The sequence below is a fragment of the Microtus oregoni genome, unplaced genomic scaffold (genome assembly GCF_018167655.1).
Source record: "Microtus oregoni isolate MIOR12 unplaced genomic scaffold, Mior012 000006F_ref0000085, whole genome shotgun sequence".
NCBI lineage: Eukaryota > Metazoa > Chordata > Mammalia > Rodentia > Cricetidae > Microtus > Microtus oregoni.
Window position 1 is genome coordinate 20,441,237 of NW_024543065.1, and position 122,337 is coordinate 20,563,573.

The window sequence follows — 122,337 nt, forward strand, 5'->3', positions numbered from 1 at the left end:
CCCAGGATATTAATCTTTGTTAATAAGTACAGGGTGACAAACACAGTGAAATGACGAGAAAGTGGATTTTGATAGAAAATTCAACCTAGGCCTGATGACTCAGGGCCTGGAATTTCTTTTCACTATTTTTTCAAATCCAAATTAAGTTTTATGATTTTTAAAAATCAAAATATAATTTCATAATTTCTCCCTCCACCTCTTTCCCGCCACTCCTTCCATACCCCTTTGATTCTTCTCGAATTCAAGAGCTCTTCTTCTTTATTACGGTAAAAATATATAAATTAATGCATAGATCTATTAATACGAGCAGCTGAGTTTATTTACTGTTGCTTGTATGTGTACAATTTCAGGGCTGACCACTTGGTACTGAGGAACCAATGAGTGAACACCTCCCTAGGGAGGACCATTTCTCCTCTTGGCCTTCCTTAGTCGCCTGTAGTTCTTTGTCTAGAGTGGAGTCTCGTGAGATGTCCCCTTCCTGTGTTATCATGTTCCTTATTGTTGTCACTGCTCAGGACTTATTTAGGCAGTTTTATCACTGAGGTGTCATGGGTTAAGCTTCCATGCCATTTCTTAGACACATTTTGCAACAGATGCCTGGGTCCTCTGGCTCTGACGGTCTTCCCTTCCCCTTCCTCTGAGGTGTTCCCTGAGCCTGAGGTGTGGGGATTGTGCTATAGACGTACCCGGTGGGACCCAGTCCTCCTTGACCAGCTGATCTCCACAGTTTAATCAGCTGTGGTTTTCTGTAACGGAGTCCATCTGCTGCAAAGAGAAGTTCCTGTGACAGGGCATGAGGTACACTTCTCCGTGGGTCTAAGGAGGAATGCTTAGAACACAGTCGAGGAATCTAGTTTAGCAAAGCATCAATAATCAGGAAACAGGAAGGAGGATCCTGAGATCCAGGTCAGCCTGAGCTACAAAGCAAAAGAACGAAAGGTATTTAAAATTCACAAACCAAATGAACACTGTCAAATGTTTTACGTAGGAATGCTAAAGGAAATAAAAAACAAAACTTTATCTACAAAAGAAGAAACAAATAAACAAGGCCTGTTTGCTGGGGAGATACCTAAGTCCATACCATATTTGTCCTACAAGGCTGAGGTCTCAACTTTCACCTCTAAAACCTCTCTGATAAAAGCCAAGTATGGTAGCAAGCAACTTGTGATCCCAGTGCTGGGAAGGGAAGCAGAGTAGATAGACCCATGAGGCTCACTGCCTAAGTATCCTGGCCTACCCTAAGTGACAAGCTACGGACCAGTGAGACACCCTATCTCAAAAACAGGGACAGTGGTGCCACTGCAAGGACACTCGAAGTTGCTTTCCGCCCCTCACCTGTGCTTCACGCGTACACACATGTATGAATATGTATCCCCCACATACTAAACCACAGAAACCGGAGTATGAGGGAGCATCATATTGTTCAAACATTTTCTCTCTGTGGAACTCTTCCCTTGAGTCAAACCAGTTTTGCCTGAGTAGAACTGTTCTGCCCACACCCCTCTAGATGGCTGTTGAAATTAAACTTGAGAGTTACTGAAAACTATGTGTGTATCAAGATAGAAATTCAACAAAACTCAAGTCTGTGCAGAACATACTTTAAGTCATCAGAGCGGGTAGATTTCAAAACAGCTTGACTATCCACACTAGAGAGTCGATTATAAATAATCTCATTTTGTAATTAAGCTCAACACTAAGTTGTCACATAAAATAAGTGTGATACAGCTGTAGTGACACATGCCTCTAACCTTAGCGGTGGGAGCTGAGGCCGAGAAGTGCAGGTGCAGGCCCGGACGACACAATGAGGTCGTGTTCTAAAAGGAAAGCATGGGAAGGTTATGCTGTAAAAGACCGTTCCAATTTCTGAAGCTCAGAAAAATCATGGGAAAAACAAAACTACAACAACAAAAACACACATGTCAGAGAAAGCACGTGATGTAGAGACTGTCTGTAATGTTCACAAGCTTGTCCTGTGGGGGATGGGGTAATGACCTTCAATTCATGATTTGATTCTGTGCACTTTATCCTTGGGCAAAACAGAGGCAATCTCTTCTATTTCCCATTCCTAGGAAAATCCATACATCTTTCTTTGGATCCTCCTTGTTACCCTGCCTTTCTGGGGCTGTGGCTTGGTTATCCTTTACTTTACAGTTAATATCCACTTATGAGTGGGTACGTACATCATTTGTCTTTCTGGGTCTGGGTTATCTCACTCACTACAGGATAATTATTTTCCTAGTTCCATCCATTTGCCTGCAATTTTCATGCAAATATTTTACCACTGAGTAGTACTCCATTGCATAAATGTACCACATTTTCTTTATTCCTTCTTTGGTTGAGGGACATCTAGGGTGTTTCCCAGTTCTGGCTATCCCATCACGCTGCTACGAATATAATTGAGCAACTGTCCTTGTGATATGATTGAGCATCCCTTGGATATATGCCTAAGATTGCTATAGCTAGGTCTTAAGGTAGATTGATTCCCAATTTTCTGATTGGGCAAATTTTCTGGGGTTTGGGTAGGGCAGGTTGAGAGCAGGACAGAGGGGGGAGAGTAATGAAAAAGATGTCTTGATGGGGAGGGACATTTAGGAGTTAGGGAGAAACCTGGTGCCAGGGAAACTACCCCTAGCTAAGACTCCTAGCAGTAGTGGAGAGGATGCCTGAACTGGCCTTCTCCTGTAATCAGATTGGTAACTACCCCAACTTTCATCAAGTGAGTGTGTGTGTGTGTATTGGTCCTCACAAGGGAGCCCACAGAAACAGCTAACTTGGGCTTCTATGAGCTCAGACGCTGGACTGATAACTAGGAAGCCTGCTTGGGACCGATGTAGGACCTAGTCTGCATGTGTGACACTGTGTAGCTTGGTCTATTTGTAAGACTCCTAGCAATGGGATAAGGGCTTGTTCTTAATTGTTGAGCTGGCTTTGGGGAACCTATTCCTCATACTAGCTCACCTTGCCCTGCCTTAAAACAAAGGGAGGAACTTAGTCCTACCTCATCTTGACAGATATGTTTTGCTTTGTTGACACCCATGGGAGGCCTGCCCTTTTCAGAACAGAAACAGAGGAGTGGATAAGGGCAGGGGCAGAGGGGAGGCGGGAGCGAGGCAGGAACAGGAAGAGAGGTGGGAGGGGAAACTGTGGTCGGGATGTAAAATGGATGAAAAAAATTAATTAATAAGGAAAAAAAAACAGAGAGGCAAACTTGGCCTCACTTGTCCCTCTGATATGAGAGAAGTCTACGCTTAGAATTTCTAACTGACAAAAGAAGAAGAAAGAGAAAATGCATGTATATAAATCTCTGAATACTGACTGTGAGTTACCTAAAGGCTGGAAGAAGTCATCTTCTTCATTGCCCCAGAATTCCCTTAAGTGCCAATTTGTAAAACGATGTGAGGATATTGCTGCCACCTAGTGGGCAATTATATTTTTACATTTTTATTATTGCAAACTGAGACCCTGAAGGAATACTTGTAAAATAATTTCATGATGAGTGCTAATATTCATGCTTCAGAATAATACAATACTGATGAACAAAAGCATAGACATAAAATATTAATTTTATTAATTTACTTTTATAAATAATTAGAAGTGGTACCACAATTAGAAGCAAAGAATTGGCTTGTAGAGTTTTAGAGAAAAGAATATAATTTTAACCTACAGAAAGATAATAATCTCCCATCTTTTACTTTGTATCTTTAGGGTAAAATAATTCCATAAACTGTCTTTTCTTCCAAATGTAAACATAATGTGCATGCATCCAATCTTCATTAAACATTTAATACCCGTTGTTAATTCATTCCAAACTTTTTAATAGTTCCCCCTTTGTGCAAACCACAACAAAGTTTCATTCAGAATTTGGGGAATTTTCGATAGTTGTGTCAAGTCTTACTGGCAATCATGATGAAGAGAACCCATTGTAACTTAACTCCCAGCTCAACTCCACATGGTAACTCAGAACCAAGTTCCAATGTTCATTGATATGGGAATCTTGTGCTATAAAATACAAGAGAAATTAAGATCTACATGTAAAGTCTCATCCAATCTCTGCTTGAAATGTGCACAACATCTAAATGTGACTTCCTAAGGCAAAGACTCAGTTGTACTGTGTGGACCATGGCTGTGGCTTCTGTGGCTTCTAGAAACTTGAATAACATCCTAGGAAGAGTGAACCCTGGTCTTTGCCTAGCAAGCAATTAATGAAAAACAGGCTTATTTAACACCAGGCCGGAACACGCTGAAGGAGCTTCACGGTGCGTGGAGGAACCTGAGCACAGTAAAGGTTGCCAACTCTGGGTTACAAACTCACTCTTCCCCCATAACTCAGTGATTCAGTGATGAAGACAGGAGGAAGAAACACAAGCGAGCTGAAGGATGGAGGAATCTGAAGATTGTTGTTTTCACTGGATTCTTGATAAGCAAATTAACATGCCTTAGAATTTGCACTGGACTGAAGGAGAAAAGAAAATAACATAAGATAGAACACCACAATCACACAATCAATAAGCAGCCAAATTTAAGATAACAATGAGTTGATTGTTTGCTTAGTATTTATAATTTTATGTTCACCTATATTTCAACTTTGCTTTTATTTTTGTATTATTCAATTTGATCTTTGACAGTTTCTTACATTTATTTAATGCATTCTGATGACTCTTGCCTCCAACCTTCCTTATCTCCCTCTCAACCCTATGAAGCTCTCTCTTCATGACAAGTCCCTGTCCCTTGTTCATGACATTTTCTTTATTTTGCATCCCATAGAGTTTAAGCAAGGCTATCTGTGTGACTGTGTATTTGACATTGCCCACTGGAGGTTGGTGGGCTCACCAGTGGATGCATAACGACTATCCCTTCCCCCATGATCTATCAGTATCCAGCAGTTCAGCAAGGAGGAGTAGGATCACATGCTCCTTGCAGAACTATGCCTGGTTGTTGACAGGCCCTGTCTTAGGCAGGTCACTGCAGCAGCTGTGACATCCTGATTGCAAAGGTTGCGTCATGCCCTAAACATTTCAGAGCTCTTCTCCCTATATTCCAGTGCTTGCATTCTTACTTGCCCTGGGCCACAGTGTTCTCTGAGTCTTAGAGGAGATAGAATAAATATCTTGTAAAGAGCTGTGCACTCGTTTCTTACTTATTTTCAGCATCCTGAGCAGCCATGCATAAGATGAGAGACTTTATAGGAATGAGAGGCTTCTCTGACTGAGAAGCAGCCTTCGCCTATGAATACAAGTGTAAATAATTTGAAGGCAGTTTGGTGTCATGTCAGATTAGCTAAACAATGGTAGTTAAGTCCCCCACCCCAGGGTCTGTCATTTCCCTAGCCACGTGTTATTGATTCAGTTTATAATACCAAGAGTACCAATACTGTGGGACTCAGATAAATCAGAAGGGGTTGGTCATCCCCATAATAGCTGTACCACTACTACACCAATGGATACATATTACCTACTTGCTTAGTATCATGCTTGGTAGAGTTCACAGCTGGGTGAGTGCCTTGATCCTTTTTGCTTAAAGCTAGTCAGCAAAAAGGAAGATTCCAGCCCTTCTCCAGCCCGATTTCTCTGTATCTTAAATCCGAAGTACTTTGTTCTAGTGGCCAATAAGGAGGAATGGCAGGACCTATTTTGTTTTAGGAGCTTCTGGAGCCTGCCTGAGGAACAGTTCATGAGGAAGTGTCACACATCTGGCTCTAGGACTTTTTTGTTTTTACAACTCATAGAATCTCTGTGCAGAATTATCTAGCCATGCACTCCCCTGTCTCAATTCTAACCTTACTTTTGTTATGTTTTGGTGTGGGAAGTTCTTCTGTATATGTGTTCCTTTTATTGGTTAATGAATAAAGAAACTGCTTTGAGCCTATAGCAGAGCAGAACAGAGCTAGGCGGGAAAAACTAAACTGAATGCTGGGAGAAAGGAGGCAGAGTCAGGGAGAGGCCATGTAGTTGCTGGCTGGAACCTTGCTGGTAGGCCACAAGCCTCATGGTAAAATATAAAATAATAGAAATGGGTTAATTTAAGAGATAAAAGTGAACTAGAAATATGCATAAGCTAATAGGTCAAGCGGTGTTGTAATTAATACAGCTTCTATGTGATTATTTGGGTCTGGGCAGCTGGGAACAAACAAGTGGCCTTCATACAACAATGTTTTTTTTTAATTTATTTATTTATTAAAGATTTCTGCCTCCTCCCCGCCACCGCCTCCCATTTCCCTCCCCCTCCCCCGATCAAGTCCCCTTCCCTTGTCAGCCCAAAGAGCAATCAGGGTTCCCTGCCCTGTGGGAAGTCCAAGGACCACCCACCTCCATCCAGGTCTAGTAAGGTGAGCATCCAAATTGCCTAGGCTCCCCCAAAGCCAGTACGTGCAGTAGGATCAAAAACCCACTGCCATTGTTCTTGAGTTCTCAGTAGTCCTCATTGTCCTCTATGTTCAGCGAGTCCGGTTTTATCCCGTGTTTTTTCAGACCCAGGCCAGCTGGCCTTGGTGAGTTCCTGATAGAACATCCCGATTGTCTCAGAGTGTGGGTGCACCCCTCGCGGTCCTGAGTTCCTTGCTCATGCTCTCTCTCCTGCTCCTGATTTGGACCTTGAGATTTCAATCTGATGCTCCAATGTGGGTCTCTGTCTCTGTCTCCTTCCATCGCCTGATGAAGGTTAATATTCAAGAGGGTGCCTGTTGTAGTATGGAGCGGCGGGCTGTGTCCCGCCACCCGGCTAGCTTTACCCAAAATAATTACATGGAAACTGTATTCTTTTAAACATTGCCTGACCCATTAGTTTCAGTTTCTTATTGGCTAGCTTTTACATATTGATCTAACCCATTTCTATTAATCTGTGTAGCCCACGAGCTGGCTTACCAGGAATGATCTTAACCTGCGTCTGTCTGGAGTGGGAGAATCATGGCGACTCCCTGACTCAGCTTCTTTCTCCCAGCATTCCGTTCTGTTTACTCCGCCTACCTAAGGGTTGGCCTATCAAATGGGTCTAGGCAGTTTCTTTATTAATAAGAAATTACTCCCACATCAGGTGCCTATATGTTCTTCTTTGGGTTCACCTTCTTATTTAGCTTCTCTAGGATCACGAATTATAGGCTCAATGTCCTTTTTTTATGGCTAGAAACCAAATATGAGTGAGTACATCCCAACAACAATGTTTTCAAAGGCATCATCTGTCACTCACTTTCACCCAGCCATACTTGTTTTGTTGCCTTCAAGGAAACTTCCCCGTGCGTGCATTTCCTTTGTAAAAACTCTTCCTTCTGTGGATACACTCCCCTTCCAGCTGACGCCTTCACTTTAAATCTCCCTGCAAATGCTATCTCTTCAATGAGTTCTTTCTTGGTCACTGCATGCAAAATTATAGTCTTCCTCCTGTGCAGTATTCTAACCCACCCCCCTTCAGCCTTACTTATTTTAGTTTTGTCATATAACTTTTTAAACATCAGTCACTTGTCACTTAATGACAAGTATATGTTTTGAGACCCATACATATGGTCAAGTTCATCACACCCAGGAATATCATAAAATATATTCATGAACTTAAATGGTATAGTATCACTAAGCAATATCACCTTTCAGGACAGTGTTTGTATGCATATAATTTTAGCACAGGCCTCATATCTATGAAGCTCAGCATTGCATTGATTTTTCTGGTTGTCACACACTTTTTTAATATCTGCCTCAATAAAATAGATTCTCCACTCAAGAGAAGACAGAGTTGTTTGTTTGTTTTTGTTTTTTTATTCACTGATACTGTCACAAGAGCCTGGAACTTTTGTCAAATAGTCAAATTAACTCAGTTGATTTTTTTATAGTAAATAAAGATGAAAAGAAAGTAGAGAAAATCTCTTAAAGTAAATTTAAAAAGCAATAAAATGGGAAGACTGGGGAGAAATTTTGAAGATCTGACACAGCTACATCCAAATAAAGCTTCCAGAATAAACACAGAAAAGCTACTAGGGTGGAATTTATCAGAGACACCTTTCAAGAATTTATCCACTACTTTCAATTCTAAATAATAAGTATCCATTAGCAAAGGATTCACAAAATATCAAGAACTTTGGATAAGTGATCTTCACTACAATACCTCCTTGTGAAATTTTAAATCAAGGTAAAACCAAAGGAAAAATACCAAAAACATTCTTCAAATTTTCTAAAGTTACGAGTCTCCCAGCGCCTGACTTCTCAGCAGCAACTAACACTGGGTAGAAACTTAAGTTCAGTAGGGAAGGGTACTGTCCTGTGGCAATATCTTCAAACCCTAGATAAACCCTCTTTCTGCTTCAGAGTCTTACAGCAAGCTTTAAGAAGGATGGGGCTCCTTCCCATCATCTTATTGGAGGAAGTAACTGTGTCAGCACATTTAACATAACAAGAAGCTTTCCATTCAAGCACTGCCTGAAGGGGTAGACGCCATTTCCCTATTTTACCTAGAAAATGAAGAATCTCTTTTAATACATTTTCCTACAAACTAACCTTAACCTGGTCACACCTACCCTCCTGCACTGTGTGTACATAAGAAAAAGGAAATTAAATGGTGAGGTGGAACACAGCTGTTACATTAATTAACCCTTGAGAGGATAAAACAGAAGGAGCCAGAGTTAAGGGCCAGTGCGAGCTAGGCTGATGTGGGGGGGGGGCTTCTTTTGCAGGCTGTGTGTAGGGGACATGTGCAGGGATAGGGAATGACAGGGAAGGTGTTTGTAGCATTTTCCAAGAGCTGTCTTTGGTCAAGTCCAGTTCCAATGTCTTCAGCTATGACTGTAAGAACTCAGATCGTATTAACGCATGTCACATCCTCAGATACTGAAAGTGTTCAAGGTCTGTATAAACATAGACTTGGGAAGTAATTGTAGGATCTTCGCTAAGTTTTTACTGTTCCCTTGAGATCTCTCCTCATCTGCCTTCTTAAAGTTCTAAGTGTCAGAAGAACTTCAAAAATGTTCGCTGATAAAAATAAAAAGTCCCCTCAGTTTGTTGTTGCCTTTTCTGCTGCCAGTGTCCTAAGTGTTTGCTGGTGTCCTAAGATAAGCAGGCCTCACTAGAACTATGTACAGTTGATAAGTTCACCCCAGCACTGGAAACCACTGAAATGAGTCTGCAGGGAAACCGTCATTTTGAACTTCTCCCACATACAGATTAGTAGAAGGTCAGAAAGCAGTTAGTTAAGGTCCTCCTAATGCTTCTCTTGGGAGAGGAGAATTTCCTGGCAAGGAAACATCATCCCAGACAGAGTGGCAGTTCCCAGGGGCAATGCTGTAACTCAGTCTTTGCATCTTTTGCCTTTGACTAAGACAGATGGTGCAGTTTTCAATTTAAAAAAAAAAAGAACAAGAAAAGAGAGAGAGAGAGAGAGAGAGAGAGAGAGAGAGTTTTAAGAAGTAATCATGGTAGGTGCAGAAATCAGGAAGATATGTTATATCAATGGAAAACAAATCTCGAAGGTACAATCCTGAAAACACTCTTTTCAAATAAGTGACATGAATCTTTGGGTTGGGAAAAACAAAAACAACAACACAAAACCAGATCGGGTTGGCTGAAACTACTATGGATGAATACCCTCTGTGAAGGGCACTGGCTGTGTGCTGCCATGTCAGAACCTAGAGCATATAGCAAACACTCACTAAATATCTGTTTAATGGATAAATATAATGTTCTGGCTGAAAATAAATAAATACAATCATTTTTTCCTTCTATTAAAATTATTTAACTATTTTTTTAATTTGTTCTAATTAGAGATCTAAGGAAAGCATTTATGCAGCTGTAAGTAATTTATGTAGGGTTCTACCCCAAAGTCATAGCCTCATCCTAGAGAATAGAATACAAATTATTCTCTCTCTTGTGACTTGAGTCCTTATTCCTTTGCTCTGTGCCGTGTAGGTCTGTAACACTAGGGGAGATTGAGTATATGTGCACACCATCTTGTTCACTCTAGAAAAACAAACTTACTCAGTTAGATTAATACTTTATGGTGGACTGTTAATGATGAACTATTTCCCAGATGCTTCCCCAGTGATGTGAAAATAAAATAATTGAACGGGAGACTTTTCAAGTAACATAATGGGAGAACCATCAGATATCTGTGGCAATGCCCTTTCTCAGGTAGGGTTTCAGTCATGAATTTGGTTCCATGAATATTTATCTGTAGACTGCTATGTGTTAGGCAACATAGCCAGCACTACAGATACAAGATAGAAAGGGATCTATATATTGTGAAGTAGTCTGCTATGGGAAGTCCTTCTGTATATGTGTTGTTTTTATTGGTTAATGAATAAAGAAACTGCTTTGAGCCTATAGCAGGGCAGAACAGAGCTAGGAGGGGAAAACTAAACTGAATGCTGGGAGAAAGAAGGCAGAGTCAGTGAGAAGCCATGACACCAGAGATAGACGCCGGATGAAACCTTGCCCGAAAACCACAGCCATGTGACAATACACAGATTAATAGAGATGGATTAAATTAAGATGAAAGAGCTAGGTAATAAGAAGCTAGAGCTAATAGGCCAAGCAGTGATTTAATTAATCCAGTGTGTGTGTGTGTGTGTGTGTGTGTGTGTGTGTGTGTGTAAGTCTGGGAAGCCAGGAATGAACAAGCGATCTCCTACTACATATGTCAGTCTTTTTTCTATAACTAGCCTGAAAGAATCTATTCTAGTTTGCTTCTCCGTTAATGCAATAAACGCGACTGAAAGCAACTTAGGAAAAAAAGGGTTTGTTTGGCTTACAGGTTCCAGCCTACCACCAAGGGTATCCAAGACAGGAACTCATGGCAGGAACCTGGAGACAGAAACTGAAACAAAGACGACAGAAGAAGGCTGCTTACCAGCTTGCTCTCCAGGGCTTGCTCAGGTTGCTGCTTATATCACCCAAGACCGGCCCAGAAGTGGTACAGTGGGCTGGACCCTCCCACATCAGTCATCAATCCGTCAATTTTACCTACAGCAGAATCTTAAGAGCACAATTTTCAGTAGAAGTTGTTCCCTCTTCCAAGCAACTCTAGTTTGATCCAATTGGTGAAAACTAACCAGCACAAAGTCTCCTCTATTTTGAAGGCTTGAACTGGTCAATTCATTATTCAATACCTAGCTAGCATCTACTAAGCGTCTCTTTTCCCCTACCCATATATACTGGGAACATAATAACAAATCCTTCTGGTCAGAGAACTCTCATTTGTCTACAAGGAATTTCATAAATTAAAGTGCCCTGGGTTCCTGGACTAGGTTGAGAATGCTAAGGGAAAGAAATCATGTCTTCTAAAGTATTATTTAGAAAGTCAGATCTCAGCATCCCAAACATCTCCAGCCTCAGAACTAAACCCAAATCTTGCTACTATAATTTTTGATTTATATACTACTCCCCAGCTAACTGTATCTTTTCACTTGCCACTGTATCTTTTCACTGTTTTTTTTTGTTATCCACTGCTCCCCAGTTAACATCACTGCCCTATACCAGTTTTGAGAAACATCTAGTACATAGTAGGGCTTTCGTGGCCAAGGCATAAATGAACAAAAGGCACAAATTCTGTTTTTACAAATGAGATCAATATTAGTTCATGACTTTAAAACTCTTATGTTACATGGTTAAATGTCTCAGCTTCAAAGACAGTTGTGAAAGCTTAATCCACGCTCTTTTTTTCTTTTTTCTCTCCTTTTTATTGTTCAAAAATGTCATACGTACACATAACACACTTCAATTAACCCACCATTCCCTCATCTACAGTCCCTCCCCTTTCCTCCCAACTCGTTTTTCTTCCCAATACAATTTGGTCTGCTTTTCAAACCCACTAAGCACATGAGGTTTGCCTTTGTATGTACATAGCACAGAGCATCTCCTAGAGCGTGGGCAGCTGCGTAGCCTTTGAACTCGGAAGAAAACCAACTGCTCTGCACTGCAGCAGTCTTTCCTTTCCGGCTGCCCCTCAACCAAGGCTCGGACTTCTTGGTCCCACCTCCTCCTTCCATTCTGGCGTTTTGTCTGGCTTGCTCTTGTGCGGGTCTTTCGCACTGTGAACTCATATGTGCAGCTGTATGTCTGGAAAGCAGCATTTTGTTGTAGGCATCCACTGCATCTGGCTTTTTCAATCTTTCTGTCTTCTCTTCCTTTGATGATTCCTGAGGCTTGGGAGAAGGGGGGTGTGATACTGATGTCCAGTTGAGAGCTCATCGCTCTGCAGTCCTGTGTTCCCTGTATGCTGATGAATTGTGGGACTTGGTAGTAATTGCCATTAACTGTACAAAGAAACTTTTGTAATGATGGTTGAGAGATGCACTGTGTTAATTATAAATGACTAAGAGTCCTTTTAATGCTATGTCCATTTAGCAGAATAATAAAGTCCTCTCTGTGGGCTTATGATCTCTCTAGCCAAGGGTTCTTAACACTAATAAGTGTCAGACAAGGGAAACAAGGATTCTGTCTTGTGGAAAGGGCCTTAAGTCAAATCAGAAAGTGGTTGGTTGCTCTGTAACATTTGTGCCATTATTTTTTTTAATTTATTTATTTATTAAAGATTTCTGTCTCTTCCCCGCCACCGCCTCCCATTTCCCTCCCCCTCCCCCAATTAAGTCCCCCCCCAGCCCGAAGAGAAATCAGGGTTCCCTGTCCTGTGGGAAGTCCAAGGAACCCCCACCTCCTTCCAGGTGTAGTAAGGTGAGCATCCAAACTGCCTAGGCTCCCACAAAGCCAGTACGTGCAGTAGGATCAGAAACCCATTGCCATTGTTCTTGAGTTCTCAGTAGTCCTCATTGTCCGCTATGTTCAGAGAGTCCGGTTTTATCCCAGGCTTTTCCAGACCCAGGCCAGCTGGTCTTGGTGAGTTCCCAGAAAAGAATCCACGCTCTTGTTACAGACACCAGTCCACACATGGGATGGTTACAGTGTTGATCTGTGCGTTCCTTAGTCTAAGAGAATCTGGGCATTGCCGAGAAGACCTGCTATCAGTCTAGTTAGCTACAGGTACAAGGCTGCTTCGGGGTGTGAAAGGAATCTTTAATTTGTTTAGATTTCCTGCCCTTGCTTGGTGAGATTTGTCGTTTCCTGCATTTGGAAGTCTGTAAAAGTTAAGATTTATTCTCTAATGGGACCAAGGCTGAAATCCTGAAAACCCCTACCTACTCAATACCAAGAAATATCTTTTAAATGAGTCGCATGAGCTATCTCAAGGTTGGTGGGTTTGCACCCCGAAACTTTCCCTCGGGGACCCGCGGCTCCTCCAGGAGAATCTTTGCGTGACAGGCTTGAGGCTTAACTGGGAGCAGACCAAGCTTAGCTTCAGTGCAGCCTCCTGGGCGGGGCGGGGCGGGGCGGGGTCGGCGAGCTCCGGAGCAGGCGGCTGTGGTGTCCAGAGAGTGTGGTGTGCAGGATGCTCTGGGTCCGCGGCAGCGTCCTGCGCTGGGGCTTGGAGTTCACCGTCCGCCGCGCCCGTCAAACTGTCCCGAGTTGGCCGGGATGGGGTCCCCGGGCCGCGAGTCACCCCTGTAGCTCCAGTAGCCAGAACCCCAGAGGTTCTGAGCCCCCAGGTTAGGGTAGGGAAAAACTGGGAGGAAGAGGGCTGCGAGAGGGCGGGCCAGGGGCTCGGACTGGAGGGTTCAGGTTTGCGGACGCACTGTGCTTCTGATCAGCCTATCGCTTTCGCTGCAGAGAAGGTTCACAGGATCCCCGCCCAGTACAAGCCTTCGCAATTCGACAAGAAAATCCTGCTGTGGACCGGGCGTTTCAAATCCATAGATGAGATCCCGCCCCTAGTACCGTAAGTGTGAATGGGGTCCTTGACTGGGTTTCGCCCCCAATGGGGAGACTCGAAGCTCGGGAGGGACACAGTGTCCTATCCGTGTGCTTGCTGGCCAGGGGCAAGGCAGCCAAGGTGCACACTAACAGTTATTTACAACATTCCCCTAATGTGGGTAAATGTCAAGGTACTTAACTAGACAGTGGGGAGCTGGTGTTTTAGAGAGCAGACGCTGAATGAAAACCCAGGAATTTAGCGGGCAGTTCCCACCCAGCCTTGTAGACACGAGTTCCTGGAGAGCTCTGAGCAGACTGAGCCTTGGAGTACTGTGACGGTTAGCAAGAACACGACAGCATACAGAATTGAGGAAGAGATATTTCTGAGCATGTCTGTGAGGAATTACTAAATTAGGTTAATCAATGTGGGAAGATTGACCGGTGGTGGTGGTGGCGGCGGCGGAGTGTGTGTGTGTGTGTGTGTGTGTGGTGGTGGTGGGGGGGGGGGGGGGTGGTGGTCCTGAACGCAATAAAAGAGCTTGACTTTCCAATACCATTACATATATGGCCATCTCAACTACAAACACCGCGCTTAACTCCATGATAGACTACATCCTCACTCTATGCACACCACACCACAATGACAGACTGTGAACCAAAGCAAACACATTATTAATTTGCCCTTGTCAAGGTACTTTATTACAGCAATGATCAAAGTAATTAACATACTTAAGTTAAACTAGAACCTGGGTGGTGGTGGCTGGGATGATAGAGACCTAGAGGGGCCCATGTCAGGGGATGTTTTCTTACTGCTCCATACAAGGAAAGAGTCCTTATAGGACTTTTTGACTACTGGAGAGTAGCCATCTGGTACCAAGTTTCCTGGCCCTGGGATGCTAGGCAACTTCAGCGTGGTTGGTTTCATCCTAAACGGCTTTAAGTGAAATGGAAGTGGCAAATCGTGTGTTGGGAAAATGCACACTCAGTAACTCATTGTGAAGCAATGAAACTTGCTCTTTGAGCAACAGTTTAGAAAATGTGAAAATCTGAAATCAACTTATATTTTCTAATATTATAAACAAATTTTATTCTTGACATATATAGACTCCAAACTGTTGAAAACATGAGTCTCAGAAAAATTTGAGGACAAGTTCTACTTACTAAAATATAGTATTTCAGAGTCAAAAATGTAGAAAGAATATAAGTAGAGCAAGAAATAAAATTCCACCCTTAGTTAGTTTGAATTTTGATATCTACCATTATAACAGATTAAGAATGTAAAGAATCTGCAATGTTGCAAGTTAATTTCCAACAGAATGGATTTCTCTATATTGCATTATCACAGCTGAACATGGGAAAAGATCCATTTCAGAGTCAATTTAATTCCCCCAGGATCACCGTCAACAGAAATAACATATACAGGAGCATTTCACAACGAATAAGACACTTATAGCAAGCATTGTAATTTTGAGCTCAGAGTATTTGTATATGTTTTCAGTTTTATTGTTTTTTTATAATTTTTGAAAGTTTTGCTATTTAGGAGGGACATTCTATTAAGATGTTATGCTTGCAACATAAGGAATGTTATTCTCTATGATTTTAAGAGACAAATAATTAATAGAAGACCTACGGTTTTTGCATTGCACACTAATTTTGTTTACAGTAACTGTGCCTTTTCTTTTGTTTTTAACTGCTAAACTAATTCTGTGTGCCAGATCACAGCTAGATAAATAAGTTTAAAATGATCAGATCTTTTAGGCTTCATCTGGAAAAAGAGCTGGCAACAAATACAATCTAATAATGTCTCCTTGGCCACTAATTGAGCCTGTTTGCAATTGACGTTTTAAGCTTAATTCTGCCTAAAGTATAACAAAAACAGGCTACTGTATTTTTTGAGACTTTTTTCCAAATCGTGAAAGAGTTAAAGTTTTCCTTTTCAGGGGAAATTTAACACATCTTTATGAATTTTTAAAAATGTAACTAACTGCATTATAACTAATCATAAATAAACTTTCTAGTAGATAAGAATGTCACTCAATATTTTCCAGAGTAAAGAACCTTATGCATATTGATAAATTGACAGTTAATTATCATGGAAAATTGGTAAAGTTTTCTTTCAATATAAAAGTACCCAAAGTTTGATTCCCATTATAACAGTCTTGTGAGTAGTGTTGCAAAAATCTAAGGTAATTGTACTATGTGTACTTGCATGTAGCTAGTCTTGTTGGAGAAGAAGGTAGGAAAGGACAAGAAGAAACTGAACTGTTGAAAGAAAAAATGGAAAGTGGTTTTAAATATAAGCTGTTCCAAATAGTTTCAATTATTTTATCCTAGTTCAGAAATAACAAGCCATTGTCAAACAATACACGCTAGTAGTTTCATCTTGATCAATTAGAAACCAAATGTTTTACACTGGTTTCATAGGGGCTACCTCTAGTTTAAGATTGGAATCTGAATGAATGTATGCCAATTTGAAATTGCTAAGACAAATGGGCTAGCATTTGTTACAGCTATGGTTTGCATTTGGGGAAATAGTTGAGCTATTTTCGATCATTATTTATCATGATCATCAGGAAGCTGGACTGCTTTAATATTAGCAAATATTAAAGTATCAACAAATATTCTAAATGATTAACAAAATGCCCATTTTGGTGTAGGCCTGAAATGATAGATGTTGCCAGGAACAAAGCTAGAGTGAAAACTTGTTACATAATGATCGGGCTCACAATCGTTGCCTGCTTTGCTGTGATTGTATCTGCCAAAAGGGTGAGTGCCTCCCTGAAATCCATACCCAGTGGTGGTGGGCGGGGGAAGAGGCCCAGGGCAGACCCCTTGTCTATCTTCTGGAGGTCCAGGGTTCAGTCTAAGCTTATGGGGTAGGGAGAGAAACAAGACTAGTTACAAGAAATGTTATAGGCCTTGCTCTGAATTCAGGGGTTGACTATGCTGTAAGAACAAATTCATCTTTGGATCCTGGCTCTACCCACATGTGTATACCATAATAGATACAAATCTGTTCATAAAAATTTGCATCCAAAATTAATTGGTCAGGAGAGACAAAAGGTTTTTTTTTTCTATTTGTAAAGTAACAAAGAGTAGTTTAATATCTGCATAAGAGCTCTGTTGTGTGAAAGTAAAACAGACCAGCTCATTATCTGAATCACTAAGTAGCGGTTGCACAGAGTTAGGAGATAAGTGTACTGATTGGAAGTGGCTTTCGGGGTTGAGTATGAGCTGCTCTTTGCCATCTTCCATGGACACTTCCTGTTTAATATCTATAAAGAGAAGTGGAGAGATGACCATTTCACATTCTGTACGCTGCTTCTAACATTCCTGTCTCTGGATCCTCTGAACTATTTTATTTTATTTTTTACCATGAGCAGCTTCAACAATACTGACAGATGGTCTAGAAGACTCCATCTGAGAGCTGCCTCTAGACACACTCTACTTCATTTGTCCCCTGTGACTGGACTGGTTAGAACTGGCTGGGTCGCCTGACCTCAGTATCCTCCCTTCTGGGGTATTTCAGCAGCTGCCATTCCTCCTTCTTTTGGAGAGGCAGGCATGCAAAAGACGTCAATGCTTGGATTTCTTTTTAAAGTTTTGTATATGTATACGATGTGATCAGAGTCACCCCCTTTACCCTCTGGAATCTTTCCTTTCACTCTGAACCCCATCTTATTTCCACCTAGCCATGGCTACACCATTAGAGGAGAGAACATGACACCCTCAATTCTTTACTCTTCGGGTTTTCAAATGTCTGAGTCCCCTAACCTCGGGCAAGGACCAGGTGTCATTAACTTAGTAATGGCACGTTAACCATTGGGGTTAACTTACCCCTACAATGTGCTCCTCAGAGGAAATACTTCAGAACCATACTGACTGGGCTGAATATTCAAAAGTGAACAAAGAAATCTAAACCATCTCATTGTTAGCCTATCCTAGATAATTGCTTGCCAAATTGACATTTCTCTGGTTTCTAGAACTCTTTTAATGGGAACTATATCCCACCCCCCTTTTTTGAGACAGGGATTCTCCATGTAGCCCTGGCTGTCCTGCAACTCACTCTGTAGACCAAGCTGGCGCCAAACTCAAAGACTGTGATTAAAGATATGTGCTACCACTGCCTGGCATGTATTCTGCTCTAAACGATGAAAACTAGGGCTTTTTGTTTGTTTTGTTTTTAAATAAAACAAATGGCCCCCTTGTTGCCAGTCTATCAGGCTGGTGTAGCTTATTTCACACCTTTCCTGACTCCTTCAGCTTCCCAATCACAGCTCAGCTCCACAGTCAAGAATCCAATCATGTGCTCACTCCTTTGTGTGCGTAGTTAAAGTCCCGGTCCACAGCTGTCATGGTTAGTGTTTTCCCAAATGCCCTCTGGCTGAAACCATTCCCATCCAGCCTGGCATCTTTCTCCCATCCCCTGCCAGCACAAGCCTTGGGTTTCATTCATTCCTAGAAACTGAGGATCTCCCTTTTGGGCTTCAACGTTGGAAAATATTTCAACGTATGTTTTAGCCAACACACATTTTAACTAAGAGAGATGGCAGCTGATTCCTGGTATCAACTATCCAGTTGACTAGAAGCCTAGCATCTTAAGTGATTTCCACCATAACATTGAGCCTTTTTCTTTCTTTCTTTCTTTCTCTTTCTTTTTCTCTTCTTCTTCTTCTTCTTCCTCTTCTTCCTCCTCCTCCTCCTCCTCCCCCCTCCTCTTCCTCCTCCTCCCCCCCCCCCCCTCTTCCTCCTCCTCCTCCTCCCCCCCTCCTCCTCCCCCCCTCTCCTCCTCCTCCTCCTCCTTCTTCTTCCTCTCTCTCTCTCTCTCTCTCTCTCTCTCTCTCTCTCTCTCTCTCTCTGGATACCGTGAGAGTTACTTAAGGTACCTTTTCCCCCTTTTCACTTTACAAAGGCTTTTCCATAGAACAACGATGCAAGTTCTTTAAAATGTCATATTGTGTTGTGTTTTATTTTTAGGCTGTAGAACGACATGAGTCCTTAACAAGTTGGAATCTGGCAAAGAAAGCCAAGTGGCGTGAAGAAGCTGCACTGGCTGCACAGGCTAAGGCTAAATGATGCTAAAGTGTCAAAGTACTCACTCAGAAGCCATTACTATTATTAGCAATAATAAAAGATTGATAAAATATTTGCTATGGTTTTATTTTGGTAACAAAAACACTAAAATCTTCTTAATGTTGTAGTAAACATTTACTAACACCCATTAAAAAATTGTGAACAAAAGTATAAGTGTCTTGGTAGATTTTTACACAGCAAACAGAAGGCAAAGGGACACTAACCCACTCAAGCATATGACTCGGGCAGGCCTTTCCCTTCTCTCCCGAATTCCTCTGTCTTGCTAAAAACCACTAGATTGCTTTCCTAAATCTAGCCATCAAGGTCTACTCCCTTATTTTGCCACTTTCTCCTTCTAAGGCTGACTACCAAGGTCCAGAAATTTAAAATCCCTTTGGTTTATCTAACACGTCCAATTAAAATTAAATGTGTCATCCTAACATGGGGTTTCCCCCTCTACCTTTATAAACCTTCATTTATCTAAGTCCCATATCTGTCTAGAGACATTTCTTTGTCCCTCTGGGACAAATACCTCTTCCCTTTTTCCCTTGTCCCCTTCTCCTCCTCTCTAGTTCCCTATCCACTTTACCACATCTTGGGCCATTCTAACACAGACCTTCCCTTTTCCTTCTCTTAAAAATTATACCAGCAAGGTCATTTGCTGCTGTTTTTCTGCCTGAGTCAGAAAGCAGCCACTTTAACTTTTCTTTCTTCCTACTTAATAAAGGATCTCTGGGGAAACTGGTGTTTGGGTGTGGTTTGTGGCAAATCTGGGGTCCGGGAGTAAGCCCCTGCTGTTGGGGGGGGGGGTCTCCAGGAGGAAGCGCCAACTGAGTGCAATCCTGAGTGAATGTTTTGTTGATATGGACACAGCCATGACAAAGACCCCAGCCCTTGAACCCATGGGAAATTGGCAAAGCTGTTTCCCATCTGGCTGGGCTTGAAATTGGAAAAAGCTTCTTCCTCTGATCCAAGTGCCAGTATTTACAGAGGCTTGATCAGTGTGTACAAACACTAGCAACTGCAGCTTCCTCCTCCCGGATGTTTACAATTCGAGACAGCCTGCCAACAGACACCTCCTATGGAGGCTAGTTTATGGCTCCCCCTGTGCTGTATATAATAAACGGGGGGTGTTGGTGGTGGTAGTGCGATTCATCAGTGTGCGCACTGCACCTGAATTTATTCTAGAGCATGCCTGTCCTTTCTGCATTTCCTTGTTGTCAGAATCAGGTCTCTAGATCCAGACTCCACGGATTACAGCACTGGTATGCTCGCTGCCCAAAATAAAATCAACAGGACTCCAGAACTCTACTCTCTCACAACGTGGAACACTGAAAAGGTAACCATTGTTCTAGGTTTCCCTGTTGATTAGTTTTACTTGCTTTTGAACTTTAGATGGAATCATACAGCATGCAGCTGGTGTATGGGCTCTTACCATTACATTATGATGTTCATGCATAAAGTGTATAGCTACGTTCCTCCTTGTATTGCTAACTTTCACCCATCAATCGTACCTCATGTATGTAACTCAAGCACTGTGCTGAGGCAGTTTTCCCATGAGGTCAAAGATAGCCTGGACTACAGTGTGAGACCTTGTCTCTAAACAAAGAAACAAAAACACCAATACTAATTTTCAACCCAAGTCTCTAGTATTTGGTACCTGGATAGTCCCTTCAGTTATACTTTTCCTAGCTGACAAAAAGTCTAAGAATTATTCCAGAATTTATTTTATTGATGAAGTATTAAAACAGCAATTATAAAAGTGATTTTAAAAATAGAAAAAGACTTGGGCGGTGGTGGCACACACCTTTAATTCCCGCACTCGCGAGGCAGAAGCAGGTGAATCTCTGTGAGTTCGAGGCCAGACTGGTCTACAGAGTGAGTTCTAGAACAGCCAGAACTGCATAGACAAATCCTGCCTCAAAATAAACAAACAAACCATTAAAAAATAAAAAAGGAAAAAGTCAAACGTTTTAAAAATCATGCGCCTTGGAGCTGGAGAGATGGCTTAAAGGTTAAGAGCACCGGCTGATCGTTCAGAGGTCCTGAGTTCAAATCCCAGCAACCACATGGTGGCTCACAACTATCTATGAGATCTGGTGCCCTCTTCTGGCGGGCAGGCATACATGCAGGCAGAACATCGTAAACATAATAAATAAATTTTTAAAATTCTGCTAAAAAATTATGTATCTTGCCCTACATGATCTTTATTTAGCATGTAATTTTTAATCATTAGGGTTTTTTAACTTTACAAACTGGTTTTCTTACAAAAAACATAGAATGCCTTAATAAATATGCTTGGGGGCAGCATAGCAAAAAATAAAATAAAATAAAATAAAAAATAAACAAACCTCAGAAACAAACCAAAAAAAAAAAAAAACACCAAACAACACTTCCAAACCTAGAAACTAAAAAATTAAAGGCAGAAAATTCAATAAATGAAACCAGACAAATCAATGTAACCAAATATCTCAGAAAAAAAATGAGATAAAAGACAAACAAGTTGCAAGAGAAAAGTATATAACTGCAAGTGAGGCAGAAGCCTCCTTTCCAGCCGTGAAGAGAACGTGGTGGACTGGAGCCATTTCCTGCCAAAACGGAGGAACAAGGACTCAGTTTGAACTCTAGCATAAAATGTCAGAGAAAAATGTGAACGAGCAGTCATTTGCAAAATCAAAGGGACCTATGACTGCCCTATTTGCCTTCCTACAGAGTTTAAAGACAGCCAGCTAGGCAGGGAACCTCTGAAATCTGAGTTAAAAGCCAAGACAGGCAGAGCTCTGTCCCCTTATGCCAATCATAGTAGGTAGGCATAAGGGGACATGGTTTCACAGAGGCAGCAGTTCTCTTCTGTCTTCAGATAAATTGAGCAGGTGTAGTTACTACCCAAGGCCAGCAAAACAACCCCCAGAGAGGGCAAATAAGGGAAAACAATCCTTAGAACTCACCAGTGACTGGGCCTGTCCCCTTGTAATTCACAGGCTATGGGAGATGCTCAGACCAGCACTGCCCAGCAGCAACTGCTTTACAATTTTTTTTGTAAAAAAAAAAAAAAAAAAAAAAAAAAAAAAAATCAATTTTTTTTTTTTTTTTGCCCATGTAACTTAATTGTAGGCTGTTTCATATCTTGGCTGTTAATCAGTGCTACGATAATAACCCAAGGTGCACTTATCTTTTTGCTGTAGCAGTTTCATTGCTTTGGGATATGTACCAGAAGGGCTCAACTTCATTAGGCATCAGACACACACACATCAAAACAAAATGAAATACTATTTCCTTCATTAGAATGACTATTAGCAAACAGAAAACAAGATAACAAATGCCGTTTAGGATGCGCAAAAGAGAGCCTGTATATACTACCGATGGGAGTAAAATGAGTAAGACCAATCTGGAAGACTGCAACTTTCTAAAAAACAACAACAAATAAAAAACAAAAACAAACAAACAAACAAAGTAGAACTACCTCTTGGGACTTGCTCACTTTGCTTGACAATGTTTCCATTTTCAATAGTCTCTTGTGAGATTTCACTGCTGCAGTGGTTTAAATGAGCCATCTAATGTCACTCTGGCATTGAAGTACTTGGTCCCTAGTTGCTTTTTGTTTAGGAAGCATAGGAGATATGGCCTTGCTGGAGGAAGTGTGTCACTGGGGTGAATTCTGAGGCTTCAAAAGACTGGTGTTGAGGTCTCCAATCCCCCTGGAAGTTGACTGGACCATGGCGCTTTATCCTGGCAGTAGAAATGTGTTTAGTACAAGCGACCTACTATGCTTATGCACTAAACATCTCATTAAAATCACTGTGATAACTGACAGAACTGATTTATGTCTAGCATCCTGCTACTTGTTCTATTTTTGGGGGGAGAGGTCCCCTTTTTTCTCTTTTTCTAACTAGTTTTGAATGAACTACTTTTTATGTTTCTTGTTTTATAGAAATGGACAGACTGTTAACTGATGGTTGCATCTGTTTTGATTCCATTGGGAACATACAATCTTTGCAATAAAAATTAAAATAAACACACGTATAAATGCAACTGCAAAACAGTATTTTATTGTGTTTAGTAGTGTGTAACATTTCATAATATTTCATAATGCTCAAATGTTTGTTCATTTAGTTTGGTGAGAATCTCCTCATCTCATTTCACTTCCCAATCAGGGGACAACAACCTTTTAGAGCCCTACTATCCGGGCTACTTAATAGCATGTCACATTTCAGAAAACATCAGTGCTATGTACTGAAAGGAATAGAAGTTCATTTTATTTCACAGTATCAAATTAAGCAACAAGTAGATTGCTGAATTTAGAACAGTAACAAAAATCCACAGACTTTTTTAAGCTTACTTTTTCCATAATACTCCTTAATAAAGAAGAAAAACTATAAAAGTGGAGGTAATAAATTCTTCTTTAGTTCTGCACCCACTGAGTCAATCTTTAACTGCAAACAGGTTTCAGGAACCAAATGAGAAGCTATTTCTGTGCCAGCAGATATACTTTAAAAACAAAAAGCAAAACAAAGCAAAACAAAAAATACCCTGGTTTTGGTGCTACCAATAAGTGACAAATGACACTAAAAGTTAAGAACACTAAAAATTAGGCTAGAATAAACTTTCAAATTAAAACTTACAGTAAAAACAACTAAATGAACAGTAAGAACCGAGGACAGTGCATCAAGTAGTTATAAAACAAGTAAGCATGATTGCATAGCTCAACCAGTAGAAATTCAAGTTCAAGTAAATTTAACTAAAAGGACCAATTTAATTAAATGGACTCTTTCAAGCATTTTTCTTGGTATCTGCATTAATATCATAAGAATTCCCTAAAACACATTTTATTTGCACAGTACTTTTATACAAGTGTCAACACATTTTAGAAAAGCAGCCTATTAAGTTGTGTCATGAGGGACGATATTATGATAATGAAAACAAATTTGGGGGCATTTTACATGGTGCACCTACAAAGCTATCTCTTAGACTTGGTTCAACAAAAAAGAATTAGACTTAAAGTGGTACCAAGTGCCATTCATTCAAATCTAATCAATTATGCAAGATGCAGATCCAATAAATTAAATGTGTATTTAAATGTTTAAAGTATGTTCAAGTTCTGTGCTTAGAAATACATTTGTCCCACTGGCATATTCTAAAATCTCCTTTGATAGGTCATTCATTCTATGTATCTGCAAACATTATATGTATTTGTGTGTATGTTTCCATGTATGTGTATGCATGTACACACATACACACACACAAGTTTCTTCTGTAAGAGCTATTTTTTGGAAGATTTGGCTTAGAGATTTGTTATAGTGACTACTGGGTTGTCAAAGCAGGCACAGCTGGCTAGGTTTGAAGTATGCTGCATCAACAAGTTCAACTAACTGATTACAAAGAACTGAATACCCTGTCACCATACACTTATAAACATCGGCACCATAAAAGTGTTTATGTGATAAATTCACCCATCAGCTTGGTAATCTTTATATCACTACCCTGTTTCTTTGAATGTATATAATGTAAAAGGAAAACTTTTTATACTTAACTCTGTAACTTCCATTATAATAAAAAGGGCACAGACACAATCTTCTACTTAATAGTATAAAAAGACCAACAGTTACAGTCAGCCCTATGGATGGAAACTATTTAAACCTAGATTTCATGGTTGTAGGGCTTAAGTGTCTTGCTAAAGCTTAGATTCATGATATATAGCTTACAAAGTGTCCTACTATTTAAAAGTACTCCTATATACACATTCCTATGCCACATGCCTCTGATTTCCAGAAAAAACATTACAGAAGCTATCATAAATGACATATTTTACAGACTAGACTATGAATCATATCAAAATTGTTTTAGTCCCCATCTTAAAAGCGCTGTAAATTAGGTTTTACATAAGTATTCTTAAATATATAGCTGGATATATCCATAACCTGCATATAACTATAAATCCAAAGACTGAGTTCAACAATCCCACATCCTCTTAGAAAACTCTACCAAGCACAGTTCTATGGGCATAATACATATGTAGGTAAATAAATATAAATTTTCTATCAAAATCTTTTAGACTTTCATATTCCAAGAGACTGCTTGCTGTTAACTCATAAAACACAAATTCAGACTGGCCGATCTGATACAAAGGTCATCAGCACACAGTTCATAATAAGCAGCAGGATCACCTGCTGGGCATTACTAAAAGGAAATATTCCTAATGTGGACAGACTTCTACACATTAAACCATCCCTAGCAGTTTTCATTACTATCCTCATTTAGTCGAAACATTAAATGTATTTAACAAAATCTAGTATATAACTTTGTCATTCAAGTACTAAAGTTCACAACTATACAAAGAATGTTTCAAATTTTTCTGAAAGTTCAGAGGAAACAATTACATTTTTAATTAAGTAGCTACTTTAGACTCACGATCACCTCTGTTATGATCCTCTTTAAAATAAAGAGTGAGGATAAACACTATTCCAAAAGGGATAGCATATCTGGATAAAATATAAAATATACTAGACTAGTAGTATTTTAGGTGAACAACACAGATATTTAAGTGTTTTTTAGGTATACAATGTGATCAACACAAACAGTTTCTCTCTTCATATCTGCCACCACATTTGAACAATCAGCACACTATTTCTTCTGTTTTATAAATAAATTCTGTATGCTTTCTGTTGCAATTGTTTGGAGTATAACCTATAGCACAGTGATTTATAATCTAAAGTAATAAAGATTATATTTTAATTCAGCTCTTATATGACTTCGTGCTTCTGAAGCTTTTTTGCTTTTATGTTTGCTTCAAGACAGAGGTAGATTTAGTAAAGCCTGGGCACTGCCAGACTTCCTGCCAAAATGCAATTATCAATATTCACAACACTGCTATTGTGCAGTTTTCAAGAATACTTGAAAAGTTCAGAACCATTATATAACACCAAGCTCTCCTTTTCAAGCTTGAGTGAAATAATTGCATAATGAATGTATATTCACAAACAGCTATAAAAGTTCAAACAACAGAAGACAAATATAGCTACATCAAAATGAACAACCAAAACAACAAACAGCAATCTATTTTAAAAGGGGTGCATCTGAATGGAAACTTTTGTTTCATTTTTGCTTTTTAAAAGTGCATCGTATTTTTTCTTTTCCATATTACATAAAAATATTTCTACCAATACTGGTAATGTGAAAAAGAAATCAGAAGCTAGCTAGCCACTTCAGTCATTTTCTTCACCACCCATTAGAGCTGAAATCCTTCCATCGGTGCCTCCTGCTGCTGAAATACAAACTGTTGCTGGCTTTCATCCACTGTAGGTACAATGCTGGGATCATCATCTTCTACACCAAAATAGTGTTCAATCAGATCAAAAGCCTTTTGATAAATTTCCTGATTTTCATGACTTTGCAGAAACTCAATTTTATCCAAGCCTATCACAGAAAGAACACATACAAGAAACAAATTATTATTAGGGCTTCGGTATATATTATATGAAAATAAAACAATAGCATCCGTTCACTTCAGAAATTTTTCGATTTATTTTTTGCACAAATCAATGAGTTTACACTTAAGCCATATTCTTTAAGAATGACGAGTATTGGAACCTAGGGATGTAGTTCACTTGGTAAGAATGCTTGACTCGCACACAGGAAACCATAGATTCAAACACCATTACTGCATAAAACCAGGCAAGTGGTACATGCCTGAAATCCTAGCACTGTATAGGCAAAAGTTCAAGATCATCCTTGACTACACAAAGAGCTCCAGGACAGCCCAGGCTAATGAGATCCAGCTTTTCTAAGTAAGAATACAAAAATAAGTAAACGCGGGGGGTGGGGGGGGGTGGGGGGGGAAGTACAGGGAAGTACAATGTGAAGACAGACACCAGCTAGGAAGGAAGATTACAAGCTCTAGCCAGCCTGCTGCTGTGTGTTCTTGACTAGGACAAGAAGTTCCATTATCTGCACTTGAGTTACAGAAGTCTAGTTTTAGACTAACTCCACAGACCCTTTCTAGAACAATGAAGAACAATGCTAAACAATGAAGAACAATGAAGAATGCTAAACAATGAAGAACCAAAAGAGAAACAAAGCAAATAAACAATGTAAACCATTCTGAACTAGAGGGTTTCGGTATGAAACACATGCAAACTATATTTGAATCCATGACACTTCACAACAAAATATCATATATAGTTACAGAATGTCCCCAAAGTACAACCTATAAATGAACCTTGAAAAAAAAATTCATTCTGAAAGAATGAGAGAAATGTATAGCATCCTATTTTATTGCTTTCAGGAAAAAAATTCTACACAGATTTGAGTAATGCTAGAATATTTTTCATTCAAAGACAAATTACATTGGGCCAACTAGATGATTCAGCAGGTAACGGTACCTGGCAGCCCCAGGAAGTGGAAGGCGAGAACTGATGCCACAAAGCTCTCCTCTGACACTCACATGTGCACTGTGGGACTCATGTCCACAAACGCACACTAATAATAAAAAAACTTTTTTAAAGAAGACCTGACATTGGATATTGTACAGTATGGAATAAGCAAAGCAGCCCCCGTCTCTGTACACAAAAACAGAACACCCCCAAACTCCAGTATAATCTGGGATTAAAAAGACTGTTCATAAGGAAATACTGATTTTTAACTTTATTTTTTATTTATGTGTATGTGTGTCAGCAAGCTTGAACTTACGTGCATGCAGGAGCCTAAAAAAGTCTGAATCTATGGATCACCTGAAACAGGAGGTTGTGACCTGCCCATGTGGTTACTGGGACAGAATCTGGGTCCTAAACTAGCACAGTGTGCTGGCTGGATTCTGTCAACATGACATAACCTAAATATATCTGGGAAAGGAAAACTACAACTGAGAAAATGCCTCCATAAGATCAGGCTGTGGGCAAGCTTCTGGGCATTTTCTTAATTAGTGATTGATGGAGGAGGGCCCATCCATTGTGGGTGGTGCCAACCCTGGGTAGGTAACCCTGGAGTATATAAGAAAGCAGGTTGAGCAAGCCATGGGGAGCCACAGATATCTTATATATTTGAAATAAGGTTAATATACCTCAGGCTTCATTTAAGAATCTTAAGTAAAAGCTTCAATATACAAAAAAAATGAGACTTAATAGAGAACAGTAAATATTCCTATAATAAATCTTTTAAAATTCAATTTAGGTTCAACTCTATTGTGAGTTAAATTTCTTAAGAAGACAAAAAAAATTGACTAAGATAAGTTTGGTGCTGTACATCTCTAATCCCAGCACTTGGGAGAGAGAAGCAGGAGGCTCTCTGTGATTAATCAGCTGGTCTACACAGCAAGTTCTAGGATAGCAAAAACCGTACAGGCAGAAGCTGTTGCTCCCCTTCCCCCAACCAAAGGGGAGGGAAGGAGAAGGGAAGGAGAGAAAAATCTGACCAACAAAAATTAATTTTTGCCAGATGGTAGTGACTGACACATAACTTTAAACCCAGCACCCAGGAGGCATGGACCATTATGTCCAGATGAATTTTCAGGAATGCAAATGCTGGAAACTGAGGTAGATGCCAATTTTGGGCTATCTAGTGAGTTCTATGCCTGTCTCAGCTACACAGCTGACAGTTATTATTAAAATAAAAATCCCAAACCAAGCCCAAAACTGCTACCAGTAAACAGAAGAAATAAAATTTCACGCAAAAATATGATTATTTTGGCTTATATAAAGCACTAAACAATTTAGAAACTAATGATCAATTATAAGCATGTAGCTAAAACTGCTAAAATATTACTTAAACTATACTTACACATCTATTTGATACCTTATACATCTATTCAATCATGGAGAAGTGTACAACACACACTACTTAAATCAATTTAAAGTACTTGTTCAAAAATATAAAAAGGAAGGTATACAAGGAAAGTTAAATCGTAAAAAGAAAAGTAAACGATGAAGATGAATTGCTGCAATGAGTCATGGGCAATTATTTTTAAATATTATACTGCATTTATAATGAAGAAAACTGATGGAATGGGGGAGGGTGGAGGTGCAGAAGGGGGAGAGGCCTTTTAGGGAAGGTCATTATGAATTAACTATAACTACAAACTTTCAACTGCCTGCTTACCATATGCTTCTTCAATGAGAGAACAGTATGGATTGACACTCATTCCATTCTGCTTAGATTCTTGTTCTCCAAGACGTAAAATATTTTCAAGTCCATTCAAAGCCACTTGAACTATTTTGGAGTCCATGACAGTCAAAAGGTCACAAAGTGGTTTAATGCAGCCCAAGGTTACCAAATACCTTCACCAAAATTTTAAAGAGAAATGGGGGAGGAGGGTTTAAACAATGTAAATCATAATAAAACAAAACCAGAATGAAATGTTATATAACCAATAATAAAAGTGTTTTTATACACACTTGTTGCTGTTCTTTTTTGAGTCAGGGTCTCACTATGTAGCCCTTGCTAGCCTGGAACTTGCTATGTAGGTCAGGCTGGCCTTGAACTCACAGATTTGACTGCCTCTGCCTCCTGAGTGCTGGGATTACAGGGGTATGTCTCTATATCTGGCTTAAATGCAGAAAGTATTTTATTTACATTGCAATCTGCAACCCTTTTTCTCCTGTTATCCAGTTTCATGTACTTAGCAATAATAGAATTACAAATAATACAAAATGTATACACACAGAACAGCACTTGGATGATTTTGCTGAGGAGGGTTAGAAATAGTAGGTTCCACCCACACTTTTTTAAAAGTGAAATGTGTTCTCTCTTTCCTTCCCTCCCTCCTCCTTGGTTTATTTGTTGGGAAGGTATAAATGAGAAGGAAAGGAAACACCAAATTAAATCAAAAGATTTCTTACAACAGCAATCACAGCCAATGCTCTGAAACATACACTATATTTCAGAAATTCAAAGGATCGAAAGAAGAAAACAGGCTACCTGGTAAATGTGAACCAGTACTGTTTACTGAAATAGCCCATAATTGCCTAATGCATTACTATTACCTACTTTCCACTTCCTCTAATATAAATGAAACACAAAGGGCAAAAACGGGCTTTGAAGCCAGATTGCATGGTTTCAAATTCTAATTCCATTTTTAGTTAGTTATGTGCCTTTGAGCTCTCTACCCCACTTTCCCAACAGGAAATATTTTATAGAAGTTTCTGCTCCTTTGAAAAAGGAGTGTGTGTATGTGTGTGTGTGTGTGTGTGTGTGTGTGTGTGTATACATATATTTTCAAATATTGTACAGCTTTTGTGGGAAAATGTATGGCACTGAAAAAGGCATACAACAGTGAGAACTTGTCTCTAAAAACCAAAAACAAACAAGATAATGATCTAACGCCTGGTGGACTTAAAATCCTTTGATTCATTAACATAACATCATAATTTGTCTTACTTTATAAAGTTTTAAGAGTTACATATTTGTTAGAAAATATTTCTTAAATAGTGACTTCGAGTTTTATGGAAGAATTCTTAAAATGAGAAGGTTATATAGAGAAGTCAAATTTATCTGAGGAACAAAGTCTATCTTTGCTATACAAGTCAAAAAGATTGAAGACACATGATACAAAGAGACTGGAATCAATATTTGAAATGACAGTTACAAAAGACAGCAGTACCTTATTCTAACTGAGAACCTAATGCTCATTAAGCACTGTCCTGAGCATTCCAAGTGCATACATTTTACTTTTGATACAGTTACTGAATTCATTAGCAAGAAGAAACTGGACTAGAAAGGTTAAATGATTCTGTCAAAACTGATCCTCTCACAAGTTTACCAAAGGATGAGGACTTGATCAGTATTTGGCCAGACTTACTTAAAGTCATGGACCAATTCTGAATGCTGTCAGTAATATATATATTATTATATAAGGCATAGATTATTAACATACAGGAGTACAGGAGGACAAGGACAGATAGTGCATAAAAGTATTACACTATCTACTGCAAGACAACAACCAATAAAGAGAGAAGACCATTAAACAAATGCATATTTTAATTTTACTTTAAACATGCTGACATTCATATTTGTTACTTCTATATAATGAAGTTAATTTTGTGATTTTAATGCTTGAAACAAATATAATCCCCACGACAGTTTATTCTGCAAACCAACAAATTCTTCCATTTGAAGTTCTAATCTCTACCGAGGAAGATGGGTTAACTTTCACTTAAGCAAAATAATAAAAGAAACCAAATGAAAAGATACAACAAATGCTGTCATTTCCTGTTAATGCATGTCAAACAGACCTAAAAATGTTAGTTTCATCAATCAATAAAAAAAGTTTATTTCAAATTGTCTGATTCATATTAAAAGACAGTATTAAAGAATCTAAGTCCACCTTATTTGCTCTGGAGTGCCTCCCGATGTGGCATTAGTTATAGCCCATGCTGCTTCTTTTCTGGTACGAAATTCCGCTTTCTGGAGAACCTCAATCAAAACAGGGAAAATACTTGCATCTATGACAGCCTAAGAAGAAAAACAATCCCACAAAATTAATGCAAATACTGTTTCAGAACTACTGTCACATGGAGTACTGAAGTAAAGAGGCTTTAAAATCTGAGAGCAGCTGGAGGATGGCTCAGCAGTTATGGGTTTGCCTTTTACAGAGGACATGGGTTTGGGTCACAGCAAAGACACCAGGGGACTCCTGATGACCTGTGCCTTCAGTTCCAGGGGATCTGACACCCTGGCTACCACAGGAACCTGTACACATGGTGCTTTACATAAACTCACTCAGGTGCACACACAAACAACTTTTTTTTAAATTTAACTTTATTTTATGTGCATTGGCATAAAGGTGTTAGATCCCCTGGGACTGGACTCTCAGACAGCTGTGAGCTGCCATGTGGGTGCTGGGAACTGAACCCCGGGTCCTCTGGAAGAGCAATCAGTGCTCCTAACCACTGGGCCATCTCTCCAGCCCCCACACACAATTTTTTTAAATTTTAAAATGTCAGACATTTTCAAAAGATTCTGTTTATAATCTGTCAACACTTTAACTGCTTTTTTGTTCTGAAAAAAGAAATGAGCTTTTGTAAAGAATGGAGACTGTGTCAGTAAAATATAAACATCAAAGGTGATAAACCGTAGGCATGTGACTAACCAAGTGGGTGTTCTTTTGCTCAAAAAAGTTGACAGACCTAATAAACACTGAAAGCCAACAGAAAGATGATTCCTAACATTTAATCCTCTGCCCAGACTGGGTCTCCCCATACAGTCCATTCTGGCCCCAAAATCATCATCCTGAATCTCTCTCAATTTAAACCTGATGTGACACATTTTTTTTTTCAAAAAGAAAAAAATCTTTTCTTCTTCCCAGACAAGGTGTCCCTATATAGCCCATTTGGCCTCAAAATCATACTTTCCTTCTGCTTCAGCTTCTTAAGTACCAGGATTACAGGTGGGAACTACAGTGCTCAGCAGAAACCATTCATTTCTCTAGACTAACTTTATGGTTCAGATACTTTTATAGATGCAATTGGTATTCCTCACTAGAATACTAAACACAAATTATTTAGAGAAGAAAAGGTCATGTTGAATGCCGGGTATCTCAGCTTAGACCTTCCTATTGTCATCTCAACTCTGCAAGGCACTTACCTGGATCTGAGCTCTGTTTCCTGCAGTGATGTTAGAAATGGTCCAGCAAGCTTCCTTTCTAACTGACTCCTTTGGACTACCCAACAAGTGTAAGAGGCAGGGCAATGCAGAACAGTTCAAAATGACCTAAATTGGGTAAGACAGAAAACAAAAAGGGTTTTAGTATAAATGCAAAAATCTTATGAATTACTTAGAAGTACAGAAATCAATCTGAAAACAAAGAAATAAATTCCTTTCAAGGTAAAAATTAGGCAACTGTTAACCTTTCCACCTTGCTTTTTGCAAAGCTTCCCTAGAGCTAGTGCAGTTCTCCACCAGAGTGGGAGTCAGAGACATGGCCTTCAAATACATAAAGTAACAAGCTCCAGCATTATCAGCACAGATTATGCTTTGAAGACTATTACCAAGTAGGAAAGATTTGAAACGGTTAGGATTTCTGGTCATACCCATAAAAATGTCTGCAAAGTGCAATGTAGAAAATTACTCAAAGAAAGATTTAGTGATGGAAGACAGGATTTAACCTCATTTTCAAAACAAATTACTGAATGATATTCTTTCCCCAACAGGTTTCTATAGCATCACAAAAAAATTTCAAGTACAGAATAAATTTATTCTGCTTTCATAATTTGGCTTTTATAATGAAATATTATCTAATTAGGTGTGTGGCTAATGCCTTTAATCCCAGTATTAAAAAAGCAGAGATTAGCAGGTTTAAGTTCAAAGCCAGTCAGAGTTACTAATGAGACCCTGTCTCAGACAAAAATCAACTGACTTAAGTACTGTCTGCTTTGTCCTATATTCACAATCATCCACAATGCTTTTTGATTTACTGAGGGTAAAGGTATGCAGCATTAGGACCTTGAAAATTTTGCTGGTAAGTGCAGTGTATCCCAGTATAGAGAGCTACTCTTAAAATGGGTATTATGGACTGACTGCTAATGATTACTCTCAAAATAGAAGTCTAGCCCAAATCTGGAGTCAATCTTAACCTCTTACCATTCTCCAAAAACAGGCATGTGTATACAAGTTAATCACCAATTCTGGAACCATTTCCTTGTTATCTTTCCTTTGGCTTCATAGTCTATAACCTATGTATAATGAACGACAGCTCCTATTCAAATTTAATGGTTCTTAAACATACCTCAGGGTATCTGCCTTTCTCCTCTACTGAAGTGCTACTCTACTTATTTAGTTCCACCTGTCTACAGAAACTACAGATTTCTCATCACACTCATCTTTTCTATTAATCCTCAACAGCACCTACTGGATTGATCATAGCACATTCATTTCCTTGTTAGTTTGTTTTAAGCCTCAAGCTCTATTGATTTAGTTAGCTGGGCACCCGGCTTTATTTCAATGACTTCTAACTAGTTAAGATTCTGAATGAGATAGCCCAGGTTTGAGGTCTCCATCCGGTCACTTCCCTTGGAGCTTGTCCTGCAGAAGAGGAGGAACTGTGGGAGCCACAGGAATTGAGCACACCAGGCCCCAAAGGCCTAGGGACTCCACTAAGCAGGGCTCATGGTAATTTTTCAGAGACTGAAGTGGCAGTCACACAACCTGCATGAGTCTGTGCTAGGTCCTGTGCATGTATGTTATGGTTGTTGGCTTAGTGTTTTGGGAGATTCCTGACAGTGGAAGTGGGGGTGTCTCTAACTCTTTTGCCTGTTCTCGGGACCCTGTTCCTCTTAGTGAGTTGCCTCACCTAGCCTTAATGTGAGGGCTTCTGCCTGGTCCTATTGTACCTTGTCATTCCATGTCCAATTGATGTCCCTGGAAGGCCTGCTCTTTTCTGGGGTATGTGGGGAAATGGAGACAGCTGGGGGAGGAACTGGGAGGAGTGGAGGGAGGAGAAGCTGCAGTCAAGATGTATTGTATGAGAGAAGAATAAATTAAAAAGACTTTGAATCCTCTGAGAAGAACACTTGGTATATTTGCACTAACAAAATTCTATGATAGTATATTCCCAATAAGGTAACTGAAGCTGAAAACTGGGCTTACTGCCACAGACAACTGTATAATTATACTAATAAGGCCTTGAACATATAATCAAGTGATATGAAACAATAATGCTAACAATGCGTCATAAATTCTGAACTTACCTGTGTTTGAATATCATCACCAGTCACAATATTACCAACTGCTCTTAATGCAGGTGACACAACTTTATAGTCATTGTGCCTAAAAATAAAAAATATGAGCTTATACACTAATAAGTTAACATTTATATAAGTTGAAAAATAGTACATAAATCTTCTGTATCTATCACTCAGAGATCCTACTCAATTTTTACTTACTAATATTTCAAAAACAAAAAATATCTAATCCAGTATTATAAATGCTATATAACCTCAGTTTATCTTATTAGATGACATATTGTATATACTCTGTCTTATTATTAGGAACTTAACTCTGGTCCTAATTAAGACTGTATATCATGTTACACTCGTCTCTATTCCAATTCCTCCTCTATACTATTTGATGAAGAAATAGTTGAGACCATGTAAAAATCCCATTCTTTAACCTATTTAATTTATTTTAGAGATTATAATTACATTTATCCCTTCCCTTTTCTCACTTCAAACCCTACCTTATACTCCTTCCTTCTGTTCTTCAAATTATGATCTATTTTTTTTACAAATTGTTATTGCATGCATATATGTTTATGTATACACATATTTCTAAATATACATGTACATTTTCAGTGTTAGTATCTGTTGGCTCATTACCTGAATTAGTACTTATTTGTATTTTTTATAATCATTTTGAAAACTACCATCTTGACCATATGCCTTATCTGCCTACTGACCCAGCTACATATTTTAAAGTAGACTCTGGGGTTGTTGCTAGTCACTAATTTATAATAATACATGAATGTTATTTATTCCCAAGATAATTGCTTTCTGTGTTCATCTAATTTTTCCTCATTCTAATCCAATAATTTCTCTAAGAAAAGCTACTTTCCTTAAGTAAACAGTGATACTTGGAGACAAAGAGTTGTGGCTTTAGTGTGCTCACTTATTTTTAGAGAGGTGTCCATGGCCCCAAAGCCTTAACATACATATGCACACACATACTTAAACAGCTCCTTATTTTGAAAGCCATGAGTTTACTCTGAAGGATTTAGTTCTAATCTAACAGCAAAGCCTTTTTCCCTTTGTATTTTCTGACTAAAAGTCAGTTGCTTTACTTCACATCTTCCTATATAAAGATAATCTGACAAGAGAGGCTACCAAGAATTGAGTTTTTGGCTTTAAACTTTGTTCTGGTCTGCTGTCTACCCACTCTAGTAGAAATCATACCACTGCGCCTGTCTAGCTTTCGCTGATACTATCCTCATATTGGAACATCAACCCTTTAACCAAACTCTATCCGTTGTGCTTTCTGTTTTGTTATTCTTTGAGATAGGGTCTCACTATGTGGTTCTGGGTGGTCCAGAACTAGCTATTTCTGAAACTCAGAGATCCACCTGCCCCTGCCTTAAGTGCTGGGACTAAAGGCATGAACTATCATGCCTGGTTTGCTATTAATGGCTTTTTAACAAAATGAAGACAACTTTAAGGAAGGTTGGAGGATAAAGAAGTATAACATCTTTATAAACAAAATTTTCTTTTAATGTCTTTGCATGGAAAAGCTGTAACTATAAACAAATGTAGTAATAATTGGCCAGTAGGAGAAAAATCATGGAGACACTAAGTGAATTTCCTAGCTTTGTTTCAAATTAATTATTGTAAAGAATAATAAACTAGATTACTGGTTCTGTGAAAGCAGTAACTCTATTCTCTCCTAATAACATTTCACATGTCACCTTTGTTACTAACAAAATTCTCTAAATGATTCCTGAGTTAAGGCTCCTTCCTTCAAAAAATAAAAGTTTAATTCATACAGAGATTAATTTATAAAGTAGTTTCATTGTATTTCAGAATATATGTTAAAGCACTAGGTTTATAGGTACTCTCTAAAGGGTGGAGTTAGTAACTTTTTAATTCTTCCTAAAGATGGTGACTTTTGAAATGTTTAAAAACACGATCTTAATTGTTAAACTTAATATACAATCACATAACAACTAAGTGTAAATTATAGTTACATCAAAAGTTCCACCAATCTTCGACAGACTCCAGAATCAATGACTACTTGAATTTTATCATTGGGCCCATCAGAGAGATAAGAAAGGGCCCAGCAAACATCTGCTAACACATCTGGATCACTGCTAAACAACAATCGTGATAAGACGTTTAAGCAAGGTGAAACCTGTAAGAAAAAAAAATGAGTTAATATTTAATTATTCTCTTTAGTATCAAGATTCCTTAGCAAAATGTAGAAACTTAGTTTAAGACCCAAATCTAATATAATAAAGAATTCTTCTATTATTTCAAGATTATGATTAAGTACTTGAGTATCAAAATGAATATGGTTGCTATTAATTGGTTATTAACTAAAACATGTTAAAGCAATAAAATATATATAGTATCTTCATTTAATATTTAAGCTATATAGACATCCAGACTAAAAAGCCTACATGTTTCATATTAACGAATGAATTATTAGTTTTTTATTCATTACATGTGCTCAATACAAATAAGTTGAATAAACTTGAGCAGCAAAGATAGAGGAAATGTAAAAAAAATATTCTGAAAGGTTTTCCATAAGAAGCCACTACTGCTAGCACATACTTCTTTTTCTTGTTTTATTTTAAGATGCTGGGACTTGAACTCAGGGCCCTGCATATGCTAGTTAGCCATAAGATAGACTGCCTATCCTGGTCTCACGTTAGCTAGCCAGAAGACAGACCCCCTATCCTTGTCTCAAATTTCAATATCCTGCCTCAATGTAGGGTTACAGATATGTACCACCATACTCAGCTCTATCTCTTTTTACTGTAATGAATAATGTTGTACAACTTCAATTAAAACAAAACAAAATTCAACAGGTGTGTCCAAATGCACACCTGTAATCCCAGTTCTCAGAAGGCTGAGGCAGGAGGATGAAGATTTTGAGGTCAGCCCTCACTACATAATGAAATATTGTCTGAAACAAACAAGCAAAACCCAAAGAAAATACCAGCTAAAACATGACAAAAGAAATGTCTTAACCCCTCTAGCACTGTAATTATTTCAATCCTTCATCTAACTACAACTAATCAGTGTGAAAGTGAGCAAGGCACTTGACAGCTCTCAAGACTGTTTTCAATTCTGTGAAACAGAAGATCAGTTCTGTGATCTCTGCTATATTCCTGCCAGACAGCCCTAGTTCACATGCTAGTTGCAACCTCCATGGTAGGAATAAATTACCTATTATCTGTATATCCAAATTTCTTCACTTGTAAAACAGACACAGTAAAGAACTGTTGGGTGTGTAAGAACGCATGCAGTAGCTAAGAACACGCCTGGCATCACTCACATAGGAATCACTCACATATTAGCTCTTTTTCCCCATTACCAGTACTGAGTCTCTTACCAACTTATTTTGAATTCTTTTAAGTGGAAACCTCCCATCTCCCTTAATCTTATCTCTCAGATAGGAGATACAGTAGTGGCTTTCATTTTCATTCCTTTTCTGTTGAAGATACATCCTAACCCACCCGTGGATGTCTGAAATCATGCACAGGTCTCTATGGCTTTCCTATATATACAGAGATAGGTGAATTGTCTTTCTAGTTCAACTGAGCCCTGTCAGGCACTGAAGCTGAAGTTTCAATAACAAAACTAGCATGAATCATTTTAGTTCTTTATAATTTTATGGACAAATGATTTTTCTCTTACCAAAGACTTTACCAACCTCATTATAAATTTTTCTTTTCTTATTAGTTCAAAAAATTTCATATTTTCATTTAAATGAGAAGCACTTCACAGCATGAACAAAAATTATTTGTAACAGGGTAGGAGAGTAGAAGGTTACATAATGGTACGTAGAATGGAATGCAGTTTAAAGCTCTTGAATTACTTATTTTGGGGTTTCTTGTTTGAAAGTTTACACAAAAAGTAGTTGAAAACTCAGCAATCAAAACTACAAATAACAGTAGTAGTACATATGTTACAAATGTCATAAATTAAAAAGAATTAGGATGTTTCATGTTAGTTTTCCTCGATCACTAAAGACTGAATCAGGACATAAACCGTATCTTCTAAAGCTGGTGTTACTTTTGCTGCATCTCTCCTCTAAGAATAGCAGAAGGGCTGACATACAGAATGTGGCTTATAAAAGACACGTGCCATCCATAAGTTAGTAACCAGAATTAACACAATTGGATCCTTCCTCAACAACATGCATCCACCCCTACCAACAACCTTTTTCTTTAAAAAGGGAAACTGTTATTGAATTCTTCTTTTGAAACATGCTTTTTTAAAAGATACTACTTAACACATAATTGACTTGCTATTTTTATAAATAAATAAATATTTAAAATTTCAATAGTTTAAAATTTTAATCTAGTATTATTACATGAAAGTCATATAGAAAAATAATTTGGATCCTGTGGTAGCTTGAATGACAATGGCCCCTACAGGCTCAGATGTTAGAAGACTTGGTCCCCAGTTGGTGAAACTGGAACTGTTTTGGAAAGTATTAGGGTGTGTGGCCAGTTGGAGGAAGTGTGTCATTGGGAGAAGGCTTTGAAGTTTCAAGACTCTTGCCAATACCAGTGTGTTCTCTACCTCCTGCTTGTGGGTAAAGATGTGAGCTTGCAGCTTCTGCTCTAGTCAATACATTTGCAGCTTGTCTACTTTGCTCTGACATCATGGACTCTAACCCTATGAAACGCTTTATTGGCCATGGTCACAGCATCAGTAAAGTCACTAATATAGATCTTCATAATGTTTAAGAACAGAAGGAACTCCTAAGGCCAAACATGTTAAGAATCATTTATTAAGAACTATTTATTAGTTGTTTTAAACATAGATAGTGGCTAAAGCAAGGCATGCTGTGTGAGTAGGAGGAGCAGCATGCAGTCTAGTGAGGCCAGAATGTAAAGAGGATGGCAAACAGGACGTGAGGAAGGGAGATCACAGTGGGCTGGTGTATGACAATTCTTACAGGGTATTTAACAAAATTACTGGGAACAGAGGTATAGTTTCAAAGTTGTGGATTATTCTGGCTGCTTTCTTGGGAACAAAAAAAGAAAAGAAAAGAAAATGATAGTTAGGCAAAAAATTTAAAAACGAAAGTATAAGGATGATTTGCTAAAAAGCTATCACAACAACCCTGGTGGTAAAAAATGCTGCATCCTATAGTATGAAGAGGTGATATATTTCCTTCCTCAATATGGTACTCTGAAACACTTCAAACCTACATAAGCTCTGCACAAATAGTACAATCAACACTAACATGCTGCATCCAGATTCATCAGCTAACGTTTTGCCATATCTGTTCTCTTTCAACATTCGCATGTACATCTGCAATTGTATATGTTTATGTATTTGCCTTTCCTAAGACAGGAAGCAGCTCACAGATTACAAAAATTACCATGATAGTCCACATCTAAATGCTTTGGTATATGTCTCCTAAGAAAAAGGTACATTCTTAAGTTTTCTACAATATTTTTATCACACCCACCCGCATGTGTTTTGGTTTTTGTTGTTGCTGAGAAGGGGTCTCACTAAATAGTTCTGGCTGTCCTGAAATTTACAAGCTGCCTCCCAAATGCTGGGATTAAAGATGAATCCCCAATCGCCTGGCACACCCACAAAATTTAACATTGACACAGTATTATCTCTAAGGTATCAATCACACTTTTTAGGTAAACAAGTATTCTGATCCATGATCTAATCAAGAATTAAACATTTTTTTACAGATGCCTTAAAAATACAAGATTATTATGGTAGTATAAACATGGAAATTATACTTACTTTAAGTACATAAGTCAATATGTCTATTTCTTTTGGGTATGTCATTTACATTGTAAAAATGAATACATTTTAATAACCAATATATAACCAAATTACAATCTTCTACCATTCTGAAAATTTTCCTTCTGCCCCTGGGTGGTCAATTTTCTCACCTCAGACATTCCCCAATATGATTTTCATTCTTTTAGATTTCTTTTCCAAAACATGTAAATGGAGTCATGTAAGATGACATACCTACAGACTCCTTTAGTTTAGCTTAATGCTACTGAGATTAAAGCATATGTAAGTAGCTTGTTCTTTCTTATTGCTGAGTTGTAGTTCACCATAAATGAAAGAACTAGACTACAAACATTTCTAACTCAACTCGAAGACATACAGATGTCTGGCTATGGTGGAGTTTCTGGCCAGAGAAACTAGAGGCAAAAGAAGAGTAGAAATCTATAAAATTTATTTAATTTGCTGAATGTGTAAACAGTGTCTAGCTAATAGAGAAAATAACAAAAATAAAGAGTCTACTCAATGTTAAAAAAAAGGCTCTTACCATAAGGGCACTTATTTATGGAAACATTTCTTAACTTGTATATTCCACTCATACCTTACTAAAATTTGGAGGAGGGTTTTTGCCTCTACATAGATTTGAGAGGGCCCATACAGCATTTCTGGTGGTGGTAAGTCTGTTTGAATTTGTTAATAACCTGCCAAGAAAAGAAAAAGAACTGTCATTTTTACATTCACTTTTCCATTTCAACTATTTTCTTGTAATAACTAAATTCTCTTTGACAGACTTTATAAGATATTTAAACTGGTAAGACAGAAAAGGTGAACTTAAAATTCATTAGTTTCATTAAAAATATAGTTCTATCTTTCTCAAGTCTGAATCTAATATCTAAACACTTAAATCATAATAGGCTGAAGATAATGGATATCAGAAGAAATGTACAAGATTACCTTTGAGAAAATAATGAAAAGACTACATTATACACAATCAGGAAGCAGGGAATAAGTGAAGGTCAGCTACTGGCAAAGGAAGTTCTTAGCTTTTATTTTAACAGGTCTTACAATGTGTTCTAAAAACTTGTTTGCAATGAATCCTGATAGATTCTAAGAAACCAAGTATCAGAAACAAGAATGTCTCTTCTCTCAGTTCCCTAAGAAGTTATTAACAGTTTCCCCACACTTACAACAGCATCATGGTTCAATATTCGCGTGGTTTCAATGAGACTGGCCCTCACAGGCTCATATATTTGAATACTTCGGTTCCCTGTAACTGGTGGCCGTTTGGAAAGGTTAGGAGATGTGGCCCTGGAGGAGGAGGTGTGCGACTGTTGGTGGACTTGAGGTTTCAACAGCTTCCTACCATCCCCAGTTTACTCCCTGATCGTGGCCAGGAGTGTGAGCTCCTAGCTGCTGCTCCAGCCACCATGACTTCTCTCTACCATGACAAACTCTAACCCTCTGGAACTGCAAGCCCAGACCAATTAAACTTTTTGTTGTTGTTGTTTTGTTTTGTTTTTTGAGACAGGGTTTCTTTATAGCTTTGAAGCCTGTCCTGAAACTAGTTCTTATATACCAGGCTGGCTTTGAGCTCACAGAGACAGATGCCTCCCTCTGCCCCCCAAGTGTTGGGATTAAAGGAGAGTGCCACCACCGCCTTGCCAATTAAACTCTTTTGTAAGACACTTTGGCATGGTGTTTTAGCACATCAATACAGAAGTAACTAATACAATTAAATTTATATTTTTGTTAATCTATATGTTAATTATGTCTAATTAGGAGATGCCCAAGATAGTGAAATGACTTAGCAGGCAGGCACTTGCCATCAAGCCTGACACCTGAACCATCCACAGGATCCAGATGACAGAGGTGGAGAACTGACTCCAACAAGCTGTCCTCTGCACCCTACATGAACACACACTAAACGGACAATAGCAGATTCCTTAATATGACATCATACTAATTCTTTATATACACACACCAGAACCAGCCATGTAATTTCAGGAGTTTATTGACCTTCATAAAGCTGCTAGAAATATTGAGAACCTAGGTTGGAAAAAAAATCCCATTTTGAAATGACATCAGCAAAAGCAGTCAAGAAGGGAACCCTGAAAAACTTCTCCTGCCCCAGAAGCACCACAAACAAACAGCAAACAACACCTAAACTGATGTGGGAGTGTCATATATCAACCTGTTGATTTCATTGGTTAAGCAATAAAGAAACTGCTTGGCCCTCATAGGTTAAAACATAGGTGGGAGGAGTAGACAGAACAGAATGCTGGGAGAAAAAAGCTGAGTCAGGGAGTCACCATGATTCTCCCACTCCAGGCAGACGCAGGTTAAGATCATTCCTGGTAAGCCAGCTCGTGGGCTACACAGATTATTAGAAATGGGCTAGTCCAGGTGCGAGAGTTAGCCGAGAAAAGGCTAGATATAATGGGCCAAGCAGTGTTTAAAAGAATACAGTTTCTGTGTAATTATTTCGGGGCATAAGCTAGAGCTAACCATGTGGGCGGCCGGGTGCCGGGGACGCAGCCCTGCAGCTCCTACTACAACACTAAACCGCGATGGAAACCCCGTGCTTATCAGTTTTGTCAGAATTCTAAAAGACAGCTAAATGCTTACAGCCACGGAAGGACTAAAACATCTCACTGAACCTTTCTAGTGTTTTAATTCACACTTGCTCAAGCCCATCTCTCTAGTCTGCCAGCTGACTTTAAAATGATATATTTTTCTCTTCTGGAAGGTCCTTATTCCAGAGGACCAGAGCAAAAGCATATACCTTGTTTCCAGGTGATTATACATGTGTTGCCAGCTTTGTGGGGACACTTAAAAATGGGTACAATGTGTATTTGTCTTTTTTTTGCCTATCTGGGAAAATTCAGATGTGGGAAAGTAGCTAAATGTCTTTTAGTAAAAAGCAGAAACCTCAAGTAAAGAATATAGGGCAAATGGGAGACACTGAAAACATGGAAGGAAAACTAGGGAGTGAAATCCTCTGGGGAAATAAGCCATTCGAATAGCTTTCAAGTAGACATCAAGATAGTAAAACATCTTCTGGTCAGAGTACACACTCAGGAAAACACCTAGGAAGGCCCTTGCCATCCGCCTGACTTTCAGACTTAGCATAAACAGAAAGTAAGGGCTGAGTTCATAGTACTATCTGGCCCAGCTAAGCACCACATGTCTGATAACATAATGACAATTTTTAAAACATCTTTTTTTTTTTTAAGCGCTAGAGAGTAAAATTGGCTGCTAAAAGCACTTATTGTTCTTGCAGAGGACCCAGATTTGAGTCCCAGCATCTATATGGTGATTCATAACTAGGTGCAGCTCCAGTCCCAAGGGATCCAACTATCTTCTTTTGATCTCTGCAGATATCAAGTTCACACGTGGGACATAGGCATACATGCACGCAAAACTCTCACATATGAACTTAAAGAAAAAAACTTTAAACAAGCAAATATAGTAAGGATCATTAGGACCCAAGAGAGGATAATCTGAGGTCTATTATAATCAAAATGTGCAGTTTTCAACAAAGAATTAAGAGGCAAAGTTAAAAAAAAAAGAATTAGACATTGGATTTTACCACAGATGCTTTACATCTATTATCTTAAACAGGCCCCCAAAATACTAAACTACAGACCAATATTCCTTATGAATATACATATAAAATTTTATAATAAAGTTCTAGGAAAATTAATTCCAAGAAATTATTTAGTAATTAAAATTATTAAGGAGTATAACCTAATAGGATTTTATCCTAGAAATTCAAGAATGGTTCAATAGTCATATATCAACGGGATAAACTACATTAACAAGATAAAGAAAACATGATCAAGCCTATAAATTGAAGGAAACCAACATTTTCATAATGAAAAACAAAAATAAAAGGAAATCATTTCAACATGATAGAAGAAGGGAAAGAATACAAACTGGAGAAGAGAAAATGAAACTATCTCCATTTACATGTGACATAATGTGAAGTATAGAGGCCGCTTGTTCATTTCCCGGTGGCCTAGATTCCCAAAATAATCACACAGAAACTATATTATTTAAATCATTGCTTGGCCAATCACTTGAGTGTATTGCTAGCTAACTCTTACATCTAGTATTAACCAATTTTGAGTATTTTATATTTTAACACAAGGCTCATTGCTGTGGAAGCACATTCCGCTCCTTTGCCAAACGCTTTTAAGATACCAGCCTACTGGGGCGTGGTCTCTTACACTTTAAAAAGCAGCGGGAACCATGCACTAAGCTCCTGTCTGGCTGCTAGACTCTGTTTGCGCTCAGAGGACTATTGTGATCTGTAAGTTTTACCCTTAAATAAATAACCCTTTTATTATCCTAATTCTGAACTGGTGTGGGATTGTTTTACAGCATCAGCTCGGTGGCCTACTGGCAAAGTTTCAGCCTGCATCTGTCTCTGGCAGTGGCTCCATGGCTTCTTCCTGACTCCTCCTTCCTTCTCTCAGCATTCAGTTTAGTTTTCTCCACCTAACTCTGTTCTACCCTATCAGGCCACGCCAGTTTCTTTATTAACACATGGTATTCACAGTATGCAGAGGGGAATCCCACATCAATATAATCTCATATACAGAAACCTAATAATCTGTAAGGTCGAGACATATAATAAGACCCAATACCAAAAAGGAAAAAAGAAGCTACTAGTTACAACAAATAAATTCACAAAGTTGCAGGGTGTAAGCTCAAAACTTTAAATTAACTGAATCCCCATATACTTCTATGACAAGCTTTAAAAAATCAAAACAACACTTTTATTTACAACAAAAATAAAAAAAACATGTTCTTGGGTTATCAATGAATAAATCCATTACAAGTTAAAAACACTGCGAGAAAAAGATATACAATGTATCTAACCTATTAGTATGTTTGGATCTTAAATAGTCTTTAAATGCCATGCTAAAGATTCAAGTGATAATAGAACCTACTGGAGGTAGTATGTGATAGAAATAAATTAAGTTACTAGAGGAATGACTCTAAGATCTGGAAACTTTGGTCCTTTCTATATGTTAATTTCGTTCTGGACTGCTGGGTCAGCAGTCAACATCCCTGTTATGATGTTCTGCCTCTGCAGGGGCACAAAGTAACCCTGGCAAGTAATCTTGTACTGAAGCCTCTGAAACTGTGAGCCAAAAATAACCCTTTCCTCCATACAAGTTCATCACAATGATAGAAAACTAATATACCTACCTAAATAGCTCAGCAGCACAGTACTCTACAGAGGGTCAGTTGTTTGCTCTCACCTTATGGCTAACTAGAAGCTGCAGTTTGCCAGTGCACAACTTGATATCCACAAGAATATCACTCACATACTGCTAGTCCAGGAAAAGGTCAGAGGTCAAAAAAGAGCATCCATCAAATGTATTTCACTGTTAGACCATTAAGCCAATCAAGCATATATTCAAACAATGTAAGCTAGAGACTGTTTTAAAATAAAGTTAATCAAGGCATAAGTCTTTGTTTACTAAAAACTACAAAATATTTAAAGACCTAAATAAATTATATTACATCCCATGTTTTTCTATTTAAACACTTAATATTGTTAAGAAAGTAATGTGGGATTCCCCTCTGTATGCTATAAATACCACTGAATAATAAAGAATCTCCTTTGGGCCTATTGCAGTGCAGAATAGGGCAAAATAACCTAGAGAAATAGTACCAAAAATATACAAAGAAACAAAATGCTCAGTTAATTATCTGATCTACAAATCAAATAATCAAATCAGAAAAATGTCACTTGGAAAGGACAACGACCAAAAAGTAAGTCCACAGTAGTAAAACTGTAGCAAACAATTCAGTGGTCTGCATGCAACTGGCTCTTGATTTAATCAAGTTTATTTAATCATATTTTCATGCTAAGAAATCATTTCTATAGTGTTGTTTATTACAACAAAGGGTTTCAAATTAGTCTAGATGTTTAAATGTATTCTATTTAATTCCTCCCCTGAAAAGGATGGAGAATATCACAAAATGATAGATATTTTTTCTTCCAATCATCTCTTTGATTAGTTTTTTCTTTCATAATAATTGTCACTGAAATTTAATGTACAGATAATTTCAGTGAATGCTAATTATTTTATATAAAGAAATCTCTCTTTCAAACAATTTATCAGTTTTTTTAAAGGACCTTACATCACAGCATAATGTACTTTTAAATATCAAGCAGCTAAGACTCTCACTCACTGCTCTTCCAGAGCTCACTCAGTTCCCAGCACCCATATCAGGCAGCTCACAACTACTATAACTCCAGGTCTAGAAACTCTGACAGCCTCTGCTGTTCTCAGGAACCTGCACTCACGTGAACATGCTCCCAACACAGACACACATACATAAAGATAAATCTTAGCAGTAAAGCAGCCAGACAAGAAACTACTTGCTCAGTCACTGTAAGTAAAAAGTAACTTTCAAGGACTAAACCAAAAATCTCTTGTGGTCATTGTTCTGAGGACATTTTAAAATCAAATATAAAATTCTGTAGACATTGTAAGTACACAATTTGTTTAAGTATTAAAGATTCCATTTTATAAGGCCCTGGAAACACAGTACAGTAGCTAAAAGCATTTGCTGTTCTTTCAGAGGACCTAAGTTCAGATCCTAGTTCACAACTTCCCATATATAACTCTAGTTTCAGGAATCTGACACCCTCCTCCTTTGGCCTCCATAGACAACTGCAGTCAGGTGCACATCCCCCTAACCCCAAACACACACACAATATATACAGAACATTTTTAACCTTAAAAAGTTGTTCATACTACAGGACCATTTAAATGTTGTTATACTATAAAGTAGTGGCTGTCCTTGTTAATTATTTTAGCACTGAAAGCACCATGCAAGTGGTGACTACTAAGTACAGATGAAGAGAACACAGAAGACTTGTTTGTGTGTGCGCACACACACACACACACACACACACACACACACGCACATGTGTCTGTTGGGGGTGGAAGGTGGGTGGATGTGTGTTTCGAGACAGGGTTTCTCTGTGTAGTCCTAGCTGTCCTGGAACTTGCTCTGTAGACCAGGCTGGCCTCTAACTCAGAGATCCACCTGCCTCTGCCTCCTGAGTGATGGGCTTGCACCACCATCACCTGGCATCATAAAAAACATTTTTTAAAAAGCATACAATTTGAATTTTTTTCTCTGGTTTTCCTACTTTTAAATAACTTTTGGCCTGGCCAATCATAAAACTACAAAATAAAACAATGTTTGAGAATTTAACTGTTATATAGAAATGGAGGAGTATATAACTTTTTTTCCAAATGCAAAATTAACTTATGATAAACTGAAACAAAATACTTACTCTAAAAGAGGTGGAAGTATCTCACAATTCAAAACAAAATCCCTGCATTCTGCATTGTCACCAGCAATGTTACCAAGTGCCCAAACAGCCTGAGAAAAATAAAACATTGCTTTTAAGACAATATCCTAAATCAGACACTCTCTGCTAAGAGAATTTTTCTAAAGTAACAATGTTTTCAAGAAAATGTGAAAAAACAAAGGCAAGGAAAGACAAAAGGATAGGAATTTTTAAATGAAATGCTACATATTTTAAATCATAAGGTAAGGGCACTTAAGTTTCTCTTATATTCTAGTGAACTCTCAATAATATTCAAAGAAGAGCTTACAGAATCTCTTTTGAATCCACCAAGAGAGATAAATTTATCCAGCAAATTTTCTAATTATACAAGAGATTTGCTCCTCTGTTAAAAAATCTTTTAGCTAGAATGGTACTAATTTTTGAATAAGAGTTAAAAAACATAGTATAAATAATAACTAAGATGAGAATTAGATGAACACTGAAAATTTAAGATTAGTCAGTTTAGTATAATTTTGAAAGTAAATATTAGGAATCTTAATCATATGAGTGACTATCCAAATGAAAATTTCCATTTTATCACAGTCTCACTTTAAAGCTTTCAGAGAAATACAAAAGTATATTATGTTTTCAACTTAGAAAGTCTTATTTTAGAATTTAAAACATGAATCATTATTTTTAACATCTATTTGAGACCTAAGATTAAAATTTTTTAAAAAAATGTTTAAAACCAGACCAAAAAATACTTTAAAGATAATTCTTACTATCTTATTAGTAAACCTTAATAATATTATCAAGAGGGGGGCAGATATGGTGACGTGTACTTTTTATCCCAGCAAGCAACTTGGTGGCAGAGGCAAATGTATTGCTGTGTTTGAGGTCAGCCAAGGCTACATAGGTTGCCCTGCCTTAAAAAGAAAAGTACTCTCTCTCTGTAGGTGGGGCTATATATGCGCAATCATTTCTATATGCTTTGAGAGGGTAATTCCTTTCCTCTAATAAATGTATTTAAATAAATGTTATGCAAATTGGGAATAATAATGAAATAGAAGTCAAAATTACAAGTAGTATTTTCAAGAGAAAATTAAAATCTCTATATACAACATGCTGCACAAGTTAGGAACTTACCTGCTCCTGCACATCTTCATGTTCTGAAGTGAGAAGTTTGATGAAAATTGGAACAGCTCCAGTTTCAATCACTACCTTCGTATGCAGAAAAGTTCCAGATGCTATATTAGTTAATGCCCAGGCAGCTTCAAACTAAGGAAAGAAATCAAGTTTATAGATGGAAAAATAATATTTAAAAAAGCAAAAAGATTCTTCAGATTTGCACGAACTAAAACCAAATAGAAGTATATTTATAATGTCAAAAATATGTAAATACAACTTAATTTATTTAACTTCTAATATTTACTATTTCAGAGTGGTATTCTAAAGCAGGCTCTTCAAAAACAAATGAGACACTACTATGGAGTGAAAGAATCATACATGCTATATGCATCCTGGGGGGTCATGTCACCCCAACCTCATTTAAAAACATGAAAATTAGAATGTGAGACATTTAGATGTTTGTTCAACATAAGGTTTTATTGTTAACAGAGGTGGGACTAGAAGTGTGGTAGTCTTTCATACAACAGGACCTCTGAAAGACTGAAAAGAAAAACCCTGAGAAATAGTTTATATTTCACATCAATGGAGATGATAGCCTTCATCAGTTGTAAATAAGAAAACAAACAGAAAGCAACTACAAGTTTACAAATCTGACCTCTATCCCCTAGGAGAATGCATCAGTAAGACTGGTAAAGTCACACCCTACTGAAGAACTGAACAAAATGGAACACACGGCCATGACATTAAAGCTGGAGTGATGGCTCGGTGGTAAAGAGCATGGATGCTCTTACAGAGAACCCACGTTTGATTCCCAGCACCAAAATATGGGTGCTCAATCTGCCTCTAACTGCAGATGGATGCCTCTGATCTCTGCGGGCATTGGACTCGGGCAACAGATCCACACACACAAACACAACTGTATTTATGTAGTAGCAATGACAACTATTTTGATTTGCTAAAAATGTGAAATAGCTGTATATTTGAAGTCTGCGAGTTTTTAAATGTGTACAAATCTAACAAAAATTGCCTATAGACAATATATTTCACAGGAACCTAGTTTGAACTTAGACTGATGATCTGAACTAGCAGATTAACCCCCACTTAAGTAACAGTATGGAGTGATCCCCAAATTACTCTGGTGAATTTTATCAGGATCGAATAAAGATTCAAGTTCCCAATGTTCTTGCATACACATCACACTGCCTGCAAATGCTATGCTCTCATGGAATATTCCTTCCTTCATCCCCTGTCAGCTGCTCTTTCCTGTGTCCCCAGAGCACTTCTTTCATAGCTAGGCTGCAGTGCTAAGCACACTGTGCTACTTCTTAGCTCTCGGGATGTTTACCTTCTGCAAGGCACTTGAACTTCTGTAAGCAGAAACAATGTCTTAATTTTGGACCTATAGTATCCTATATAATGCCTGGCTCTCAAGTTAGCACTCAATAATTTTATTTATTTATATCCATTCATTACTTCTTTCATTCACTAGAAGTAAAGAGCCAAATAATAATAAATATCAGAGACCTGCGTTTTGGTTTGTACTCAACAGTTTTTATAAAGCAGAGACAAAATCCTATTACTTCTTATTCAAAATAACTGACCTGAATAAAACAGCCTTTTCCTCAGAGACTCTGATTAGGAATTATAAACATTTTTTTTTACATTCACATCTATTTCATATTCTTTTGCTTATACCTAAAATGGGGGCTTTCCCCAAACTGCTCAAACAAGTGGACCACCACTCTCAGCTGCAATTTCAACAACTGTGTCTCACAGTCCCTCACTGACAACAGCACTGAGTTTAGAAGGAAGTCTTTTCCAATTCCTAAAACATAAGCCTGACTCTAGAGTGTACACAGATATCAAAGTGAGAGAGTGTTATCTCTTTGTAACATTAAAATGTTTGCAAACTCCACTAAATTATCATCAGTAGCAAATGATTTGGGAAACTGTAACCATATCAGGGTTCAGAGATAATGCTCTCTAGGAAAAAAATTTAACTGTGATCATACCAATTTATTCTTTAAAAAGATCAGCTGGAAACATTTTAAGCAGCTCTTTAAGAACCAACAGAGGTGGATGTGGTGGCTTGAGCCTTTAACTCCAACACATTAACAGGGGAAGGCTGACCTCTGTAAATTACATTTAAGGTCAGGGCTACTTAGATAGACCCTGACTCAGAAAAAAATAAAGAAGCTTAATAATGAGATTAACACTTTAAAAGTTTGAGTTTTCTAAAAGAAAGTAGCTGGACTGGAGAGATGGCTCAGAGGTTAAGAGACAGGCTGATCTTCCAGATGTCCTGAGTTCAATTCCCAGCAACCATATGATGGCTCACAACCATGTATAATGAGATCCTGTGCTCTCTTCTGGAGTGCAGTCATACATTCAGATAGAACACTGTATACATAATAAATCAATCAATCTTAAAAAAAAGTTAACGAAGGTTGACACCTATAGAATTTCATTAACATTAGCTGTGATTTTATGCTTCTGGGAACTGTTCAATAAAATAATTCCTAGCAGAAATTAGCACTACAGCCACAAATAATGCTTACAATATAGTTAGCACTGAAACCATTTCCACTAGAAACTCAGTCATTTCTAGAAGTAGATTTAAAAAGAAAACTTCAAACTCACTTGTAAAGTACAATTTTCATTTCTTTCAAGAAATTTCACAAATCTCTGTACAACTCCTGGTTTCTGTATAACTTGATCTATTGGTGGATTGGGTTCTAAGATTTAAAAAAGAAAGGATGTTAGATAGACACAGAAAAACAATGAACTGATCCCCATTTCACACAATATGCATCTCAGCTCCTTTTCCTTGAGTAGTGAAAAAACAGCCTGAACAAGCCGGGGAGTGGTGGTGCACACCTTTAATCTCAGCACTCAGGAGGAAGAGGCAGGCAGATCTCTGTGAGTTTGAGGCCAGCATGGTCTACAAGAGCTAGTTCCAGGACAGGCTCCAAAACTACAGAGAAACCCTGTCTCGAAAAACAAAACAAAAAAACAGTCTGACCAAAGAACATTAGAGGAGTAGTTGCGGTCCATCACAGCAGAGAAGTCACAGCAGCAGGAATTTGAAGCAACTGGTTATACTGCATCCAGGGAGCCACAAGCCTCCTCTACTCAGCCACCTCTCCATTTACACAGTCAGTGCACAGCTGCAGCCAGAGAGCGGTGGACAGGTCTCCCCATCTCAGTTAAGGAAATCAAGATCAGAGGCTAGTCTCCCAGGTGATTCTAGACTTTTAACAAATTGGAAAGTAATACAACTGTCACGGATTGCATAGGTTTCAATAACCTAAGTGTAGACTCTTAGCTGGATGTAACTGCAGATAAATGTTCTCATTACTGCAGTACTTTTGCAAAGCAAACTCTACTTTTTCATTAACTGCAATAATAGGTAACTAAAATATATTTCGCAATATGAAATATATTTAAGAGATCATCCTTATAAAATGGGAGAATCTGGGTCTAATATTCCTAACCCCAACGAGAAAGTCCTTACAGCACTATCCTCGATTTCCTCACTAGTAATAATCATTCACTTACCTGTCTGTCAGACAAGATTTTGTCTAGATATTATTATTTATAGAAATACTACTAAACTATCTAAAAACCATAATTTTTTCATGAAATGCAGACTTCTGAAAATCATAAATCCTCATGCAATTCAAATAAAATTCAAACAAATGTATTTCAAGTACTGACCAACTAAATACAAGGAAATCTTTCCTCTACCTCTGCCTCAATAAACAGTGCTGTCAGTGGCTCAGTAGCTTCTGGGGTGGTGTTCCTGTACGTCTTCTATTCTCTTCTAGAAATGGACCTCTTTTGTTAAATTCACTAGTCATTCACTATTACCACGTACAAAACTCCAGAAACTCCCTAAATTCTTTTCTCCTTTGTCCCACACCACACTTTAGTTTGTCTATGCGGTTGCTTTTGTAAGTTTTCTTAAGGGAAGCATAGCCAGGCCACATACCCCTATCATGCTCAACCTGACCGGTACTAAAACAGCTGTTCATCAAGTCCCACGAGAGAACTCTTGGTCAGTCGAAATTTTATCTTAATGAACAAAATTATGTTCATTAATTTTTTTCTCTGTGTTGTAAATGAAAGTCCAGATTTTGAAATTCTCTTCCTTTCCCCTATCTTACAAAACATTAGCAGACATTTCCACCCCTTCACCCTCTATCTTTGAAAGTGTCAGAATTTTAGGACAAGAGTTACCAGCTTCACCTTCTTTTTTTTTCTTTTTCTGATGGAAAACTCTTAACTTTCCTTTTTTAAAATTTAAAGAACAGAAATTTGTGTTGTTGTCTTTGAGGAAAGAGGTGATAAAATGGAAGATGAAAACAGGATGTGTGGTTAGAAGGCAGTGAGAAATGGACACTGGACCATCAGTATCTACAAGTAAACACAGATGCAGACCTATCACTTACATAAGAACACAAATGCAGTCTCTTCGCCCAAAGTTCAAAGCAACACTTTTTATCATTCCATCTAAAAGAAGCCAATTAAAGTGCACTAGAATTGTCAGCTAATTTAACATAGTTATTGATATTACATAACAAAGTAAAAGTCTATATGAGCTTATAAAGGTGATGAGCTATCATAAATAAAATTCACAGGCATTGTGGCAATTTAAATATAAGCAAAATAGGAAAATATATGCTCAAGCAGTGAAAACAAAGAATAATATAGAACAGAAAAGCTTTGGGGAAGTTTCTGCAAAAAATGAAATTGAAGAAGTGTAACCCGTGATTTGCATTACAAGAGTGGTCACGATGGAGAAGCAGATTAAGGGATTTTAACAAAGGTTTATCATCTGATTTAAATCAGAGCTGGGTTTAATGGTAGGCTACGTAGTAGCCAGTGGCATACTTAAATCTGCTTTGTGGCAACTGTTAGAATACTACTTAAAGATGAAGAACTACAAGTCGCCTGCTGTTTCTGCTAACAGTTCTATTTACAGCTGCTTTCCCAGGTTTTCTATATGATAGGTTAAATAAAAATATAGTAAATCCAAAGTTCTCCTATCCCTGATACACTTGGCAGAAATCCATGTCAATCAGCAAAGGAGAGCATTTATAACCCCTGTTTTATGTCTAACATAGGCTTAAAAATACAACTATTAAGAAGAAACAGTGAAAAATAATTGACATATAAAGCTTAAGAGAAACATGACAGTTTGAAATTACAGAAAACAGTTGTCTTACTAAAACAGTCTCACCTCAGAGAATGATGATACAGATAACAGAAAGATTAAAATCTTTCAAACTACATTCTTACTTTAAAGAATCAAAATAAATTCAATAATAATAAAGATGTGGTAGAAAAATAATTGAGAACAACTTCAAAATTCTCAAACAAAATCTACAGAAATCCTATCAGTTGTACACTATGCAGGTGTCAAAAACAAATCTTGAAAAAGAATATAATAAAAAATTTTAATCAGGTAACATAAATATCAACTGCAAAAATATTCTAAAATGCAGAGATAAAAAGAAATCATTCTTGATTGTATAAATATTTCTGAACTACTGAAGATGAAGGATGTTTTTATGAAAGCTAAACGTAGTCATTCAAAAATAAAAATATTTGATAATTTTCCCTTACTAAAGTTTTTGCACTCATTTATGTGGTGTGTGCAGACATGTTCACAAATGACTGTATGCCACTGTTCAAGTGCAGAGGACAGGCGGCAGCTTTTGGAAGGAGTCAGTTCTCTCCTTCAGGCATATAGGCTCTAGGGATCAAGCTCAGGTCACAGAGTTTGGTCGCAATTGCCCTTATCCACTGAGCATTCTGCCGGCCCTATTTTATAACTATTTATAATACACTCACTCTTAAAAAATAAGAGAGCAAAGACAAAAGACTTAGATTACGCTGACCAAACCACAAGATTGCATTCATTCCTCACCTTAGCAAATTTTATCTTTCTTAGGAAATTAAGGTGGGGTGATTCAGCATTATCTGCAAAATCTTAACATCTTAAAAATTCCTTACAATTCAATCACCAATTCTATAAATTCTACATATGAAACAATACTAATACTAACTGGGTAAGTAGTTTGACCATATGAATTACAAACGGTTAGTAAATAATGAACGAGTTGGGTACGGTGTTGCATAACTGAACTTCCAGCACTTGTGAAGGTGAGGCAGGAAGATGGAGAGTTTGGGGCCAGTCTTAGCTACAAGATAAACCTTGTCTCCTCCAAGTCAAAACTGAACAAATGAAAAATATGTCTAAAAAGTATTTCTATATAGAATTATAGCCTTATTTACTGGTAACAATTATTTTTGATTTGCTTCTTTAGATTCTTTTGTAATTTTTTCTACAATGTGTTTATTCTAATAATATATTTTGAAAAAGATGATACTTTAAAACACTTTTTTTAAAGACAGGATCTCTATGCAGCTCTGGATGGCATGGAATTCATTATGTAGACCAGGCTGGCTTCCAACTCACAGAGATCTGCCTACCTCTGCCTCCCAAATGCTGGGACTAAAGGTAAACACAACCAAGCTGGGTGCTAAGGCAAGTGAGCCTACCTGTATGAATTGGAGGCTAGCTTGACTTATCTAGTGACATCTTGGTTACCAAGATTAGGTAGACAGACCCTCTCTCAAAGGTAAAAAAACAAAATGAAAAAAGGTGTATAAAACCATATCAGGCTAAACTATAAAGAGAAATTAAGACCTGTCTCTGGAAAAAAAAAAGGAAAAAAATAAGTGTCCCAAAATTTTAAAAAATATAAATCTCTGCCTTAAATTGTGCAACATCAAATAGCCACTGCAATAACTCTTGCCTTTAGAGAGCAGTTTCCTGAATTTCTGTGTTGCTGCCAGCTGCTGTTCAGCATCGCTAGAGAAGACCATCCGAATCATATCTGCAGTGACGACATCTTCCTAAAACACAGAAATAAAATCATCAGGCAAATGATTTTGCATGAATATTATTTATATTATTTGATGCATATACTGTCTCAGAAATTTTATGAGGCATAATACAAACCAAAACACAATTTCGTAAAGTATACCTCTGGAATGGGTACAGTGGAACTGATATCTGGGTCCTGGATAGGACTCTCTAGCATACAGTCTTCATTTTTGGGCAAAGAGACATTTCTGCGTTTGAACAACTGCAACAAAGAAAAATTATTTTATATACTAAGTTTTCCAAAACATTCAACAGTCACAGGATTCATATGAGTAAACAAAATGATTTTTATATTTCAAAATATTAAACATTTACATTTTATAGGGCTTGAAAAAGCATGCATTTCTTTATTTGATGACTAACTATAGAAGAATTTTTCTAAGAAAATCTTTACTATGGACTGGAGAGATGGTTAAGTGCTTAAAAGTGCATACAGCTCTAGCAGAGGACCAGAGTCCCAGTACCAAGGTTAAATTCCAAGTTCCCAAGTTTGACAACTTATAACCATCTGTACCTCCAGTTCTGGGGCATCTGATACCTCTGGTTTCTATGGCCAACTGCTCTCAGTGCACATATCTTCCCTCAAACATACACACATAATAAATAAAAACAAATCTTTAAAAAGAGAACTCTTGATTTAAAAAGTAAATCACACAGTATAAATATCATGCTACCGAGTCAATATAGCCAACTAACAAGCAATAGGAAGCTGGGCATGGTGGTGCATGCCTATAATCCTAGCACCTGAGTTAGAAGCAGGAGGCTCTAGAATTCAAGGGCATCATCAGCTACAAGAAAATCTGAGGACAGCCTGGGTTATGTGAGACCCTGTCTAAATAAAATAAAACAAGCAATAGGAAAAAAGTCTTAGGAAAATCAGTCTTATACTTTTTAGTTCCATTAATAATAAAAATAGAAAGATAAAAAACAACAAAAAAACCTCCTTGTACTTCAATGACTAAATAAATACAGCTCTTCCAAAGTCTGTACACACATTTTTTTTAGTCAACAGTTTTTTTTTGTTTGTCTGTTTGTTTCTTTGATGTAAGTTCTGCAAGATACTACAGACAGGAGCTGAAAAACCACAATTACTACATTTCTAAGCAGGCCTTCTTGGACTTTTGGGAATAGTCCTTTACATACACTATTTTTAGCTTGTTTTTGTTATTTGTTATTGTAAGAACTACTTTATAAATATTTCCAAGTCTATATTGGAATGAAAAATGTTAAGAAGTATTCATAAGTAGCATATGCAAAGTATAGAAGCTATGAAATATAGAAATATATTAGCAAATACAGAAATCATTAAATGAAAACACACAAAGATGACTTTAATTATCTTAAAACTTATGAAATCCACAATGCATATCATGTGTTTCCTGGGGACAAAGTCTATGCTGAAAACTGGAGGTTAGCTAAATGACTCAAGGGTAAGCATTTTTAGCATTAGGAAAAAGTATGGTAACAAAATCTTTATTAACAGAAGAGAAAAATCACCCTAGTCAGTAACTACCTTAGTATAAGATTCTAATCAATGAATTTACAAATATTATTCTAGGGACTTAATTAAGAAACAGAGTTAGCAAATCAATTTTCTCAAACACTTAGCATTTAAAATTTTCTAAAATACAGCAATGATAATTAAACTTGCAAACCTCCACAGGAGGTACTGACTAGAATGGATGAATTTGTTGTATCTAAGAACACCCACCTGTTCTTCCCTTTTTTGTTTTCGAAGTTGTATTCCTTCTTCTTCTCTCCGCCTTCGCATCTCTTGAGGATTTAAGGCTTTGTTCTTATAACTTTTCATTCTGTAGTTATCCCTCCCTGGACTAGCCATGGAACCTTAGAGGAAGAAAACACAGGGATAACTCTCAAAACAATGTAAGAGGCTTAATGTAGGCAACTAAATTTAAGCTCACTGATTCATTTGACCAAAAATACTGTCTCTCACACCTCTATCATATTAGAGAAAAATGACCAAATAGTTCAGAATTTATTTCTTAGTCTTAGCACATTTCCTGATGCCTTAAGGACAATTTGAGATCCTAGCAACTTACTTCAAAAGAGGTTTAGTTAGCTCACAGACCTGGAGGCCAGGAAGGTGCCAGCAGATGCCCCACTTGTGATGGAGCCTCATGCTAATTCATACACAGCAGAGAAGCAGAAAGGCAAAGTCAATGGGCATTTGTAGATGAGATAAGGTAACAAAGCTGCTGGTCCAAAGGGTTTCTACACTGGCAATGAAATTAGGATACAAATTTTGGCTGGAACAAATCACATCTAAGCCTTAGCAATATTAAACAAGTAACAAATTTGGGTCTAAAAATACTCATCGCCCTTATTATACTGATACATGATATTTTATGCCTATGTTATAACCTACTCTGGGTTCACACATGAAGACTAAACAGTGGTCTACAGCAGTATTTCAACTGTTAAGTTAAATGTGACAGATACTTAGTGATCACTTAATACCCTACTGTGATAAGTCCGAAGAACATACCCAGGCCTGACCAGAAGCTACTGTTAACCAGTTGCCAGGCAGTGGTGGCGCATGCATTTGGGAGGCAGAGGCAGGTGGATCTCTTGAGTTCCAGAACAGGCTGGTCTACATAGTGAGTTCCAGGATGGCCAGGGTTACACAAAAAAACCCTGCCTCAAAACACAAACAAAGAGAGACAGAGACAGAGAGAAAGGGGGGGGGGTTTCATCTATCTGACCTCTCTGATGTAAGATGCTAATTGGTTTGCAGATGTATAAGCAATAAAGAACACTAAAATATATGCATTAAATTCTGTGAGAGGACAGTAAGAAACAGCAATTAACTGTCCCTTAGGAAGCTCAGAAAGGCTTCAGTGTTGCTCTGTGAAAAAGGAGGGAAAGGGGGAAAAAAAGAACAAGCATTTCAAACAGAAAGAATATATGAAGATATGGCAAAAAATTAGAAGCCTAGCACACACATAGAACAGTAAGAAATAAAGTGTGCCTCAACAAAGGACTCAAGCAGAAAGAGACAGCGATGAAGCTATAAACATGAAACAAATATGGTTGCTGCAATCCAGCTGAGAAGTTCAAACTTGATCCTATGAAGCAGAACTAAAATAAAGGAAACAAGTGAAATCTCAATGAGTGTGCTGCTGACGTTACTGCAGTCATTGTAATAGATGAATCCTGACTTTAGGAGACTGTGTTGAGCTACAGATGGTTGGAAATACAGTTTGAAACACAGAACAAGGGTCCTGACTTGATTATCCAATGTCATGGAGAGCCACAAAAACAAAGGGGACAGGAAAACTCTTCATGGTATTTACATTTCAGTGGGGTGGGGGGAGGCAAGACAAAAGAAAACCAAGAGAATTGGGACAAGGAAGAAAGTAAGAGAAAATACGGGAGTGGGGAGAGTGCAAGGAACAGGAGCCAGAGAAGTATTTGAGTAGCAGTGACATTAATAACACACTCAACATATTTTACTCTTCTGTTGACTCATCACGCAAACAAACTAAGTACCAAACAAGGCATCAGATTTGATAACCAGAGGTCATTGGTAAAAAGAGTAAAGCAAAGCTCACTACTAAAGGAGTTCAAATTAAAACACAATGGGCTGAGGACTCAAGAATGGGAAAAAGGTTGTGGATTGGAAGTAGAGGCCAGAGGTAAACCTCACGCTCAGAATATCTGAGATATCTACAGCTGGTCAAATCCAGTTTTCACATATGTTTCAGCAATTCATATATACCTATGTGGTGGTTTAACTGAGATTAGGCATCATAGGCTCATGTTTGAATACCTGTCCCCAGCTGGTAGATCTAATTGGGAAGAATTCGGAGAAGGGGCAGGCTTTGAGTTTCAAAAGACTTGGGCCATTCCAGTGTCTCTTTCCCTGCCTTGTGGGGTCCCAAGATGTGAGTGGTCAGTTACTGCTCCAGTAGCACGCTGTTGGCCTGCTGCCATGCTCCCTGTCAGAATGGTCATAAACTCTATCCCTCTGAAACTGGAAGGCCCAAATAAACTCTTCCTTTTATTAATTGCCTTGGTCATGGTGTCTTATCACAGCAACAGAAAAAATAACTAAGTCAACCTACAAACAGAAACTAGAAACTGTTAAATTGAGGTTATATATAACAACGCATGCATTCTCCTCTCTTTTTATATATTACAAACCCTGAACTAGAGAGACAGTTCAGTGGTTAAGAGTAAGTATTGCTCTTACAGAGGACCCCAGTTTACTTGCAACAACCAAATCAAGGCAGTTCACAACTCCATATAACTTCAGCTCCATAGGAATCCAATGCTTCTAACACCTGCACTCACATACCCATTCCCATGTATTAATAATTTAAAATAATAAAAATAAAAGTTTAAAGAAAAAATGTATTTTTAAAACTCTAATTTCACTAACAGCTTAAGTAGCAAAACAAGAAAAAACTAGTTTCTGAAATAACATTTGTTACTGAAATACTACTCTATTTGTACAAATAAATCTTTTAAAATTTTCTTAACTACATATGTGGCATTTTCTAGACTGCTGGCATTTAAACACTTTGAACACACATTATATATATATTCCACATACATAAAAATATATATATTTCATCGTCAATATTCATTCATTTATCTATTTGTGGATGTGTATGCTCGCATGCGTCAACACCACCAGTCAACTTTAGGTTTCGATCCTCGGAGTCACCCACTTTTTCTGTTAAGACAAGGGCCTTGGGCTTGTTATTTAGGCTCAGCTGGCTCTCAGGGAGCTCCATGAATCCGCCTGTCTCAAATCCCTAGCAAAGGGACCACAAAAGTGATCCACAATCATTTTATTTTTAAAGACAGGATCTCTCTTTGTAAGCCTATAGAACTTGGTAAACAGACCTGACTGGTCTTGAACTCACAGAGGTGTGCCTAGCTCTGCCTCTCAAGGGCTGGGATTAAAGGTGTGCGCCACCAAGTGCCGCCTTGGGTTCTGAGGATTTGAGGATTAAAGGCCTTCTTACTTACCAAGCTACCTTCCCGAGCCTTCCCAATACTCTAACAGGCTTTTTGGACCACCAGCCCCAGATCATGACACAAGAGACGTATTAATGATGAATGTTCAGCCTTAGCTTAGGCTTGTTTCTAGCTAGCTTAAAAACAAAAACCAAAACAAACAAGTCAGCCTATTTCTATTAATCTATTGCTGCCCGGAGGCTCATTTACCTCGTGTGTACTGTCCATCCTGCTCTCCAGCTTCCTCCGTGTCCAGCTGGTTGGCCCCTGGTTCCCTTTTCTCTCAACCCACCAGACCCATCTAACCCTCCTCTGCCTAGATATTGGCCGTTTAGCTCTTTATTAGACCAATCAGGTGCCTTAGGCAGACAAGATAAAACAGCAACACATCTTTCCATAGCTAAACAAATATTCTATTCCACAACAAATATTTATCTTTATACATGTATTACCATAATAATTATTACCCCACTGTGAAAATTACAAAACTAGCCATTTTCTTCAAGGAATGAAAATAATTAAAACTGCAAACGAATAGAAGCTCTAATCTTTAGTCCTCACAATTGTTTGGGTCACTTTGGGCCCTTCTCCCCCACAACATTTTTGCATTCTAGATCCCTCTTAAATTATTAACAAACTTGTAATCCAAATTAAAGGTAGCTCCAAGAACACATTATGTTCTTTCTTTTTATTCAGTGATACTAACTTTCTGCATCTTTGCCTTCTTCACTGTGTTATCTCACCCAGAGAAATTTACTTAGCTGGAAAACAAGTTTTTTAAGGACTGGAATTCAAAGGCTTGAATTGAACAAAAATTATATGAAATATAAGAAATGCTATCCAGACATCTTAAAGTTGCCAAACCAAAATTTTTGTTGTTTGCTTGTTTTTTCATGCCTAAACTTATTTTTATCCCGGTTCTTACAAAAACCACACTGGCTGAAGTTAGGCACATAATGAATCTGAACTTCCAAGAGTCTTTTTTTTTTTTCTGGTATTTGTTAAAGCAATTTCTCAAGTCAGTAAAGCATCATTTTTCTGTGCTTGGACACCTCGCTAGAAAATGACAAGCCTGTACAGAGAGGGGAGTGACAACCCTGAGTCCTTACTACCAAACACACACTACGGTGTGAAGCAAAGTTTCCTGCCTCCCTTTAGCAACCCTGTTCCCTACAAAACAGCAGCCGTTACTGAGCACTGAAACTGAGAGGCAAGTCAAAAAGCCTCTTGTCTTTTTTTCCCCCTTATTCTCTGTGCAGAAAAAGCTCACGTGTAAATGTCATGGTTGACATCTCGCTACGCCCTCTCATAGCTTCCGAATCCCTACATCTATTACGCATTGCATTTTCATCCTCAAGCAGGGAAGCCAGCTGACAGACAGCAGCACGAACCCAGGGTTTGCTGACTGTGGGACAGAAGGACGCCTGCTCGGGTGCCGCACGGAGGGTCCCAGGGACGTCCTGTCCCTCCTACAGGCACAGTGACAGCCGCTGGACACGGATGACCAGGAGCCGCGAGCAGGGCTGGGCGGGCGGCGTGATCGCTGCCACGCCCCCAAGCTGCAGCCCTCCGGGAGCCTGCGAGCCCAGGGGCGCCCGCCCCGAACCCTTCCCGGGGACAGGGACATGCACACCAGCAGCAGCCCGAGGTCCCAGCCCCGCGCGAGCGCGGCCGACCTGCGTCACTCACACTTACACATTCACGCGGTCCCTCCCGAGCCCCGACTCGCAGTGTCCCGCGGTGACCACGGCTGCAGACAGCACGGGGTGGACGCTCCACCTCGACCGCGGCTCGCACCTGCGACCCGTTAACCAAACCAAGATGGCCGCCTCCGGCGCCCCTTCCTCAGACCCTAAGCCGGCTCCCAGAAGCCCTTGCTCTCGCGGCCAGGGCGGAGGGGGCGTGGCAGCGAGCGGCTGCAGAGGGGCGTGGCTGCTCAGCTGGTGGCTCTGAAGGACAGCACCCAGCAGCTTCCCCTGTCTTCAGCCTTACTTTGTAGATGAATGTCAGAATTATCACTAGTCTCCCTGCGCCTGCAAGGCTGAGCTCTCCTTTGTTCGTTCATTTATCTACCTCTCCATCCTAGAAAAATATATTGAGAGTGTTGTATACCGAAGAACCGGTTTATTATCGGGGATGTAGCACCCAAACAGGTTTTGTTTTGTTTTCTGGGTTTTTTTTGTTTGTTTGTTTGTTTTTGTTTTTGGAGACAGGGTTTCTATGTAGCTCTGTCCTGGAACTAGCTCTTGTAGAGCAGGCTGGCCTCGAACTCACAGAGATCCGCCTGTCTCTGCCTCCCGAGGGCTGGGATTAAAGGCATAGCACCACTACCGCCCGGCCCAAACAGGTTTTTTAAAAGCAGAACAAAAACTCAAGGCTCATGAAAGTCAGATGCAGCCTTTTGCCTCCTTCAGCTTTATAAACTTCTTACGATGTTTCTCTCTCTCTCTCTCTCTCTCTCTCTCTCTCTCTCTCTCTCTCTGTGTGTGTGTGTGTGTGTGTGTGTGTGTGTGTGTGTGTGTGTGTGTGTGTAGCGCTGGCCACCATGTAGCTCAGAAAGAATAGTCACCTACAAGTCTCCTGCTTCAGCCTCTAAAACCTGAAGGATTTCAATAAATGTCGTTTCCTATCAATGCAAGAATTAACTCCGGTGTTCAAGTCTCTTTGTGGGAGCCTAGGCAGTTTGGATACTCACCTTACTAGACCTGGATAGAGGTGGGTGGTCCTTGGACTTCCCACAGGGCAGGGAACCCTGATTGCTCTTTGGGCTGATTAGGGAGGGGGACTTGACTGGGGGAGGAGGAGGGAAATGGGAGGAGGTGGCGGGGAGGAGGCAGAAATCTTTAATAAATAATTAATAAATTAATAAATAAAAAAAATAAAATTGGAAAAAAAAAGAATTAACTCCGGATGAAGCACTCTACACTATAGCAAACTCACCCAAGCCCATAATCCACCCTGAAGAGCTGCAAGCAGTAGTGGAGGCAGCAGACTAAGGCCCATGGGGAACGCTAAGCTCTGACTATGCAAGACAAACAGCATGATTCCAGTCACAGAGAAGTTTTCAATGTATTAGAGTAGCTAAATGTCTGGTTACTGAAATATAAAGATATAAAAACTGATTCTTTGTCCATGTGTGTAACTGAAAAGGGAAACCTAACAAAAGGAACCTGGACAAGACTTTCCAAATACTAACACTGTAAGCAGCCTGACTGGCCAAGAATGAACATATTCTAAAAACACACTTAGATTTTTTTTTTGCCCACCAGACTATCAGAAGTATAATTCTATGAAATTAGAATTTCTCCAGCAATCTCCTGTTAGACAAAGGAATGGCTGAAGCCCATGGGGTAGCCAGGGAGAAACCTGTATCTTGAAGAAAGATTCACAACTTGTCAGATCATCTTGAAGGACAGAATCGGAGAAGAGACAGTACTAGACAAAGGGACATGCCATGACTAGACTGCAGAGTCATAAGTACTGCGTGCCTTGTCTTTAAATGTCTGTAGATGGATGGCCAATAGCTAGGCAGGATTTCCAGGCACAGAGGATGCTGGGAAGAAGAAGAGGGAGACATCAAGGGATGCAGAGCAAGCAGGATGGGCACCATGGAGATGAGGTGATAAAGTCATCAGGCAGAAAGTAAATTAGTAGAAATGAGTTAGTTTAGCCAGGCAGTGGTGGCACACGCCGTTAATCTAAGCACTCGGGAGACAGAGGCAGGCAGATCTCTGTGAGTTCAAGGCCAGCCTGGTCTAAAAGAGCTAGTTTGAGGTCAGGCTCCAAAGCTACAGAGAAACCCTGTCTTAAAAAAACAAAAACAAAAAACAAAAATGAGTTAGTTTAAGTTATAAGCGCTGGTTAGAAACAAGCCTAAGCTATCAGCCAACCAAGTTTTCATGATTAGTAAGAAGTCTCCTCCATGTTGTTTTTTAGTGAGTTGGTAGCCCAAATAAAAATCCATCTACAGAATAATGCAGTTCTAATTACATATTGATCTTCTCATCAAGAGTCTTCCAGTTCCTAACTGACGTTGTCATTATGGTGTTGGCTATCTTGTTGGACTAATAATATATATATATATATATATATATATATATATATATATATATTTGAATCAGGGTGTATTAATCCCAAAGATTTGAGGAGAAAGACCACTAATCTGAATCATCACTGTCAGGTTAATTAAAGCAATGTCAGAGGAGGGCCCGCTTGTTTGTCCCAGCCACCCAGCTAGCTTAGCCCCAAATAACCACATAGAAACTGTATTAATTAAATTATTGCTTGGCCCATTAGGTCTAGTTTCTTATTGGCTAACTCTTATATTAATTTAACCCATTTCTAGTAGTCTGTGATCACCATATGGCAGTGGCTTACCTGGTAAAATTCCCAGCGTCTGTCTCCAACGGATCCATGGCGTCTCTCTGACTCTGCCCTTCTTTCTCCCAGCATTCAGTTGTCTCCCAGCCTACATAAGTTCTACCCTATAAACAGGCCAAAACAATTTCTTTATTAAACAATGAAAACAACACATAGCCAGAAGGACCTCCTACACCATTTCCCTTTTTCTGTTTAAACAAAAAGAAGGCTTCAACTTTAACATAGCAAAACTACATATAACAAACCAGGTATCAAGAAAGAACTACAGTTAAACTATTTATACCTACTTTATCTTTTATCATAACTAAGGAAAACTATAACTATAAATTCTTCAACTCCATCAAAGACTCCAGAAGGATATAATATGTAAACAGAAAGTGCATTATAAACAACTTCCAAAACTCTAGAATTGACAGAGACATCTTGCTACCTGGACAGTCATCCAAAGTTTTTCTGTACCACTGGGGTATCCATCTTCACCTTATAGGCCCATAGTATCCAGCAGATTTTTCCATGAAGCAGGAAGTTTCAAAGATTGTTCCACCTATATGGGTAGTTTGTCAGTCACTTTCTTCTGTGTCCTGTAAGATGTCTAGCAGACTCTTTCATGAAGCAGAAACCCCAAAGGATCATCTCACCTTTAGGCAAGTTCAGAGTCATTTCTCTGTGGGTCCCACATGTCCAGTTCACCCGAAAGGGGAAGATAAGAGTTGTTATAGGGGAGTTTCAAATGGGGGACTGGCATGCAAATAGGCAGGGTTATAAAGTAGAATATAACCAGGTGGTCATAATAAGGTATTAATAATAACAGGTCGCTGTAATAACCCTCTGAAACAAAGGTAAAGTTGCAAGATGGTCATAACAACTTTTCAAACAAAGGCATGGTTGCTGTTTCCTGAAACAGGCAGGCAGTACTAAACCATTTATAGTTAAAGTTACAGGTGAGGTAGAGTCCAATAACTTTTCAAACAAAGGTATGGTTGCTGTTTCCTGGAACAGGCAGTACAGAACCGTTTATAGTTAAAGTTACAGGTGAGGTAGAATACAATTCTTGAAAAATAAAAGTTTAATCATGAACAAGAACGAACCTAGCTTGTCTTGTCAATTCCAGCAAATGAGAGTAAAGACCATTTCCCAAATTTTTTGGTCAAATTATGCAAGATTTATTTTCTGTCAGAACGACAAGACTATTTCCTTAAAGTAGGTCTGAGGAAATAGCACTGGACACAGGAAAAGGTTTATATAGCCCCAAACCTGCAAGTTTTTTTTTTAAGGTTGGGGGACTTCCAAAGGAATTTTGGTTATGTATAATTTTGACAGAACATGTTATTAGGTTGGAAGTTAGGGTATAGGGTGTGGAATGAGTCATTCCAGAAAATAAGTCAAGGCATGGTCAAACACAAGTTTTACAGAAAACAGGAATGGACTTATTTTGACCTTGTAACAAAATGGCTTCTAATGTTAAGATGTAAAAGGCTGATCCATCAGTCTTTACTATCAGATGACTTTCAACCCTAAGATGGAAGCAGTCTGGTTCATCAGAGGTTCTCATTCTGTGGTCTTGTCTGAATTGAAAATTGCTATATTTTCAACTCGCAGACATCCATCTACCTCAGCCTCCTGATTGCTGAGATTACAGGTGTGCATTACCTCTTCTGACCTCAAAACAATATTTTTTAAAGTTAGTTCTGAAGAAATATAGTATAAGAATAAAAGAAGAAATGTTAAAACCACAATATCCACTAAGAGACAAGAAAAAATATTTAATTCTCAAATTAAAAGTATAAGTACCTCTTGGGATTAGAAACTACTATTATAAATATTATTTATATATACAGTATTCTGCTTGTATATACGCCTGCACGACAGGAGAGGGCACCAGATCTCCTTCTAGATGATTCTGAGCCACCCTGTAATTGCTTGAAATTGAACTCAGGACCTCTGGAAGATTGGTCAGTGGTCTTAATCTCTGAGCCATCTCCCCAGCATGGCCCCCAATACTATCACAAGTTTTAAGTGTTTCTATCAATTGGAATTTAGAGGATAAAATGGGAAGTTTCTCAGAAAATAGAACAGAAGAAAGAAGATATAGACGATAAAAAATGCAATTTTTTTAAAAAGTACAAAATTAGATAGCAAATTGAGTTCGCCTAACTAACAAGAGCTGCACAAAGGAGTAAAAGGCAAACAGAGAAAATTAATTTTGAGGGAAATAAAGTAGGAGATCATTTTGCCAAAACACCACCTCTCATTTTTTTTTTTTTTTAAAGCAGGGGTAAAGAAAGAAGCAAAAGAAGGAGAGTGGAAAGCGTAGAATTCAACACTAATCTCCAACTAAATGAGGCAGAACAGAAATAAATGTGAGGAGGAATTGAGTTTAGGGTTTTAAGACTGAGGATCACAGCTTATGCCCCAACAACTAGATCTGGCCTCTTATCCTCAATAAATTGATTAAAAGAGACAAGTAAATAGTGAAAAGCAGAAAAGGGCGATTTATTCCATGTGGTCTCATTGGGAAAGGAGACAGGCGATCCAACGACCTTTCAAGTTCCTCTCTGGGGTCTTGGCTTGAGGTAGTATTTAAGGACAAGACATACAATACCCATGACTCAGCAGTCCAGTCATGGCATGTTCCTTTGTCCACGACTGTCTCAGCTCCAAGTCTGTCCTGCAAGGTGATCAGACAACTTGTGAATCTTGCCTGGTCACAGAAGATGGCCTGCCACCTTCTTTATAAACCAAACCTGTCCTGGAGGAAAAAATGAGTCGCTGGGGAAGCTGGTGATGGGGGAAATCTGGAGTGGAGTTTTAGCTACAATGTGTTTAGACATTTCACAACGTTTTCTTTTATTCAGTCCTTCAAATTCTTTCCCAGAAGTTTTCCGTTTTCTGAATATTTTTTATTCCTCTAGGGAGTTGACTTGTTGTTGTTGTTGATCTCTCAGCTAATTGGTGATTACTCAACTCTGCTCATTTTCTGACTTTCAATGTCCTGTAAGAATACCATTTGCTTTTATAATCCCTCCTTGACTCCCTTGAGTAGATTCAGAGAAGCAAGAAATACATTTTGCTTCATGAACCACATTTACCCCATCATTTAAAAATATTATACTTATCAGATTACGACCCCCCACACACACACATTTAAATACGTTAGAGTTTCCTCACAGCTCCTAAGTGAGCTGATCCTGCAGCTCTAAGCTGACTTTGTAATCCAGTGGTTCTCAACCTTCCTAATGCTGAGACCCCGACTCTTTAATACGGTTCTTAATATCATGGAGACCCCCAACCATAACATTATTTTAGTTGCTACTTTATAACTCTAATTTTGCTACTGTTATGAATCGTTATGTTAATAATTGTGTTTTCCAACGGTCATAGGCCACACCGTGAAAGGGTCCTTTGACCCCCGCCCCCACCCCATGAATTGAGACCTACAAGTTGAGAATCACTGTTGTAATCACTCTTCGCCTAGCTTTGGCACATTATGGTTTAGTAAGGAAAAGTTCCTCAGTCTTAGGCTTCTTTCTTGTTAGTTTAACTTAGTTCATCAGAATGTCCACCTCGTTAAACCGAACTTACCCTAACATCAGTAACTCTGTAAGTCGACTTTCTAACATTAAAAGTAATACTGTCGTCCTAAAAGGAGACTTTCTTACATCTTACACTTATCTTTATGAGTGTGATGTTAAGTTGGGAGTGTCACCCTGGCTTCCATCCTAGCCCCCTGGCCCGGGAGTTGCGTTGGTCTGGACTACAAATCCCAGCATGCCAGGTCCTGACCCCTCCTCGGGGGAGGGTCAGGACCACTCCCACAGGGTATTTAAGTGGACGTCCAGCGGAGGAACACGGCTTTGCTTGTGCTCCACTGTTTAATGTCTCCCATGTCATGTTCTCGGCACCCGAGAGTGCTGTATTGAATAAAACATGGGCAGTTTGATTCGTTTTTATTCGACCTGATTGGATTTCTGTGCGAGGGCCAACGGCTTAGCTCATTTCCTAACAATGAGAAGACTCTCTGACAACATTTGTACCTCTGCAATTCGGTTTTATTTTCTTTGTAACATTTATGGTATTCATTTCATTTCTTTTACTTGTCTCTGCCTCACCAGAATGTCCTGTGTCTTGTGTATTTTAGTTCGCAAGCTGCCTCCAAGTACAAAGAACACTTCTAGTGGGAACACTGGGGAGATAGTAACTGCAGGGGACAGGCAACTTTGGAACCTGACGAAGGAACCTGCTTTAACCTGCAGAGTATAATTTAGAGCTTGACACTAGGCAGTGTAAATAGAAACACGTGTTTGCCTTAACATCTCTCTCTCTCTCTCTCTCTCTCTCACACACACACACACACACACACACACACACACACTCACAGATGGTTTTCAAAGATCTCAGAACCTAGTTTTTCTTTTAGCAAATCTAACGTGGAAACTGCGGCGGGAGAGTGGGAGGGACCGGGGATGCTCTAGCAAACGCTGCTGGAAAACTCACCCCAGGTCCCAGAATGCATCACACTCCGCCGCATCTGGAGAGGGGCATGCTGGGATCTCTCCTCCGGCGGTGAGGAAGGGCTGTAGTGGCTGCGGTACTGCGGAGGGCTCTCGGAGGCCAGAGCTCTCTTTCGGTTCGCTGTGGGGCACAGTCTCGGGTGGCCTGACCCACGGCGCTCGGGCGGGCTGTGCGGGGAGTGGCGCCGGACGCTGGCGGCTCCCGCGGTGGGGAGGGGCGGCGGCGCAGCCGCAGACCCCGTCTCCTGGCCGTCTCTGGGTAGCCGCAGGGCCGGTGCCTGGAGCCGGGTCGGACGTTAGCCCGGTGGGACGTTGGCGCCGAACTCCGTCAGATTCGGGCCTTGCGGCCTTCGCCACCGCGCACCCAGGCTCCCCTTGGCCTGTCTCACTTCCACTGTATCCTTTATCTGAAACGAAACTGAGTGTCCAGAGAACTAACTTCCTTCTAGAATCAGAAACTTACTTTCCTTGTCTGAAAAAGGAGAAAATGTAGAGACATTTTGCAAAGCTGAGTTTACATGAAGGGGATAATTGCCCTCGGTTTTTATTTTTAGGTGGGTTAGGCAGGTGGTGGTGTGATTGCTTGAAAAGGGTTGTTTTTGTTTGTTCTTTTTTTTTTTTTAAATCAGCTTCCTATAAGTAATCAGCTTGCTATTAGCCCATCAAATCTAAGGTCTCTGAACTCGTTTGATACTGAACTTCAGAGGAAGGAGCTGTTAGCTAATGTAACGAAACCAGCGTCTATAACCCAGTTTTCTGGGCTTCCTGGATTCCAGGAGTGAATGCTGTTTTCCTACAGCCTCTCAGCTTTTACCTTTGGGCTCTGCAGTGTGTGTTCATTTTCTGGCTAGAGTGACCTGTCTGATCCAGGGTTTCCATGTATGTAAAAACAATTCAGTTTGACATTTGTAAAGCCCGGAAGTGTTAATACTAAGGTACATTTACCCTTCTCATTAATACATGCAAGTAAATATACACGTAGACTGCACTTTTCCTTTAACCTTATCTTGCATGAACAACTAATTAAATATACTTTTTTTCTATCTCTTGAATCAAACACTTTGAATTTTTGTGTGATGAAGTCTCACTAGGCAGCTCTGACTGGTTTGAAACTGTAGACCAGGCTCGCCTCCAATTCATGGCGATCAACCTGCCTCTGCCTTAGGAGTGCTGAGATGGAAGACATCACCATGCCTTAGTGAAATGTTTGATTCATAAATTTATTATTTTTATTTTATTATTACCTTTGATATGTTGAAATTCAGGCACACGTTGAATATCCTTTATCTAAAATATTTAAAAATACAGTGCAAAACACAAAATTTCTGTATGTGTCATGTACCTCTTGTATTTTCATGTATACTTATACATGTATATTTATATTTTCAGTGTGCCTGTTTTTGACTGTCATCCATCCCATGAGATCAGGCATAGATCCACTATGGAATCATGTCATAGCTCAGAAGTTTTGCATTTTGGAACATTTGGACTTTGGATTTTTGGAGAAGAGATGCTTAACCTGTAGTGAGGTTTTGATTGAGGCTTAGAATTAAGTATATGAATTTAAGGAATGATAGGTATACTGAATATTTTTTGCCAAAGCTAATACACCTCTAAATACTCCAAGAGTGACCAAGTAATATTATGAAATGTCCTTTTTCTTCAACTCTTGCTTTCAGAATTGTGATTTTGCTTCATTTCTAGGCACATGTCCCCACCATGCTTTCCTGTGACATCTGTGGTGAGACAGTAGCCACAGAACTAGATATGAAGGCTCATCTAATTGTTCACATGGAAAACGAAGTTACATGTCCATTTTGCAAGTTGTCAGGTGTAAATTATGATGAAATGTGTTTTCATATTGAAACTGCTCATTTTGAGCAGAATACACCAGAAAGAAACTTTGGGAAACTAAATGCAATGCAGTATGAAAATCCAGACAGCCAGAATACCACCCTACAGAGGACAATGGAAGTTCATTCAAGTATTCATTCAGCTTGTGCATCTAATTTTCCAAAAAATTCAGCCCAAAGCGTTCCTAAAGATGAGACTTTAAAACATGAAGCTTTTCATACAGAGAGGGTAACGGAATCTAGACAGTACCTGAGAAGCCCAGAAAAGCAGTCTGGATTGTCTCCAGTGCCAGGATCAATTTACGAGACAACTTACAGTCCTCCTGACTGTCCCTTTTGTGGAAAAATAGAGGGGTGTAGTCAAGATATGGAGACGCACGTGAAAACAAAACACGCCAGTCTTTTAGAAACTCCATTAGAAGGTAAAGTGTTTAATTCAGTTAAATTGTTATGAAAACAATAGTCTTGGTTTAATCCATGCTATCAAGCTGACTTGGTAACTGCTACAAATGTGCTTTTAAGATTCAATTTCTGACATCTTATTCAGTTGCTTTGAAAATATATTCTCCATAGAATCCGTGACTTAAGCTGTTTTCCACCACTGTGTCTTAACCTTTTAATTTTTGCAAGATTTACATTCATTTGTGTTTGCTTTCCATATATTTCCCACAGTGGTATTTTTACTCTTAGATAAAAAGGTATTCGTTTATATTCTTGTTTCCCATATTTTAAATTCATTTGAATTATGTATATGTTGTATGTATATGTAGTGTATATATTTGAGAGTTTGGAAAATAAAAATCTATTGATTCATAATACTTTTCAAGTTATTACATCTGTATGAGTCAGTTCTGGTCTTCCAGGTCCTATTTTTTTTAACTATTCCTTATTATTGTGCTAATTTAATAATTATCATTTTGTAACATGTCAATAATATCAGAATGGACTGTTTTTGACCTTTTCATTATTTCCTTAGGCATTCTCATTTTATTTTTAAGATTTTTATTGTTGATGTGTGTGTGTGTGTGTGTGTCTATGTACAGGTGCCCATGGATTCCAGAAGAGGGAACTAGGGTTATAACTGGCTGTGAGTCCCCTAATGTGAACAGTAGCTTTTAAATCCAACTGTAAAGGATTTTCATTTTCACAACAAGGTTAGAAAGTAGTAGAAAGTCTTTGATGTGCCTTGTTTGTTTGTTTATTGAGACTGGGTCTCACTGTATAGCCATGGCTAGCCTGGAAATTGATGTGTGGACCAGGCTGGCTTTAACTTACAGAAATCTGATTGCCTCTAGCTCTTTAGTGCCATGATTAAAAGTATGCACCACTATACCTGGTGACATGTTTAATGCTAACTAGGAAAACATTTTACTCATATGATGAAGTTTCCAGATTGCACATAGTTCTTGGCATGGGGTGAAAAGTTTAAACATTCTGCAAATTGAACAAGCGTTTCTGCGTCTCTACCACAGACTGTCATCAACCACTCTACGACTGTCCCATGTGCGGGCTCGTCTGTACAAATTACCATATTCTCCAGGAACATGTGGATTTGCATTTAGAAGAAAGCAGCTTTCAAGAAGGTATGTTTGTGTCTAAAAGTATTTTAATTTCTACTTCCTAGAATACATGTTTCTTTTAGGTTATTGATATAATGAAAAAAGTCATACTGTTTAAAAGTGAATCTGCTCTTTAAATAGTCCTCATGGAGCTGCACTGCTTTCCTGAAAGTTACTTCACAGAAAAGTTTTACAGGATGAACTGTGGAGACACCATTCAAACCAGATTTTGACATCCTTGAGCTTTGCTTGACATGGAGAACGTACATCATTTAAGATAATGCTTTGTAAAGTGTTTGCCATTTTAAGGTTTTTATTGGCAAAGTAAGGCCATTCTTTCATTGGTTTGAAGTAATAAAGTTAGCATTTAGCTAGCAAAAATTTTGAACTAAGAAGCTGCCAATTTAAAAAGCTAGGTGAATTTATGTGAATCTCACAACTGTTGTGTGACAAACTTTCCCTGAGAAGACACAGCACACATGTCTACTTACCCCAGAGAGCCTATGACAGACCAAAATCCTGATACCACCAAAGTTCACCAAAATTCAGTTTGATGAGTCATTGAGTTTTATTGGGGTTACTTACAGGAGTATGGGTGAGGAGTTACAAGAGCAGAAATGGGTCAAAACCAGGTGCATCACCTACCCTGTCATGTGGGATGCTTACAAAATCTGCGAAACCCGGAGGACACTGCCTAGCCTGCAGGCAGCTCACCAGGTTGGAGGGTGCCATTTCCTAGAGATTCAGCTGGTCTCCTAGAGATTCAGCTGGTCTAAATCCCTCCGAGGCAGCCCAGCTAGTTTCTGCCTATGTGGACACCATGCCATAATGTTGGATGTCATCCTCAGGAATGCCATATCTCTCTTTTAAGATGGGGTCTCTTACTGTCATGGAGTCCATGAGTTATGCTAGATCCCAGGAATGCTCCTATCTCCACTTCCCTCATGCAGGAATTACAAACATACCTACAAGGTTCACATGGTTCAGTGGACTGAACTCAGGTCCTTGTAATTGTAAGGCAAGCACTTCACTGGCAGAGCTATCTCCCTGGTTCTGTTGTCTGTCACTTTAAAAATAACATTAAATACTTCTTAGGGAGCTTTGGAAGTGGAAGAATCTTGTATGAGTTTCCAGGATTTACAGAAAAGTAAAGTGGCCTCTAAGAGAAGTAAACTGTATTCTACTCAATCTTAGTATTTGAGGATATATAGATAACATAATAAAGTGGGAGATTTAGTGTTCAGTGGTTTACTACCAATACCAGTGATCTCTATGCATCACACGCCTGCTTTATCCCTCACCACAAGAGAAAAATTACTAGAGCATTGATTGTAGATTATTCCTCTTCAGTGGTTCTCCGCTGCCTGCTCCAGTTGGTATGTTTTTGCCTTTGTTTAGGGTTACTGTTTCTGTAATAGAGCACCACAACCAAAAGCAGTTTGCAGATAAAAGGGTTTATTTTATCTTACATTTCTAGGTAACAGTCACCACTGAGCGAAGTCAGGGCAGGAACCTGTAGGTAGGAACTGATGCAGAGACCATGAAGGTGTGCTGCTGACTGGCTTGATCCCTCCTGGCTGGGTCAACCTGGGTTCATCCAGGACCATCAGCCCAGGAGTGGCACCACCCACAAGAGCTGGGTATTCCAACATCAATCACTAAGAAAATGAACTACAAACTTGCCTACAGGTCAATCTTTTTGGTTTTTTGAGACAGGGTCTCACCGTGTAGCTCTGTAAGTCACTTGTAGATCAGGCTAGAACTCATAGAGCTCCACCTGCATCTGTCTCCCAAATGCTGGGTGGGATTAAAAGCATGCGGCACCATACCCGGTCTACAGGTCAATCTAGTTTTGTTTTGTTTTTTGTTTCTTTTTCAAGACAGGGTTTCTCTGTGTAGCTTTGTGCCTGTCCTAAAACTAGCTCTTGTAGACCAGGCTGACCTCGAATTTACAGAGATCTACTGGCTTCTGCCTCTCTAGTGCTGGGATTAAAGGCGTGCGTCACCCACCTGGTTTATAGGTCAATCTTATGGAGGCATTTTCTCAGTTGATAGTCCCTCTTGCCAAATGGCTCTAGCTTGCTAGCTTGCATCAACTTAACATAAAACTAGCCACCCAGCTATCTTTTTTTTTTTTTTGAGTACTATTGTAAGGAAATGCTGTGAAAAGGTGAGCCTTTGAAAGCTGAATGTCTGCTAATTCTTCCTTTATGGGTAGGCTTTGTATTGGCGCATGTATTCTATTAACCAAGGCAGATAATCTCAGGATATGTTCAAAATCAGTTGTGAATTACATCACCAAGAATATAATGGAGCCTCAAATAGGAAGAGTAGCAATAGCTGGGAGGTTTGGAAGAAAAAATGTTCAGTTTCGGAATTAAATAATCAGGTTTGTGGATTGTAATGTCTCTGGATTGAGGAATACCTTGAAGACTGTTAAACTATTCTGTGTGTTTCTCTGCGGATGTTTCTAAGGGAAATGTGTATGTGGGCAAACTGAATAGTGAAGATTTGTATTCAGTGTGGGGAGGTAGCATCCAGTTTAGTTGGATTCTAGATGGACCAAGACAGTTGTAGAAGGGGCAGACTCACTTTGGCTCTTCCTTCTGGATTGGGTCTTGTTTTTCCTGCTGCTGCTCTTTGCTTTTTGACTCTAGATAGATAGAGTGTTTGACCTTTGGACTCTGGAACTCTTTTTTTTTTTTTTAAATTTATTTATTTATTAAGGATTTCTGCCTCCTCCCCGACACTGCCTCCCATTTCCCTCCCCTTCCCCCGATCAAGTCCCCCTCCCTCATCAGCTCGAAGAGCAATCAGGGTTCCCTGACCTGTGGGAAGTCCAAGGACCGCCCACCTCCATCCAGGTTTAGTAAGGTGAGCATCCAAACTGCCTAGGCTCCCCCAAAGTCAGTACGTGCAGCTGGCCTGGGTCTGAAAAAGCATGGGATAAAACCGGACTTGCTGAACATAGCGGACAATGAGGACTACTGAGAACTCAAGAACAATGGCAATGGGTTTTTTATCTGGAACTCTTCTTAGCATCCCTATCAGAAATCTGAAGCCTTTGACCTCAGATTGGGATTTTATCCTTTCTAAACTGGTTCTGGCATTTCCAGCTTCTTGGTCTGACTCTCACTTCTAGTCTCTGTTTCTCTGACTATCAGGAACTTTTTCCCCTGTGTTATTATGTGACCTAAACCCCTCATGACTCATGATATTTAATGATGTTCTCTTTGTCTCTTTATCTCTGTTTCTCTGTCTCTCTCATTCTGAATGTATGTGTGCCTGTCTCAGTGTGCCTATGTGTGGTGTTTCTGTCTTGCCCTTAGTCCTATTTCACTGGAAAACCCTGAAAAATAAAGAACTCTAAGAAACAAGATACTATACAGAAGCCACTAATAAAAGAATCTTCAGTTTCTCTGGGAAAGAGGAAGCAAGTCATTATGCTATAAAATTATCTTGCTTGGGTAAAACTAACTGTAGTGAAATACTTGGAGCTAGTGAGTGTATAGTTTGTATTTTTTATTACTTTCTTTTTTTATATTTCTTTCAAAAGTGAATCTCCATTAGTTGTATTCAGAGCCATCAATAAAAAGTGTCACTTAACCTTTCAATTTTTTTTTCTCAGTCGATAATACTTCATAAACAGGAAGGTGACATCAGTTAGTCAATGAGAAGTGCTTGTTGCAGCCTGAGCACTTAGTGAATGTCGCTTGTACTCTCTGATAGGTATGGACAGAGTCCAGTGTTCTGGTGATCGAGAATTAGCTCAACAGCTTCAACAAGAAGAAGACAGGAAGAGGAAATCTGAAGAATCAAGACAAGAAAGGGAAGAGTTCCAGAAGTTGCAGGTACAAAAATTAATAACAGTTTTATTGAGTCGAGTTCTTATTTCCCAAATATATTTTAGAGATGTTAACTTATGTCTGAAGATATAACTCCACCATTAAAAGCTCACAGCCAAAAAGATTTCTACCTAGCCTGTCCATGTTATGTTAAAAAATATTTTCATCTGTGTCCTCTATAGTTTGTTGAGATGGGGGCACAGTTCTCCAAAGCTGGAGAGATGTGTTAGGAGTGCTTGCTGCTTCAGCAGAGGGCTTGAGTTCATTTCCCAGCCCCAAAGTCAGGCAGCTTATACCTGCTTATAATTCCAGCTCCAGGTGATCTGTTCCCTCTTCTACCTTCACAGTCACAAGCCCCCTCCCCCAATAAATAAAGAAAAGGAAGAAAGGAAGAAAATGTAGCCGTTCTTGACTGTATATGTGGCACATACCTTTAGTCCCAGCATTAGGGAGACAGAGGAAGGTGAATAAATCTCTTGAGTTTGAGGTCAACCTGGGAACCATCTCAAAAAACCCCAAAATAAAACAAAACAGTGTAGCCATCTGTTCAGATACTAGAATAATCATTTCAGATAAAATATGTGAAAAAATTTACAGAAAACAAGGCCGGGCGTTGGTGGCGCACGCCTTTAATCCCAGCACTCGGGAGGCAGAGGCAGGTGGATCTCTGTGAGTTCGAGACCAGCCTGGTCTACAGAGCTAGTTCCAGGACAGGCTCCAAAGCCACAGAGAAACCCTGTCTCGAAAAACCAAAAAAAAAAAAAAAAAAAAAAAAAAAAAAAAAAAAAAAATTTACAGAAAACAAACAGAATTTTGTTTTCATTTTTCTTTCTCTCGTGTGATTAAATGAAGAATCAAAATAAAGTGTTTTGTTCCATGTTAGATAGCTATCAGGTAGAAAAGTGTGCACATAAAACTATGAAAGTGATGGGCAGATTGTGACACTATACTTTTGAAACCTCCAAGTGTACTCCAAATGAGAAACTTCCTTTGACAAAGCCATGCCTGCTCCAAGAAGACTGTACCTCATCATCCTTCTCAAATGGTTCCACTAACTGGGGACCAAGTCTTTAAACATAGAGCCCATAGGAACCATTCTCACTCGGACTACCACAATAATTACTGCTGCTTTAAAAAATAAAAATTATCTGTGGGTGTGAGGGTGTACACATGTCCTGGCGGGCCTGTGGAAGTAGGAAAATTTCTGAAAGTTGGCTCTCTCCTTCCAACATGTGGGTCTCAGGGTTTGAAGTCAGGTAACCAGATTTCAGAAGCAAATAACTATCACACTGTGCAGCTGCTTTCATACCTGCTTTGTTTATAACCTTAACACTTTACCACATTTAACACATTTTCAGCTTTCTGGTCTACCTTGTACTCTACTGTAAACCTGCATAAGGGTTATAGCCTGTAATCGTGATGCAGTCTGAATGTTATCTTGAGATTTCCTTACCAATCTTCTACTTCTTCAGCCTCTGAAGTTCTTAGGACACAAGCAGAATGAAGCCAGATTCTTGCCAGAATGAATCCCGAATGACTTCTAGCCCGGTTTACCTCTGAAACCTCCTGAATCAGCCCTCCACTCTTCACATGGTCCTAGCATTCTGGTCTCCCTACTCTATCAGAATGGCCTCTTAAGCCCTGCTTACAGTATTCTAGGGCCTTTTGAGCCTGGAGTTCCAAACTCTTCCACAGTCCTCCTCATAAACAGGTTTCAACGGCATAAGAACTCTCAGGACAGGTTGACTACAGTAGAAGCCCACTCCTTAGTAAGCTTTTTTAGACCTTAGTTGTTGCTTTGATCGAATAAGTATCAAGAAGCACTTTATGGAAGGAGGGTTTATGTATAGCATGAGGAAGAATGCTGGTCACATTGCATTTACAGCCAGAAGCAGGGACAGATGAGCTACTTTATCCTTTCTATTCAGTCTGTGAGTAGCTATGGGATGCGCCATTTTTAGGGTGGGTTTCCATCTCTATTAGTTCAATCTAGACAACCCACAGACATACCCTTAAATGTTCCTGTGGTAAATTTAAGTCACCTCAACTTTAATAAAATTAACCATGACAAAGATGTAACTTTGTAAGTTGTTTAGATCTCAGGAAGTTTATCCATAAGGCGTTTTATACATTTGAATGTCTCAGTACAGTTTGCAAAAACACAGTTCACTTACTCTGTAGCATGATTGATTGATTTGAAGACAAAGTGGGACTTTGTGGATGAGTGTTGGAACAGAATCGCAAATTCCCATTACAAACTGTATCTTGAGAATTCTGCCTTTAGCAGAAAGATAGTTCTTTCATTCCAATACTAGAAGGAAAGCAACTAATTATTTCTTAGAGCTGCAGAAGCTTACAGAGAAATATCTAATTATTAAATTATGGATATATGGTTTAATTATTATGAAAATCTTAACATTTACTTGTATGAAAAATCCATTAGCCAGACTATGTTAATATACATCCCCCCCCCCGCAAAGAAAAAAATAAGTTGAAAGTTTCCATTTGCTTGAAGAACAGGGATATAAAAATAAGTTATTTGTTTTGTGTTTATTAGCGGCAATATGGTTTAGATAATTCTGGTGGATACAGACAACAGCAGCTACGGTACATGGAGATGGAAGTAAACAAGGGAAGAATGCATCCCTCTGAATTTCACAGCAGAAAAGCAGACATGATGGAATCAATAGCTATTGGTATTGATGATGGAAAAACGAAAACTTCCGGTGAGTGCTTGAAAATACAAGTTGCAGTTTACTATTGTATGTGCTACTAGAGTAATAAATTTAATGTTGCATACGTCACTGGGGTAATATAGTCATTTGAATTTGCTGGATTTTTTTGTCAACAGTTAATGTAGTTTGAGGTGAGATTGTATTTCACATATTTTTTCCAAATATTTAAAACTAAACTCCTATTTTTATAGTAAATAATTTATTTAAAATAATTTAGTTTCTCTTGTATTAACTCACAGCAATGGGAAATGAACCTTTAGGTTTTTTTAAACATTAGCGTATGTTAATGTTTATTTGGCTTTGGTTCAGGGTTACTTGTAAGAACATAAATGAAGGGTCAGAAAAAAGATATGTGTTTCACCACTTCCCCACCCTGGTAACCATTATCTTCCTATAGATCTGAGGGAGGTGAGGGCCTCACGTTCTCCTATCCTGTAATGGTTTAATGTCTATAAATCATCAGAGATGGGTGTGTCCTTGCCACCACCCCTCTCCTCTCTGACAGAGTTTTGGTGTAACATGATCGGCCAGGCCTGCTTGTTGTTGTTTTTTGCCCTGCCTGGTACCCCACAACTGTTTAGCCCCAAAGAAAATCACACATAGATCTCTATAAGTTATAAAGCTAATTGGCCCATTAGCTCTAGCTTCTCACTGGCTAACTCTCACATCTTGATTAACCCATTTTTCTTATCTATGTTGGCCATGTGGCTCAGTACCTTTTTTCTGTGGGGCAGATCACATCCTGCTGCTTTGGTGGTCTGGGCAGGAGTGAGAAGAATCAATTTCCTCCTTCCCAGAATTCTCCTGTTCTCATTGTATCATTTCTACTTCTTGTCTGGTTTTCCCACTTCTACTTCCTGCCTGGCCAACCAGCGTTTATTTAAAACATGATTGACAGAATACAGACAATTTTCCTGCACCATTTTGGTAACCTGAGTACTGTTCAGATAGTCTTTGCTACTTAGGTTGAAAGCCAGAAGCCCTTCGGTGCCCCCTCTTCCTTAATGTTTCCTGAGCCTTGGGGGGTTAATGTAGATATACCACTTAGGATTGAATATCAAATAGTCATTATTCTCACTAAGTTCTTTGACCAGTTAATGACACCTACTACCAAACATTAATCTATGGATGTAAATATAAACATTTAGAAGGCAATTTGATAGGCATAACATGTCAATTTGGCAAACTATAATAGCTTTCCCAGTAAGGCAGATTCTTTAATATGGTTGTATGATATCATTGCTAAGACAAAGTTTGCCAGGAAATGAGGTATTTCTGTCTTACATCTAATAAGCATGCCAGAGTATACATATATATGTATATATATACATGATATACATATTATATATATATATAATTTTATTCTTATAGGTTTCCCCCTTTTCATTCTTAAAGTACTGTCCTAAACCTTGATTCCATCTGAGTCCTTTATCTTTCTGTTGCTAGAGTGTCTGTTTCATACCACTTCATCATTTTTTCTCTCCATGAGTAAACTTACTATTCAGTCACAAGTCATTTTTGTTGTTCTTTTTCTTGAATGTAAGTCTTGTTTAGGTATTATTGTTTTAAATTTATATCAAGTTTTTCTTCATGATAGTGGGCACAGCTGCAGCTATTGGTAAAATGATTATTTTGAATTATTTTTTTTAAATTTGTCTCCCTAAAAACATTTCCATGTATTTCATTCAAATAAATACATATAATGACTTTTCTTTTTCATACCCCATGCTGTGAGAAAACATGAACTACATAAAAGGCACCACTGCCCATTGTTATCCGAGTTTTTAAAGAAGACAGAATTTTTTACAAAGAACTATAATGTTCTGCTGTGACACAATGTGACTAGATAATAAGTAGGGGTCATGAAGAAAATAAATGTTCTGATTGTTTGTGTAGAGTCAGAAAAAAGTTACTTGAAGGTGATGTTTGGTTCTTCCAGGATTTTTAGAATTCTAAGAAGAAGAAGAATTTTCAAAAGGAAGAATCACATGTAAACTTGTCCAAATATCTTGCTTAACCAAATTCTAGACATTAGTCTATGGTCATGTTTCTAGAAATATTGTCATATTTATCTTTCTTTGCTTAGCACTTACTATCCTGTTATGTATACAAAGTATAGTACTGAAGTTAAATTATAAGCTCAGCAGCAGAATATTTGATTGTTAGGTCAAGAAGAATAAAAAGTGAAGGTCAGATGCAGGACACTGGCTTAAGCTTTATATACTGCAGATTAGTACTAATGCTGTAGACTAGCAGGAGACATACACTTTCAGGTGGAAGCAGACTGATGAAGACTGAGCAAGCTCTAATGGTGAGTGTAACAAATGGGAAGACAAGAAGAGCATTTGTTCTATAAGGGTGGGTACTCTTGTGTTCCAGGCTTTGCAGTTGAAGAGCTTAAGGATGCAGTCACCTTCAGGTCATTGCAGGGAGAACTATTTTAGTGTTAGAAAACGTACGTTTATTTTCATGTTAGAAAACTTGGGTTGTGGGGCAGTGAGATCATGAGCTAAGGTCGTAGTGGGAGAAGATGAATTAAAAGTGGAGTTGGTGGGTGTTTTCTGTGGAGCTTGAAGCTGATGTTAGACATGAACAGCCGTGTAATGAAGATAATGAATCTTCTTCAGTATTCCAAATCTCTTCTATTCTAGGAATTATTGAAGCCCTCCATAGATATTATCAGAACACTGCCACAGATGTGAGGTGTGTGTGGCTCTCTACAGTGGTGGACCACTTTCATTCCTCCTTTGGGGACAAAGGTTGGGGTTGTGGTTATAGAAATTTCCAGATGCTATTTTCATCATTACTACAAAACGATGTGTATGGTGACTGCTTGAAAGGTATGTAAAGTACTGTTACCCCTGAGTTTATACACACAGAGGGTCTTGCCAAGAAATGTCTTAGAAATTGGGTTTTACTAGAATACATGTTACTATGGGGTATAATTGTTCAGCATATTAGTACCTGACCTTGTGACTTGTTTTGCTTACACGATTCCAGGTATGTCCATTCCTTGTATTCCAAAAATTCAGTCCATGATTGAAGATGCATGGAAGGAAGGTTTTGATCCTCAGGGAGCCTGTCAACTTAATAACAAATTACAGGGAACAAAGGCCTGGATTGGAGCTTGTGAGATTTATACACTTCTGACCTCACTGAGAGTAAAGTATGTACCTGCAAACTCCAGTTAACATTATTTTTTTTTCCAGTTAACATTATTGCATTCAATTGCAAATTACTGACATTAAATTTAGTCAGACTAAAGCTCACTGCCTTAGTTATTTTTTTCCATGCTGTAATAAAATGTGCTAGCCAAAGTAACTTAAGTGAGGAAGGTTTATTTTGGCTTACGTTTCTAAGGATACAGCCCACTGTGGTGGGGAAACAGAAGGTGCAGAAAGTAGACTGGCTGTCATACTGCATCAGCATTCACGAAGCATAGCATCAGTAGGAAATGGGAACCTGCTATAAAGTTCCGGACCTGCCTCCAGTGATCTCCTTCCTCCAGCAAGCCTCCACCCCTAGAGTTTTCACAACCTTCTCAAATATCTCTTCCTGCTGAGATCAAGTCTAATGTAGCCTACAAGGGACAGTGCACATTCAGAGTATGGCAGAAACCATTAACAGTTTTTTTTTTATCTTTTTGAGATTTTATTGCTATGAGAGACAAGGATGCATTGTTTATGCTGGAATTTAAAATAATCAAGCTATTAAATGCTTTTGGTTATGCTTTATAGTACATTTTTTTTTTGTGTGTGGCGTAGAAGTGAACCTAGTTCAACAATCTGATTTATTCAAGATTACTTAAAGGAAACATGCCACCATAGTCTGGGCCAGACAGGAGACACTGGGTGGAGAGGGGAGAACTCACATATTTCTATGCTGTTCACCAATATTGTCTGTAACAGGAACTAAAAAAAAAATCAAATATACTCTGAATATTTTTATATTTACTTATTTATTTTTGGAGTAAAGTATTTAGAATGCTTTTGATGTAAAAATGACTACTACTGAGGATTAAAATCAGAATTCAGATTTTTTTCTTTTAAATAAAGACACAATAACTTGATTGAAGTTTTTAATTATTTCTGTGTTTACACTTAACGCTGAGTAGAAAAACCTCTGTAATAAGTTGTTTTCTTTAAAAACAAAAACCATGAAAGTTATTATTTTACTGGTTTTGCGTTATGTGTATATGTGCATGTTTATGTGAACATGAGTGTGGTGCCTTTGGACCCTGTAGTGCTGGAGTTAACAGGCGACTGTGACCAAATGTGGGTCTTCCGCAAGAGTAGTGTGTGCTTTCAACCACTGAGCTATTTCTCTAAGTCTCTATATTTTTGTTATTATGCATGTGTTGGAGAGTGCCTGTGGAGGTCAGAAATCTAATGTGTGGAGTTGGTCTCCCCATCTTCTCAGGTCATCAGGCTTTCAAAACATCCTTACCCATGGAGCTATCTCTCCAGCCTCTAACTGGCAAGTTTCTAGCTAATCATCAGGGATAGGGACATTAGAATAAAAGTGATTGTGTCCCATGTTATAGCACATGGGTTTTAAAAGTCCAGCATGCTTCTTATTTGCTGTGCAGGGAACATGTTAGGAAATCATTGTAATCTTTAGCTCATTCATGAGCTATGAGTGGTAATTTGAGTTATTATTTTCCCCATAAAATGATAGTTTTTCTAAATGGTTAAAATTCATATTTACTTTTTTCTTCATAGGGAAGTCATCAATACATAAAATTGTTCTGGATCAAGATTTTTTTTTTGCAAATTACATTTATGCAAAAATTTGTAAAATATCTCTAAACTATTTTCTTTGTCAATTGTTTAGGTGCCGCATTATTGATTTTCACAAGTCAACTGGTCCATCGGGTACACACCCTCGCTTATTTGAATGGATATTGAACTATTATTCTTCAGCTAGAGAAGGGAATCCAAAGGTTGTGTGTACATCTAAACCTCCTGTCTATCTCCAGCACCAGGGTTAGTAGATCACACACACAACTATCATTTTTAAGAGAACAGATTGACTATTGCTTAAGGAAGGTCAGGATTGCAATAGTAGAGGTGACAGGGTGGAGGGGGGTGCTGTTATGACTGGTTGTCAGAGCTACTTGTCATTTTGGTACATTCTTGGGTGACACAGCATCTTGGGGCCTTTGCACTTCTTGTGGTCCTTTTCTGGTTCACTGCTCTCATTATCCATCCCTTTCCTTCTTCCAGTCTTTATTCATTTGTCACTATGTTAAGCCTTTCTAGACTGTACTTATTTAAAACAGCAAGTCTGTGTGTGTATATGTGCATGTGTTCTAAACACACAAAAACCCACACAGAGACTGTGGATGTATATATAGTAATAACTGTACAGATGTGAGATATTAAACTGATATTTATACTTTGACTAGGTCATAGTCGAACAATTGTTGGCATTGAAGAAAAGAAAAACCGGACATTATGTTTACTAATATTTGATCCTGGATGTTCTTCCCGAGAAATGCAGAGATTGTTAAAGCAAGACATAGAGCCTGGTAGTCTCAGGCAGCTGCGGAAATCTGTGGGGAATCTTAAACATAAGCAGTACCAGATAGTAGCAGTAGAGGGCGTTCTTTCACCAGAGGAGAAAGTTGTAAGTATCTCAGTATCAGGTGAAGTCACTTAAAAGTTTTAGTTAAAATCAACATTCTCTCTCTCTATCTCCTCACAACTCTTTTCTATTTCATGAAATGACAAATACATTTGTCTTTGACGTCACTGGATTTCTGGAATGGCCATTTTTAAATTTAGATAGTACCTAAATGTCTTTCAGTTGCTTAATTCATTTTCATAAAATATTTGTTTGTTGTTTTACCTTTTGATGTCAGGTAAGTAATCAGTAACAATAATGTGGTTATGAAAACAATCTGTAACCTAACTCAGGTGGTCTTACTGTTTATCACACTAGATTCAGGAGCTATATCTTATCCTTTGGCCTTCTGAGTATACTCAGTTCAAGAACAACCCTTGCCTTTATCATTTATAGTTAAGTAATGAGCTCCAAATTACTGAAAAACTTTTAGACATTAGAAAACCTCCACTGAGGTTGTAAGCTGCAGTGGCGTCATAGCACACTAAGCCTAGACAATGCATGAGATCCCAGAATCTTAAGATTTTATTTTTTATTTTTAATTGCATGTGTTTGTGTGTATCTAAGTGTGGTATTGTGTATAGAGTAAAACTCATGGAAGCCAGAAGAGGGCATAAATGCCATGGAGCTTCAATAGCAGATGGTTGTGAGCTGCTAGATGTGGGTCCTGGGAAATTCATTTGGGCCTCCTGCAAGAGCACTGTGTCCTCGTAACCATCGAGCACGTCTGCAGCCCTGGTGTGGGAATTCTATGAGAAAACTAAAAAGAGTACTTATTGGGAACTTCATATTTGTTTCCCTCTAAAGACGAGACAGAATACTCGTGAGGGACTTGGGAAAGAACAGGTTCAAGGGAAAGGAGTCAGATTTAAAACAGAAGCTGGCTAATCTCAGCTTCTTAACTGGAGATAGAAAGACAAGGATTGTTTGCTAGGTTACTCAATTTAAGTATGCTTTAAAAGATTTCTTTTCAATGTCTTTAATCCCCAATTACAAACTTATTTTTAATCCTATTATTAGTTTGGCCAGATAAATGTAGAGTTCGTTTTAATTCTTATCATGGGTTCTGATGCTTGCTTTCAGTGCATAGTAACTTTGGAGAGTATAGTAGTAATCAGGTGTTGTCTGGGCTCCAGGTGAACAACATTTTAAGTGGCTTTTATGTTTCCAGTTTTAGAAAGTAAGTCATTGTTGCTGCTAGAATACTAAACATATCTTTTCTGTGTTTTACTTTTGACTTTGTTTTTTTTGGGATTGCAGGGTTTGTTAGATCATAGCTGTGCCTTTAAGAATTACAGCTACTAAGGGCTTTACATGTATCACTGTATAGAACATCACTGTAGGGTAAATGGATATTGTTTCTGTGTTTCAAATGAGGATGCTTATAGTGAGTAGTGAAGTCAGATCTGCAGTGTAGCAGTTTATCCAGCTCTTGGTCTTGTGTAGCCTCTTGGAAAAAGCTTCTTTTTAAGAAGTTTTACTAAATCATTTTTCTTTTTAATATTTCATACATGTATAAGGATGTGTTCTGATTATTCTCTCTACCTTCACCTTTTCTGCTCTCCCCCAAGCCCCTATCAACTCACTCTTAGTTCTGATTTTTTTTTCCCAAAAGAAAAAGAAAATTGAGACAGGTCTTCTTCACAGTGTATCTGTGGCTGACCTGGGACTCATTATATAGACCAGACTGGCCTCAGAAATCACAGAGGTCAGCCTGCCTTTGCTTCCCAAAGCTGAGATTACAGGTGTGCACCACCATGTACTGCCCTATTAAAGCTATTAAATTATGTTTATTTTTATGTAAATTTGTGTGTGTGTATGTATGTGTATTCATAAGTTGTTTCTCTCCTTTTACCATATGAGTCCCAGGGCTTAAATTCAGTTCATTGGGTTTGGCAGGAACTGCCTTTACCAACTGAGCTGTTCTACTAGCTTCATTGTTATATTTTGATAATAATTTACCTATTATTCACAAACAAAGTTTGCCTTTTAAAACTTCTTTTATTTTTGAAACTGTCTTATGATGCTATAAGATATTTTTGCTGTGAATATATTTTGAGTAACTGTTTATTCAAGACCTGTCTAGATAATTAAGGTCTTGTTAGTTGAAAGAATAAATACCATCTAATTAAGGTTAGTTAAAATAATAATTAGTTATGTATATAACAGATATTAGTCATATCCTCATTAAAAAGAAAAGGAAAACTGTAAAAAAGGTCTTATTATATTTGTGTATGTGTGTGCCTGTGTGCAAACCACATAAGTGTTACACCAGAACATGGTGTCCCCTATACCTAGAGTTGTGGGTGGTCATGAGCCACCCAATATGGCTTTTGGGAACTGAGCTTACATCTTTTGTAAGAACCACATCACCAAACAGAGCTGTTTTTCTAGAAACCTATTTTCACTTAAAAAAATTTTTTTTCAACCTTTGAGATAAGGTTTCATGTGGCCCAGGCTGGTCTTGAGTTCACTGTGTAGCCTAGGTTAACTATGAACTCCTCATTTGTACTAGGAGCTGCGGGCTGCGTTCCTGCCGCCCAGCTCCCGTCCACCGGCTAGCTTTACTTGAAATAACAACACGGAAACTGTATTCTTTTAAATACTGCCTGGCCCATTATATCTAGCCTCTTCTTGGCTAACTCTCATATCTTGCTTAACCCATTTCTAATAATCTGTGTCTTACCTGGAAAGATTCAGCATGTCTGACCTGGCAGCTTGCTTCATCGCACATCTACCCTGGAGAGGAGAGGTATGGTGTCTGCCTCACTTCCTCTTCCTCCCAGCATTCTGTTCTGTTTACTCCACCCACCTGTGTTCTAACCTATCAGGCCAAGCAGTTTCTTTATTAATTAACCAATGAAAGCAACAGATTGATATGACACTCCCACATCACTCATTCTCTTACCTCAACATCATGGATTACTGACATTTGATATTATGCCTGGCTTTTCTTCACATCTTGATAATAGTTGCTAATATACTTCAGTACATTCTTAATTTTTATTTGGTTATTCCAATTTGAATTATCCTAATTTGTTTAGTTTAGCTGAGTTTAATATGCTTTAGTTTGTAAACCAAATTTGGAAGCAGCAGAAACAATGAAATTTTCCTTTATTCTTTTAATATTTTATTAACACTATGAATATTTTTTATATATATAGAATGTATTTTGAATGGTTTCCTCCTCTATTCACCTTAAATTCTCCCAGATCCTTTCCCACCAAGTCCTTATCATGTGCTTTGTTTATCTTTTTTTCCATAACCCACAGAGTCCAATTTTTTCTTATATATTCCTGGGTATGAGACCAGCCACTGGAGCATGGTCAACTTACCAAGAGACATTTCCTTAAAGAAACTGACTCTCCCTCATCCCCAAGTCAGATACTATAACTCCTCACCCAGGAATGGTACAGCTGGAATACTAATTCATAATAAACAAGGGTTTTGTTGTTGTTGTTTTTGCTTTTGAGACAGGATCCTACTCTACAGTTTTGGCTGTCCTGGAACTCCCTATGTAGACCAGTCTAGCCTTGAACTCACAGGGATCTACCTGCTTTTGCCTCCTCAGTGGTGGGATTATTTGCTCATAGCTCTATCATTCTTTTCACTTCTTCTTTGGTCTCCTGTTGTTCCTCAAACCCCCTCCCATCTATATCATTGTGAGTCAGCAGTTTTACATTTGACAGAGTCCATCGGATAATAACATTTTGTTTCACTCTATTTTGCCTTTATCTAGAATTTTCTTCATGACTTGACTTGTAAAATATGTATTACTAATTTTTTAAGTTTTAGATCATAATTTTCCACTAGGACTTTTCATTGTTATCTTGAAAAAAGTACAGGTTTCATTTTCTACATTGAAATGATGATAAGACAGGGTTGATACAACTACTCAGCTGTCAAAAATACTTGCTACCAAGGCTGACAAACTCTAACTTCAGGATCCTCCTGTTATAAAGAAAGCTGACCTCTATAGCATACACAGGCATGCACAGATAAAACAATACATGTAATTTTTTTAAAAAAAAATGATAACATAGTATATGTAATTAATTTGTAGGTTATAATTCATAGCCTGTTTTCTTCTTGATTCTTTTTCAAGGCCAGGAAACAGGCTTCTCAAGTGTTTACAGCGGAGAAGATTCCTTGAATGAAATATTTCGGTGATTTTGTACTTACCATTTTTACTGATACTGAACTCTCTGATACAGTTGAAGAATTTGATTTCACTGAAGTTCTTGGTATAACATTTAAGTTATAATGCCTAATAAGTTAATCTTCTTATTAATTCATTGTCTGTAATTAGTTGAATAAAATACCTTGTTTGCATTGTTGATTTTCATTTCTTGTCCATGTCTCACAAACTTGTTTTATAGTTCACAAGCTAATGGATTGGGCCTTAACTTGTATGAGTTACTTAGTACTTAACATCTATTAATACATTTAATTTTAAAACAATTGTTTAAGGCAAGCACTATTATTAACTACACGAACCCAGATGCCTGATAAATTAGCATTAGCCCAGGAATATTACAAGATGGATCCCACAGCCAGCTCACTGTATTTTCCACTGTTGTGTCAATCAGGCCTTTATTGTGGTGACAAACACTCAATCCAATTCAAGGAGGAAGATTTCTTTTGCTTCAATATTTCAGTGTTGGGTGGGCTTACTCTGTAGTCTGCTGGGGTGCTATAGCAGATCCACTGGCTCACTGTGGCCAAAAAGCAGAGTTGAGGCAGGAAGAGGCCAGGAACAAGCTCTACTCAATGTGATATAGATCTCCAATAGGGATATCAGATAATCCACCAAATAACTGATTCACTGACAAGAACTTCTGGTCCAATAAACTCAATAACTGGATCTACCAGTGAGTCCAAACTATGAGCACAAATGAGGTGCCTTTGGGGATGGTGATGTTTTTTTGGGGGGGGGCGGAGCTTCTGTTATCACAAAATGAGTACCTCCTTAATGTGTAGTGATCATCTTAATATGTAACAAGCTTGAAAACCAAGGATTCTCTTGTTAAATATTTCCACTAACCCTCCATCTCTCCTGAAAGCCTTTGTGGCCTGGCCTGTAGGAGAAATACTAGATTCTGGTCAGACAACTCTTGTATGTGTGTGTACATGAGAATCCTATTATTCTGCTCAATAAACAAAGAATTATTGAAAGACTTAGAAATTCACAGAAACTGTGAGTAACTTAGAAAAATGTCTTAGAACCAAATCAGTTATAGGCTATAGTTTGGTGTCAATTTTTAAAGCAGGAACAATCAAGTTATAATTGTAGGATACTCAAATTTCAGATTACAAACAGAGCACATTTGTTTGGCATAGAACAGAAGTTCCCAAAGGGAATGGATACTGAGCAATTTAAAAACTGTTCATTTAAAAAGCAAAACAAAAACCTGTGTGAAGTTTGTTAACATGAATTTCAGTCATCCATTCTCCCAATGAGTCTTCCTGTCTTAATTTTTTTCAACATTTGAAGCCAAATGCTCTAACCTTTGCATTTGTTTGTGTGACCTAGTTTAATACTCTTTCTTGCTGGTTTGTAAAATTTAGCCTGTAGAAATGCCAGTGAAGTCCTTAGTAAATGTATATTGTTGACAAGGTCATGGTCATATCAAGGGTCAATGCCTCAGCCTCATTGGAATGGCAAAACCTTCCCTTGGTGAAGCTCAGAGGGGCATCAAAGCCTTTCCTAGGGTCTGAGTGTGAATACTGGCAGTGAGTGCAGAACATATCCCCTGTAGCTTTTTCACTGCTCCTCTCTAACACCTGATGTTTATGGTATGAAGACTAATACCCTACAGAGACTTCTATGTCTACTAAGATTAGTCAAACCTGCCTCCTTGTTCAGCTGTATATAATAATCCTGCCTCCTGCTCTGGCTGTATGTATGCAAAAATTCTGGCTCCCTGTTCTAGTGTGTACAATAAAGCCACTGAGATTCAGGGTTGCTGAGGTTTCTTCATCAGAGAGCCCAGTTTTCCTGATTCCAGTTTTTTTTTTTGTGTGTGTGTGTGTGTGTGTGTGTGTCTGTATGTTTTTCTTTTCATTGTTTCCTCACCTCTCATATCAATTCCTAAAGTCCTGGCACCAGCCTTCCACACTATCCAGCCTCTGCTTGCTTCTGCAGGTTCAACAATCACTCCCCCACCCTGCCCTGACAAGTACCTTTCACTGGAAGTTGCATTTACCCTAAAATCCCTTCCAAAATGCTCTCCCTGCTGCTGGGCACCCTTCTGGTATAGGAAGTCCTGTGTATCTGTTGCTTTTGTTGGTCAATGAATAAAGAATCTGTTTTGTGGGTTGGAGAGATGGCTCAGAGGTTAAGAGCACAGGCTGCTCCTCCAGAGGTCCTCAGTTCAATTCCCAGCCACCACATGGTGGCTCACAACCATCTGTAATGAGATCTGGCACTCTTCTCTGGCATGTGGGCATATGTGGAGGCATAATAAATAAATTTTAAAAAATAGTTTAAGAAAAGAATCTGTTTTGGTGCTGTGATAGGGCAGAACAGAGCTAGCAGGGAAAACTAAACTGAATTCTGGGAGAAAGATGGCAGAGTCAAGTAGATACCATGAAGCCCCAGAACCTTGCCAGTAAGCCACAGCCATGTGGCGATACTTTAAAGATATCTTGTCTTCAAAATTTGTGTCTAAGAATATGTTGCTTTGGAAAAAGTTCTTTTGTTTCTACAGAGAATGAGAGCCTTTGGAATCCTTACCAGCTAATGTGTGAACCAAGATCCCCTGAGAGTTTGCCTTGAACACCCCCAAATACTTTGCCCAAAAAACAGCAGGAAGCAGTTTGGTGAGACCTATACCTCAGTTCCCAAATATTGTTTATAAATGTTTGTTTACATTTAAAGTGTATTGTCGGGTTTCTTTTCTGCCCAGTTTCCATGGTTGTTAAGTCCCAAAGAAATCACACATAGGTCTACATTACTTATAAACTGATTAGCCTATTAGCTCAGGCTTCTTAGTAACTTTTTAAACTTATATTAGCCCATTATTCTTGTCTATGTTAGCCACATGGCTTGTTACCTTTTTTGCGGGGCAGTCACATCTTGCTTCTTCTGTGGCTGGATCATGGCTCCTGAGAGAATGGGGTTTCCTCTTCTCAGAATTCTGTTCTCATTGACCTGCTTCTACTTCCTGTCTGGTTGTTCCGCCTATACTTCCTGCCGAGCTACTGGCCAATCATTTATTTAAAATATAATTGACAGGATATAGACATTTGTCCCACACCACTTCCTCCTCTTATTTTTCTTTTTAAAAAACAAGAACTCTGAATCTAATATCCTTTGTTTAGCTTTTTTCCTGACCATTAGCCATAACAACTTGTAATCAACATTCTAAACAAAGGAAAATATCCATAATCCGTTTTTTGGGAATGTGAGCATAGTATTCCAGGCTACTTTCTGCTCGTTGGGTGCACAGATAATCTAATGGAGACCTGTCGAAAATTTAGAATTATTTTCAAGTCCTGACTGGAGTATGATGTGAGTCTTGATCATCTCAAGCAACAGGCTTGAATCTCTTCTGGATATAGAACTCAGACATTTGGGCCATCTGTTTTTACTGGAGATTTCTCAGGTGATCTTCCTTGATCAAACCTGATTTTTCTTAACTCAGAATGAATCCACAGCCTCTCATTTCCTGTGGAAACAAAAGCAGATTCTCTTCTCCAAAGTAACATACCTTTTGACTTCAATTTTGAAATCAAAGTATTTTCAAAATACCTATCTTAGATTAATTTAGCAGCATTTATAAATAAATATCTTTTAGCAGCTCTTGCTCCTTCCTCAGCATTTAAACAGTTCAAAGAGTATATAACATACAGTATCCAGACTCTCTGTGTATTTTTCATCTTTACTTGGCTTTATTTTAAATTCTATTTGTTTTGTTTTTATTTTTTGATTTTTTGCTTTTCAAGACAGGTTTTCTGTGTATCTTTGGCTGTCTTGAAACTCCGTCTGTAGACCAGGCTGTCCTTGAACTCACAGAGGTCTGCCTGCCTCTGCCTCCCAAGTGCTGGGTTTAAAAGTGTATGCCACCACAACTTGAGCTCACCGAGGTCTCTCTGCCTCTGTCTCCCAAGTGTTGGGATTAAAGGTGTGTGCCACCATACCCAACTACTCTCTGTTTTTAAAAGGACTTTAACCTTTTTCTTTTCACTCCCACGCCTGCATATATTTTTAATACATTGTAAAACATTTAGAGGTTTTCTTCTTATTTGAGACTCTCTTTACTGTTTACCTCTTTTTCTGACATGTAATTCTTTAATTTGCTAAGCAATATGGAGAGGATTAAAGCCATGGCCTTGACAGCTGGATCAAGCCCATTCCTTAGCTTTCTGAGAATCCAGCCTCATGGTAAGGTACTGGCTGGAGCCATGTTCATTGCCACAACTCTATGGTGTTTCAAGGTCCTTGCCAGCAAGCAAGCTGCAACAGAGTGCTCACAAACCATACTCAAATGCTCTGTAGCTGGACCTCCTGCCTGAAAGAGTTAGAGTTTGCACTGTCAGGACATCCCTGAAAGCTGGCATTTTAAAACAGCACAGCTTTTTTCCTGCTATGACTGAAAACCAAAACGTATGTGGTCAGCTTTTCATCAGTTCCGTTTAAGTGTTTCATGGCACGGCCTCTTAAAAGAGCTGCAAAGTTTTGCAGCAAAAGCTGAGTTAGGAAGCCTCTCTTCAATGAGAGGGCTTGCTTGCATCTAGCAAGCAGAGCAGACCCAAGAAATTGCTGCTACCAAGAAGCCATGCTTTATTCTTTTCTGTCTAGAATTACTTCCCAACCTCTCCCAGGCTTTATGTGGTGTAGTCCACATGTTGGGCACCATTTTTTGACTGAGTTTCTGTCGCACCTGGCCCCATGTTGGGTGCCATTTGTTGGGGCTTCTGTCCTGCTCAGTTTCCACAGTTGTTAAGTCCCAAAGAAATCACACATAGGTCTACATTAATTATAAACTGATTGGCCCATTAGCTCAGGCTTCTTATTAACTTTTTAACTTATATTAGCCCATTATTCTTGTCTACGTTAGCCTCATGGCTCAGTACCTTTTTTAGCGAGGCAGTCACATCTTGCTTCTTCTGTGGCTGGGTCACGACTGCCGAGAGAATGGGGTTTCCTCTTCTCAGAATTCTGTTCTCATTGACCTGCCTCAACTTCCTGTCTGGTTGTCCCACCTATACTTCTTGCCTGGCTACTGGCCAGTCATCATTTGTTTAAAATATAATTGAGAGAATATAGACATTTGTCCCACAAAAGTGGGATAGGATATAGACATGAATATTTTGCATTGGTATGGATCTCGGTTTATTGATACAAATTTAAGGTCAATTTTGTTATACTGTGTATATGTATTTCTGCTCTTGATTAAGGTACTGTGTTTATGAAGTTCATTTAAAGATGTAATGTATAATTAAGAAATATAGGTTAATAGATAGTCATCTATAATAGTCAAGCTTGTAAGTCATGTTAGTGATATTTTCTAGACATAGATATATATTTCAGTTAAATAGGTATTCAAATCTTTCAAGGACTAACTGAATATGGCATTTAAACATTTAAAAAACTTAGGACTTTTCTTGACAATGAGACACATCTGTTGCTGGCAGCACCAAGCTACTTCAAGAGGATGAAGTAGAACCAAAGAGGCTCCTTATGGCATTGATTAGCCATTTGGGTAAGAAACTGCTCTTACCTGGGCTGCTTGATACTATGCTGTATGAGCTAGACCTGCAGGGCCCACAGAAAAATGATTGCTGAACTTGTGTAAAGGTGAGATGATTCTTTGGGCTTCCTGCATCATGAAAGAGTCTGCTAGACATTCTGCAGGACACAGAAAAAAAGTGACTGACAAACTGTCAATATAGGTGGAACTCTCTTTGAAATTCCCTGCTTCATAAAAAAGTCTGCCAGAAACTATGGACTATATGAAGATGGGTGGCTGCAGTGTTACAAAAGAACTTTGGGTGACTGTCCAGGCAGCGAGATGTCTTTGTGAATTCTAATGTTTTAGAAGTTGTTACAATGCACTGTTTACTTAGGTAATATTATATCCTTCTGTAGTCTTTGATGTTGTAGAAAATCTCTGTAAAAAAAATTAAATAATTGAATAACTGAAGAAGGCCCTTTCTTGAAGAAGGTCTAGATACAAGGTGCATTTTTGACAAGATCTGGCTGGTCTATTTTAAATTTAATTTTATGCACATTGGTGAAGATGTCAGATCCCTTGGAGTTGGAGAATAGATAGTTATAGTTTTCCTTTGTTACATAAAAGATGAAGTATATATTGTAACTGTAATTCTTGCTTGATATCTCTTTTTTATATGTATTTTACTTTGTTAAAGTTAAAACCTTCCTTTTTATTTAGACTAAAAAAGGGAGATGATGTCAGAAGTCCTTCTGTATATGTGTTGCTTTTATTGGTTAATGTATAAGGAAACTCTTTTGGGCCTATTATAGGGTAGAATAGAGCTATGTGGGCAAAACTAAACTTAATGCTGGGAGAATGAAGGTGGATCAAGTAGATGCCATGTAGGCCCTCCAGAGACAGATGCCAGACGGATTTTTATCTGGTAAGCCACAGCCAGGTGGTGATTCCACCATAGTAGTCTATGCAGTGACTCATAAGTATTTTAGATCTGCTCAAGTATTGAGTAGACACCTTCTGATTTACCAAAATTATAGTCCAGTGATCTACAATCTCCCACTCTATGACAAGGGAGGTAGAAAAGTGTAAATTGCTGATTGCTTTCTAAAAGTAACACAGTTGTCACAATTTCGTAAAGATTTATTTTTATTTGAGGGTGTGTGTGCACTTGTGTGTAGCCTTTGGAAGAGGTATCAAATCTGACAGAACTGGAGTTAACAGGTAGTTGTTTAGCTGCCCAGTTTGATTTCTGGGAACTGAACCCAAGTCCTCTGCAACAACAACAAGAATAAGTGCTCTTAACCATTGAGCCATCTCTCCAGTCCCTGGTTATCAAAGTTTTAAATTCCATATGCCTTGACACTCAAAATCTAGGCATTTCCAAGAAGCATTGTGAATTATAACTTTCAATACTTGCTGAATTTGAAATTAAATTTGAGCATTGTGGTACAAAATTTAATCTCAGCTCTTGGGAGGCAGAGGCAGACAGATTTATGTGAGTTTGAGGTCATCCTGGTATACAGAGTGAGTTGCAAGACAACCAGAGATACATAGTGAAATCCTGTTGGAGAGATCTTTCCCAATCAGATTACTTAAGTGTTAATTACCTGAGTTGTAGCTATTAAAGCAGTGATGTGCTCATATGAGCTGGAAAATCTACTGGGCAACTTCCTGTACATCAGCTCTTTATATGCATTCTCAAATGTGATGTATTTTTTCAAGCTTTGTTTTTTTCAAGATGTGGTCTCCCTATGTAGCACTGACTGTCCTGGGACTCGCTAAGTTAACCAGGGTGGCCTTGGATTCAAAAAGGTCCTACTGCCTCTGCCCCTCCAAGTGCTGGGATTAAAGGTGTGTTTCAGCATACCTAATTTTTAAAACATTTTTTAAAGATTAACTATATGTGTGTTAGCACACGTGACTCATGCCCACATGCAGTTGCTGTGGAGCACAGGAAAGGACATTGGGACTAGACCTTGAGCCACCTGACTTGGGTGTTGGGAACTGTCCTTGGCAAGGGCAAAATATTTATTAACCGCTGAGCCACCTCTCCCCCCCCCCCCAATCCTCCACTTAATAACTTTAAAGGAATGATATTTTGTACCATCATTTCTAACATACACATATATGTATTTTCAAAATATATGTATGTATATAAAATGAGTCTCCGTAAAAGATTTGTGTGTGTCAGTGCCACATCAGACTGGGCTAATTTCGTGTTAGTCATCATTGTCATCATCTTCATCATCAGTTTCTTCATTCTCCTCAGCTGAAAGTACAGTGGCCTCCTGTGTGGCCCTGGAAGCCTGTTCCTCACTCACACTGGGATCATCCATTTCTGTAATTTCCGGTCCACTGGGGTATTCTTGGTATACTGGTGGCAGGCCTGGGGGTGTGTAATTCTCCACACTATACTTATGACCCCAGCCTATGTAGATGTTTTCAAACTTTCTGTGAGTGAAAAGAAAATAAAGTCATGTCTCTTTAGGAAGGTTGACCCCTTTATACTAATAAGATCTTGCTACTATATCTTGGAACCCTGTTTTGTTTATTTGTTTTTTAAAACAGGGTGTATAAATTGCCAGAGTGAAATTGTCCCCAGTAATTCATCAACTACTGGAAATTATTTTTTACTAAATTGCTAAGTTGGTTATGGAAAACAGCCAGAGGTCTGGAGAGATGGCTCAGAGGTTATGAGCATTGGCTGTTCTTTCAGAGGATCTGAGTTCAATTCCCAGCATGGCAGCTCACAACTGACTTTGACATCTTCACCAATGTACATAAAATTAAGTTTAAAATAAACCAGCCAGATCTTATCAAAAATGCACCCTGTATCTAGACCTTCCTCAAGAAAGGGCCTTCTTCAGTTATTCAATTATTTAATTTTTTTTTCTTTTTTACAGAAATTTTCTACAAAGTTCAAAAGTTGCTAGCCTTGGCTGGGTGAAGAATAAGAGGTGTAGCTAAAACTGATGTGTTATTTTTTTCAGGCATGGTCATAGGAAATTGCAGATGCTTTTTCTTGTAGGCCTCACCTCACTTAGGACATGATGCATAACCAGTCGACAGACCCCTCCCCCTTTGATAGAGGGCGTTTCAGTTAAGGATGGTCATGCTTCCCTAAATCAAGAGCCTTCTTCTGCCCCCAAGGCTGGTCATGTATCCCTAACTCAAGAACCTTCATCTGCCCCCAAGGCTGGTCATGCAACCCTAAGTAAAGAGCCTCCATTCTCAGTGTTCTATCTCTGGCTGGAAGGCCCACCCCTTCACATGATCCCACCTACATCTCCATTAAACTTCTTCAATCTTTTTCATGGGGTTCCTTCTCAAAGAGATGACCACATATCAGTGACATACACAATTCTGCAAATGCATTTCATCCTTGGGAGAGAATAATGTGGGCGGGGGGAGTCAAAATTCTCTTCCTCATATTATCATGGTAAATAATTAAAAGCTTGGCTTTTACTTGTTTTTTCCCCAATATAATATTTCTATTGATTATTTGGGAATTTCACATTATGCACCCCAATTACACCCACTTTGCAGTCCTTCCAAGTCTACCCCCAACTCTTGTGACCCCCCCCCCAAAAAAGAAGAAAGAACCACATATGTCCAATTTATGTTGCCCATATACTCACTGGAGCTTAGTCAAACTCCCTGTAGCCACTAGCTTTCACTTTTGTCTTAACTGTGCTTTCTTTTTTTTTCATATGATATATTTCATCATTTTCTTTTCTTTTCTCCAACTCCTTTCAAATCCCCCATGCATCCAACTCAGTTTTCTTTCTTAGAAACAATGGATCAGACACATACACACAAAGTGTGTTTTGTGTTGGCCAACTAACACCTGAACATGGGGCATTCATTAATGGCTAGTCTAACCAAGGCAGCTTGACTTTTACCTGTTCAGTTGTGCTTTCTGATACTAATTAAGAAAGAATCAGAAACAAGACAAATGAAACTGTTTTTCACAGCAAGGGATAAACTCTCTACTAAATTACTAAGTGAGTAATATAAAACCAGTCCATTATAGTTAAATGGGATAATTAAGATGATAAAGTACAACCCTGAATTTTCTAGCTCTGAACTTTATCTTTACTATATTACAGAAGTCATTTTAATAAATCACACATTATATATCTAACATGCCAAAGAGGAGTAAAGACAGTATTAACAACAACTGTGATAACATAATTTCCAGAGCCTAAACAATTAGAATTGTCAGACACTAAGCAAGGTTTTTAAAGCCAAATGCTTATATGAATGTACTTTCAGTGTGTCTTTTATTTCTATGTAAAATTTACCATGCAAGCTGAGAACACCCAGAGTCATTCCTATTTAGGATTCAAATCCCAAGCCATGTTATTTATGAATTTCAGCTAAACATAACTCAAAATATGTTTGTAATCATTCCTTTCTGGATTGTGACTTTGAATGAATATGCTTCGGACTGCCCTGCTTACGCTCAGTACACTACACACAGGACTGTCTCTGCCTTGGGTAAATGTATGGGCTCCCCGGACAAAAGCATCATCCTTCCATCCTTTGGCCAGAAAGGTGCATTGAAATGGGTTTCAATATCCTGCTTACCTGCTGTGGGTAAATAAATCCTTTCCCAGCTTTATGTTCTGGTGGGGCTGACTTTGGTTTTGCACTCACCAAAATATAAGCCGTGAAGTTTGGTTACAAATGGCTTTGTAAGTGGCCAGATACTTACTTGCCATTGGAAAAGGCATATGCTCCAGGCCAAAGATTGGATCTAAGGACAGCAATAGCATACTGTGGAATGAGATTTGAGGACAGCCGTGTTGTCCAAGAGGGTATATTCTGAATATCTGGAACCCAATGAAAAAGTTATAAGCTTCAAACAGAACAAGAATCTACTGGTAACTAAAGTAATTTTTATAAATATGGAACAGTCATCAACATTTGCTATAAAAAGTTAAAACGTTTTCTTTATCCATTTTTTGGTGGAGGGGCATCTAGATTGTTTCCATGTCTCGCTTTTACAAATAATGCTACTGTGAACATAGTTGAACAACTGCCTTTGTGGTGTGATTGAGAATCCTTTGGGTATATGCCCAAGAATGGTATTGTTGGACTTGAGGTAGGTTGATCCCCATTTTTCTGAGAAAATGCCATACTGATTTCCAAAGTGTCTGTGCTAGTTTGTACTCCCACCAGCAGTGGAGGAGCATTCCCCTACTCCACATCTTCTGCAGCATAGGCTGTCATCAGTGTTTTTGATCTTAGCCATTCTGATGTACATTTACTCAATGTTACTCAGCAAGGACATCTTGAGATTTGTAGGCAAATGGATGGAAGTAGAAAAAAATCCTGAGTGAGGTAACCCAGACACAGAAAGAAAAAAACAGTATGCATGCACTCATAAGTGGATATTAGACATGAAACAAAGATAAACAGGCTGCAATCCACAAACCCAGGGAACTATGCAAAAATGAGGACTCTAAGATAGACACACATGGAAGGCACCAGGAAAGGGAAATAGTTAAGATCTCCTGGGCAGCCTGGGAAGAGATAGAAGGGAGAGGATGGGGGATGAGAACTTGAGGGATTAATAAAACCAAGTTGGGGGAGGGACAGAGGGGGAGAGCAATGAAAAACGTATCTCGATAGAGAAAGTCATTATGGTGTTTCTCTCTAAACAAGGATGACCCCACCTAAGACTCCTAGTCATAATGGAGAGCATGTCTGAAAGGGCCTTGCCCTTTAATCAGATTAGTGACTACCTTTATTGTCATCATAAAACCTATATCCAGTAACTGATGGAAGCTAATGCAGTGATCTACACCCAGACACTGGGTTGTAATTTAGTTGAAGAGAAGGAGAAGGAATCATAAGGACAAGGGCCAGTCATAACCATGTTTGGGAAAACCACAGTCACAACTGACCTCAGCTAGTGGGAGCTTAGGGACTCAAGACTCACAGTTAGGGAATCTGCATGTACCAGAAATAAGCCCTCTGAATGTGAGTGACAGTTATCTGGCTTGATCTGTTGAGAGGACCCCTGGCAATGGGACCAGGACTCATCCTGGGTACATGAACTGGCTTTTTGTAGCCCATTCTCTATGATGGGATGCCTTATACAGGGGGTAGGGGCTTGGTGCATCAGACTTTGTTGACTCCACAAGGGAGGGCTTACCTCTTCTGAGGAGTGGATGGGGGATGGGATGGGTAGAGGGAGGGGAAACTGGGCCTAATATGTAAAATGAAACAAAGTTTTAAAATGTAAAAAGATAAAAGAGAAGCTTGATATAAAAATCAATAGAGGTTTCTTTTTTTTTTTTTCATTTTTCAAGGCAGGGTTTTTCTGTGTAACAGTCCTGGCTATCCTGGAAGTAGCTTTGTAGACCAGGCTGGCCTGGAACTCCATGAGATCCACCTGCTTCTGCCTCCGAAATGCTGAGATTAAAGGCATGAGCCACCACTACCTGTTTCAAGAGAGTATTTTATGAGTGCCCTAGGGCAATATAATTGTATGGATGTATATATGTATATAGTGTGCTCACACTCACGCACGCACACACACACACACACACATATAGCTTATGTATAAATATTTACAAACATGTAAATATGTACAAACATTTTTGCAATGGAGGCTTTACTAAAGGAGAAGAAGTTTGATCACCAAAGAAAAGATAAATCATTACTATGGGAAAAACCTAGTAAGAGTTGCAAGCAAAACAGAATAGGAAGAAACAATAGAGAGACAAATATAGATTAGACATTCGTTAGAGACCACGCATAACGTTGTACCATAGCTGTGCCACGTGCTTGTGGTATACTGAAGGCAAGACAAGAGGAATGTCAGCCTTTCCTGTTAGTTACAGCCCATCCACGTTTCCTCTCTGCACCAGTCCTTCAGCCGCTCTCAAAGCACTAGTATAGCCCAAAGCCTTCTTTACTCCCACCCTACAGAACCCAGGGCAGAGATAAGGGATGAGCCCTAGCTCTCTGCCCCTCTTTAGGGTTTCCAACGGTTTCAAGTTTACGACACATGTGTAATATATAACTTATGAGTCCTCATTAACAGTGTGTAAAGTTACCTAAATCTTCAGAGATTGGTGTCAAAAGAGGAGGCCCCACTTCCTGTTCTATGTAGTCAGGCTCTTCTCCTTTGTCTTCTTTTTCGTCATCCTCTTCTTCTTCCTCTTCCTCATTCTTTTGTATAGGATTGAACCAAGTACAGCGACCCTGGAGATGAATGTTGCAACGTTTAGTAGATTAATGAAAACCTTAATATTGTCAGAATATTCTTAATATATTCAGAATATATGGTTGGGCCGGGCAGTGGTGGCGCACGCCTTTAATCCCAGCACTCGGGAGGCAGAGGCAGGCGGACCTCTGTGAGTTCGAGACCAGCCTGGTCTACAAGAGCTAGTTCCAGGACAGGCTCCAAAACCACAGAGAAACCCTGTCTCAAAAAACAAAAACAAAAACAAACAAACAAACAAAAAACAGAATATATGGTTGGTAATTATCAAGACAAGACTTCTCTGTATGGGAAACTTGCCCAACTATTCTGATGCAGGGTCACTTTCTATGATCCTCCTGTGTAGCACAAATAATAAAAAGCCAAAGACGTATATTGGGGTTCAACCCAAAAACCAGAAAAGCAAAGCAGCCAAGCCACTAGAGAAGGCTACCTCTACCAAGACTAGGAAACAGCAGACTAAGCCTCTCTCTCCTCCCATTTTATATTCCCTCTAGTGCTGAGATTAAGGACATATGACTCCCTGGGATTGGGATTGAAGGTGTGAGACACCACTACCCCAGATTTGTTTTTGTATTGATCTTGTGTAGCTCAGGGTGGCCTTGACTTCACAGAGATCCATCTGACTCTGTATCCCAAATCCTGGGATTATAGGTGTGTATCACCATTGCTTGACCTCTAGTGGCTTTAGCTTTGCCTCTGGTCTTCAGGCAAGATTTATTTATCAAAATACAGATAATATAGCACTACACTCCTACTTCAGTTTTCCCAGTGCTAGACTTGCTGACACATGCCTCCACACTGAGCTTCTTCTTTCTGTATGTTTTTACCAAGTGTTATTTCCATTTGGGTTTCTTCAGGAAAAACAACAAACCTGTATGAGTTATTTCAATAATTTTACATTTCTTGAAGTTACAGAACTTTAAGGTCTATGCAGTCTTTAAAATGGGCAGAATCTTTACAGAAATGGTAGTAATACATTTAACTAGTTTGCTACACTTTATATAAATAAAGTAAATGGTGACTTTCAAAAGCAAACTTTTTTCATTTCTTTTGAAACGTTCTAATTGATTGTATCAATATGTTATTTTAGATTAGAAATCATCAGAAAGATTTTAAGATCACTTAACATTTTAAAATTCAGTCATTAAAGCCAGACATGGTGGCACACACATTTAATTCCAGTATTCAGGAGGCAGAGGCAGGCACAACCCTGAGAATTCAAGGCTAGCCTGTTCTACAAAGCAAGTCCCAGACTAGTCAGGAATACATAATTAGACCCTGTCTCAAAAAAATTAAAATCCATCATTACAATTCCCTCTTTTAAAAAATGTGTGTTTGTGCTTGTGCGTGCGCACGTGTGACACCTGTGTGCAGGTGTCCATGAAGGTCAGAAGAACATTCAGATATCCTAGACCTGGAGTTGCAGGACATTGTGAGCTGTCTGTCAACGATACTGGAAACAAAACTCGGGTCTTCTGGAAGAGCAGCAAGCTCTCTTATGTCCAGTTCCTGTGCTTCCTTATTTGTAGAATATTCCTTAAATATAAACAGTTGTAAGACATTGCCACAAGATTCCTGGTGACATGGTTTATACATATCTGGCCTTCATTGTACTTTTTTTTTTATTTGTTTGCTTTTTGTGACAGGGTTTCTCTGTGTAGTCCTGACTGTCCTGGTACTCACTACTCACTCTGTAGACCAATCTGACTGTGAACTCACAGATCTATCTGCCTCTGCCTCCTGAGTGCTGGGATTACAGGTGTGTATCACCATCACCTGGCGATAGTACTTTTTAATAATTATTTTTATTAGCATAATTTCAATTTATGAGTAACTGAACAAAAGATTTTTCATTGTAATGCTTACATACAAGTATATAATGTACTTTCAAATTCAGCTCATTAGCTGAATTTCCTTCCATGCTAATTAATATTAATCACAAAATTTCAAGTGTTATAAACCTGGGGTCCTAATTGCTCAGGCAATAACCCTTATCTAGAGTCCTCAGAAGAACCTATTATCTGTATGGAAGTGAAGACTTTCTACATATGATGGAAGAGTGCAGCAGGTGTTTCACAGGACGGGCTCTGGGTCCTTTGTCTCACACCTCACTCTATAATGAATCAGCTGAGGTTGCTTTACCATCTCTCCCACCCTGTCTGCCTCAACCCCTCATTGTACAAAAGGAATCCTGCAATCTTTCATGGGGTTGTGGTGAGGATGGAATCCTACGTATTTAAATACATAATTGATTATATACAGTGTTCCTGGCACAGAGCCCCTATATAACCACTGTACAAAACTAGTTTTCATTGGAGCACCGGACAGAAATCTCAAGGTCCAAATCAGGAGCAGAAAGAGAGGGAGCACGAGCAAGGAACTCAGGACCACGAGGGGTGCACCCACACACTGAGACAATGGGGATGTTCTATCGGGAACTCACCAAGGCCAGCTGGCCTGGGTCTGAAAAAGCATGGGATAAAACCGGACTCGTTGAACATAGCGGACAATGAGGACTACTGAGAACTCAAGAACAATGGCAATGGGTTTTTGATCCTACTGCACGTACTGGCTTTGTGGGAGCCTAGGCAGTTTGAATGCTCACCTTACTAGACCTGGATAGAGGTGGGTGGTCCTTGGGCTTCCCACAGGGCAGGGAACCCTGATTGCTCTTCGAGCAGATGAGAAAGGGGGACTTGATCGGGGGAGGGGGAAGGAAATGGGAGGCGGTGGCGGGGAGGAGGCAGAAATCCTTAATAAATAAATAAATTTAAAAAAAAAAGAAAAAAAAAGCAGAAGCCATCATCTTCTGCACTTGGAAATGAAACCTAGGAATCGGCCATTCTGGGAATCCTCCTGACTCTGCATTTTATTATGATTCTGGTTTTGTCTTGTTTGGTAGTTGTCTTATTGGTCTGATTACAGAAGATTACTTTGGTTTTACAAAGAAAGCCCACATTCTGAAGTAAACAACATTTTACACAATGTTCACATTTCTGTGTATATCTCACAAAAACAGGAGAATCTTATTTTCTGTACTGTTGTTTTTTCCATGTAAATATACTGTCCCATTTGTAAAAGTAAAAAAAAAAACTAGTTTTCATGTCTGTAGTAATTGTTTAGTGTTTTTTGACATGAGAGCTTCATGTAAAATAAAAGAACTGTTGACAAAATTAATGCACATCAATATGTAAAATATAGCAGATCATCTCGGAACACATGTCAGTCTAAATCTATGTACTACCCGAATACACTCCTACCTGAGGAAGAATGTACTGCACATGATGAACCCAATTGGATAGAGATTCCACCAGGTCAGTCACTTGGATGCCTTCAAATTCGGGGTTTTCCTCATAGCTGTCTCGGCCACCTTCCACCTCTTCTTCTTCTTCTCCTTCCTCTTCATCAAACTGATAGAATCCTAGAGGACTGACATGGGTCCCTGCTGAAATGCGGGCAATTTGTGCTCTTAAGTAATTGCTTTCATTTCCTGGGAAGGGTGGGTAGCTTATGATGGCCGCATCTAGTCGTCCAGTGAAAAATTTCTTGATTTTTCTTGCGGTAACAATTTGAGCAGGCGTCACTGATGGTAACTTCACCCATGGCCTTCCAGGCTCATTGCAAACAAAATAGATGTACTTGTTTGTACCTGTTCTGTTTTCTTCCTTGGGTATCACCTGTGGGGCCTTATACAAGGACTTTGGTAATTCGTCCTCCTCGCCTTCCCCGGCTTCACTTTCTACATCGTCCCTTTCTTCAGCTACACCTTCCTCTTCCACCTCCTCTTCATCTTCCCCTTCACGTAATTCTACTTCAGCAATGATATAATTCATTTCCAGACCCAAGATCTTGCCCCAGAAGCGGCATCTTTGGATTGGGTGTGTTTCAGTAAGTTGCTTGAGGGCAAGAAACACCCGATAAGTCTCATCTGTCCCCAAACCAACTCCAGCTTGTTCAAAATAGTACGCTGACTCCATCACATTGGGTAGAGAGCTTTCTGCCTAGGAAAACAAATACCCATGGTTAAAATCTTACTGATAAGAGGAATGTTTGCGGGGCCCTTTGTTCGCGAGCTAACCAAGCAGCACGGAGTTTCGATCTGGGCACAGGAGTGAAACATCATTGTGGTGAGTGAGTGCTGTGGCAGCTGGGAACATACCTCAGCCCGCCTACACTTCCTGGCCATCCTACAGGGGCTATACTGCCCATACCTCCTCTCTCTTCCTATCCCATACAGCTTACATCCAGATCCCCCCACCCCCTGTCTCCCTCCCTTCCTCCCTTCCTTGGCGGCATAGCGCCTCCCTGCGCAGCCTGCTAGGGCGCTGGGACCCAACCCGAACCGGGAGGACAAAGGGGTAGCCGGTAGCTCCTTTGTTCCCATAGCCTGCCCACATAGCTAACCAAGCAGCGGAGTTTCGATCTGGGCCCCAAGTGAAACATCATTGTGGAGAAACATCTCTGGGGAGTGACATAACTGGGAAGGTACATCAGTGGGCAAGAAGACCTGATCCTGTAAAAGAAGAACCAAAGGGGAGTATTGGGAGGAAGAGATGGGCAGACGCCAATGCAGGAATTCTCCCAACAATCTGAAAAACAACACGAAACCACCAGAAGCCAGTGACCTCACAACAGGAGAACATGAACACCTTAATCAAGAAGAAGTAGAAAAAACTGACTTCATGAAAGTGATTGACACCCTTAAACAGCATATAAAAAACGACCTAATAGAAATGGATGAGAAGTATAAGAGAAAGTTCGAGGAATTGAGTAAATCAATGAATGATACCCTAGGAAACCAAGGAAAAACAATCAAGCAGATAAAGGAAACAGTTCATGACTTGAAAACTGAAATGGAGGCAAAGAAGAAAACACAAACAGAGGGCCGGCTGGACATGAAAAATCTAGGTAAACGAATAGAGACTACAGAATCAAGCATAACCAGCAGAATACAAGAGATAGAAGAAAGAATCTCAGATTCTGAGGATAACATAGAGAAAATAAACGCTCTGATCAAAGAAAACAGCAAGTCCAACAAACTCTCATCACAAAACATTCAGGAAATATGGGACACAATAAAAAGACCAAACCTAAGAATAATTGGAGTAGAAGAAGGAGAAGAAGTGCAGCTCAACGGTCCAGAAAATATACTTAATAAAATTATAGAAGAAAACTTTCCCAACCTGAAGACAGATGTACCTATGAAGGTTCAAGAAGCATACAGAACACCAAATAGGCTGGAACAAAAGAAAACATCCCCTCGCCATATAATAATCAAAACACAAAATATACAGAATAAAGAAAGAATATTAAGAGCCGCAAAGGAAAAAGGCCAAGTTACTTATAAAGGTAAACCTATCAGACTTACACCTGAGTTCTCTATGGAAACCATGAAAGCCAGAAGGTCCTGGATAGATGTACTCCAAAAACTAAGAGACCACGGATGCAAGCCCAGACTACTATATCCAGACAAACTTTTGTTCACTATAAATGGAGAAAACAAAATTTTCCAGGATAAAAACAAATTTAAACAATACGTAGCCACAAATCCAGCCTTACAGAAAATAATAGAAGGAAAATCACTAACCAAGGAGTCCAACAATGACCACAATAAATCAGACATCTAGAGACCCTTCACCAGCGCAAATCAAAGAAGGGAAACACACAAACCCTACTACTAAAAAAGTGACCGGAGTTAACAACCACTGGTCATTAATATCACTTAATATCAATGGGCTCAACTCACCTATATAAAGGCACAGGCTAAGAGATTGGATACGAAAACAGGATCCAACATTCTGCTGTTTACAAGAAACACACCTCAACCACAAAGACAGGCACCTACTCAGAGTAAAGGGCTGGGAAAAGGCTTATCAAGCAAATGGACCTAAGAAACAAGCAGGTGTGGCCATACTAATTTCGAACAAAGTTGACTTCAAACTTAAATCAATCAGAAGAGATGGAGAGGGACATTTTATACTCATAACAGGAACAATTCATCAGGAAGAAGTCTCAATCCTGAATATCTATGACCCTAATATAAAAGCACCCACGTACGTAAAAGAAACATTGCTAAAACTCAAGGCAGCCATCAAATCACACACACTAATAGTAGGAGACTTCAACACTCCTCTCTCACCAATGGACAGGTCAATCAGACAGAAACCTAACAGAGAAATAAGAGAATTAATGGAGGTAATGAATCAAATGGACTTAACAGACATCTATAGATTATTCCACCCAAAGAGGAAAGAATATACCTTCTTCTCTGCAGCTCATGGAACCTTCTCGAAAATTGACCACATACTCGGTAACAAAGCTAACTTACACAGTTACAAAAAAATATTAGTAACCACCTGTGTCTTATCAGATCACCATGGATTAAAGTTAGAATTCAACAACAATGCTACCCCCAGAAAGCCTACAAACTCATGGAAACTGAACAGTCAACTACTGAACCATACCTGGATTAAGGAAGAAATTAAGAAAGAAATTAAAGTCTTCCTTGAATTCAATGAAAATAAAGAAACAACATACTCGAACTTATGGGACACTATGAAAGCAGTCCTGAGAGGAAAGTTCATAGCACTAAGTGCCCACTTAAAGAAAACAGAGAAAGCACATATTGGAGACTTAACAGCCCACTTGAAAGCTCTAGAAAAAAAAGAAGCAGACTCACCTAGGAGGAGTAGAAGACTGGAAATAATCAAATTGAGGGCTGAAATCAACAAAATAGAAACACAGAAAACAATCCAAAGAATCAATGAAACAAAAAGCTGGTTCCTGGAGAAAATCAACAAGATTGATAAACCCCTACCAAATTAATCAAACGGCAGAGAGAGAACACGCAAATTAATAAGATCAGAAATGAAAAGGGGGACATAACCACAGACACAGAGGAAATTCAGAGAGTCATTAGATCTTACTACAAAAGCCTGTATGCCACAAAACTGGAAAATGTAAAAGAAATGGACATGTTTTTAGATAAATACCATTTACCAATACTAAACCAGGACCAGGTGAACAATCTAAACAGACCTGTCATTCGCGAAGAATAAGAAGCTGTTATCAAAAACCTCCCTACCAAAAAAAGCCCAGGACCAGATGGTTTCAATGCAGAATTCTACCAGAACTTCCAAGAAGACCTAATACCTATACTCCTTAATGTATTCCACAATATAGAAACAGAAGGGTCATTACTAAATTCCTTTTATGAAGCCACAATTACTCTGATACCAAAACCACTCAAAGACTCAACCAGGAAAGAGAACTACAGGCCAATCTCACTCATGAATATCGACGCAAAAATCCTCAACAAAATACTGGCAAATCGTATCCAAGAACACATTAGAAAAATTATCCATTATGATCAAGTAGGCTTCATTCCTGAGATGCAGGGCTGGTTCAACATACAAAAATCTATCAATGTAATCCAGCATATAAATAAACTGAAAGAAAAAAAACATATGATCATTTCATTAGATGCTGAAAAAGCATTTGACAAAATTCAACATCCATTTATGTTAAAAGTCTTGGAGAGATTAGGGATACAAGGGCCATACCTAAATATAATAAAAGCTATATACAGCAAGCCGACAGCTAACATCAAATTAAACGGAGAGAAACTCAAAGCCATCCCACTTAACTCAGGAACACGACAAGGCTGTCCACTCTCGCCATACCTCTTCAATATAGTGCTTGAAGATCTAGCAATAGCAATAAGACAACATAATGGGATCAAGGGGATTCGAATTGGAAAGGAAGAAGTTAAACTTTCGTTATTTGCAGATGATATGATAGTGTACTTAAGCGACCCCAAAAACTCCACCAAAGAACTTTTACAGCTGATAAACAGCTTTAGTAATGTGGCAGGATACAAGATCAACTCCAAAAAATCAGTCGCCTTCTTATACACAAAGGATATGGGAGCAGAGAGGGAAATCAGAGAAGCTTCACCATTCACAATAGCCACAAACAGCATAAAATATCTTGGGGTAAATCTAACCAAGGAAGTGAAAGATCTATTTGACAAGAACTTTAAAGTATTGAAGAAAGAAATTGAAGAGGATACCAAAAAATGGATGGACCTCCCTTGCTCTTGGATTGGGAGGATCAACATAGTAAAAATGGCAATTCTACCAAAGGCAATTTATAGATTCAATGCAATCCCCATCAAGATCCCATCAAAATTCTTCACAGATCTGGAGAGGACAATAATCAACTTTATATGGAAAAACAAAAAACCCAGGATAGCCAAAACAATCCTATACAATAAAGGATCTTCTGGAGGCATTACCATCCCTGACTTCAAACTCTATTACAGAGCTACAGTAATGAAAACAGTGTGGTACTGGCATAAAAACAGAGAAGTCGACCAATGGAATCGTATAGAAGACCCGGATTTTATCCCACAAACCTATGAACACCTCATTTTTGATAAAGGAGCTAAAAGTATACAATGGAAGAAAGAAAGCATCTTCAACAAATGGTGCTGGCACAACTGGATGTCATCCTGTAGAAGAATGAAAATAGACCCATATCTATCACCGTGCACAAAACTCAAGTCCAAATGGATTAAAGACCTCAATATCAGCCCGAACACAGTGAACCTGATAGAAGAGAAAGTGGGAAATACCCTACAACAGGTGGGCACAGGAGATCGCTTCCTATGTATAACCCCAGAAGCACAGACATTAAGGGCATCATTGAATAAATGGGACCTACTTAAACTGAGAAGCTTCTGTAAAGCAAAGGACATTGTCACTAAGACACAAAGGCAACCTACTGACTGGGAGAAGATCTTCACCAACCCCGCAACAGACAAAGGTCTGATCTCCAAAATATATAGAGAACTCAAGAAACTAGACTTTAAAATGCTAATTAACCCAATTAAAAAATGGGGCACTGATCTGAACAGAGAATTCTCAACAGAAGAAGTTCAAATGGCCAAAAGACACTTAAGGTCGTGCTCAACTTCCTTAGCAATCAGGGAAATGCAAATCAAAACAACTCTGAGATATCATCTTACACCTGTCAGAATGGCTAAAGTCAAAAACACCAAGGATAACCTTTGCTGGAGAGGCTGTGGAGGAAGGGGTACCCTCATCCATTGCTGGTGGGAATGCAATCTTGTGCAACCACTGTGGAAGTCAGTGTTTCGGTTTCTCAGGAAATTCGGGATCAACTTACCCCTGGACCCAGCAATACCACTCCTGGGAATATACCCAAGAGATGCCCGATCATATGACAAGAGCATTTGTTCAACTATGTTCATAGCAGTATTATTTGTAATAGCCAGAACTTGGAAACAACCTAGATGCCCTTCAATGGAAGAATGGATGAAGAAAGTATGGAATATATACACGCTAGAGTACTACACTGCGGTAAAAAACAATGACTTCGTGAATTTTGCATGCAAATGGATGGAAATAGAAAACACTATCCTGAGTGAGGTGTCCCAGACCCAAAAAGATGAACATGGGATGTACTCGCTCATAATTGGTTTCTAGCCATAAATAAGGGCCACGGGAGTCTACAACAGGTGAACCTAAAGAAGCTAAGTAAGAAGGTGAACCCAAGGAAAAACATATAGTTACCCTCTTGGCTAAGGGAAGTAGACCAAATTGCCGGGGAGAAAATTGGGATCTTGGGGGTGGGGTGGGATGGGGGTAAGGGGAGATGGGGAGAGAATAGGAAGAAGGGAAGGAGGGGGAACTTGGGGAAACAGGAGAATTGGGATAAAGGAAAGGTGGATAGGAGAGCACGGAACCACAATTCTTAGTCAAGGGAGCCACTTTAGGGTGGGCATGAGACTTGACCCTAGAGGGGCTCCCAAGTGCCCAAGATGAGGTTCCCAGTTAGTTCCTTGGGCAGCTGAGGATAGGGAACCTGAAATGACCCTATCCTAGAGCAATACTGACGAATATCTTGCATATCATCATAGAACCTTCATCTGGTGATGGATAGAGATAGAGACAGAGACCCACACAGGAGCACCGGACTGAACTCCCAAGGTCCCAATGAGGAGCAGAAGGAGGGAGAACATGAGCAAAGAAGTCGGGACCACGAGGCGTGCACCCACCCACTGAGACAGTGGAGCTGATCTACTGGGAGCTCACCAAGGCCAGCTGGACTGTGACCGAAAAAGCATGGGATAAAACCGGACTCTCTGAACATGGCGAACAATGAGGGCTGATGAGATGCCAAGGACAATGGCACGGGGTTTTGATCCTACTTAATGTGCTGGCTTTGTGGGAGCCTAGCCAGTTTAGATGTTCACCTTCCTAGATATGGACGGAGGGGGGAGGACCTAGGACTTACCACAGGGCAGGGAACCTGGACTGCTCTGTGGACTGGAGAGGGGAGAGGGAGGGGGAGAGGAGTGGGGGGAGGGGGAGAAGGGTGGGAGGAGGGGGAGAAGGGTGGGAGGAGGGGGAGGGAAATGGGAGGCTGGAAGGAGGTGGAAACTTGATTTTTGTTTATGTTTTTTTTCTTCTTTTCTCAATAAAAAAAAAGAGGAATGTTTGCATCTTTTCTATGCCTTGACACTATCTCTACTCTCTCCACTCCTCTTTCTTTGAAGATACAAAGCAAAATGTGTGAATCCCTAAACTTCTGTTCCTCCCCCACACATAAGGCTTCTTAGACCAGTTGTGTGCTATACTCATCATATGATCATAAAACTTTGTTTCATGTGACTCTTAGAAAGAACTTAATGGCTGATAAACATTCAAGTCAGGCATTATGGTTCACATCATTAATCCTAGCACTAGGAAGGCAGAGGCAGGTAGACAGTTTTCAATTTGAGGCCAACTAGTCTACATAGCAAATTTCAGTAGAGCCACAGCTATCTAGTGAGGCTCTATTTTAAAAAAATTCAACATTATTTTTCATATAAAATAAGTTAATAATGCGAAAATAAGACATAGTCTAACAGACACATATTTATATATATTTATGTTGTCACTAAACTATGTATTAAATTCATGGTTTTACATGTATGTCAGGTAAATAACATTAGCATTCTATATATGAAAATATGTAAAATAATGGAAAAGATTATAAAGGTAAATATTTTTTGAATTGCTTGGAATGAGCTACACTTTAAAACCAAAATATAAGTACTTGACAGTATATGTAGTATATAATAACATTTGAAATAATGAAGATAAACATAATTCCATAAAAGAAATACAGGGAAATGAATACAGAGTGCTAAATGGACACTAGAATAGCTACAGTTAGAAGAGAAAATGGAAATTCAAAAGAACTTTAGCTAAAGTGGGATGCTTCCCAGAGCAGTTATGAGCACTCATCGTTCTCACAAATGATTTGCAAGTGTTTATAGTTTCCCATTGTGGTGTCAAGAAAAATATGAAGACTTTGGTGGAGGTTGTTTGTTTGTTTGATTTTGGTTGAGACAGGTCTTTTTTTTTAAATATTTATGTATTTATTATGTATACAATATTCTGTCTGCGTGCATGCCTGCAGGCCAGAAGAGGGCCCCAGACCCCATTACAGATGGTTGTGAGCCACCATGTGGTTGCTGGGAATTGAACTCAGGACCTTTGGAAGAGCAGGCAATGCTCTTAACCTCTGAGCCATCTCTCCAGCCCCCGAGACAGGTCTTAATGTATATGTAACCCTGGCTTTCTTGGAACTCACTCTGTCATCCAGGCTGGTCTTGAACTCACAGAGATCTGTATGCCTTTGCCTCTGAGTTCTGGAATTAAAAGCCATTTGGCTTGACTAATACAATGACCTTTAAAATCCTCACCTGTGACATAATTTTAAAATTCTTTCCCGGGCATGTAGAATATTACTTGCTCTTGGTCCTGCTCACTTAGCTACAATGTCATGGGGTCAGGAGCACAACAGTGAAGGTCAAAGGACAACTTTCTGAAGTTGGTTCTGTCCTTAAGCATGTAGGCCCCAGGGTTGAACCCAGGTAGGTCTTTAGGCGTGACAGTAGAAACCTTTACCTTCTTTTTGCCCCCAATGTGAAGCTGTACTCTTCATCCCATAACTCAGCTCTGATATTCCATGGCTGCTGGCCTGACCTTTATTAGGAAGACGCTGGGTCAAGGGTGGTCAGTCTTCAGACCCAAACCAGCTATGTGTCTTCTCACTCACCTCCTGTATCTGGGTGTAGATCCTGATCTACTGAAGTTGCCTAAGACAGCTGGGGGCCCGTTCCTGTACTGAATACTGATGTTTCTTAATAAGTTATCCCTGAGAATGTCTGCCATCTGCTTGATCCCCACATACTGAATGCTCCTACAGTTCTCGTGGTTGTATTTGACCCATACTCCAATGCCACTGTGCAAGGCAGCCTGGCATTAGCTCCTTGCTTCTATCACAGATTCCTTCCATCCAAGGACTATTGGTCTCTTTGCCTCAGGCTGCGTTTCTTCCCAAAGGCTGCTACACCAAGGCTCTGTGGGAGCAGTCAAGCCCCTGCCTCCTTTGCTTTTATCTGAAAATTCTATTTTGAAAGCAGTTTATTTAAAATTATTGTAAATAGTTTGTTGTTACTAGAACATGAAGTTATATATAAATTTTTAAGTATACAAACATTTATGGAAAAAGATATAGTATGCTATTTTGAAGTATTTGAAGTTCAAAATTTTGTGTCACCAGATTTTACTCCAAACTATGTATTTTCTGCCTTCTGTTACCAATTCTTTCTCCAAATATTTTCACCAATTTGACTTTTGATTTTAAAAAGAATTTTATTTCTAACTGCTTGTAATTTGAACCATGGCTAAACTATAGTAAATACCCAGACAAATGGATCTTACCCTAAAAACGACCACACATTGGAAGTGACAATAGAAGTACTTTTATGTTTTGAACTTAATTTAAAGGAAAATATGCAAATTGATATAAGGCTTTTACAGTCATGCATCACTTGATGGTGGCACATTTGAAGAGATTTCATTCAGCAGGTTGGTCTTGCAAATATCATGGAGTGAACTTCGTCAAGACTAGATGACATAGCCTACCAAACACTCTGTGTGTGCTTACCTTAAAGTCTATTTAGCCTTTATTTTAATGTGGATTGGTGTTTTGCTAGCATGTATGTTTGTACACCATATGTATGTGTTATATCCCCTTGGAATGGAGTTATGGTTGTGAGCCTTCATGTGGTGCTTGGAACCAAATCTAGGTCCTCTGGAAAAGTAGCCTGTGCTCATAACCATTGAGCCCTCTCTCCAGCTTCTCACCCTCTCTTGTGATAAAAAAAAAAAAAAAACCTCACTATAAATTCATTGCTGGTCTAGAGCTCACTTAGTAGACCAGCAACCTCGTTCATCCCTGAGATTCCAGTGTTCATTAGCAGCATCGAGAAATTTGGTAATGACTTACAGTTATTTACAGAGCTATAAGATGGTGTATTGATGAGGCAAGCCCACTCATCTCTGGGATTCCAGTGCTCATTAAAATAATGTTGAGATAGTTGGTGATCACTTACAATTTCCTCCTCCAGTTCTTGATCAGCTCCTTCCAATGGTCCCTGGAGAAAAAGAGCCTTTTGCTTCTCTGCTATTTCATATGCTGGAAGCATCTCATTTTCATTGTGGAGTGTATCTAACTTTTTATTAAAATTTGCCATCTTCACATCTTTGCTTATATTTTCAATGATGTCAACAGCATCTGCAGGACGCTCCTCTAATATCATGGTCAACACATTAGAAAGATGATCATATCTACCAAACAGAGAAAATTCCAGATAGCATACATCATGAACATTTGAAATTTTTTTCATGCAAATTCAGTTGGGTTTTAAGAAAGTTAAAAATTTGAAATCTTAAGAGATTTTGAAGAGAAGCTAATTTCTATCACTCCAGATAGAACCTACTCTAAAATTTTCTTTAGTAAAGTTTCTAATACGGTGTGGATATTTAAGTTAGTAGAGGAAAGTATAACAGCAAGATATATAATACACATCAGTTCTTTTCACATTTCATTTCTGAAGTTAAAATCTCCTAACTATATGCTAACAGTGATGCATGTTTTTTACTCTTACATCAGTTATTTCCTGTTCCTCATCCTTGCCCTCACCAAATACAATCTGATATCAAATACTGTTCATTCTTTAAGAGCTGTGTGCTTGCCACCTTATATATGTTAAAGGATTTCCAATTATGTCTATGCATGTGAGTATGTGCATGTGAAAGCAGGTGCCCATGCCAGATCTCCTGGATCCTGAGTTGTAGGTGCTTTGTGAGTTACATAATATTGGTGCTGGAAACCAAACACTAGTCCTCTGCAAGAGCAAGCACATGCTCATAATTGCAGAACCATTTTTCTAGCATCTACATCTTTTTTTAAGGTTTATTTTATTTAATGCATGTGAGTGTTTTGCTTACATGTATGCATGTGTATCATTTGTGTTCTGGTTCCTGAGAAGGTCACAAATTATTGGATACTCTAGAACCAGAATTAAAGGATGGTAGTGAGCTAGCATGTGGGTACTGGCTACCAAATCCTGGTCTCCTGCAAGAGCAGGAGTGCTCTTAACTGCTGAGCCCTCTCTTCACCTCCTACATCAAAGTTTTAAAAGTAACATTTTGCTTCATTGTTTTTGGACTTCCAAAGAAGCATTTCATAGTGTTATCTGCCCAGGTTCAGGTAAAGACAAATCACCAAATTCTTTGCTTCTTTCTCTTATTCTAAACTATTCTTGTTAATTCTTGGAGAATTTTACATGTGTTTTGATCATATTCCCCTCTCCCTCCCAATGCTTCCCAGATACACACACTCAACTTTGTGTCCTTTTTCTCCTTCCATTAAAGCCAGTTCATGCTGCCTAAATATTCTTATACATGTGTCTTCTCCTGGAGTGGTAATTATGACATTTTTATATACTCTGTTTCACAATTAAATTAGTAAAACTCATTTACCCTCCCATACTTTGTTCACAATTCATACTCCATAGTTTTTATGCACCAGGTTTAAAGGTGAGGAATGGGCTTTTCACACTACTATACAGTTCTCTCTTTGCACAATACTGATTTACAGAGTAAGAATGAGTAGATGGATGGATGTGTAGATGGATGGCTGGATGTGTAGATGGATGAATGGATGGATGGATGTGTAGATGGATGGTTGGATGGGTAGACTAATGCATGGATGGATGATGGATGACTAGATGAATGGATGGGAAGATGAATGGATGGATGGTTGATGGGTGTATAGATGGATGGATGGATGGATGGATGGATGGATGGAAAGATGAACGGATGCATGGATGGAAAGATGAATGGATGTATGCATGGATGGATGGATCAATGGATGGATGAATAGATGAATGGATGAATAGATGAATTTATGAATGAATGGATGCATGGATAAATAGATGAAGAATGGATGATGGATGGATAGATAAACAAATGGATGGATGAATGATGGATGGATAGATGGACACATAAATGAATGGATGGATAGATGGCCAGCTGGCTGGCTGGCTGGTTGGATGGATGGATGGATGAGTGGATGGAGGATGAATGGATACATGGATGGATGGGTGAATTAATGATGAAACAGTGACAAAGTCTTTAGCCTATGTCTTCTGTGACTTTGTTTCCAATATCATCAAGATCTATTGAATTGCCTTCTGTTTTGTTAGTAAACGCTGTCAGCTGAAAAGAAATGTGGAAACTAAACACCAGATCCATGGGATCCAATATCATGACCTCCAAGGACACCCACATTCATAAGCATATACCCACACATAGATACATAATTAAAATTTTTTATGACCTGGAGTTATGTAATGGTTAAGAGTACTTCCTGCTCTTTTAGAGGACTCAAGTTGGGTTTCCAGTACTCACATGCACCCACATTGTATTTGGAAGGTGTAACCTCTAGTTCTTGCTGATATTTACTCATAGTTTGGAGGATGATGATCACTAGCAGGAAGGCCAGGCATCAAAATATAAGTTCAAAAACAATTGTAAAATTATAAATATCACAAAGTACCATGAAATAAAAGAATACATTACTGCAAGAGAGTTCCATGGCAGCTGAGTTCTGAAGCATCTACTTCAAGAGGAAGATGGGCATCGAAGAGGATCCTTATGGAGTTTGATAGCCATTTGGGCAAGAAACTGCTCTTGCCTGGACTATTGCATAAACTGGAAACAGAACCTGCAGAGAGGACTACTGAACTTGTCTAAAGGTGAGATGATCTTTCGGGGTTCCTGATTCATGAAGGAGTCTGCAAGACATTCTGCAGGACACAACAGATAGTAACTGAACTGACTTTGAATTTTCCTGCTTCATGGAAATGTCTGCTGGATACTATGGGCCTGAAGGCTGAAGATTGATGCCCCAACGGTACAGAGGAACTTTGGGTGACTGTACAGGCAGCGAGATGTCTCTGTCATTTCTAGAGTTTGAAAGTTGCTTACTTCTTATTTACTTGGGTAATATTATATTCTTCTGGAGTCTCTGATGGTGTTGAAGAATAGATAGATAGTTATAGTTGTTTTCCTTACTTATGATAAAGATAAAATAGATGTAAATATTGTAATTTTTACTTGATAACTGTTTTGTTATATGTAATTTTTCTATGTTAAAGTTAAAGCCTTTCCTTTTTGTTTAAACAGAAAAAGGGGAAATGATGGAGGAAGGTCATTGGTTAAGTAATAAAGAAACTGCTTGGCCTCATAGGTTAAAACATAGGTGGGAGGAGTAAACAGAACAAAATGCTGGGAGGAAGAGGAAGTGAGGTCAGACTCGACAGCTCTGCTCTCTGGAGCAGAGACGCCATGCTCCCCTCTCCCGGGCAGACGCGATTTAGCTCCAACCCAGGATGGACTTAGGCTAGAATCTTCCCGGTAAGCGCACCTTGGGGTGCTACACACATGATTGGAAATGGGCTAGTCCAGGTGCGAGAGTTAGCTGAGAAGAGGCTAGATAGAAATGGGCCAAGCAGTGTTTAAACGAATACAGTGTCCGTGTAATTATTTCGGGGCATAAGCTAGCAGGCGGCCGGGGTGCTGGGGACGCAGCCCTGCCGCTCATAACACTACAAACCAGGATGGGTGGTCACCTCATCACTGGCCTGGGACTGAACATACAGTCCACCTACACAAGTCCTGGGATGAGAGTGCACTGCCATCATAGGCAGTTATATTTTTAGAGGCACCCTGGGTAAGGGCTTAGATTTCATGACTTTGTAACTCCTTCCAAGTCAAGAGTAAATAAACCAAATAACAATGAGGCCCAAAAGAAACAGAAAATATTTGAATGGTCTTCCTAGGGTCTTCAAAGACCTGAAAGAATCATGAACAGGGCCTGGATTTGAGTGCTTGATGCAGTTATCTCACCAATTCACTTTCCTTGTCTTTCCTCTCCTCTGTTTGTTAGTTTTTGAGATAGGGTCCCAATGTGTTGCCTTAGCTGACCTGGACCTTGCTGTGTAGACCAGGCAGACCTATAACAGTGATCTGCCTGCCTCTACCTCCACTCCCAGGTCCTGAGATTAAAGGCCTATTCTACCATACACAATACCTTTTCTTTTTCCACATGGAATTCTTTCCAATTCTACCTTTTTTGTCTCCAACACATTTTCACAGAGACACTCCTGCCCACTGCCCCTGCCCTGCTTTGTCACACTGTCCCTCCCCCCACTCCCAGTGAAACTTACAGATTTAAACCAGACTTGCTGCTGGTGCTCAGTAGGTATGCCTTTGCATTTTGAATAGCCACCTCAAGCATACTGGGAGCTGCTTTATTAGCTTCAAACTCAGGTTCGTCTGAATCACAGTTACTGTTTGAGTCTTCTTCCTGTAAAAGGTTGAATCTCAGCCCTTTGGGCTTGGGCTTGTTATGGCTGGCATCCCCTGGCCTACACAAGTCAAACTGGGGTGGCTGAGAGGGTGCAGAGGTGCATTCCTCTGTTTGGCTTGTGTAGTAAAAAGATAATTGTCTTGCAGCAGAATATGGTTCCCAAGCCTCAGAGTGAGGTGGTGTTGCAGTGCCAGGAATCCCACCGGGGTTCTTCTTTGCCTGTGATGAAGCCACAGGGTCCTGGGTAGATGCAGTCGGGGGAGGACCGAAGTGAGACTCCAGCGGAAGCACAGGAGGGGAGAATGGCACTTCTGGTCCCATGAGGTATCCAAGAGACAGGCTGGCTCTAGATTGGCGGCCCAAAGAGGGGCTCATTGTGCCTTGGGTTTCAGTGTCTGACCTTTGCTCCTTTTCCAGGTACTCAGGTGACAGGGGACCGGGATCCAGGGGAGAAGCTGCTGCCGCTCCTTCCCATGGCTTCTCTGCTTCTCCAGGCTCTTGGTTTTCTTCTTCTTGCTTTAAAGTGGAGTTTTCCATAGGATTCAAGAAAAAAAAAATCGGTTGAAGGGAGAATGAAGTTACGGAAGGAAGCAATACAGAGCTTTGCTAAGTTCTCCAAGTGATCAGTCCTACCTGCTGTGCAGGTTGCAGCGTCCTGTCTCCATAGCAACCCCAGGCTGGCCTTTGCTTTGAAAAAAAAATCAAGCAGCCCTGTTGCTGCGATTCTAAGGCGGGGACTAAGAAGAAAACTCTAGTTTTGTGATTTGGTGAAGTATCTGTCATTCGTCCTAGCTCAGCCAATCCGAACCAGACCCTTTCGGTTTTGTTTTAGAAACCCAAGACCAGCAATTCTTCAGCCTAAAGCACCCACTGGGAGGAACTGTGATCTGGGGCTGAAAAACTTTAACAGCTTGATTTAGGCATGATATGTAGAATGAGATCTGAACTAGTGGAAAGCCGATCGTTCTCTGTGTACCTCCCACGTTTCGAGAGACAGATAAAGACACTGGTGGGGTGTTGAGTGCACCAAGAGAATCTTATAGGTTAGCTGACAATGGCGTGGGAATAGATGGTGTTTCAGGCACCAGGAGAGCCCCAAAGGCAGTCTCACAGTGCATTTGCATCTCATTGAGCCAACCTACTGTGAATGGCAGCTTCTGAAAGGAAGCTGCATCTAGCTGTGAATCAGTGTCTGCAGAGACCAAGTGGTGGATTAGAATTTGGTACTGTGGAGAGATTGGCATGTTGAAGGTCAGAAGCTAATTACCTTATGTGACAAGTTCTGGTCCTCTAGAGCAGCCATTTCTTGCCCCACTGTGACGCAACTAACATCTTGTGACAATAGATAGAAGCCTTTTTGAAATCTATTAGCTTAGCAGACCACTAACTTCTGCCAAATGTCATGGGATAGATAACACACATTGTCGTATCTCCCTCTCTGATGTACCCATCACAGTATTTTAAACTTGCCTTGATTTATGATATTTTTTTGTTTATGAAATGATAAAAACTTCATGAAACTGCTCCCACATTTCAGCATAGAATTTAGGGAAACCTAAATCTGTGTTCCTTCGTCACAATCACTCAAAATGGCTCCAGAATAAACTATCTCTTTTACGTTTAAGATGATAGATGTGGTTTTTGCATCAACGATTATGGCGCCACAGTGTGGGATGTCAAGATTGATCTTCTCTTCCCTGGAGGAATCACCCAGGAGGGATCCGCATGCCTGGATGAACCCATTGAATACAGGACATCTGCTGTTAGTTCTTCCTGGATGGTTGGTGAATTCTTTTAGGACCCTGGGCCTCCCTTAGCTTGGTCAGTGATCCATTTGGCTTATTCTGAGCCGGTTAGGAAGGCTCTTACTTTAATAGGTGGGAGGATCCTACTTTGATTTCACTAACTGTCCCTTTTTATCCGGTGCCACACAGCTCAATGGCAGACATGTTTATGCAGTCTCCTCCTGTTGATTGTTTATCCTCTGTACCAAAGTCAGATTTAGTCTGAGATTAATGAATCTTAGGTTCAAGCCCAACCATTGCTAGACTTTCTCATAAATTTCATATTTATAATTTTTATTTTCTTAGTAGAAGACTCCTCCAAAATAAACAGGCTGAAGGCCCCATTAATCTTGGATCTGCCCTATTTGTAAAACAGCCTCAAAAGAGAGGCTGATACAAATAAGCATCACCCTAGTGTCGTACTTCTTGCTGAGATTGCAGCTTTATATGAATAGTCCCTTTCTCCTCAGGGATGATGCTCCTCTAGTAGACTGAAGTGAATGGCAGCAACTTGTTGGTAATTTATAGTTAAATTGATCTATGTTCTTCTAAAGAAGCCTATTAAAAAACTTAATTGATTCTTTGTGGATTTCACATCATGTACCCCAATCCCACTCATCTCCCCTTCTGCTCTTGCAACTGCCACCCCAACATAAAATGAAAGCAAAAAGAAAAACACAAAACAAAAACAAAAGGTCTTGGTGTGGAATCTGTATGTGAAACAGCGAGTCACAC

The 122,337-nt window shown here is 39.0% G+C and overlaps 4 protein-coding genes across 6 annotated transcripts; 2 read left to right on the top strand and 2 right to left on the bottom strand.

Annotated features, from left to right (window-relative positions):
- The first annotated feature begins 13,356 nt into the window (after positions 1-13,356).
- Positions 13,357-18,928, top strand: Fam162b (family with sequence similarity 162 member B). The gene is made up of 4 exons (XM_041653231.1): positions 13,357-13,513; positions 13,635-13,743; positions 16,376-16,484; positions 18,696-18,928. The coding sequence occupies exons 1-4, from the start codon at positions 13,357-13,359 to the stop codon at positions 18,792-18,794; spliced, it is 474 nt and encodes a 157-aa protein (XP_041509165.1). The 3' UTR covers positions 18,795-18,928.
- Positions 18,929-22,841: 3,913 nt separating this feature from the next.
- On the bottom strand, positions 22,842-69,547 carry Kpna5 (karyopherin subunit alpha 5). 2 transcript variants are annotated; one of them, XM_041653829.1, is made up of 15 exons: positions 69,469-69,547; positions 64,972-65,078; positions 57,320-57,453; positions 55,709-55,810; positions 55,478-55,577; positions 51,294-51,388; positions 48,672-48,803; positions 47,529-47,617; positions 40,803-40,902; positions 36,451-36,614; positions 34,466-34,544; positions 32,364-32,489; positions 31,105-31,232; positions 28,881-29,059; positions 22,842-26,204 (listed from the first exon to the last, which is right to left on the bottom strand). In XM_041653829.1, the coding sequence occupies exons 3-15, from the start codon at positions 57,446-57,448 to the stop codon at positions 26,017-26,019; spliced, it is 1,611 nt and encodes a 536-aa protein (XP_041509763.1). In that variant the 5' UTR covers positions 57,449-57,453; positions 64,972-65,078; positions 69,469-69,547; the 3' UTR covers positions 22,842-26,016. The 2 variants fall into 2 exon arrangements, with proteins under 2 accessions (XP_041509763.1, XP_041509761.1); XM_041653827.1 differs by lacking the exons at positions 64,972-65,078; positions 69,469-69,547 and adding an exon at positions 62,290-62,411.
- Positions 69,538-89,439, top strand: Zup1 (zinc finger containing ubiquitin peptidase 1). 2 transcript variants are annotated; one of them, XM_041653825.1, is made up of 10 exons: positions 69,538-69,881; positions 71,165-71,760; positions 72,811-72,921; positions 76,627-76,748; positions 79,300-79,468; positions 82,129-82,317; positions 82,478-82,643; positions 84,311-84,462; positions 84,885-85,105; positions 89,208-89,439. In XM_041653825.1, exons 2-10 carry the CDS (start codon positions 71,205-71,207, stop codon positions 89,253-89,255), a joined length of 1,734 nt encoding a protein of 577 aa, XP_041509759.1. In that variant the 5' UTR covers positions 69,538-69,881; positions 71,165-71,204; the 3' UTR covers positions 89,256-89,439. The 2 variants fall into 2 exon arrangements, with proteins under 2 accessions (XP_041509759.1, XP_041509760.1); XM_041653826.1 differs by lacking the exons at positions 84,311-84,462; positions 84,885-85,105; positions 89,208-89,439 and adding an exon at positions 82,838-83,546.
- Positions 89,440-96,883: 7,444 nt separating this feature from the next.
- Positions 96,884-120,355, bottom strand: Rsph4a (radial spoke head component 4A). Its single transcript, XM_041654590.1, has 6 exons — positions 119,676-120,355; positions 115,494-115,728; positions 105,280-106,020; positions 101,850-101,997; positions 99,497-99,614; positions 96,884-97,230 (listed from the first exon to the last, which is right to left on the bottom strand). Exons 1-6 carry the CDS (start codon positions 120,353-120,355, stop codon positions 96,999-97,001), a joined length of 2,154 nt encoding a protein of 717 aa, XP_041510524.1. The 3' UTR covers positions 96,884-96,998.
- Positions 120,356-122,337: the final 1,982 nt, after the last annotated feature.

Excerpts from the sequence above, each read along its gene's own strand:
- Fam162b (XM_041653231.1), top strand. The coding sequence starts at position 13,357 with ATGCTCTGGGTCCGCGGCAGCGTCCTGCGCTGGGGCTTGGAGTTCACC. Across the intron at positions 13,744-16,375 it reads GAGATCCCGCCCCTAGTACC|GCCTGAAATGATAGATGTTG; the intron begins GTAAGTGTGAAT and ends ATTTTGGTGTAG. Across the intron at positions 16,485-18,695 it reads TGATTGTATCTGCCAAAAGG|GCTGTAGAACGACATGAGTC; the intron begins GTGAGTGCCTCC and ends TTTTATTTTTAG.
- Kpna5 (XM_041653827.1), bottom strand. Across the intron at positions 55,578-55,708 it reads CCACTGTACCCATTCCAGAG|GAAGATGTCGTCACTGCAGA; the intron begins GTATACTTTACG and ends TCTGTGTTTTAG. Across the intron at positions 26,205-28,880 it reads TCTCATTGAAGAAGCATATG|GCTTGGATAAAATTGAGTTT; the intron begins GTAAGCAGGCAG and ends TTTCTGTGATAG.
- Zup1 (XM_041653825.1), top strand. The coding sequence starts at position 71,205 with ATGCTTTCCTGTGACATCTGTGGTGAGACAGTAGCCACAGAACTAGAT. Across the intron at positions 71,761-72,810 it reads TTTAGAAACTCCATTAGAAG|ACTGTCATCAACCACTCTAC; the intron begins GTAAAGTGTTTA and ends TCTCTACCACAG. Across the intron at positions 84,463-84,884 it reads TGTCTATCTCCAGCACCAGG|GTCATAGTCGAACAATTGTT; the intron begins GTTAGTAGATCA and ends TACTTTGACTAG.
- Rsph4a (XM_041654590.1), bottom strand. The coding sequence starts at position 120,355 with ATGGAAAACTCCACTTTAAAGCAAGAAGAAGAAAACCAAGAGCCTGGA. Across the intron at positions 115,729-119,675 it reads AGCAAGTCTGGTTTAAATCT|ATATGATCATCTTTCTAATG; the intron begins GTAAGTTTCACT and ends TCTGTTTGGTAG. Across the intron at positions 101,998-105,279 it reads TGCAGTACATTCTTCCTCAG|GGTCGCTGTACTTGGTTCAA; the intron begins GTAGGAGTGTAT and ends ATTCATCTCCAG.